We start from the raw sequence: 144,179 nt of genomic DNA, 5'->3' as shown, positions 1-144,179 counted from the left end.
CACTCTTTTATACAAGAAGCCCTGTCTTGAACACCAGTCAAAGACAACAAAGGACTAAAATGCATCTTCTCAAATATGTGAAGGCACTTGTGAAGCTAATAACCTTATGTAACAATAAATTCATTAGAATGGCTTATAATGAAGCAGCCACTTTTCCCTGTGGCCAACGCGGAGAATATTGACCCCAAGGGAATGATAGCTGACCTTAAGTGCACAGAAAGATAAACAACTTCGTGCCTCAGGCTCTACAAGGGACTTTTGGTCACAAAGTACCCTGAGGGTCATTATCTCCCCCTGCTAACATCAGTAAGAGTGATGGTTTCAATAATAACACTTGAGTGATTCAATTACATTCAACAGAACGTATGTAAAATGTGTTTGAAATCCCAGCCTTCTCAAATGCTTAAAATTCCACATCTTCATCAGTGCAATGTGATAGCTTTTTTAAACAACTTAAACCTAGTCAATAATTAGTCTCAAAGGGCATGCACATCAGGTACCATTCATAGTAATCATGTACATGTTGCCCCTGTCCTTTGAGTTCCCCTACTAAACCAATAGGGATATTTACAATGAGAGACCACAATAAAGACCCAACCTCATTCAGGTAACCTACTGTAGAAAACATAAATACAGTACAATGCAGGCAAATGAAAGGCAGGTTATAATAAATTGAAATCATTTTAACAAAGAGATCAAGTCCATTTTATTAAAAAGTGATGTCTGTTTTTTGGAAAGGACATTCTGTGTCACTGATATTTCATATGAATATAGGAAAGGAAATACTGCAAATACTGTGAGGAAAACATCAAATGCTTAGAATGGGTCCTACAAAACAAAAAACAATATTGGTGAAGGTACATAAAAAAACCTTAAAATTTTCATGCCCAAAATTACAAAACAATAACTGAGGAGGGTATTATGAAAATGTTACAATATGTCAGTGGTAAGGTGAAAGTATGCAGTCATTGATTCAGAGCATAAACAGGATGTATGGTAAAACAAATTGAGATCAAAATCTGAATATGCTTCAGCCTTTGAGGAACACTTTTCTTAATTGAAAATATGCTTAATTTTTCCCAAACTTTCGAAAAGGTGTCCTTACTGGGATTGGGGCTCCCCAGAGTTGAAGACCTCTGCTCTAGGAGCTCTAGGAAATGACTACATTCATATACAGTACAGGTAGGTAGATGGTAACACAAGCAGTAACTAATAAAATGCAAAATTCCTGGAAATGAATGTGATAATTTTGCCTACTGTATTTGTATTTCAGTGAGTGCTCCAGATATCCCCATAGTTTTGAATGACAACAATGTTGTTTTTTTTAATAAGAGAATGGCCATAAAATAAAAGCACAATCTATCAAGGAACAAAATTATTTAATGAGAACAACAGTAAATATAGAATTAGAAACTGAGGCGCTGATTTTTTCTTGATATTTCCATTTCAATGCATTTTACAACTACAAAACATAAATATTCTCTGAGAACTGATTAGAACTATATTGAGAACTATAGCCATGATACACATAGAGTTTGTCTATGTGTAATGGCTGATTGGTTGTATATTTTAATTTTTAAATGTTTGTGGTAAAATGATATCAATTTATATCCTGTATTTAATGTTCTTTTAAGACAATTAATACTTTTTCATGTGAACAAATAGCTTCAAGAGTTTAAGGCAACTTTCTGTCTAATTATATTACAATGTGGTTGCACAAGTAATACCATCATTTTTGGACATTTGTATGCTGTTCACATAATATTGTTTATATACCAAAAATCCTATAAAAAATAAAACAATTAAACTCCACTCAACGTCTAATATAACAACACTGTGTCCACATTTTTATTCTGTACTGTTTGTTCTGCTCTGCCTTTATGTGAGATTGATTCTGTTTCAAAGACATGAAAAGGGTTTGGGTTTCTGGAGCAAGCTACCCAGCCATTTTTTTAAGGTGGGCACAATGTGGCCTCTTTCATGAAATGGCCGAATGACATCTTTGAATCAATTAGTTCCCGGCAGCCAAATGAATTTGAAGGGCTTAATGACCTCCTCTTGTTTGTGACTTTTCTTAAATTCCTATAATATTAATATTTAGTCTGGTTAGTCTGGTTAAATAATATAGACGTTTTTGCATTATTTTTTACACTACATTGGTTTCTGTAGATTGGAGAAGTCATAATTAATGCAGCAAAGAGGTGATACACTGAAAATTGTAGAAGTATTCGAATTTATTTGGCATAACTCACTAGATTAAGGGACCCACGGTCTGGTTTACAGAACCCCTCATGGATTATGTTTGGGATATACTCCAGAGAACAACATTTGAGTGAAGGCAAAAAAGGGAATGAATTCCATAGCATATTAATAGCATCCTGAATTGTGGAAGATGTTGAGCATCATTAAAGGAAATTGGGTTCAGATTCAAACTGTTACTTATGTAAAATCAGCAAAAATCTGTAACTTCTGTGGAGTGAAGTAGAGTTCAACAATTAAATGTTGTTACTGGAATTTCTTGATTATCAGTTAAGAACACTGTGCTAATCGTAGAAATAGCCAGAAAGTGTTTGGTGCTGAATCCGGCTTTGTAAGTGCTTTGAGGAGGGGTGTGGAAACAACAGGTATAAATTTAAGAGTGTTAAAGAGAGAGTCAATCTGAGCAGGGAAGCTATGAAGGGGAGAGAGATCAATGCTGAAGTGTGTTTAAACAGTATATTGTTAGTGCTGGTAGCTGTACTTAGAGTGCTAATCCTAAAGGGAGTACAAGGCAGAATGGAAAATGGTGGGAGAAAGCAGGCATCTGTGACCAGTGGGTTTCTGTAGAACGGGAAGAGGTGCCAGACATTGTGGTGACATGTGGGAGGCAGACCTTCATCACTGGCTTGGAGAAAGACTGCTGGGAGAGCTGCTAGCAAACTAGTGTACAGTTCATGTACTGTATATGAAACAGGAAGACAATTCAGCATAAGGAAACCTACTGCTGAGAAACTCAACAGTGTCCTGCAGGCTTTGTAGTGTAGTGTTTGTAGTGTTGACCATGTGGGCACATAGGAGAGGAAAAAAAAAACTTCTGGCGGGAGATCATAAACTTCTTTGGGTAAGGGCCCAGTTATTACCGCCCTCCCACTCCAGGTCCTGGTGTACAGGTGTACAGGTCCAATTCAAAGACTTTCAATTTCAGAAAAGTGAAGTATGAAGGAATAAGAAGTAGAGAAGTAGAATATGACAGAATGGATATAGAGGAAGTATAGAATGGATGGGAATTGTTTAAAGAGATACTGCCAATTGATTACATCAATGTTTAGAAAGCAGTTGTTCTAATACTGATATTTAATACATGAATTAAGAAAACATACAAGAAAGAAAGTGTTATAGAAGATGATTAAAAAATAACTGGAAACACTAAAAAGAGAAGGAATAATGCATTGCAAGCACAGGAAAACAGATTATTTGAAAGACCAAGAGCAAGATAGTAATGCTTATTACAGTGGAGGCTAAAAATAAGTAATATACATTTTTAGTGTTACTACACAAAAGGCCTATGAATAACATGTTCATCCATTCATTTTGTAGCCTCTTCATCCAGTACAGAGTCACAGGGGAGCCGGAGCCTCTCCTGGCAAGCAATTGGGTGCAAGGCAGGATTCATCCTGGACTGGACACCAGATCATCACAGGACACTCACAGACACACACATCCGGGCCAGTTTTCCCAGAAGCGAATTAACCTACCATTATGTCTTTGGACCGTGGGAGGAAACTGGAGCAACTTCACGCAGATAGAAACCCAGGTCCAGAATTGAAACCAGGGCCCTGCGTTGCAAGGTAGCAATGCTAACCACTGTGCCCCTCGTGCCTATCCAAATGTTAAAAGTTTTTGAATGAACAACAACAGTAATAGTTACATATAGATCATATTTTATGGTGTAATTACATTTTAGGTGGCTTTTGATAAAGATCCTCATAAAAGATTAATTCTCAAATTACAGGCAATAGACATTTAGGGAAATGCTTGTGTTTAAATTAATTTGACAAACTGGTCATTAAATAGAAAACAGGGTGTACAGGGGGTAAAATGTCAAATTGGGGTGATGTAATTAGTGAAGTACTGCAGAAATGCATACTAGGAATACAACTCTCACCTCGCTAAGTAATTTTTATTAATGATCTAGGTTCTGGTCTAGTTAGTAAACCAGTACAGTATACAGATGATTACCAAATTAGGAGAACTGATAAACATCTTCAAAGCAACAGATAAAATTCAAAAAGATTTACAGTAGGTACATTTCAAAACTGGGAAACACCTGGTAGATGAAAATGTAGAGAAGCTGCAGGTAATAAAGACATAAACTATAAATACAAAATGGCAAACAATAAACTTATACAGATCATTTATAAAAAATTAGGTGTTTATATTGACACATCATCTTTTAAATATCATGGGTAATCAATTGAAAAAAGTAAGCAAAACAAAATTCAAATCAGTCTTAAATTTGTATAAAGCACTAGAACGTCCTAATTTAGAATATTAGTCATAGTTTTGGTTACCTTATTATAGAAGACATGCTGCCATTCTGGAATGAGTGCAGAGAAGAGCAAACTGATACAACCCTGAGGTTAAGGGAATGTCCTACACGGTGAAAGAACAGAACCCTTTTTAGTCCAATGAAGGGACCTTATACAGGTATTCAACAGTCTCCAAGGCACTGGTAATGTCAGCCCATTGGACTTATTCAGAATGACCATGAATCATAACCCAGGACACACAACTTGGAACTACATGGAAGTAGAAATAAAGTACAGGACACACTTAATAATAATTAACAATTCCTTACATTTTTCTGGACACTCCATTCAAAGCACCACCTCCACTACTACCAATGTGCAGCACCCACCTACAAGTAGATGATGTATGTGACAGCAGCCTTAGTGTGCCAGAACACTCACCCTTGCTGGCCCCACTAACACCTCTTCTAGCAGCAACCTTAGTTTTTCCCAGGAGGTCTCCCATCCATGTACTGTCCAGGCTCACATCTGCTTAGCTTCAATGTTGCCAGCTGTGAATTGCAAGGTGATATGGCTTCTGGCTGACTTCTTTGCCCAAAGGATTTGCAGAAGTATGAAGCAGGCTACCCAGCCAACAATATACTGTAAATGTTGAAATGCTGGCTGGGTATGAGCTCAACTGGTTTGTTACAATATGATTTTTGATTCTTTTGGAAAGGTACAGTATCACCATAAAATACTATTATTTTTTCTATTAATGCCAGAATATGATTTGTGTCATGTACTAGGGAGACAGAGAAGGTTTTTGTATGTACTGTTCGCTACAAAATAATTATATGTTACCATATACTTCTGATTTTTAGCAGGAGTTTTGTGTTGATTTGTATGATCTTTGAGTGTTATGTACTTTAAAATATACTGTATTCTAGTTAAAACTTAAACACTTAACCATTTGATATGCCCCCACAGTAATGCTGTACTCAATTTGTCTCATTAGCCTTTTGACAACAATATTCTATCATAAAAACAAATTGTAAACAAAACCTGCTAGAAAAACTTTAGTTTTTTATATTTTATTACATGAAGGAAGTTGTGTTAAATTTCTACATCAATTCCATACATTTCTACATTTCTACATCTTTTTGATACCCTTTCTATCCTCCCCTGCAGGAAACCTTTGTCAGACTGAGATGAACAATTACCACCACTTATTGCTCTTGATACCTTTAAAAACAATTAATACAGTTATTCTGTCTACAGTCTCCTTCTTGATGCAAAACAGCTCTAACAGCTCTCAGAGGCATAAACCGCCTGGTTCCATGAAAACAAGCCGCAATACAAAGAAGAAGGTGTTGGTAAGTTGGCAAACAAATGTAAATGAGCACACAGGCACTTGATGACGCCCACTACAACACACATATGCCTTGAGAATTCTGACCTTAAACGTCTTCCCAGGGCCACCCTCTCTCTCCCATCACTTTGCATCATCCTGTCTTCGTGCTTCGACATACTTGAGTCTCTCCCATTGTGGCCGCTATTCTCATTCTTCAGACAGCCCTCTTTCTTCTGCTGCTCTCTAAAGTGCCTCTGCAAGTTCGGATCATTCTCCACATCCCAATGATTTGCTTACCTGAGTGTCCTCCAAATGTTTAGAAGGAGTGGATGGCAAGTGATTAGAACCTCAGATGAGTAATGGGTGCTTCCTAGCACATTCGTGAGCAGATGCATCTGTACTTAACATGGGGTGATCTTTGCAGTCAGTACAGTATGCTAGCACCTCCACTCAAGGCTGTTTAGTGAAGAGTATTTAGTGTGGACACAATTTCCCCCTTTCATTTTCTTGCTATTCGGAGTACTCTTTAAATCATGTTTTGTCTGTACTTAACATGCAGATCTCTGCAGCTCCCCTTGTATTTTAATATTCAGGTTCAGTTTGCAAGGATGATATGCATTAATTCAGGTTGGCCAACACTTTAAGACAAAATCTCAAATGTTTTGCTTTCTGAATGAAATTGTATTTTAAAAGGTCTTTAATAAAGAATGAAATAGTGTTTCACATTTTTCAGAAAAGAATACAATGTTTTGTGTAACTTTTTTTTTAGCAAGCTTTGAGCCTTCGGTTAGACTTTCTTAAGCCTCAAGTAAAGAAGTTTTAAAAGTGAGAAATCTGATGAAAAAAATAATCATTCAAAGATGATAGCCAAAAATGTAAGGATATGAATGGAGATAGTGGGCACAAACCAATGACTCAACATAAATCTCAGCTCCATTCATTACATTCCTGAATGTTTAATCTGATTATAGAAAAAGATCAAAGTTTTTTAAACTTAAACAACTGCAAGCTGTGCTGTCTTTTATCTGAGACTACTATAGTAAAGAAACATGGTTTGTTCATATCTTTGATGACACATTGTTAGCTATGGGAAAGTAAAAGAACAAAAGAACAACTCTTTGAATTTTTTCAGCTCTATTCTTGTCATTCTAACATTTGTTGAGAACTTGACAGACTGAAGTAACCTATAATACACAATGCAAACTCTTACAAAACGATAGTGCTTTATAGTAGTACAGGATGAAATATTATTTAAAACTTCAATAGATTTGTGTTGTACAAAGTTTTCCCTGCTAAACTTTCAAGCACTGAAAGGTCTTTCTCTAGAGGAAACAGCTTCAGGGTATTTTTCATGTTTCCAGAAGAAGCAACAGCCTTGTGTTGAAGACATCTTGGTCATCATTGTGGAAAGTTATTTTATATTTAGTAAATCAATATGCTGTCATTAGTGAGGGTTTAAATGCAGAGCGGCTGCTTGTGCAGCTATTCCTCTATTCACTTCAGTAGTTGTAGAGCACTATTTTGTAATTTTAATGAAGATGGCTTGTCAGCCTCTCACCGTACATATGTATCTCAAAGATTCTAACGATCCTTCCACATTTTTTGGAACTTTCTATATTGTTTGTGCTGCAATGGGTTCAAAACCTTAACCTTCAGAGCTTCCTACTGTTGTATGGAGTGTAAAAAAAGTTTTTTAAAACCCCAGAGCAGACTGCTGATTGGCAAGTTAGTAACTGCTAAGAGGTGTTCAGAAAATAAAACAACAAGTGACCCAGAAACATATAACAATTGAGTAAGTGCTGATGGTCAGTCAGTTGATTTTGGTTTAAGTGGGTTAGCATCAGTCAAGCAAACAAAATCTATACTGTACACATATACTTTTGTTTTAAAATAAGAAAAACAATTTGCTTGTGAGGCTGAGCCTTGACTGTTGCACAGTTTTGGATGAACATTAAAGTTTAAGAAAATTTCTTGTGAGTTGCAGGATACAAGCTAAGGCTCCTACCCTGAGAACTTGTGAGAAAGTAATACTATAGTATATGCAATTGTAAATAGTTTCCTTATTGAATGACCCTTTTATATGGAATACCCATGTTAAATGTAAAAAAGATTCATTCACTTCGTAAACAACATAAAATCCTGAAACATCCAAGACTGGTATTAAAAAGTACCCCAACATTTTGTAAATTTGCCAGAACTCAAACAAATCAATGCGGACAACATTCAGTAGTTAGCCATTATAAGTTGAGCTTATAATTATAATTTCATGGAAAAATAAATCATATAAAAACCTGAAGAGATATAACAGACCTTGTCATTGTATAAGCTGAGCCTATGTTCATTGCATGAAACAGACATAGAAGTTGACAGTGGGATGCTATTTCTCTTAACTTTAGACCTTTTTCAGAAATAGGTGCTGTAATTAGTATTTAAAGGTCTCAACACAAACTAAATGGACAAATTGGCTTTCCAAACCATGTCCAACCCTCTGCTGGAGATGTGTATGTGCATAGAGGTGGGTATTACAAACTTACACTTTTTGCATTTCTAATAAAATTCCAAAATGTATAACTTCAGCCAAATTCAAGTAAAAATGCAAGAAAATGTCCTACTGCATTATTAGTGTTGCATGAGATTATAGAAATCCATGTCTTATCCTGTTGTTGTCGTGATCGCATTCCTACCGCATCCTTTGGCTAACGGTTGCCCTGGGAAACCATCACATTCTCACAAGGGCTCACGGTTTTCCAGGCCTACTGTGTAACTGCACAAGCTGGATCTCCCTTCCCTATTTAATTAAATATTTAATTTAATTAATTCCCTATTTAAATCCAAAACCCTACTTCAACAGCACTCTGTTATTGTTCTTTTCACCACCTTTGTGTTGCACGTCCGTATTTTCATTCTACACTTCATTTTTATTTACTTCACCTCAACCTATCTGCACTCGCCTGATCTCTGGTTCCCCAGGTAGATGTCTTGCATCCTCTCTGACTGTTCGTCTCACCCTGTGTTCCGAAGTCAAATTCCCGTTTTCTCTCTGGGCTCGACAAAGTGATCCTGTCCCAAGACCTAGACACCCGAGTGTCTTCCTTTTTTCCCGAGAGCTCAGCATAGGATTCTTCTCCGAAGCTGAGGCTTCCCAATTTCTGTTGTCAAGCTGATTCACCAGGGTTGAGACCTGTAGGCTGGACATTGACCTCCCTAACTTTTTTTGCAACTGAAGCAGTCTTCCTTGACTCTGTTCCAGGTCATCCAACTCCACTCCAGGATTTCACTCAGGACCACAGCGTCTGAAACTGACCGCACGGTGGCTCCAGACCTCAACCCTGAAAGTCTGGACTCTTACCCGCTGGCCTCCCTTCCCTGTGGTTCTGACTTGCTTCCAGGAGGCAGCTTCTGTCATCCAGGACCCCAGGGCTCACCTCATGCAGCCCAGCACCTAAGTCAGTTCTGACTGCTTGGTTTCTCCTGGCCTCTGCCCCGGGAATCCTGGACTCCTCCCTGCTGCCACCTTCTTTGGTAGTTCTGTCCTACATCCAGGAGGCAGCTTCTATTATTTCTGTCTCTTTTATCCCTAGTCTCCTTCCAGTGTCCCAGCAGAGCCTTCTGTTCCTTCCTGGGGAGCCAGGCATCTTGTGTCCACTCTGTCTGGAGAGCATTTCTGTTAGCCTGGCCTCCCTGAAGATTCCTGTTCCTGAGCTCTGACTGGGACCACTCCAAGAATCTGTGCTGACCTGGGGCTCTGGGAGTGAGAATTCAGAACGGGTCCTTGGTCTCCCACTGTGTAGGGGTTTCCTGCCTTGCCGGTTTGGTGAAGTAAAGTTCAGCTGTGCCCTGAGCAGACTCCTTTTTCGTTTTCTGCCCTGCACATTGGCCTGTGGGCTTGCCAGCCTGCACCCCTGGCTTCCTGGAGGGCTACCTCCCACATCTGTGTGGCCCCCTTTCCTCCTGGGTGTTCAGTGAGCTGACGGAGCCAAGATTCTGTTCGGCAGACTGGGATGAGCAGTCAATCCTGGGGCTGGTACTTTGCTGTGCCAACCTCTCTCTTTGGTCACCAGGGATGCAGAGAGCTGGCATCTCCTGGAGTGTTGCACCTCACTTACTGTAGTTTCTTTTCTCGCTGACCGGCTGGGGCCTTTCCTGCTCCACGGGCCAGTTCTATTTAAGTTTTCTGTTTTCTTTTATTACCATCTGGCCTGGGCTGATTAAGCCCTGTTAGCCAGTAATTAATTATTCTATCATCATCTTTCTGTTTCCAGCCCTCTTTCACTTACCTGCTCTCCCAGAGCATCCGAGCCCTCAATCAGTTGGGTCTCCTTGGGTGTAACCAGCTTCAGCATTGCAGTTGCATATTGCAATAACATGAATAGGATTTTGTAAAGTATGAAGTGATTCATTATTCTAAAAAATCTGAATGTCCTCAAAACATTTGACACATGGCACATGCACATTTTTATGATAAAAAGTTCACCTATCACAATTTTGAAAAATGCACTTATGTACAGTATCAATCAGTAAATTGCACATCAAGGTTTTGCAAGTTTTCCCCACCCCATCAAATACCAACCATCAAATTGGGATAATGTATATTTTTTAAAAGGTTAAAAAATAACACATTGATTTCAGTTTTATACTTAATAATAACATTCCCAAGTATGGCAGCACAGTGGCGGACTGGTTAGGATTGCTGCATCACAAGGGTGGGGAGCTGGGATCACTTCCTGGGGTGCTACTGTAGCTGTGTAGAGTTTGTATTTTCTCCCTGTGTTCAAATACTGTAGGTTTATCCGGTTCCCTCCCACAGTCCAAAGATGTACTGGCAGGTTAATTGACTTCTAGGAAAATTGGCCCTGGTGTGAGTGTGTGTATGTTTGAGTCCGTGTGTGCCCTGCAATGGACTTGACGTATCCAGCCCTGTGCCTGTTGCTTACTGGGGAGGGCTGTGGCCTCCTCACGACCCACACTTTTCCTCACAAAAGTGGTTAGAAAATGGATGGATGGTTGAACTCCACATTATGAAGAAAACAAGGTGTATAAGATGTAGGAACATAGAAAAATAAAAAACAAAATAAAAATTAAAAAAACATATCAATATTGGACACTGAGGAGACATATTGTAACAGACTGCGCAATACAAAAGTAATTACAGGCATTAAAGATGGAAGGAAGTGAAAAACTATTGTTTGACAAAGCTATAAGAAATTATGAAGCAAAGTCAATGAAAGAAAAATAGGATTTCTTCATGGAATAGTTTTGTTTTTCCAGATTAAAAGAAACATGTTTTAGAAATACAAAAGCTTCATTTAAAATTAAAAAGAGAACTCCACCTGAAAGGAATAGGTCAAATGTTTGTTCAATTTAAATGTAATTTTCATTGTAGTTTATAAATTAGATATGTAGAAATTACACGATTTCATATATAGCATAAACACATGTACATTTCTAATGAAGAAATGACATCAGTGTTAATTAAAGTAATATTAATTATTTAAAGGGAGGCTGTAAAAATTGAAAGTATCAAATTGGCAACCATCAAATTAATTTATTTTATATTAGTGTCTCCTATATTTCTTATAGATGTATATAAACTATAAATAAACTCTGCAATATACAAACGTTCATAAAAAGTCTTTAACAGGTTCAGTCTGTTTTTTCTCCTAAACAGAGCAAACAGAACTGCTTTAAAATTTGACTGAAAATATCATGTTCAACAAGGTGCCTGAGCCTTCTTGAATGTTGAAGAATCCTTTAGTGGGGAAATAAAATCTTCATGTCATGCTTCAGCACAGCTCACACAACAGAGCAACAGAGGTTTAAAGCAGCCTTTTCTGTTTATCATCCTTGCAAATACAGTTAAAATGCAGAAATATTAAGATGAAACCCAAGTGAGGAAGATTTCTTTTGTGTGTTTATGTGTGTGTGTGTGTGGGGGGGGGGGGGCTTTATGAACTTTGCATCAAAGCAGAGGAGAACAAAAGAGCAGAGCAGATTGACAAAGACAAGAATGGATGGTATGTGAAGCCATCTGTTTTGGAGGATACCCAAATCTTGTGTAGGGCCATACTTTAGCTATCCCAGAATTCCCCGCTTCAGGAGTGAACTAACACCCATTCACACAGTCAGCCATACTGCCCATCTCTTGGCTGCTGTTTTTTTTGTGCAATTAAGTAATTTATTCCTTTCTTCGCCCTCCTTTTTAATGAATCCAAGCCACAAACAAGCCCCAGTTGCTCCTATTCAAGGCGTCTGATTGCATCTGGCAGTAATTGCTGCAAATGCTGAAGTGGGAACGGGAGGGAAGCACATTGTTTGGGGGGTAATAGGTGAAGACCTGCCTCTCTTGACCTGTAATACATTAGTGTCAGTGAACATTTGGCAGCCTTCAGATGATTAGCAATGAAGATGAATTGAGCAAAAAAAGAAGTAGAAATCTGCCTCATCTGAAACACTGGAGCTGCATAAATTTGCATGTTGATCAGTTGTTCTTTTGTCTGTGTTCCTAATTATTATGACACATTATGTCTTCATCATGCAAGATTCAGATCTGTCTTGTTCAAAATTTATGTAGGGAAAATGCTTATTGATTCTACATGTAAGTGGTTTTTGTTGTTACTGAATTTTTATGTTTGCTTTAATTGAAGACAAATTTGATTGCCTTTGACTGTCATTTTAGAGCAGTTTTAAATCATATTTATTTTGTCTTGTTGACAAACACACAGGTAACCTCCCTATATCCTGAATGCCTGGATGAATGTAGGCTTATTTGTACCCCAGAAAACAAATGAAGTTGGCAGAGGCTATTGCCTCTCAGAGGTAAACTTCCAGGAGGCAACTAGCACACACACAAAAAAAAAATCAGTTGTCTTGTCTGTGTGATTGTGCATTATATGACCATCTGCAATTTTGTCTTCTTCAAGCCTTAATAACATATTTTGGATAAATGTATTTTGAAATACTCGCAGATTGGTCCATTTACAGATATGGAAGAATAAATCTCCAGATTAGAGATTAGAGCTAGTGCCAGCTTTTTGCCAGTCTGGTGTGCAGCCAGTGTGCTTAGGCATCTGTCTTCAACTGGCACTGTAAGTAGATTGTAGTGGCATAAGACAAAAGGTTGTAAGGTTTACTCTAAATAAGTCCTAGAAGGGATTTTTGACCCTTGTCAGTTGCTGGTGCAGATGCTGCTCTTGGAACCCAAAACCCTTTGCACGGCTCTCTTACAGACTGCAAAAAAAGCCAAATTTGCACAGTGTTTATACACAAACGCATTCATGAATTGAATACTATATCGTTGATTTTTCATTGTGTTGTGAAAAGGAGTATCTGTCTACATTGTTTTCTGACTACTCATAGACCATAAAAGTATTGGTCTATCCCATTTACCAGAGGACTAGACATTTATTTTAGAAAAGGTTTGCTCTGTCAAATAGGTTCTGTGATCTAAATAAGTACAAACAGCGAACACTAGAACTGAAGCAGAGACTGCAATATACTGTAGAGTCAATGTAATTCAAACAGTTCTGGAGTTATTGATGAGGTGGAGGGGAAATACACAGTACAGGAGAGTGGAGTCGCCCTATGTTTAGTAGAACTGGTAACAAAAGCACCACTTTCCTGGTAATCTAGGATGCGAACACAAACATTGATCAGGGATGTATACAAACAATGGTAACATTAATCTACGTCTGTTTTAATTGTTGCTTAATGCAATGTGTCTCATAGTGAAGGCTGGGTTGGGAGGAAATATTAGATTAATTGCTTAGGTTGGAATACTCCATTTTCCAGGATAACACAATCTACTTTGAGATTGAGTGAGTGATCAAGTGAGTCATCAATGTCTCTGAGATCAGTGATAGAACTTAAAATACATCTCTTGCTCTGAGCAAACAGCCACAGAAGCTGGTCAAAGGTGAATACTTTTAGTAATCTTATTCTGTTACTGACTGCTCAGCCATGTGACAACACCTCTGTCACGCATGTGTAGCACATTCTAATCCAATCCCTTTAGAAGAAAAATGAAAACCATATATCTGCTTACCAGGAATCAAGATGGCATGTTCTGCTGGGTTTCTCTGTGATGTCTATAGGTTATCACAATGGCTAACACAGTTAAACTTTTCAATGATACAAACACTGGTGAAATACTCAACTTTTATGAAGTTGCCATGAGAATCCTAGCTAATTTGGATTTGGTGAATAGTAGAAATGGAATAACATGGCTAAAAAAAAATGTTGCAATTTGGGAATAAAATACTAGTAGAAATTATTAAATGTGTAGCACTAAACTGAAAATCATCCAATGTTAAAATAGATAGGTGATGTACTCGATTATTAGCACTTGCTGTCTGTACTGTAAAATAGAAATCTACTAAAAAGGTAAATGTTGAGTATACATTTTCATTAAATCCAAAGAATTCTAATTTCGAGAGGCAATGAAGAACTCTTGGACTTCTTACTGAACACTGTGGTCAGCTCTTACCATGTCATTATAAAGGACAGATCCTGAGAAGGTCCTGAAGAGGACACCTAGACTTATTATTGTTCTGAAGTCATGGGTTATGAGTTATGATGACAGATTGCAATATCTTCAGTATACAAACGGTGACTGCTGACAGATTTGATCAAGGTCTCATATAAGGAATAAATTACATTGACTCCAGAAGGTATTTGAAATTTAGGCCATCTGATAGAACAGGTGGATTTAAATACAACTTATCAGGACTGATTTAGAAATTAGTCTGTTTTAATAGAGTGGTTACTTTTTTAAAATGTTTGCTAAGGCAAGAGAGACATAATTAGACATAATACACGTCATTGATACTGTTTTGGGATTATTTAATCAGGGATACCCACCCCTGGTCCTGTAGAGCCCTGATCCTGTTAATCTTATAGGTCATCAGTTTTTAAAGATTCATAACACCTACTGTACAAGCTATTGTCATATTAAGCAAGTAATTTCAGCTCTCTGGTCCATAAGGGTTGAAGAGTACATAGACTACATTTATGTTTTATCTCTAAATAACATCTTAATTAATAATCTGTTTAACTGATCACAATGATATTGTCCCATATCTTCAGAAACTAGGAATGTAATGGTGACCTATGAATTCTGCTGGATTGAGACTCTCCAGAAAAAGCGTTGGAGATCCAGTGACTTAGAGATAAGCAAACTGTACACACTGACTGTAGTTGTCTGATGGTCTGGTTCTGATGTTGCATCAGTTTTAGCATCTGAATCCTACACACTGCCAGGCTATGCAATGTCATTTACACAGTGATTTCAACTTTACATTATTTAACAGTTATTTCCTCAATTAACAAAACCTGTATAGTGTAGATACCACAGTAAACTAGAGCATATCAATGTAGATATGAAGGGGAATTCTCTTTGTCATTGTTTTTCTTCATCCATGTTAAGATGGCTCCTCTCTACTTAACCATGTATCTTCAAAGGTTTACTCTATGTTTGACGAAACAGCAGCAACAGTAAAAGCAGGCATGGCCTGTTAATGATGACACACTTCATTTGGCTCTCCTTGCAGGCTGATATCAGGGGGATGACGTGTATTAATAAAACACATTATCAGGTGTCTGGTACGTGGCTAGCGGAAATTAATTACAGAAAGCACGGCAGGACACTAACAAGCCCACGGTGCTGAAGTATTTATGCTAATTACAAACAAGATAAGTGCAGTGGGTGCAATTTACATTCGATGCAATGGATTAATTATCTCTCTTTCTCTTCATAGCAAATATACCTGACTGAATCACACTGTTAATTTAGTGGGTAATAGATCTGCTACTACATCCCCTGAGGTAGGATGTAAGCTACACCAGTGTCCCATCCTCTGTTAAAGCTTTTCTGTATTTGATTAGTGCTTTCATTGCCCTTTTGTGTGTTTCTTATTCCAGGCTCCCTGATGTCACATGAAAATACAGTGGTTTCCTAATCTGTTTCTTCATTTAAACTGCTTTGTTTAAATACTGTTACTTGCAGCTAAATTGCAAACTTAAAATGTATGAGAATGTTAGCAGCTTTAAATAGGTTTGGAAGTAAGCCCACCACAATCACCAACATTTCCTCTGTGGCTGCTCTCCTTGCAGCTACACAACTAAACAAGACTAGCTGTCATGGTCATGAAACAGAGTTTAAATTGTTGAGCACTGCTCTGCACAGATGTGTATTTGTAAATGAAAGTAGAATTGAAAGCATATTGATCAAAGGAGCATGTGGAACAATTTAAAGAGGTAGGAATCTATTAGGAATTTAATTGTTCAAATATCTCATAAACAGTGAATTACAGGTTACAGTAGAAATTGAATTACATGTTCCAGTAAAAATAATAGTTTTCCTGAGCTGCAATAGTGAACAGTGAAAGAAAATTTGAGAGTAATTTTTAAGGGATTAGCATAGGTACTTAGCAAAAATGTGTAAGCAACAAATACATTAAGAAACAACATTGTCATTTAATTTCCCTCATTCCATTCCTGTCTAATTCCACATAATATAGTATAATATATAGTAATGATACTATTATAGTATAATATAGTAATACTGTTTGTATGTTGTGAGTCAACATACTGTAAGTAAAATGTATTTGTAATTTTTATTTTTTTTATTTGTGATCTAATGAATTTATCAGATCTAAAATCTAAAATTATAAGTATGATTATATGGTCAAGCAATGCGAATACCTTTCTTATTGCTTCTCCACATACAGTATATAGACTATGTAAATCATGAGTCAACATAAATGATTTTCCACACAAGAGTCTTCTGAAATGGAGTTCTCTGGCAAGTACAGTAGATTCTACTGTAGATACTACTGCCTTGACCATCACATTTGGACATCTCCCTTTGATTGGTCCACAACAATTATCATTGTTAATTATATGATACAGACCTGTTCTGCATGTCTGTACCATACACACTGATGTCCATCTTGGTGATCTGCACAAAACACAATTCATTTCTAAAGAGCAGCGTTTCCATTACAGGCCAATGCACCTGTAGCTCATTCTGTTGCCTTGATGAACATTGGTGTACAATGGGCCCAGTGCAGTCATCTGGTCTGCAAACAAAGAGCGTTTTGCAGCTTCCTCATAGCTGAACTGCTGATGCATGGGTTATTGTGCCCTGGCATTTCTGAGATAGAAGATAGAACATTATGATGTATTGATCTTGGGGATCAGCAGCCATATCACCCTGCAACTCACAACTGGCAACCCACTGAAGCTAAGCAGGTTTGAGCCTGGTCGGTACCTGGATGGGAGACCTCCTGGGAAAAACTAAGGTTGCTGCTGGAAGAGGTGTTAGTGGGGCCAGCAGGGGGTGCTCACCCTGCGGTCCACGTGGGTCCTAATGCCCCAGTATAGTGATGGGGACACTATACTGTAAACAGGCACCGTCCTTCGGATGAGACCTAAAACCGAGGTCCTGACTCTCTGTGGTCATTAAAAATCCCAGGGTGTTTCTCGAAAAGAGTAGGGGTGTTACCCTGGTGTCCTGACCGAATTTCCCATTGACCCTTACCAATCATGGCCTCCTAATAATCCCCATCTATGAATTGGCTTCATTACTCTGCTCTCCTCCCCACTGATAGCTGGTGTGTGGTGAGCGTTCTGGCTCACTATGGCTGCCGTCATGTCATCCAGGTGGATGCTGCACATTGGTGATGGTGGAGGGGAGTCCTCGTTACCTGTAAAGAGCTTTGAGTGGAGTTTCCAGAAAAGTGCTATATAAATATAAGCAATTATTATTATTATTATGTCATGACTGATGGTATAGATTGTGGTCTATCATGGGCAGAGAATACTGTATATGGTTGCAATATCTTGCCAGGTTAGAAATTGCTAGCAATGAACACACTAAACAAAAGGTAACAATTTAACTTGATTTCTAATCTAATCATGATACAGTAGAGAAATACAGTCACTTAGAAGATCTTTTGTTTATTTTCAACTATTTTTTCTGTCCTTTCTCCCTGTTATTTAAATTGAAATTGTTCAGTTCTGAACAATCACCCCCCCCCCCCCCCCCCAATACCATGCTTGATGGTTGGCATGAGATTCTTCTGGACAAAGGCAATGTCTGGTTTTCACAAAATATGTCATTTTTCATTATAGCCAGACATCTCCACTTTTGGCTCTTATGTCCATAGCACAGATGCATAGCTTGTTCTAGAAGTTTTGTTTTTCATTAAAGTTCTGTTTTGCCAACTTAAGCCATACAGCAATGTTCTTGGAGACTAGAGGTTTCCTACTGGCTGTCTTTTCATGAAAGACATTCATATTCCATCTTTTTCTGATAGCGGACTCACGAACTCACGTACTAACTCTAAAGAAAGGCCTGTGGATCCCTGGATGTAACCTTTGGGTTCTTTGAGACTTCTAGGAGAATTATACAGTCAGCTCTTGGATAAAATTTGGTAAAACAGCCTCTAGTGGGTAGATGGTATTACTTGTGCTGTAGATTATCATTCTTACCTTGGAGTGATGGAATTAATATTGTTTGGAAATGGCTTTGTAAACCTTCCTAGACTAATAAGCAGCAAACAATTATTTCTCTAAGACTGTCACAGATTTCTTTTGATCTGATGACTTGTTACCACAAACCTGAGTGTTTAATACCAAATTGACAAAGTTACTGATTTATTAACATAGGTGGAATCCCTTCCTGATTATCAACTAATCATTATGCACGTTTTAGTGCACCTGATTCAACATACCATCTTAATTGAGATAGAACTAAGACTTACTTTATCACACAAAGATATTGAATGCAAACATTTTTAAACATACTGTAAATAGTGGCAAATTAGAATCTGCGTGTTATTTGTCAAATAAGGTTAGTTTTTATTTATTATTAGGACTTTGTCAGGGCTAGGTGAAGGTCTAATATGGCTAAATATGTTAAACCATAAAATTTTAAGGGGGTATGCTTACTCATGCACCACACTGTAAATTAATTTTTTTTGTCTTTTTTAAATCGGAAAAGGTTTGTACCTCCTAGTCTTCAGAAAGATAGGCTTGTCAAATTCAATTATGAGATGCCCATAGTCTTATGGATTTCCCTTCAGCCAAATTCTCACTAACATCATGGTCTAAGATCTTAGGATTTTAACTTGAAAAATGTTACAGTTCTCTTCAGATTTCAAATTATTTAACTATAGGGTCTCTAGACTCCAGTTTACTCTAGTAAACTAGAATGTCCTTTGGCTCCTGGAGGAGTGGAGTTGTCGAGTATCCACAAGGTATGTTCCTTCCTCAAATAGCAGGGCTCTCTTCTCTGAATCCTATTACCAAAGACACAGCACTAGCTTTGTACGTGTGCTGAATGCCAGCTCCATGGTTTTGATACGCTCAGGTGTTCTCACAGACAATGGAGAGAAAATAGCTTGGGGTTAGCTACCCTCACCAAGTCACCGTGGCAGCTCCTAGAGCGCATTCTTTTAGGTACAGTAAGCCTTAAAGAGCTGTTCCAATCTTTAAACCCTGTGAAAACACTTGCAGTACACGGTGAATCTCACCATCTGCTACTTTCCCACCGCTCCCTAAAATTCTATTCAGTAGCTCATCACATCAATCAAGAGGGTGGTTAAAAACAGAAATCAGATTATATATACTTATGTATATAAGATGTTATTTTTTTTTACATTTTACAGTTTAGGGCAAACACCAAAATACAGTTCATGTTTCCAGGGATTGCTCCAAGGCTGAAGATCTCCTAGCTGAAATCAGGTCTACAATTAAGACTAATACCATCATCAGTATTTCTCCTCCTGTTAAATTTTGAGAAGGTATCCTTCCTTTCTCTAAACTACCATTTTATTTACTGGTACACTGCAGCTTAAGCATACTGTATTTATTGTAATTGCTAGAACATTTTTATAAAACAAGTTTAAGACTTCCTTAATTTATTGTGCCAAAAATATGAGTGCCAGGACAATGCTATTAATATTTTTTAAAACCAGTTACAAAACTGAAAAAAATGGTTGTAAAGGCAAACTCATACCAACGATGACTAACAGAAAGCAACTATTCCTTAAAAGTACTTCAACAGTACAGAGAGATGAATCACTTCTAACTCAGCCAGAGGGTGGGGGATCTATCTTGGGACAAATCTGAAAAAGAGACTAAGCCAACCCATGCATGAAATAAGTAACCCAACATTCATCATTCTTTTCCTTCTGAGAAAATGGGTTCAAGCTAGCAAAACACAAAGGCTTTAATAAAACAGGAAGTACGTGACCTCTTTGTTTCTTGAAGTTTAACAAAATATTGAAACAAAGGGACCATTTAATCATCGTATTTAACATAAAGTCACAGATGTGAAGTCAGCTTCAACAGACTGTACACTTTGAAGCACATGGGTCTACCGGAGGAACGGGGGACTAGAACATACCTCTTTAATAGCATGTTTGTTGGACACCTTTGGTAATGCAACCTGCAACACCTGTGGAAACAGCATTTCAAGGAATCTTGCAGTCCAGTACTCAATGGACTTAGTCAGAAAGCAGAAAGCACTCTAATATCACAAAGGATTAGTGGATAACATTTTTTGTAATGTTTGAGAAAAAAAATCAGTAGAACAGGTCTAATTCATATTTTGCAAGGAATTCTGAAAATTGATCAAACATTTCATATCATAACTGTTATTATTTTCATTATCCCTGTCTGCAAGAATGCTATATTAACACTAATGCAAACTATCTCAGGTAAGGTAATTGCCACTAATGGATGTGAAGTGCATTGAAATTGGACCTTATTAAATCCCTCAACACATTCTATGGATAGTTCAATTGTATGGTTATGCAGTAAAAGAAAAAAAAATCATATTTCTGAAACACAAGGTACTGTTGAGAAAAGGGAACTAACTCAGGCAAATTGGGGTCATTCAAGCAAGGAACTTTCAGCAACAAATAACCTGTAATAAGGTGCTTTATACACTGCTAATCTATGTGTGTTAAGGCAATTTGAAATTTCTTTTTTTTTAAAAAAAAAGGCCACCAGTGATAGCATACTATGAAGGTTGTTTACACCCATTAGTGGCTAACCGGGTCCTATTAGTGAGGACAATAAGTAGCAAATTGCAGACAATAATGGGTAAAGATAATGTTCACTACCAACTGCCAGGAGTACTTTCTGAAAATTAGTTTGAGTTAAAAAAACAACATATCTGTTCTCTTCAGTACCAAAACTAAATCCCCAGAAATCAAAGTGTCTGGCTCTGCCTACAGCAATGAATAACTTCAGAATGCTTGTACTCACTACAGCAAGAGTACTGAGGCTAAAGTTTACTCTGCAGTGTCACTCCTACTGTACTTCAAAATGAAATCTATCAATCTGTTACGCGGTTTGTCTTTTTAGAAAAATAAATCTTATTTTTCAAAACATTATATACTGTATATATATTATATCCATACCTGTAGCGGGTACAGGATGAGATTTTATTAATAGGAAAACCATAAGCTTTCCGAGCAGATGATGTGCAAGGTGAATGTGGAAAAAAGAAAGCCATTTTATTTTTCATCTTGTGTGTTTGGTGGATAATTAAAGATTTTTTTCTACAGTACTCTTACATGCATACTCTGTGTCCTGACACACAACATGAAAAAAACTTTGTATAAAAACACAATGACTATGTTTTACATTTTTACATGTCGTGACCTTTATAATAAAAACAAACTTACTGGATATTTTAAACTTTTTTATGAGAACAGGTGTGAAAAGTTAAAATTACACAGATGTACATTTTGCATTTTAAACTGAAAATATGCAGTAAAAACACGTGGTGTATTTTAAAGAAATGAGTGACCACAACTGTAATGTAAAGACAATAACAAATCAACACTGTTTTTATTTTTTACAAATTAATTTTGAACCAAAGCAAGTGGAAAAAAATAGTACAACACAGCATAAACCTACTGAGGTGCATGAAGTGTAAAGAACACAATTTACAAGAAAAAAACACTCTGCAATTCATAGTCATACAGTATGTTAAAAAATATGAACACTATCAAAGAGAAACTGTAAACTTTGTGGTTCTTTGACCGTTATTGAAGAAAATAGCCAAAAAGCATCTGTGCAATTATTATAACTTCAATTTTTAGAAATGACTAGCAAAAAGGCTGAGCATGATATAATTCTACCTAGTGTATAAACACTGTATCTGATTCTATTGAGTCAATGAGTTGCAGTTCTGCCAAAATGGGTGGGGCGGACATCGGTGGAGTTTGTGGATTACAGGCGCAGTTTTTGTTTAATTTTGAATAGGTACAGTAGGTGACTTGACATCTGAACTACACTGATCTCCATTGCTGTTGTGCTGAGGTTTTAATGATTTTTTATACAAATGAAAATTCATGGTCTCCGACTCTAGTTTCCTAAGCACAGTTATGCTTGTCTTGAAGTAAAAGTAAAGAAGGGAACAAGACCCACAACATAATCTTGATCCTGAAAAAGAAGTCTGTAATCTGTAAATATGATTAAATAAAGGTAAAGTATACTGTACAGTAACCTACCACAGTCATTTCTGTCATATGAATTTGAATATATATATAATATACAGTATAATAATATATAAAATGTTGTAAATGAGTTTGATGAACAAAACAAGAAACTGACTGCTCTTAAAAACACCTTAATCCTGTTTCTTATAAGACCCACTGTATGAACTGTACAACTCTGCTTCCTTGGTCAAAGGATCTCTTTTCCATGTTGATAAATCCTAATAAGGACATGCTCCGACTTCTCAGTTACTAAGATTATGGAGCACAAATGGTGGAAGCTGTGCATCTGCCAGGTGATAAACAAAATTCTCAATGACTTCCCAATCACAGCAGCTATCATTGAAAAACATTATTTATAATGATACTTTTTTTTGTTATTTTTAAACGTATTACCCCCTAGATGACATCTCCATAGCAGGAAATCACAAAGTGTGAGAACAAGGGCAGAGTAATGTTCATGTAAAAATGTAATAAAGCTTATTATTTGTATAAGGTTTAACTAAGTACAGTACCTGTGATTAGGATTCCCGAAGCAGCAACACAGAATACCTAACGCTGCCAGTCTTGGGTGTGTTGAGTCAGTAAACAAGAGGAGCCCATTAAGCCCATCTACAACATTTAGTAATTATTAGCTAATTCCTAGGACTTCATTGAGCTTTTTCAAAATGTTCCTTACGCTCTTATGGTTAAAGTGTCAACTGTGATGTGCCAGGTGTCTATGTGCTTGCACTGATACCAGTGACAGCTGGATGCTTTCTTCAGTTAATGCCTATTATACTGGGAGCGCTGTGGGGAAAACAGTGTGAATAAGTAACGATTGGTTTCATGTTGATGGTTATGCAAGAAAACATGCACGGTCTTTGACCCTTCAGTGTTGATATGAGTCATAGTAATATTGAAACTGATAATGTCATTTATTAATACTGACAATGGTTCCGTTTACTGTAACAGAAAAACTAATATTGATGTAATTCCTTTATCTTGCTATACAGTAATGCTTGCCCTCACTTAGGAATGATCACCCAAGTCTTGGTGTTTTAACCTGAGTTCAAAGTCATCCAGTGACAGGCTGCACCACTGGATCATAAGTTATTGACACACCCATGAGATAGATTGTGTAAAAGTCACTGATGTGGCTGTTCCTTTACAGAACAAAAGATGAAATGTCTATGCCGTCCTTGTAGTATTGGTATGCTTGTGATTCTTCTTCTTCATCCTAGCGTTAATCCCGCATCGGCAGGGTCCGCTTGTCGGCAATTGCCATTAGATGCGACCGAGAATACTCCAACCGGCGCGTCGCTCCGCCTGCCATCGGAGACCTTCACCGTTAGTTCCAACAAGTCGTTGTATCCAGCCGGCACCGCGAGGAGGTGGTGATAGGATTTTGATTGGCATGCTTGTGATTAATGTCATTAATTTTGTAGCCATCATGCAATGATGATTTGCTGAGGGTTACCTGACTTCCATGCACCTTATGACCCACCACAGACAACTCAAATGTTTCTGTTCTATATAAAGAGTAATGTATCAGAGATTGATGTATATTTATGAACTGGGTTAACTCCTGTGTTAACTTCACAGTCCAAAACTGGACGAGACCTGCCCATACAAAAGGATAACTTTGGCAAACATATTTTATATACAGGTATTAATATACAAATTGCACATGGTAACTCATTAAAAATCCCCAAAGTGAAAATGCAACTACAGTATCATTTCTGTATGGTCTGATCTTACACTGAGCTACCTCCATAACAATTCTCTTACATTAACTGAAACTGTCAATAGAATAAAAACTACAAAGAACAAATTCTAATACACTTTTGTACAGAGACTTGTAATTTAAGATTAATTAATTTATTAATTAATTTTTTTGTCCCTGAGCCACATTCTTGCTTTTTTTCCAACTGGATTTGACAAACTTACCTATTTTGTCCAGTAGAATTAAAAATGAAAATAATAGTATTTAACCTTATAAATAATTTTAATACACATTTCTGTCACACACAGTACATACTCTTTGTTTTTATTTATTTTTCCTAGACACTGTTAAATTCGTGTACAATTTAACAACTTGTTGTTACAATTTAACAACTTGTTTTCCTTTTCTGTTACAGTCTTCTGTTCTGAGTTTCTAGGAAACTTTCAAAAATGATGTACTCATCTTTCAAAAAACGCACTTTCAAAAATTATGTACTCATCTTTAGAAAATAAACTTGCTGTCACGATCGTAATCCCTCCTCTTAAGGGTGCTGCGGCTCTGTCACATTTTAGTCGATTATGTGCACCTGCCTCCAATCCAGCCCCTCCTTATTTCAGCCTGCCGCTCTCGCTATTCCTGGCTCAGCAGTGGGAGATGGATGCCCGGAAGCCCGCCTACCAGCAGGTCCAGGAGTGACCCGACGGCACAGGCTTCATCACGGCGTCCTGACCATCTGAGTCCGGGGCTCGGGACGCCTGGCCTCGTTAACCCGTTTTTATTCCCCGTCCATGCACCGGATCCCGTTCTGGTTTTTAACCTTGTTTGGATTTTGTCTTGGATGGATCACCCGGTTCTGGACTCCCCTGGACTTGTCGCCATGGCCACGCCCCCCCGAGCACAAGCTCACTGTCGTCACGCCCCCCTGTTTGTCAACCTGCCCAGTTCCTTGTTGTCTTCTCCCCATGTCCATTTCCACTTACTTCTGGATTATACCGTCTGCATAGGGTGCTGTACTACATACCGCTACACTTGCTTATCCATATGTGTTTAAATACAGTATATAAGCCTGTAACATATACTGTATGTGTTTGACATAATTCATTATTTTAAGGACATAAAATGGGAATATTGCATTGGTCATTGAAGAAAAGTGCATAACCAAACTGCTTCTAAGCTCATGTTGACATTTGTACTGACTAAACAGTGAACAGTTAAAAAATGTGTGCTCACTGAACTAGATTAACTAGAATGTTTTTGAGTACAGTTCTTAAGATCAGTTTGTAGTGTATACAGGGTCTCAATGAGACATACACTACTGTAAACTGGAACTTGCAAAAGAGCCATCACAGTATCCAGTATATGTAGTGTGCATCTGCAGACATTAGTTTGCTGAGTCAAGCATGGTACTGTTCAGGAAGATGGCAAAGATTTAGCATCTCTATGTCTTACAAGTTATCTAGGCCTTTTTCAGCCATGTTGTTAAGGCTACTAAGGCTGATACCCTGCCTTCTTTCAAGAATGGGTCCTTGGATCAATTAGCTACTGATTAGTACTAACAAATGAGTTAGATGAGCCAAATGACTTTGTCTCATTTGCAGCCATTCTTATATTCTCGGTATAATAGCTATTCCAGCTTTTTTCCTCGTGCTGCATACATATAAAACCATACTGACCTTAATTATGTGCTGACTTTTTAGGTCTCTTAAACTGTCAGAGTAGTACATTGCTTTGAGCCCAGGAGAGTACTTGTTCAGTCTTTTTTGAACTGATTCAAGAGCATTTAGTATTTCGAGTATTTGTTTGCATCACGGTAAACAAGATAATAAACATTATTCTAAATGAGGTCTTACTGGTGCATTTTGCCTTTATTTAAGCTTAACCAACATGATTTATGTGGTTTTAGTTATTATAACCTTTATTATAACTAAGACTAAAATGATGTGTCAACAGTAACCTACAATAAGTCTTTTTCAAAAGTAAGTTCCTCAAGATCAGTGTTTCCCATTTAGTACTGTATGTTTAGTTTATATGTATTTATGGTCTAAGCACATTGCCTTCCAGTATAGAAGCTTTCATTGGTTAGTACACCAAAGTCTTACATTGAAGACATTGTGCATTACCTTGAAGGCTACAGCCATATAATGCAGTGCATTATTGCAGCAGCTAACAATGTCATGTAACACTTTAATGTGTTGTAGTTTTATAGTATAGCTAAGTTTAAGCACAAATAACAAATTTCATGAGTTCTGAAGATTGAAGTAAACCTTAAATCAATTTATTTGTACAGTTTTATCTAGTCTACTTAAGCATTTTTTATTTTACTTGATAGTAAAAGCATCAATGAATCCTGAAAGTATTTACCAACTTGCTTTATCAATCAATACTTTGGTGGTGCAAATGACTGTTTCCATTAGTATATTTAGTTCATTTTGTTTGTTTTCGCTTTATTGCTCAACCATTATCATCTCTACTAACATATTTCTTAAAACCAAAATGAAAAATTGAATTGTCTTTACCCTTAATTTTTAGAAATTTGTAAGTAGAGCTCTGACTTAAACAGAAAAGCACTAAAACAGGACATTTGTGATTTTTTTTATCACAAGAATTGTTTTACAGAGTCTTACATAAAATCCATCACAATGAATTAGCAGGCCTCTTTGAAAAGAACAGCCACTTCCATGCACAAACTCCAGCTTTTATCAAAAGTAGCACAGCATACGACCGTGGATTGATTAATCCTGTGATCCAAAAGCTTTAACTCAGCTTCAAGTGGGAATTTACAATTAAATAAAGATATGGAGCACTGACATAGCAAAGGTATATAACGCCCTGTGAATTTCTGTTCTCTGTATAAATTTAATAGATGTATATGTGCTAAATGTACTCCTATTTGGGCTGAGTTGTCTGTGCTACTTTCAGCAAGACCTTGGTGCCTCAATTAAATTAATACAGTACATGTTTCAACTGCACACATTGTGCTCCAGTAGTGCTATCCTCCCACTTTTCTCATTTTCATAATTTCATTATGTGCAATTCTTGTCTTCAGGGTCAAAGTTTTCTTCTGAGACAGATGTGGTGATTTATTTTGTGCATCAAAATCACTTCTTGATTTAAAACTGAAAAGGTTGTGTAAATAAAAATGTGAATTAACTGCACCAGGTTTGGTCTTGAATCACACCTGATGTCATTTTTTAAATCTTTTTAAAGAGGAGTTTGGTTGTTTTGATTGGCGATTCCCAAAACTGCTTTTTTTCAGTTCTACTCATTTCAAGGCAAAAAACTAGAAAAAATATGGTTTAAGATTACCACAGTTTTTAGAGCATGGTTTGTTTGTTTTCCCTGTATTCTCATTTTTTGCTGGGTGCTCTGCACAGTGTAGTTCTACACAGTGTAGTCCCCCTTTATACTGTATGCTTTCTGAGGTAGCTCTTGACTGCTGAAAGCCTTACTAGGTTTCTGCTATTGGATAGAGGATTATTTTCTGAATCTTAAAGATCTCTGGGTTCAGATACTTCAGCTTTTTTGCAATACAGTATGTTATATTTCTTAATGTAAATTTAAAGATGGCCTATTTATGTGCTTTTAATTTTAAAATTGACAACCTTCTTTTTGAGAAATCATTTTTTTCATTGAAAAAGTGAACAAATTTAGAAAAAATACTCCTTAGTATTCCACTCAACATGTCAATACCCTCATTTGGGCTTGGGGAATTAATTTATGAGTGCTGTCTGTATTCACACACTAAATGGAAAGGACTTCCAGTCTCCAACACAGGTGTTGCTATTCAAGAGTATGACATAAATGTTCTGAAGCTCTCATGTCTTATGAATTAATTTTGGACAAATAATTAAATGGACAAAAATGTGAAGGCAATTGGATTTGATGAGGAGGTGGAGAATGACCTGTTAGCATTACTGACTGCTCGTGCTCCATAAATATTCAAAGTGAGCTCCGAAATCTGTAAAAGTTGGATGATTAAGCAAAAAGAGCTCTTAATGTAACTAGACCTCTGGGACATGCATATTCGGCAACAAACTCAAACATTCTGATTGTACATTCAGTTTTACAGCAGTTAAATGTAGCAATAAAATGTTAATGCAACTGTACAGTAAATGGTAAAAGTAAATGTTTACATGGAAGTTACAATTGCAAAATTCAATGCAGAGATTGTCTCTAGAGAATTAGTAATACTTGAAAAAGAGTGCTGAATTCTCTGTCTTACTGTGTCTTTAGTTTCCAAATGATTCACACTTCTATAGGTTTAACCAAAAAAGGGTTGATAAAAGAGCTGATAAAATAATCTAGATATTTACAGTCCAAGACATTGCTTTTTGGATGCAATGCTAAGCCATTGGGCAAAACTATTATTATTACTACTACAGCTACTCCAATCATACACTTTTGATGATCTGTAGCGAAATGCTGATTTACTGTATAAATTTAGGTGCGGTAACAGCTATGTATGAAACAGAATATATCAATAGTAAAACAAATAATTACATCTATGCTCAAATACAAAATGTTTGTTTAAGCCCTGTAGATATTTTGAAATTTCATGTTGGAAATGTAATGTTTTTCTTGTACTGTAGCTTCATAAAGTCTCAAAAAGTTTTTATATCAACTTCTGTAATCACCTTGGCTGCCATTGGGTATTAAAGGAGTCTGAACACAGAAGCAAAGCATTCAGTGTCATTTTGTCTGGAAATGGTAGGTGAAGGATGATCAGCCTCAACTGAAATGAGAACGATGAAAAAATCCTTGTGACATTACAGTTTTGACTGACTGTCTCCAAGAGGCTCAAAGCTAATGGGAGATGCCTGCTCCTCCACCAGGCAAACCTCCACAAGAAAGATTTGGCCCTATGTCTCCATGTTGGCCTTTAAAGACAAACGACTCTGATGGCTTCTGTGGCAGAGATTAATGGCAATATCAAATTAAAAGACATGTACAGTTTATGCCATTGATTGACATCAGGACAAAAAGTGAAAATATGACATGATTGGACGAAACACGAAAATTGAACTTTTGGACAGTCTTGCCTCGCCAGAAAGATTAGCAAAGAAAAGTGAAGCTCATACTAAAAAAAACCATCATCCTTTCAGTAACCAAGAGAAATGGAACTGCTCTACTTTAGGCGGTTCTTCATTCTTTGGTTCTGTTATCCTAGGAAGTAGTGGGGGAGAGATGGATTACCAGGATCCAAAACCTGGTCCCTTCTAACATGATGCTCAAGCTTGACCGCAAATGAACCTACAGTAACAACAAAATAACAAATAATACATTTTATTCTGTGACCGTAAGGTTAAGAGAGCATACACTGCACATGCATTTAATCCTCAAATTTATCAAGTCAAATCAGGGGTTACAAAATGTTTGCTATGAAAGGCACAAATCAGAACATAACATTATGTTGAAAATCTTTACCTATTTATAAAATATTAATATAATGCAAATAACCATATTGAAATGGTCATACAAATTATTATACAAGTCTTTTTCTAGTTATTTGTACATTATACAAATCTTCAGCTTTTTTATTGGTTTCTATCGAAATATTGAATGGTCAGCTGGATTTAGATGCCAGATTACCTTTTATAGTTCATCAAGTGTTTGGATAAAATTGGAGACTATTGTATCTAGTTACTGTACTACCAACCAAAAATAGAATAGCCTCCTCTCCTTTGTGACTTTTCTAATGTCCTTGTGTTCTTATTTGACAGGTTGATCGAATGAAGGTAGACAATCATCAATGACATAATCAGAAAAAAAATCTACAAATAAAATTATCATTGTGAATTACTGCATAGAACCTCTTTAGTTGTGTATTATCAATGTAATCACTTACCATCCAACTACCCCCAATGAGGAAAAAAATGAGTTTACAGTTAGGTTTCTGAAAGTTAGGTTATATATCTTTGATTAAAATACAGCGATCTGCCTCTTTTGTAAAATTCAGTGTTCTTCCTCAAAGTAGAAAAAAGCTGCTCATATCAAGAGAGAATCAAACAAAACAATTTTCTGTCCTCTGAGCATCTAAAGCGGAAAAGAGATGGGTAATTGACTAGATTGAAAGAATGAGTCTTTCACACTTAAATAGCTGGATTCAAACAATCAGATTGTGTTAAGGTGTTTACAGCCAGTTAGTTGCTAATCATAAAAGGAACTGAGTCGAATGTTTTACCTTGTCAGTAAAAGGCCAAAGCGAAATGTGCCCAGATATGTTCCTATTCATTTTCAGAGAGTAATTACTTTAAACCATATATTTTCATGGTAATGAGAATCTCCTGTCAACTCTGTCAAGCAAAAAAAAGAGAGGTGAACTGGAAAAGACTTGAAATGTTAAATAACTTTTTCTTTTTATGTTGTGCATGCCTGAACAGTGATTTTCTTGTCTGTAATTAATGAACAGAATGAGAATATGAGAATTCCATTAATTATGCAGATATACTTAAAGATGTTAAGGAATACATCTAAAAAACTTGTGACTCCTGTACTTCCAGTGTGTTGTTCTAGTTATTATTCTAAATTACAAAGGGAAAGGTCTAAATTAAAATAAAAAATATATTGAGGGCTTAGGGTCAAAGCCATTACTATTCTTTTGATTAGTTTACTTACATAGAAAGGATATGATTGTGATCCTTAATTTGTGAAGATGTCTACTTTGTGAAAGATCCTTTTTTGTTTTCGTTATATATTACATTTATTGTCTTAAGAAACATTTTACATTTTATTTTTTATGTTTATATTTCATGACTAATAGGAATGTTGGTGATATACTGTATAAATATAACACATCTGGAGAAGAGAATGGTTTTAAGAAAATATTGAGACGAAATAGCAATTAATTCCTAAGACTAATGTTTAATTCCTAATCCTGTTTTTTTTTTCTTGAGCTCAAGCCTGATGACTAACTGGAATGCAACAAGGAATATGTATTTGGAGCCAAGGTGTCATAGGGCTGCACATTTACGGACATTATCAACATAGCTGATATCACCTTCCCACTATTGTGCTATACACTGCTGTGTATCAAATTAAAAGGATGTGAACACGAAACTGTCCAACCAACTGCCATTTCTCACATATATATTATGAGACAAAATAACGTATGACACCAATGCTTTATTTTTCCCATGCTTTCTCTTCTTTACGTAATTATCCAATGAAAATCACATTTTTTCCAGCTGAAGTATGAATACAGAAAAGTGATGTGTGACTCTTTAAATGGAAACCATAAATGCAGATGTGAAGCAATAAACTATTGTAGATGCTGCACAGGATTTGTTTTCTTAGCAGTGTTAGAAAATGTGCGGTTTGATGGCAATGAGGCCTTTCAAAAGCACTGCCCTTTTCCAAACTTTGTCTTTAATTCAGAGAAAGTGATATCATGCTTGGCATGGAATGCATAGTTTCTGCCTCCTTTCTTTAAGGGCAAAGTTTTGTTTAAAGTCAGGGCAGGAGTGGCCCAAGAGCCCTTCAAAAGAAGAAAAGAAGAGACCTGAAGTTTAATAATAGGTAAGGCTCAGAAGGGACATCCACCCACAGATCAAATAAATCTTACACTGTAAAAGCAAAAGAAAGCCCATGCTAACATTGTTACCAGTTGACTTCATGTGTGCCAAAAGGCACAAAGACAGAAGAAAGTAAAGAATACAAGACAAAGAACCGACTTAAAGATCAGGTAGACTTGAGGGTTTCATTTTTTTATTGGAAATACTACAGAACCACATGAATGAGAAACATGCTTAGACAATGTGTGGAAGACAATAATTACTAGTATTTGCAACTGAAAAAAAAAGTAAAAGTGGTCTCTGCCTTCTTTTCAACAGAAGCTTCAACCGTCTTGTCAGACTTTGAAACAGGACACCAACGTCTAGCCCAATTAGCAATCAATTGGAGTAAGTTCTCAACAAAGTTTCCCACCTATCCATTTGTATCATGCATATAAGATAAATGTACTTTCTTTAGTATTTGTTTAATTTTTAGTTGTTTTACAGTTTAATATTTGTACATCTTTTACATTAATTTTTAGTTGTTTAACTATTTAATATTTGTACATCTTTTACATAAAGTTATGATGAATCAAGTATTACCAGTATGTTTTATCTTACTGTATATTTGTAAATACCTTATAACATACATTATGATATATATACAGTATATATATACAGTATATACTGTATATGCAGCTTACTGATTCTCATACTTCTCCCTGTACCAAAGCCCTGTAACAAGAAAAAGGTAACCCACATTGAGATTTATTTTCAATTTTTAGTTTGCAATGCAATTATGTAAAAATAAGGCTTTACTGAAAAAAAAGTTTATGGAATGTTTTACAGGAAGTTTAAAAATGCATTATTACCCATATAGCTGTTTTATGATTTTGTTTTCAATTTTGTATGATTGAAAACTACAGTACCTACATGGTACGGCATATATTATTTAAGGATATAAATCCTGGAAAATGATTGTAGAATTGCAAAAATAAATTAATTATTCTTAGTTCTGTTGTAGCTTTTGCAAAAATAAAAACAGAAGAACACATTAAACAGACCTAAATACATTTGATTTGACAGTCTTTTCCATAAACAACAAGTGAGTGTAAATAATACATTTGTTGCTTCTTACTAATGATAACCCTCCAGCTATTATTTGCATAATTCAACAAGTTTGAGTATTACTTAGGCTAAATATGGAATTATCAACGGTCCTGCAATTGATATTTTTTAGAGGGTATTCTCATTGCACAAAAGAACTTGTTTCAGGGTGATGCTGAGTTTCTGGAGAAAATCAGAAATGCTGTACTAGGCTTTTACACAGCTAAGCTACAGTACAGTAGGCCATCTTGTTAGCCATGTGGCCATTTCACACATTAAGCACACCACATGCAGCCTGTTACAGGAAACATCAACAAAAAATGGCGTTCTTTTGGTAATTATTTAATGTTTTGGGTAGTGAGTCATGATTTGATAAATAATTATGCATTTTTTCACAACAGTGAGATATTTTAACTGCCAAAATGTAACATATCTTGGTAACTGGCCCTTTTTCCTTTTGGCATATAACAGAAAATTCCATAGTTTAAACAGGAAGATTAATTCAATACAGCACAGAAACCATGTAACACAAGGCAAGACAAGGCACTTAATAAGAAAGCCAGCAGCATTGTAAGATGCCGCAGAGCTGTGTAAACGTGTCTTGTGCTGCAGATATCAAAGACATCTAAAAACAGGAAAAGGTTAAATAAAGTTTTAGAATAAAGAAATAAAGAAGTTGTCTTCAAATTAATTTTCCAAGGAACTAATGCAACACAATAGTTCAGGTGGGTAGCTGCGTCAGCATGCGTAGGCTGCAAAGGAACAAGTTATAGGTTTATTCCATGCTGAAAAAAAGAAGAAAGAGAACACAACGTTTCGGCCGTGGAGCCTTCTTCAGGTGTGAGAGAGACAGGGCAGTAGGCAAAGGTAAAGTAGCGGGAGAACAAAGGTTGAGAGGGAGGAGGAGTGAGAGGCGGGAGCAGGGGACAGAAAGAGAGGCCAATCAAGAGGTGTGAAGTCAGAATGGGTGCAGAGAGGTGTGAAATGAAACTTCCAATGAATGGAGAAAATTTAAAAGAACAGTAATCTGTCGTTAAGGGAAGGGAGAATGTGTGATCCTAGCTGCAGAATAATTTTAGTTTCGGTGGTCTTTCTGATGTATGAGTTCGGAAAACCGTCTTTGAGAACACAGACAGAGAGATTAGAGTGGTCGTGGCCGTCAGAGGTGAAATGAGAAACAATGGGCTTGGAGAGATCTTTAATCTTCACAGCCCTGACGTGTTCTCTGAAGCGGTCTCCGAGTCTCCTTCCTGTTTCCCCAATGTAGATGGCTGGGCATTTACTGCAAGAGATACAGTAAATAAGGTTGCTGGAGGTACAAGATGCTGTCTGGGTGACAGCAACACAATGCAACACAATGCCAAGGTGTAAACATCTTATTTCAACCATTTCAGAAAGAACACCACAATTTAAGCCTTTTCCCCCTCTTTACAATGTGGTCTGCTATGGTTTTCATGGTTAATTCTATTTATATTTGAATGATCTGTGGTATTTTTTTTTCTGATGAAAAAATTAACATAGCATACCATGTAATAAATATTAAGCTTCAGTTTTCTTTATAAATTCCTGATTATTTTTAATATCAGATTCTAGGTACAATATTTCCCTAGATTAAATCAAATTTCCAAAAATGAAAATGTAGTTCTCTGAAATGTAAAAATAATGACTTGTACAAATAAAGACTTAAATAACAGTAAAAAAGAAATTGCTGCTATGTATTCAACAATTACTGTTATAATATCATACTAATATACTGTATGATTTACTACAGGAATGAATAGTGGTTACAACACTGAACATGTAAAGTAATCAGAAACTTATGAACTTACATAACCTACTGGCCTAGTTATGCTATACTATTTCAGTAAAAAGCCCCCCTGTATAAATAGGGAAAAGGTTATAAATTTGATGTTGGATCTCTCTGCATATTATTGTTATTTAGTAAAGATGTTCCAGTCATAATACAATGGTATTCAATAGAATCACAATCCTGATTATGTCACCTTGTTTAATGTCATACTCAGGTTTATGCCAGTCACATTGTAAGCCATATAATTACACAAAAAGAGCTGAAAAGGTTTTTTGCTCATTTGGCAATTTAATAGCTGAGTGAAATGAATTCCATCCAGCTGTTTTCTCAATCGCATGACTGGGAAGCCTGGGAAGTTCCAGTCACTCACAACTCTCTTTGTAAAGACGCACTTCTTTTCTCCATACTACAATAATTCCCTTTTAATTTCTAATTGTGACCCCATGTCCTTGTTTTGCTGCTGAATCTTAACCGTACATACTTCATGTACAGTACATGGATGAAATCTCTTCTCAGTCTCCCTTGTTCTACACTGAAGAGGCTTATTTCCTTAAATTTGCCTATACAGTATATGACCATTTCTTCTGGCCAGGAATTATTCTTGTTACTATTCTTTGACATTTTTTAAAGATATACAGTACCTTTTGTGGTATGGTGACCAAAACACAATATTGAACTCCCCTGGATTTAAAATCATCATGTTTTTCCTGTATAACAAAGCATTATATTTGACATTAGTTTGACGAAAATGTAGTAGAATCTAGTAGTAGAATACATCTGTATCAGAATAAAACCTCATATGCCTTTCATACCTTTCGGTATGTGTAGTGTGTGTTCATATTTCATGTCTAGATCATTTTGCACTTGTTAAAATTAAAGAGTTCAAGTGTCGAGTGTCTACCTAGCACATGATTCTGTAGCAGTTCTTTTCAAGGACAAAACACTTCGCTATTCCCCAGAGGTCATAAGAAAGAAAGTTAAATGCTGCTATAATTCTGGATAAATTTTTATTTTGGGTCATCAATAAGCTAAACCTAAATAAATATAATATTTATTAAGAGCAAGAAGAAAATTTTATTTGTACAGTGTAAATGCACTTATTTAATCGATATTGGTATTTGCAAATTACAATATGGAAATTGCAAATTTTCTTGAGACTACAAAAGAATAACATCCCTGTAAGGTACAAAACAGAAGATTTCAAGTACTATAATTCTTTTACAGCTTTCTGCAATCAGAAAATATGATATGGCTCAAAATTAGATCCCCAGACTTTCACACAAATGTCTTTCGAAACAATATTTCTGCCGAGTTTTCTTTTCAATTCTAAGCAAGGAGCCTTGTCTGAGCTGGAGTTTCCACCGTGAAAAAAATCAAGGGATTTGTTGTGTTGGTTTGGATAACTACACCATCACAGCTGTGTGTTTCTGTTTGTTTTGCTTTACAAAAGCCGCACTCAAAGCGGCCTGAGATAAGTGATCAGCATAACACACAAGGCACAGCTTATAATTCTTGTGCAGAATTAGGGTTGAAAGAACACCATTTCCTAGGACTGGACAGTCCCCAGATAGGAATCCAATTTAACAGCTCTAGTTTATCCTCAGCAGATCCTTTTCAAAATGCAGTTGTACAGAGCATGGCTATGAAGCTCTGAAGCAGGTTTTCTTGCAGCAGGAGTGGGAAGCGATCCCACAGACTCAGGGCTGTGATCAGACACTCTCCATGTGCAGGCACAGGTCAAAGCACTGCATGGTACAGCGGCCAGATCCTCGGAGCTCACAATTTTCTTTGCAGTATCAAGAAAATACATGGACATAAAGATATGCGTCTTAAGACTTGAAATCTTAAGATTTGTAACTGTGTATCTGTGTGGCTGGAGACAGGAATCTGATTTTTACCCACACTTTGAAGAAACATGAATACTGCAAAAGAAAGTTTCCCCTACAGTATTGGCTGGAACAATACTAAAGTTTCCCCATTAAGTTTGGCCAGTTAGCTAAGCATATTATCCTACCATAAAGACCTCATATAGTATTTAGATTCAGGTGGAAGAGAACAGAGCCACAGATGTCAAGGTGAATACTGTACATACACTTCACCTCCCTAACTTGTGCCTTCTGCAAACAGTGGAGCAGTGCACATTAAAGAATAACTCCTTCCCAATGTAGCCTTTGGCTATTCAGAAAGAAATAATGAGGTATACAAGGCTCGGCTTGTTTAAAATGGGACTTGGGAAAAAGAAAAACCTCTTGAAGGATTTAAAATTGACAGGGGTCCATTGACCTTGAAAATGTAATACAAAACTTACAACATCATAATGGTGTAAATTATATTCAATTGTATTTTTTAGGAAATCAAATCATATAGACAGACCACCAGTTTTAAATAGCAATGGATTCTGAATGTTGGGGGGCAGAAATCAAGAAGCAGAATACTTGCAGAACTGGAGGGACCATTGGACAGGTGTCATTTCTAGAAGAAAACTAAACTGAACTGTATTTGTAGGCTCTTTATAAATTGTGATACCACTATTGAACCACATTAGTCTGGCAGTACAGTACATTGGTAAAACTGTTATTGCTAAATGCATTTGCAAATATTGGGATTCCCCACGAAGTGCTTTAAAACAGTTGAAAGTGTAATTTCGAGCTGTTTACACAGGTTTAATGCCACTGAAGATATTACCACCAGAAATAATTCTGTCCAGAAATTCAGGAGAGTTTTTTCGATGAGTAATTTCATGGCTCAGTAAATTATTATGTCATTAGCATAATAAGATATGTCATAATAAGGTATGCCAAAATATTTTGCTAAGATTAAATGTAGTAAAATCAATTTTTAACATTATGCAAAATATTTTGAATATTACCAGTGGACTTCTTTAAAATCAACATTAAAAAAAACAGAAGGCACAAGTGGAAACAGGGAAGTGCATTTAAACCGAGAAACAGAGGCACTTCTTTACTCAAAGAGATGTGGGAGAATGGAACAAGTTACCTATCTATGTCGTTGAAGCCAATACTTCCTCCAAGTAACAGCTGGATGAGTTTACTCTACATACATGTAGAATTCAACAAGTGAAATAATGAACAATATTTCATTTTAACTAGCAGCTAATTTAAAACTGGAGTGATCACTGGATCTAGCACAGTATAAAAATATCTTGACTTGACATGAAACCTTCAAACATGACCTTCTAAAGGTGAAAAGCCCTATTCCCATTTTTCCCTCATGTAATTATTAATTTGGATAAACATAAAAAAGAAAGAGTGCAGTATGTCTGCATTTACATAATACATTTTGGACACTAATATTGTCATGACAAACTAAATAATTTGTTATTATTTCCATGCTGCAATATTCCAATTATAGTGTTTCACAGCACAGTTGTTTCTAGCTTTGCATACCTTAAATATGGAAATGTCCATACACTGGGGTGTGCAAAATGTAATTAGATGATAATATATATTGCCTTTTATGGTTTGTTTTTATTTGACGTATCCATGGTTGACTTTTTATGTTTTATTGCCTTTAGTGTACAGCACTTTTCAAAGCATGGTATCCTTGAAAGCTTTTATATAAAAGAAAAATTGATTGGTCAAATGTTTGATAATTGATTGATTTATTCAATCATTCATTTAGAGCACACAGGATTATATGTTATGTGGTACTTTATCTCCAGCTATAAAATCCCATTTTACCCGTGATGCTATAAGAAAGTAGCAAGCAGATTAGGATGGGAAATAATAATTCAGCGGTAGTAATGCTAATGAAAAGTTTGGTGTGACTAAATTCTAGTATACATTTTTAATGAAAAAGAGCAATAAAATTAAAAGAAAGGCACAGTGTATTTGGAGATAGTACTTAAACAGAACCAACAATTTAACTAATAAACCAGGACAATGTACAGAGCATCTAATTGTACTTTGATTACAACTGAGTAGTTTCGATATTAACTTCTAAGAACCTGAAGCTAGATTGAAAACAACTATTTTGGATAAAGTGAAGTGGATTTCTGCTGATCTCAGGAAGACTGTAAGTGGGTAAACTAAGAAAAAGATGTAGAATGAAACTCAGAAATTAATATGATTATTCTTGAAATTCATTAATATAATCTTCACAAATTGTAATGAAGCCTCCTTTCTTTCTTTCCAGTCTTTCTTGATTTTTTTCCTCACTGTGGTCAAATAACCAGATTTACCGGGGGTTCATATACTCAATGAAAATTATTTTGAATGAACAAAAAATGGTGCCTGAGAACAGAAACTATACGCAACTACAGTGGTGTTTCAGCATAACTCACAATTGAATTCTAATTCTAATAATAAAAAATCAGTTTGTTACAATGTTCTGATGAACATTCTCAATTCCCATGCTACAACTGAAAATAAAACATGATGAAAAAGATAAATTGTTGTTCAAATGTGGTTCAAATACGTTGTTACATTTATGTAGTAAGTACTGTACTTAACGTATATAAAAAAAATCTGTTCTTTTAGCATTTAGGGGAAAAGAACATCTCATTTATTTTACCTTTCTATTGCTTGTCCACATTGTGTGGAAGATGTAAATGATGTGCAAAAAATACATCTAAGTTCACCTTATACAGTAAGTAACTTCCTCATGTAAGCAACCTCAGTCTTTTGCATTCTAATAATTAAATTGCACAGTTCTCCTTTTGCATGAAGCACACCACACTTGTCTGCATTAAATGTTATCTGCTAGATATATGCCCAGTCATACATTTTGATGAAATATTTTAGAATGTCCTTTGCTGCTTTCACACTATTTACTACCCCTCATATTGTAGGAGTAGCTCTTGGAGTTATATGTATATTTTTCAAGGCTAAAATGTAAAAAACTGCTTAAATAATTCGTGTTGTACTAATATTCTTTATTTTGGAAATGTACTGGGCTGCAGTACCAAAATAAGTAAGATTAAAAAATGACAAAGCTAACAACTGCAACGACACAGGCTTATTACATTATATTTTTACCAATAAAAAATCAAAACAAGATAAGCGCTACTACAGTATCAAGAGTAATATATTTAGCCAAAATGTTTTTAGTTGACTTAAATTCCTATCAGAAAAAAACTTTAGTGATGTAAGACAATACTGTGTGATGTGTAAACTAAAACAAACTAAAAAAAACTTTCATTAATTCAATTTACTGTAGACAAGTGCCCATTTTATAGTGCTAATAAAATAGGTCCCTAAAAGTAGTCCTAATAAATTTAATAGATCAACAAATAGATTTAACAATTAAGCACATTTTTAGAATATGTTGTGTATTAGTCTCAAAAATTGAATATTCATTTAAATGACTTAATGACCAGTGCAATATTTTCTTGTCCAACACGTCACTTGACAGAACTTGTTTTCAGTGAGTTCATTTAGGGGAAAAGAACATGAGGCAGTTCTTTGTAGACAGTTGTAAAGGTGGAAGAACCTGTTGAAAAAAAAAATCCCTGGGATTCTAAAATAAACTAGATGAAATCCTGCTATAAATCAGCTACTTGAAAAATGAACAAGATTGACTAAAAAGCCTGTTAGAGTTGCTGCATTTAGCTAATTTGCATTTACAGTGGTTATCGAAAATATTCAACCCCCTTGGATTTTCTGCCATTGATGAACACAAAACACACTACATTTTACAGATCCTTCTAAATTACTTATAAATATAAGACAGAAAATAAGTGATTGCATAAGTATTCACCCCCTTTTATTATGGCACATCTAAAAAGGCTGTGGTGCAACCAAATATTTTAGAACTCACATGTTGAATGGAGTCCAATTAGGGTGTTTTACATCAGTTTGTGATAAATATACTGTACTGTACCTGTCTCTGGTAGGTACCACAGTTGATAAAGTACATCTGGGATAGGGTTATTGAAAAGCGCCAATAAGGGCAAAGGTATAAGACAATTTCAAAGAGATTATACAGTACAGTATATCCCCAAAAGCACAGAAAAGTCCATTATAATGAAATGTAGAAAACATGGCACAACCATGAAAACTGTGAAGAACAGGGTGTCCTCAAAAACTTCGTACCAAGGCAAGAAGAGCACTAGTCAGGGAGGTCACCAAGAGGCCTGTGACAACTCTAAAGGAATTACAATCTTCTATAGCTGAGATGGGAGAAACTGTGAATATGTGCATATGACAATTACCTGTTAACTTACCTGTTGGGTGCTTCACAAATGTGGTCTCCATTGGACAGTGACAAAAAACTCACACCTGGGATTGTGGGAGATTCTGAGTCCAAGTTGAAAAAGATTCTATGGTCTGATGAAACTAAAATTGACCCAAACATAACAGTGAACATCATCCTGAGAACACCATCTTACAATGGAGCATGGTGGTGGCAGTATCATGCTATGAGGAAGCTTCACTGCATCAGGGCCTGGAAGACTTGTGAAGATAGAAAGAAAAATGGATGCAGCAAAGTACAGAGTAATCCTGGATGAACACTTGCTGCAGTCTGCAAGAGACATGGGAGAAGATCCATCTTCCAGTAGGACAATGATCCAAACATATACTGTAGTACAGCCAAAGGACACTGGAGTGGCTCAAAAAGAAAAAAAGCCAATGCACTGAAGTGGCCCAGTCAACACTCAGACCTTAATCCAATCAAGAATCTGTGGCAGAAGTTACTGTTCACCAGCTTTTCCCATCCAACCTGAGGGAGTATGAGCTATTTTGCAAAGAAGTATCCAGATGTGCAAAGCTGATAGAAAAAAATCCAAGAAGACTCATGTCTGAAATTTCTGCCAAAGGTGCCTCCACCACATATTGACTCAAAGGGTCAAAATACTTGCGCAACCAGTTATTTTCCTTTTTATATTTACAATTAATTTATAGGAATCATTAGAATATTTTTCACTTTATAGTGTTTTCTGTCAATCAATAGCAAAAACTCCCAGTAAAATACTTTATAATTCCATATCTGTTACACAATAAAATGTAACAAAGTCCAGGGGGGAAGAGTACTTTTGATAGCCACTGTAAAGTGTAAATATTCTATTAAATTTTTCTATGGTTAAGCAGGTAAAGGAAGTTTATTAAGGACGATTATTCAGGTACGGTTTATAATAAGAGAGTGGAAAGTACAGCACTATTACTTACAATTTAGATTTCATTCCTTAACTTTTACAAAGGCTGGCTTCCTCGCAGTCTGTTTCAAACTTGGCAGGAGCCTTTCTTAACCTTCCAAACAGGACATAAGCAAATGTTCAACTGTTCAAAGAACACATTTTCCTTTTCAATATTTGGGTGCACCCTGAAGAATTCTTGCGGGGGCCAGTGACTCCTCAGTAGGCCCTAGCTACAGTATACCAGTTTCTCCGCTAGTCCTGACACATTACATTCACTGAGTGTTTATTTGGAGAACATAATGACAAGCATACAGCATAAAAATGATTAATCAAGGTAACACAACATGACATCATGACTTGGAGATAAGGTTATCTGACAAGCACACCTTAGCTGGTTTCCTAGGCAACAGTATAAAGGAAGTGAGGGCGTGTCAAAAGAGGCTTTACTAAAACTGTCCTACTATTGTCATGCCTGAAAAACAGTGTATAAAGTGATTAGAATTACTAAAATCATTACTTCATGTTCGAAATATTCCTTACATTCGACACCACTTTCTAGTATAATTGTGGTTATAATTCAACAAACCATAACAAAAACAACAATGAAATTCTCTTGTCATCACTTCACCTTGAGCTGTGCCAATAAATCCAGGACCAGATTCTTCCTGTTCTGCCTTCACTTTCTTGACAAACTAATCTGTGCCACTGTGCACTGTTTAATGTCACAGCGGCACAAACAGAGCCGTCGACACATCATTCATTAACCCACTGAACGTCAGCCACCATTAAAAATAACCAGGCCTGACAGTTCTAGGGTTTCAGAAGGACGCAATTTCAAAACCTTGCTTAGTAACTCTGACAAACTGTTCATTAGGAATCTTTCAGCGGCTTCAGCAGCTCTGCCATTTATACCGTAACTAAGGCTGTTAGCATCTGTTTTACTCCAAGCAAAGTCAAAAGGTGCAGGGCTTTGAGGAACTTCTTCATTCCCGCAAGAATTTTCCCTGTTACTTTGCATACTGAGAAATGTCACCTTATTCCAGCAAGCTGTTACAGTGCTTTCTCCATGCCAAAACACAGAGCCTCAAAGGACATGAATTAATCCTGCATTTTTAGTGATGGCTCTTAAAAGGCGTTAGATGCCTGAGGCACCTGAAGCCCAAGCAACAGAAGAAGGAGAAGTGATATAATGGTGTTGGAACCAAGGACTGTGCCTCAAAGTCAAGCTCAGCTCTTAGCAGCAGAAAAAGCTTCCTGCTGTTGATTTCTTGGCTGTGGCCAAGAGCTTATTAGGATGAGAAGAGGACAAATGCATGATTTGGAAGGTGGATTTATCGTAGCACAAAAATGAATCCAGGCAGTTGCCCTTATTGCCATTGTCTAAAACGTGTTATTTATATCCGTTGATTAACAGCAATACACAGAATTTAATAAACCTGTAAAATAAGCACAACTTTGAATTAGTTTTATCAAGTGCTTGTGATGAGGCAAAGCCTTGAATGCTGGCATGATCAGCTCAGACTTGGCCTTAAATATTCAAAAACAGGAGAGTTCATAGTACTGCTGTTGTGAAAGTGTCTGGGACATTTTCATTCCGGGGTCTGACAGGGAATTTATGTATGGTGCATATAGAAAATATAGGGAAAGGTATTTCAAATCAGCCAGCAGCACCCTGTGTCATCATGATGCAAGCAAGAACGCTAGAGTACGTTTGCAAACAGCTGTCATGTCTGCTGTTACAGCCTATCTACCCCCCAAAAAACTTAAAACAGGAAAGTAAAACTTCATTTTTAATCATTGCTTTTATCAGCAGGAAACCTCAGCTAGAATGACCATCAACCCTGGATACCAATCAAATATCAAATAAAAAACTCTTCTTCTTAACAACAGCATGAAGTACTAATAACAGGGACACAGTAATTACCATTACAAACTGTGGTTGAACAATTCACAACCAGATTAGGGTTCCACTGTGGTGCTCTTCCCTGGAGAACAATGTTTTAATTAGATTGCACAAACTATGTTTCATTAGTGTTCTGCAGAGTGATGACTACTACACTGTTTAATTCTAATTTAAAGAAAAGCAGTGCTGTGTGCTCCACCTATATAACTTTACATAACTCAATTCTATTAAAATTTTTACATTTTTTGCAAGTCTACACACAATTCCGAAACATTAGAAACAAGTCACTTTTAGAACTAGAATTCAATACAGGTCCTGCTTACCACTTCATTGCTTAAATTTTATTTCTTCCATTTTCACTATCCTTTTACCCATTTATGATATCTATAAATATTTTAAGATGTCTCCAAACAGTATAAGATCTGTATCTTCAATTCCAGTCACTCTGTATATCTCTAATTCAATTTTAGATATCTTAAAATGACTTAGACACCTTACTTAGGAAAAAATAAAACATAATTGGGAATGATTGCCAGATATCTTGAAAGGGTAAAGTCAGACTGGCAAAGAGTGTTTTGGAGATATTTTAAATTGAGTTTGTGATATCAGAATTTCATTTTAAGATATACGCAACTGATTTATGAATGTTCTATATACAGACCACACTCAGTGGTGAACAAAAGAGAAGAGCAATCACAATACAGTAAGTTGATCAGACCAGTATTCTTTGTGTAAATGCAGTCTCCATTTAAAATTTTAGAATTATTAGTAAGGCACTAAAATATTTCTTTGAGACACACCGATTATAATAATTTGGATAGCATACTCGCAGTATTTATGAGATAAAATCATACAATAAGACTTTTATTTAAAAGGCTACCATACATTTTCCTGTAAGTAAAGGTATTGTCCTCAGACCTCACATGTTGTGTTGAAAACAGTTATGAATCTAAAGTTAAAGTTAAAACGTTATGATGAACATACTGTAGATACAATGATGAATATAGATACAAACACTAATTAACTCAATTTAAATCTGTATGGTTAATTTAAGAGTTAATAAGTTGTCTGTATTTTTTATATTTCTAACTGAAATATATGAAATGCAGCAACAATCAATACCATAATTATTGTTTAAAATAAAAGAGTCTACAATAATTTCTTAGTAATAACTTTATCAGACACTGAAGTGTAGCACCTTTCATATTTTGTATTAGCAGTCCCACCATGCAGATACATTGGTACATAATTGGTATAGATGCATTGGTACATAAAAATATTATTTTCCATCATTCGAAGATAAAAAGAAAAGTGTTTGCACTCCCATTTCCAAAAACAGAAATGGAAATATTTTTTCCTTTTAATGAGTTGTCAATTATTTTTCTTTGCACATCCAGCTAATTAGAAATGACTAATTCTTAATCTGTTCAGTTTACAGCCACATCCCTGGTACGAGCCCATGAGCACTATGAGGTCAATAGCTTCATCCTGAGAGCCCAACGTGACACTTTACCTAACCCCAGCAGCACACAGCCAGTTGTGCGCTGCCCCCTCTGGCTAACTAAATACACTGCAGCCCAGATTACAACAACGATCCCTTGACCTACCGTCCAATCTGCACTCTGAGCAGTGCACCTACTGTGTCACCTACTCTGGAGCTGCACACATGGAGAGTTTCAGATGGCTGCAAACTGCTGTACTCTCATATTGTCCATTCACCCAAGGAGTAAAAAAAAAAGAATCTGGAATCACTACATTATATGTATAGATCACAACTGGAGTTTTCTTTCTGAATAATTAAGAGTATACTCAAAAGGTTGTGGGAGTCTGGCCCAAGCTACCTACCCATATTTTCTAAGTCAATTCCATGCTTCTTTCAAGAAACAGCTGGATAAGAGCCTGGGATGAACTTGATGGTCTAAATGCCCTCTTCTCATTTCTAGACTTTATCTTCTTGTCTCTTCATACCTCAAACATACTCCTAGTGAAAAAAATAGCATTGACTTTGTGTTGAAAAACTGGTCAGATTCATATAGAAAGCCATTGTGTATTCCATTACACATTAATTGCAAACTACATGAAGGCAAAGAAGTGGGCTACATTTTTCCATTTGGGATTACGCACTATAAACTTTTGTCTGTGGCATAATACATTAGCTGTATATCCACAAACTTCTTTAGTAAATCAAAAGATTTTTTTTCAAAGATCTGTCAGCTCAATCACCGTTTCGTCTGGCTGCTCGGAGAAATAGATATCTCCAACACCTTTTCAATTTCATGTGCTGCATTTGCTGCGTGTGCGGCTTTTAAGACCATCTTACATTGTGCAAAACTTTCTTTCTTTAAACTATGCTCCTCGCTGAAAAGAGCTGGTGTACTTTTGATAATAATACACAATAAGCTTCCCTGCACACTGAAAGCACCTGCACTTAAGAAGCACCTGTCAATTACCTCCATCAGGCTATTGTGCTTATTAGGGAATGGAAGCCACCTGCCCAAAGAAAGCCCTTCCCCTCAGTCCTGCCTAGGAGCCCCTGCCATCAGGTTTTAACATTAATCTAATTATACAATCAAAAGAAGAAAGAAAACAACAGAAGCCTTAGTCCATCCTCATTAAGGCAATGACAGAAGCTGGAGACAATGCCTAGAGTTCTTGTGCAGAGTTTTTCCCCCTAACTTAAGGCTAAGCTATTGTAATATGTAGGACATCTGAGAAAACAACACAAAAAAAAGCATGACCGTGAGCAATCTACTGTAAAGGTCATACAACGTGAGTGCCAGGCTACATGAATCACAAGTTTCTCCAAGAGCTGGTAGCTCAGTGCAGGCTCCCTGAACAAGGTCACAGGTCCGACAAACCTGCTTAAGGATTGGTTGACTGTGCTCTTCACCAGCCATATGATAGCATGCTAAACAAGGCACTTCAGTGAGGAGCTGTTGTCTGTTGTGGCACTATTCAAACAGGTTTGACCCTCCACTAGTTGGAATCTGTCCCTGCCCTCAGATACCATTGGAAATTTATTTAAAAAACTCAGACTTTTCTTCTTTCTTAGGAGTGGTATTGTGCGGGAGGCAGTTTTTTTTTAACAATTTGATCATTACCCTCTGCAAACGTTAGATAACAGGGTTTACTAAAGCTTTTCAGATAACATCCAGGTTGTCTCAATGCCTCTCCAGAAAGCTATTAATATAGAGAGAAACCCTCACACAGAGAACTTAGGGAAATATTTCAGTCTATATAATGTCCCTCTGAATTCAAAGCTAAAGCTAAAAAAATCAAACTTTATTTTATAGAACTGTACAGATCAGATTGTTTACATCAATCTACAGTATGTACAGTAGCTTTATACTAAAAACTTTAAAACATTTTCTGAAAGTATCAATATATTGTGTTGAGTACAATGCAATATCAGACTGTATACTGTACACCTGAATTTACTACATGAATGTATTTTCACACAAGTATTTAGAACATAACACCCCGAAAGTTTTCAAGGAGCTAGAATAAAGTTCCCCTAAGCAGGAGATGAAGTAGAATAGTAGTTAACAAACAGCATAAACTGAAATATCAATGGGAGGATGAGTTACAGTATGTGACCTAAAAATCAGTTTAATCAGGCTAGAAATGTCTGATATGGCTATGAAGAGACAAAATATGCTGAAAGGTGATAATAATTACAGAGAAATTCGGTAAAATTGGTCATCTAAGAATTGCTATAAATTAATCACATGTGCACTTTCTTTTGAAGTTAGTATACAGTATTTTCATACAAATCACGTGTTCCAACTTGAGTCATGGTGATACATTATCAATCACTCTTGCTTGCTTGTTCCTGAAAAAAATGGAAGCTGATGGATGGCAAACTCTAAAAGGACAATGCTATTCTATTTTTCATACTACATAATAGCAATAAAGGATTGGTGTAGAAAAAAAACATATTCTGATATCCCAGCCATTCATCTCATCAGGAGTAGATCGCTGTATAAATGCAAAATACAGGAGCAATTGGAATGAGAATGAGATTAAAGTCAGAATCTTCTGAGATTAATTCAGGTTGTGTAAAATATAGTGATATTGCTTTCTTGCTTCTGTGAGTGTTGTTTCCTAACCCCCAGACTGCAAACGCAGTTGAATGTAAGACATGTAAGACATGCTTCAGTTAGTGAGACTTTGTTTTGCAATACAGCACTATGCTGAAGATTATATTTAAGCCACAAAACTGATCTTCAATAGGGCAGAGTGACAAATATTATTTCATATAGGTGAAAATGTTTTGAATTCAATTACAATTTCCAAACAACTTTTAAACTCCAAAGTATTTATTATGCTCTGTAGGATAGGATACACCCTGCCCATTTGGAAGAATTGTGTAAACTTGTTTTTGAAAATAAATTAAAATCAGTGTACTGAGATGTAATCACAGCTGAAGTAAAAGCTATGAAAGATTTTCTCTATTTTTCAAACGTGAGCTACAAAGAGATGCAGGTTTCTTTAATTGCCATGTTAAAATCTGCTTTTCTGCTTTATCTTCTATGTAGACCAAACACTTCAGGGCCTTGGTTGCATGTTACAAACAATTTACATGCTGCAAATCAGTGAATACTGATGCTGAAATTGCTGACAGTTCCAAATGGTCTTTCGTCCAGGGGCTATAACAGGACAAGGGGGTCCACAGCAAGAATAATATAAGGATCATTGTCCTGGACAACTTGACAAGCCCCCAGCACAGTCTAACTGGCTGGAGAGTGGCTGGAGAGTAGCTCTGCTCAACTGTGAAGCAATGATACTCCAAAGTGCTCCTGTCACCCGCTGTGAGTGTCAGTGTCACTGTGATTCAAGTCAGCATACAGGCAAGATCACAAGACTCCCCGATTAAATACTCTTCGTCACCTGACGGCCATTGCTTTCCTGCTTCCCATTCACAAGTCCAAATCAATCAATACAGCATTTTTTTCCCATTCATAAAATTTATTGAGATGTAGTCTGGACTTCGAATGATACAGCTTCATACATCAAGGCTAAAACAACTATCAAGATACAAAAAAATCACACTAACATCATTTCTAGTGTTTATTAGTTTCGTTAATAATAGTTTGTGTTAATCAGGATGTTTTCTGTCTTATTTGTATGTAGGGATTGCACATAAAGTTCAGCAGTGGAACATAGCTGCTCTTTTTTAAACATTTCCTTGGCACAAGGTGCACGTATTTCTTTTTACAAATGATCCATGGACTGTATACAGTGACAGTCTCCAAAACATGCAGCTAATGTTAGTTTTATACAAAAGGAAGAAACATCCAAGGTTACCCTTTGTTGTAATTTATGGACACAAGATAATGGATTTTTTACTCTGAGGGAACCCCTTCCCGACCAACATTTTTGAAAGGTGTACTGAAACAAGTAATATAACCCGTAAAATGAAGCAAATTTGGCTTAATTTTTTTAACATTTTTGAAAACCTTGAACATGATTCTACATTTACAGTCACACACATCAATAGCTGACCAATTTGCACAGTGCTCTGAGATCCTTTGCTGAGTTTTTAGCATCCTTACAGAGACCAACTGACCTGAAGCATCAATAGATAAAGACTCTACAACCCATTTTTGTTTAATTGGACCACACACAGACTGAGGTACCATCTCTTTTTTCATTACGGAAGAGATTTATGATCCTACATGTCTGAGAATGCATCTCTTTTGTTCAGAAACTTCCACAATGGTGCACTGCTGGTATTTGAAAACACTGTGCTTCACAAGATGCATGACCACAACCCCTGTGTGAACCCTTGCAGTCTAATAAAGGTATCCTGAATGGTCAATGAATGACTGTTAATATTTGAAATGAAAGCATACTGTAAAATTCATAAATTGTCAGAGTAATTTGATAATTGAAGGTATTCACTTGAGGAGTACTCACCACGATGTATATTACAAAACGTAATATTGTAATCATCCAGTATAACGTCTGCACTATTCCTCACACTCTTCACTAGTTTTTGCTCCCTCCTAGAAGCTGCTATGATTGCGAATGCTTTAAATTTGCTTTTACTTCCCAGGAATGCCTACTTTTTCAAAAACCCTTGACTTTAAGGATTACTGACTACTGTAAAAAGTCTAGTAGACTGGCTTAAACACGTCAGTCTTCATATGTAGAAATTTGTGGCAGTGTTACCTATTCCTTTGCACAATACATCTCTGCTTTACAGTGGCCAGATTTCAGTACAGAATTTCTTTGCAGAAAAAACATCTCACACTGGGGTTTATTTCTATATAAAATCATATTTTTCATAATTGTATGTAAAATGGAGAAAGGTACCATTATAGTATAAATACAGTGTTAATCATCACTCTTTTCCAATAATTATCTTTGTTCTATAAAACACTAAAACAGGAGTCTAGGATATGCCTTGTAGCCTAGAGATTAACAGTTAAAATACAGGCTATGGGACCATTGTTCTGTGGCTAGTAGTTCCCAAGAGGTAAGAAGCTTCCACAAAGCAAATTAGCCATAAAGTCACTGGAAAGCACAGATCAGGAGAAGGGTACAAAAATATCAAAGTATCTAAATATCCCTGTGAGCACAGTCTCCTCAAGTATCATGAAATAGAAGTTAAATTATTACAGGTTCAATGTCTATACCCTGGTCACTCCACAAAGTGCACCTGTAAGGCAAAGAGGAAAACTCATCTCATATCCAACATGATGTTTGCAACAGAGAACCTGAGTAATTCTTCAAAAATGTAGCAAAAGCTGGTCAGCTGAGACCAAATTGTAAACTTAAGGTCTAAATGCCAAGAGCTACATTAGGTACCGACCCAAAACAGCAATATCCTCATTCAACAACATCCCAACAGTCAAACATGGCTGTTTAATGCTATGGGGATGCTTCTCCTCAGCAGAGATGGGAAAAATAGATGGAAAAAAGTACAGGCAAATCAAAAAGGAAAGCATACTTCGGAGTGCTAATGATGTAAAACTGGACAAAAAAATTCACTTTCCAGGAGGTGGAAACCCACAGCACAAGGCCGAAGCTACACTGAAGTGCGTTAAAAATAAGAAATGTCTTTGAATGGCACAAAGTAAAGTCCTGACTTCAATCCTATTGAGAAGTTGAAAACTTCTTTCCATAAACAAACCTCAAACAACTTGAGAGAGTCTGAGCAAATCTTCTGATTGGTGTGCAGGGTTAGTGTAGACTTATGCAAAAACACTTGTATCTGTAACTGCGGCCAAAGGTGCTTCCATGAAATATCGAGTTTACAGGTCTGAATACTTAAGCAATCATCATATTTTATTACTTTTGCTTTTAGTTCTTTCTGTATCTTATCCTAAGACATTTTCAGTTTGAGCATTCAGGTTTTGAAAATATTAAGTTTTTAAAAAATCACATGCATCAATTTGTAATATCACAAAATGGGACTTTGTAGTAAGGTTCTGAATAGTTCTGCAAGGCCCCACATGTCCTAAGCAAAAGGTGTCCTATCTGGTCATGCAGCACAGAAAAGGGAATCTTGGCAAAATGCACCTGCAGATGTGCAGATGTTGTCTTCATCATCAAATTGTATCAAAGTTCTAGCACAGGAATGTGGAGGTTTCTGCACAATATCAGGTGAGCACTTCTAAACAGAAGGCATCTAAAAGTTAGGGAACATAACTGATATTTATAGTATTTGAAAACAGGAACATATTGCACCCAAGTTTAATGCATCTAGTTTTTAAATTCTCAAAGATGTACTCTATAAGTGAGTACCCAGGCAGCCTTTCTATATTTTCATACAGATTATATACTGAGCTTTCATACTGAGAACATTATATGAAAATGAAGGTTTTGACAGTTTGTCTGGTATAAGTGTGAGAGACAACCCAGGACAACCAGCACACTTTATGAAGAAAAAAATGCTCATTCATTAAGTTCCACCTAATAGTAATCTTGATCTGAACTGCAATAGATGATATTATAAATATTGAACTAAATTAAAGTAAGCTTTACTTGAGTTGCTGCTCAAAGCTATGGGCACTTTGTTTAGAGCTGATTATTACTGTTGAAAATGTCTTATATTTCCCCAAAACTGGCTGCTAACAGGAAAAACATCACATGAAAAATCAAAAAGCAGTGCAACACAGATGGAAAAGCAAGAATCAGGAAAAGGTAGAAATATTTTAAGTGTCTGTAATCCTTCATTATAAGGTAGTCCATTGATCATTTATATGTCAAAAATATAAATAGTTTTTAATTAGGCATTTAAAATTAATCTGACCCCTGTCTGCAATAAGAGCAGCTTAACTCATTAACTGCCCTCAGTGACTATACTGTATTTTCCCAAACTCTTAACAATCCAGAATGTTAAGGTTGGCTATTGTCAACAGAAATACTTAAGGAAAATATTTTCTACCCAATAAAATGATCGTTGGAAAGGTTTTATGAAGGAAAATAATGTTTTATACTCAATTAAATGCTTGTTTCTACGTTTTGCATTCCCTAATGGCAACAGACTATGCCTTTTACTAAAAGTTATTTGAGTTAGTTAGACGCTAACACTGCCGTGTAACGAGGTGAAGAGTGAGTTGAGAGAAAAAAAAGGCTAATAAGTGTGGAGAGTGGTGGTGGAGAACTAGTGTTTGATTGGGACATCGAGAGTGAAGAGAAATTCGTTAGTGAGGACCTAGAGGGGTTTGAAAATGTACAGAAAGAGCAGTGATACAAGGAGTTAAAAAAACACATTTGTTGACGTGACTGAAATGAGTGGGCGAACAAACAGAAAAGAGACATAATATGGGGGGTGGCATGAACTGACAGGCAGGGAGAGTGTGCTTTGCAGCAGCAGGGGAGACTATGATGACATTCCATTAGGTCCTCAAAAGGTATGGAGTAGCACAGATGCTTTTTTCCCCATTTTTTTCCCTGATGTAATCACAACTATTGTCACGGAAACAAATAAATATGTTGAGGCAATTGTCCAGACTGGATTTCTTTTCTGAATGGCTAGAAGCCCCTAGACAGCAAGGAGACTGAAAAAGTTCTGGGAGTCAGAATAGCCATGGTTCTAGTGGCTAAGCCTAAAATCCCCAAGTACTGGATCCCTAATTCCCCTAAAGTCACGTCCTGCAGCTGCTTTCATCTGTTGGTGTCATTATTACATTTTAACAACAAAACACAAAAAGAAAGGGAGAAAGCATGGAATCTGCTTCTGCATTATCCTGAAAATGTTGCAGGAGTTTCAACTTGGATACGTTCAAAACTTTAATTTCATGAAATGTACTGCAATGTGATAAAATAAAAATGGGACAACCTTCTCACTGGGAATTTAGTAATTATGTAAACAGCAATTGTGAATAATGATTATCTGTACATGTAAAGTTCTCTTGGTTGTGACTCTAAATGTATTTATGTGTGGGAGTAGCAGGGGTAACACTAATTCATTCAACATTTATTTATGAATTATACTAAACTTCCCTTATCTTATTGTTAGAATTCAATATATTATAACATTGTTACTCAAAAGGCTTTTTATTGACAAATGATCTCTAATCTTATGTAAGAAATAGATGGAAACAAAACTCAGTGTATAAAGTGTTAATCCAATTACTGGTTTTGCTCTATCATAACCATTTCATTGCGCTTAGATATACTGTCCAATACTTTAAGCTACTACGCTACAGTACATCTGGTCTTGAAACAGGTATGAGAGTTGTAGTAAAGAGGCAGAAACAAACATTGGAAGCCTGCTAAAATTGCTTAATATATGAAAAAAAATTGATTAAAGCAAAAAAAAAAAACAAGTACTCTCACCATTTAGCTAAATCAGTGAGATTGTGAAAATTTAAAACATTGGTGGCCATATTGGTTTTGCAGACTGGAAGGGGGATGGGGTGAGGGTCAGTATTCTGGAAATTTGTGGCAGCTAATGAGTTAATTGAGTCTTCAATCATACATAACTTAATCCACAATGAATGGCGAAGCATTAATAGCTTTTGTTGTTATCTTTATATTAGTGTACCTGCTAAAATATTTCATATGGCTTTTCATCTAAAAAAATTAGTAAAAAAGCTGCACCTTTTATTGTATACAGTTTTATTTGCAGTACTGTGAATTGTGCAAGACATTCAGTACACCTATGTTGCACCTGACGCTATTTCAGCAAGCAACTTAAACTGCACAAAAACTCAATACAAACTTATCAGTTTTTGGTGATGATGCAGAAGACACTCATACCCCTGAAAGCTGTGTCTATGCCGGGGTCTTATTCTTCTGTTCCACTGTCCAGAGATAAGAGGTGGACACCAGTGCCATCCATGCGCTTGAAAGTCAATGGTCTACTTGGTCCAGTCCACTTTAGAGAAGAATGGATGTGATTTAATGTCCTCCACACCACCTACTCCAGCACCCAGCCTCTCAACGGGGTTGAACTGTAGAAGCTGCAGTAACAGAAACTCATTTCAGCAGAAAGCATTTTTATGTGCTATGAAGATCTGGGTTTGGGGATCATTCCTGCTTCACCATGTTAGTCATACTGTACATCACTAAGACTTGGTTTATTCGTTTATGAACTCTGGCCCTCTGCCTGTAAATAAAACAGTCTTTCTGTATGGAATTTCATTTCAAGGAACTCAGTCAGTAAGGGGAAAGTTAAGACTGGTGTGGACAAATTCAGAAAGTAAGCTGCAAAGTTTGCCATGAAACATCTTAAAATAAATTAAGCTGTGAATTTCAAAAGGTCAAGGAAACCTTCTGCATCACAACCAGGTCATGTGTAACAGACCTTTGCTCATTAGCTTTTTTCATCACACAAGAACTCTAAAATGTATAGTGTTACATTATCACAATATTTAGATAGATTTCAATGTATTAATTCCATCCCCCAGTTTGACTTAATTTTTGATAAAGAATTACAATATTTCTTTCCTTATTCAACTCATAGTTGTGGCAAAATATACTGTACATTTTATTACATATTCTAAAACATCACATGGATGCTAGTTGTAATCTTTGTGTGACAAAAAATGAATGTACTCCACACATTTATCCATAAAAGTTCAACATTATACGTATTATTCTGTATTTGCAGATCATTAACTTATACATCATCTTTAATACGCAAATCTTCATTTATTAAAAAAAAGAAGAGGCTTTGTTTTCATTACATTCTCCCACTGACTACCATCCATATTAAATAATTTTCTTGCTTATTAATGAGATACATTTTATAAGTATACAGATTTCATTTCAGTTAAATGTCTGGTCCTTGGGGATTTTATTTGCAATTACCAAGAGGGTATTCATAATACAATTTGTTACAAGGATTGTCTTGATTTTGTTTAACAGTCTGTATGTACTGTACTTGGTGTCATTGGCTTTATGAAATCGGCTTCATACATCATACATTGAGGTGATGCAGCCTAAAACCTAAATATTTTAGTTTTTATTGACAAAACTAGCAGTATCTTTTTATTCCTCTGTTCTCACATGACATGCTCAAAATAAATGCTAAATGTTTGTCTTCTCAGTTTAAACCAATTTTTAGATAAAGTGCAAGATGAGACATTCAAAAAACATCAATGGTACATACAGTACGAGGTAAATTATCATTATTTAAAATGGTAGTCAGGACTAAACATTATGTACGACCTCTATACTAGTGTATATGTTCAAATTCACTTTTTTTTAAATAAATCAAAATAAATCAAATTCACTTCAGAATATGCAAAGTCTCACAACAGCAAAATGAGAATAATATGCATGTACTGTATGCAATCCCATTTGTTTTCACCAGGTATATCTCAATTCTTAATGAGCTTTAGTCACCTAAATGCAGATCTTTCAGGAAATGTAGTACCTACTGTACAATGAGCTACAGTAGAATCTTTCTATAAGACATTTTGTTGGAAAAATGATCAGCTATAAACTTCTTAAATAAAGATGCAAAAAGAAAAACAAAACTGCTTTTCCTTTTGTACTTTTTGTTTTGCAAAATGTTTTCTACCTGCTGTACTAAGGATTTGGCTTCCTCTGATACGTAGTCTGGCATGTTGAGGGAGGTGTGCCGATTGATTCCTGCAGGATGGCACTGATACAGTGACTGGAAAAAGAAACAAAGACACAGAATTATTTTAAAGCTCCCTGAAACACAGTTCTGAAAGTCTGTGTGCTCTTCTTTTCTTAAAATGTAGAACACCAGCACAAGGTATTCATTGTTCTATCAACTGTTGCCATTTAAACCAAAAAGCAGAAATGCTAGGCTGGCACAAAGGCTGCATGATAAGCCTAGCTTAATGCAACATATCCCTGCAAAATTATTATTGTAACTGATGATTAATATATCAGTTCACTTCTGTAACCTAAAGGACGGATTTAATTAGGTAAACCATTGGCAAGCTCACTGGAAACTAAGGTAAACGTGATTTGTGCATCTGTTGGGAATTGTTTTGAAACAATCGTGGAAGTTAATGTTTGTAGCATTAAAGGGAAACATGCCTAAGCAGCGTGATGAAAACAGTTTAATTTGATTACCACTCTAAAAAAGAGACAACCATATTTCTAAATGTTGCATTCTTCACTTGTACTTCGAGAGATTAAAGGTTGCCCAATTTATCAGTGATAACAGCAAGATTTTAATAAATGGTCAGAATAGGCAAGATCATTTTGAATGCTCATAAACTGAACTTTAGGCAGTGTTGTTAGAATGCTGAGGGATAAAGTCTAAAATCGACTGCATATCTGAAGACTGCTGTTCTTGATAATTGTCTTAAAGAGTGCCTGACAAGGGCAGGCCTCGACAGACGCTAAGGGCACTGACGAGCTGCGTTAGTGTGGTGACAGCTGACTGGGCAGCCTGAGGGCCTGCAGAAGACTGGTTTTGGCAGAAATTTAATAAACCTCCAATCTGCCAGGATAACTGTGAGCCGATGCAGCAAGTAAGACGTTCAAGAGATTAAATGTGGAAGAAGAAATGTGTTAAAACAAAATGCTTAGAGATCTTCTACACGCTTGGATATCATACACAAAACAACTTTTGAAAGCCCTTGTGTTTTCTGAAGCATCAAGAATGTTTATGTCAAAATACAATACATTTCCGTTTAAAACTCTGGCCTAATTTTCTGGTAAATCAACATTAATTAAAAATCATTAACAGACCTCAGAAGAGCTTCATCATTATCTAAGCATGGATATACAATATACACATACCAGCATTTGTAGTGCTGCTTACTATCAAATATCAAATTGATTTTTCTAACTTTCTCAAAATCAATAGCTTAAAGTAAAATTTTAAAGGACACAGAAAAACAAAATCTATACACTTTTGCTCTGGAAAAGCATTTTCAATCTTGTAAGGTTTTTAAAAAGGAGTAATACAGTAATATTACTAATTACATAAAAGAAATGCTGACAGCTCTTAATGGATGCATATTATTTACATTTTTATATATGATAGAAATGTTTACTTTCTTTGTTAAACTTTCCTTATTTAGTAAATGTATTACATTTTTGTTCAAATAAATCATCCAATGTAATGTGCCTTTTTTCAAATAAAATTATAAAAATATAATTTATTATTATTACATTCCCGAATATAAATTATAATGCAACAGCATGTTGTCATACTGTACATAAGCTGGTCACAAAATTTCTAGATACAGAGCAGCACTGATAAAACTTTAAAAATAATGAAACTCCAGGAATAGTGCCGTCCAGTATATGCAATGGTAGGTACAGGACATACTAAAAATATCTAAAATGGTTTAATATATTCAGTTAGTGTATGTCTTAAATAATAATCTAGAGCATTAAGTCATTGTTTAGAATATGTCTGTGTTTCTAAATTAGTTAAGATGGTTTGAGGCAAAAGGATGTGTCTTAAGATGTGTGGAATGTGCTTTTGTGTTTTTTCCTGCTGTTGATATGCTATAGAGTTATTGAGATTGTTACACCAAAATGAAAGAAGAATGAAAGATATTTTAAGTGTTTTAATGTCTGATAAGCAATAAAGCAAAATAATAATAAAACATAAGAATGCAAATATGTTGTTTTTATTTAAAAACATAGTATAAACGAAAATTACTATTTCTAAAAATCAAAGTTTCTGAAAAAATAAGGCTATGTTAAATAATCATGAAAATATGGGAAATTCTAAAACTGGCGAGACTGGTATAGTAAAGCTACCAAAAAATGTTTTAAAAAATCAACAACAAAGCTAACCGACAGAGAGTCTGTATTAAAGTGTATGTCTTGAAGTTATTTTCTCTGTTGCTCATTGTCATGCCAAGAAGAACATCCAGACATCAGTCTTCCGATTTAGATCAGAGTTATTGTCCTTCAAACTAGAACGGCCCAGAACGATCAGCACTCAAATCTGCTGCAGCACCCTGTCACCTTCACAGTGCTGCATTATCCAATGAAGAACTTTCCACATCCTAATGAACATTTTTTGTGTGGCAGCGCCAACTCTGACCATCAAATGCCAGCCCTGTGAAATAACCTATACATCTGGCCTTCTTCTGTACTCTTTCACCTTACTGGATGGAAGCCTTTACCAAGATGTCTGGCTCAGAAATATCTTGGCATAACTGGAAAGTGCCAGATTAGCACAGACACCAATATGTGTAACCTCAAATCATCTAAACGCCCAGAATTTCATCTAACAGTTTGAACAAACTTTGCAAAGAAAAACCCACATTTAGTACATTTATTAATTGAATTAGAGGGTTTTGATTTCTCTCATCATTAGTATGCTTAACAAATTCTTAATCTACATCAAATTGTACAGGGTGATACCATGTGCTGTGTTAGTGTTTCTCTCTTCTATCTTTTGCAATTAGTGTTTTCACTTGGGTACCAAACATTGGCAATGCAAGAATACTGTACTCTGATAGCAGCACTGACTCTGGTTACATCACAAGGTTTATTTATAATGCACATATTAATATTACTCTTCTATATTAAAACAATATGCCCTTTTACTTGTTTATATGAATTACTTGTAGCACTGATTGCAAAGAACTACCACAATAAAGTATGGAAATTACAAAGGGTTCATAGCTTCATTAAAAACAAATCCAAATCTTCAAATATACAGTATATGTTTTTTTTCAAATTAACTGTTTTGTTGAAAAACTAAAAATCTATACAGTATTTCCAAAACTTTAAATGCTTCTCTAACCTTCTCATGAACTTAAAGGTGTCTTAGGAACTCTTAGGTCATAAAATACAATCTTAACAACAACAAAAGAGGATTATGCATTTGGTTTCATCTTAAAAATGAAATTTCCAGTCTACGTCTATCACTGCATATCTTAAATAATATTCTTATTTTCAGCTGTCCCACAACAATAAAGACATTCACTACATGCTACAACGCCCACTACATTAACCTATGTGTAATGGTGATAAAAGAATAAATGTATTAATTTCAGGGAAGGGTTTAAAACAAAAGGTTTATGTTTCTCCTTCAATCACACTACACCTGCGTGGTGCTCATTAGGATAGCCTCATTTCATGCATCGACTTTTCCCCCCTTAGTATTCCACATTGAAAAGGGGTAGCACTAACTAGACAGATGACAAGCATTCAGGACGAGAAGCTAAGATTTGTTGTCAGATACGTTAGACACCAAGATGTTTCATCTTCTTCTTCTGAGTCTTCTTGGTGCATTCTGCTTATACGGTATTTAATAAAAGTTGACATTTGCAAGACTAGGATTTCTTTGGAAACAACAACTTGCCAACCCACCTGTCTATAAAGCTGCCAGCTGTACATTTCTGTAGAGGACTGTGACAAGCACCAGTTAATTCCAGAAACACATTAGCCAGAGCTGGGTGTTGGTGCCAGTGTGAAAGGAAATCAGTACACATTCATTGGCAGGGGGGGCCTTACTGGGTCTCCTATCACTTTCTTGATTCTTCAATCAGCTGTTTTTTGAGAGAAGGAACGCCAGTGGTGAGGCCAGACACCTGGCGATGCATTCAAGCTCAAGCAGATAGGGCTGGAAGGCTTTATTGTTACAAACCCATTTCCTACGCTCTGCGTACCTTCCCAGTGAGGAGCTCAAACAGGATGGCACCCAAACTCCACCAGTCACAGGCTTCAGTCTCTTCACAAATGCCTCCAACTTCTAAATAAAGACACAGAAGAAATAAAACATTAATATACTGTATACATAAGACATTTATGCATGTGTCCCATTCACAAAGCTTGTTTTAAAAAATCTTACTAAGCAAACTAAAACATAGAAAAAGGCATCAACATTACAACACAAAAAAGCCCAAATAAAGGTTTTATAGCATATCTGCATATCAACAAAAAGTGGAAAAAACTATTAAAAATATTCAATTTTATATCATGTTCAATATGTTTGAGTGGAGATCCTGTTTTAGTCTGAAAGGCATGAAATTATCACAATTTTGGTAATAATCTTAAAATTTCTTGCCACTGACACTTTGGTGCAAAGGCCTTGATACTAAATTGTACAATGTCTGAGGATCTGACTCGTCACAAAAAAACATTTAAATTTTTAACTTTGGCGTACATGAAATTTTCTGAAAATATTTAAACAATCTTGTACATTAAACATTATACTTGCAAAAATGAAATGGAAATTTCTGGCACCCCACTGATAAACAATGGGTAAATAAGTCAGGCTAAAAAGACATAAAACAGGAGGATCTGCAGCAGACATTAAGGGCATTCATTGTTGGCCTTTACATGGCTCCTGAGAGAGATATAATGTGAATAAACACATCGGAGGTGTTTATAAAGTATGAAAACTTCTTGTGACTCATGTGGCTCCTTATTCCAGACTGTTATTGTTAGAGGCTACTAGCATGGCTTTGTATGAATGTTCACAGAAGACGCCTCAAGCTGTCCATTCGCCTTCCACCTTTTTTTCCACCTGTAACGTTGTATGCTCTCACACAATTTCTTCTTTTTAACCACTGCTGAGTTCTTGTCTTATTTTTCTTTTTGTATGAAAACATTTGCTTACCAATTATTTTTTTAAAAAATCAATGTTTTGTGAAATAATGCTTAAACCTTAGAATAGTTTTGTATGAACACAAAAAAAATCCTTTACTTATGGTTTATTTTTTCTGCTTTTCAGCGGTTTACTCCATTGTGCTTGACACATAACTTGTAACCTCACTGTAGTCCTTCTACTAGGCTCTAAAATGACATGACTAACTGCCCAGTGTCCTAACATAGCATTCATGATGAAAAAGGGATCTGTAAGGTAATATCTTCTACTGAAACAGATTATCTGAAAAGATGTGATCAAGTTAACTATCTGAAATCCTTAAAATCCTTAATTTCCAAGATCTTTAGTAGAACATAAGTGTATCCAAAAAAACAAAAACAGTAAAAGGACAGACAGCCACAATGATTCATATGGGTCAAATGTGTCTTTACACGACTAAAATCTAAATAGGACAAACTGCACTTAATGGTGCAGATGAATTCCTTAAATTCATCTGCACCATTAAAATCTCTCCATGAAGTCTTTTACAGGTGCAGCACGAGAAGCTTTGGCACTAAAGGAGAGCCTTGAGAAAGTAATACTGCTTTACTCTAGTGGCTCAGTCTTCCTCTCTAAGGAAAATTAACAGCAATCAGCTTCCCTTTCTAGGGAATTGGAGATGGCGAGATAATTACACCAACATTTGCCAACAAATCTAATACAGCCTGCTGTTAATGGGTATGCAGACAGATCCAGGTAATCTTAATTATTTTTCTTCTGATCTTTGCTCTGCACTGCAGTCTTTACATAGACTGACTAGCAAAATACCACATCACTGTTTTTTGTAACATGAGTACTCCTAGGGAAAACAATTTTGTTTTCAGAATTTATTTGATAGTTTAAATATAGCGTGCCACTCCTTAAATGCACTCCACTAAACATGCCGTAAAACACCACTATAAAAACCAAATCCTTGCAAGCTAACAAAGCATTATTTAGAAAAAACAAATTCTGAGATATAGCACTGTAACACTTAACATAATGTTGTAAAAGAATTTAAATAGCACTGGCAATCCAGTGCCAAAGAGTCAAGTATCAGTCAGCCTCCGCTATTCAAAAGCACGATTAAATCTTAAGAGGTAGGAATGTGCAGACAGCATGAAGCATTTCTTCAAAAAGAAAGAAAGGAAATGAAAGAACTGTAACACTTTCCTATCTGAAACCCTCAGCCCGCCAAAATGGCACCATCACTCTGCAGAGTCAGGGAAAAAAGGGTCAGACTGAGGCAGCACTTTGTATTTTAGAGGTCAGGTGAACAGCAATTGTTTTTCTTCACACAAATCCCTTAAATCCGAGAAGCAAAGAAAAAAAAACAATTTGTATTTTGTGCATCAAAACACTATTTTGTTTTTGTTTTTAATCACCGGAAGGGCTTTTCTTAACTCTTAACTGTTAAGATTGTCACAATCAATCTGTTCATTCTTTAAAAACAAGTGGAAGTAAACAAATTGAAGTAAAAAAACAAAACTGACAAAGTGTGTCTTTACACAAAAAATGTAGTGGAGTATTTATTTCTTAAACGGAGCAACCTAAAGAAATGTTTTATTAAAATAACACTGGGACAGCATGGTGACACAGTGGTTAGCATTGCCTATTTGCATCGATTCAATTTCTTGGTGCTCTCTGTGTGGAATTTATGTTATCCCTATGTTTTTGTGTGTTTTCTCCCACAGTCCAAAGACAGATTAATTGGCTTCTGTGAAATTTGGCCCTTGTGTCTTTTAATGGACTAGCAACCCACGCAGGGTATACCCTGCTTTGCTCCCGTTGCTTGCCGGGATCAGTTTCAGCTCCCCAAAAACCCTGTATTGGATAAAGCAGTTAGAAAAATGAGACAAGTGAGACAATCTAAAAACATTTCCAAATTATTTTAAAAATTGAAGAAACAGAAAGGCATTATAGATCTTCTGAGGAAAGTTATGATGGCCAGATGTGCAGAATTCTGTAGTAGAAGTGAAATTTAACTACTACTTTCAAAAGCTGGGATGATTAAGAAGCAAAATTATACAACTCAAAAACTAAACAGAAAATGAAGGGAACCCAAATTCTATCTATTAATTACATAAAATTAAAAAATTAAAAAATTTACTAAAAAATAAGAAATAACTTGTGCACATCTCCTAGAACTATTCTGAGAAAGTTTACAATTTATTTAAAGTACCGAGGGAACCTGCCATCAACACATTTTTAATATGGCAATATGTAATATTTCAGTTATATACATGAAGCATTGAACAAAGCCACTTATACAAGCTAGAACACAATTGGCGTTGTTTGAATGTGTATTGAAACCCATGCGCATTTGAAACGTAGCCTCAAACACAGTACACACATTAAAAGATTCCAGCCCTCTGTCTGATATAGTAACTTAGTAGTAAATCACCTCACCTTCACAAAATAAAACACAGCAAGTAGCAGCAGAGAGATCTTTCCATTCTAGTTCCTGACCCTCACCAGAACTCTGTAACGTTACATTGTGATATGTGCTCTGGGAACCTCTACAGGTACCTCCACACTCATAACAATATCAGTTTTTCCCTAGGAGGAGCTGATAATATTTCAACCTGCAGATCTGAAAACACTTGACAAGAATTATAATTTTCAAAAAGTCAAAGCAAACATGCATAATAAAAAAAAATAACCACAAAAGCAGACATATAAAATTCCCAGTACTTCACCCCATTACCAGAAAAAGCCTGTCAAGTCAAGACTCATTTCTTATCTGAAACCCAGCTGTGTCTGGTACACTAAAGATAAATGCATTAGTAGACTACGTATTGTTTCCTAGCTGAATGCAATTGCAAATTACTGGGAAGAAATGTAGGACAGGTTTCTTTGGATGTTTTAGTTAATGACCATTAGGAGGCAGTCAACCATCATATGGAAAGGAGGAGACCTCCAAAATAATGTTCTGATTTTCCCACAGCGCTTCAGTCCATATTAGTCTTCTGTAGATCATCTGCAACAGGCACCGCTTGACACACAAATTCAAGGTACCAGATACAGTTGCATTTATGTCAGCTCTATGCTGAAAAGCTAAGGCTCCTCAGCTTTAATACACTTTTATTACCATTTACTGTCTGTCCTCTTACAAATATTCATTTCTTTTACCTGCGAACATGGTTTATCAACGGCTTAGTTACATGACATGTATTCATAAAGGTCTATTACATTTATTGCTCCAAATACAGACCCTTGATATACAGTACCTGTGGCCTTTTCAACATTACATTCTTGTTCATTTATTGATATTACATCCTCGTCAACATCCATAAAGCTCAGAATCAATGCTAATAGATCGCTTCCAAAGTGCCCCATACATGTTGTGTAGAAAATGTTCATGACTAGAGAGGCTGTCAATTACTTTCAGATTCATCAATGGGCTCTTTTATCTTTCTATTGTTTCTTTTTTAAAATGGGATGGGCACCTTATGCTTCTGACTAAGCTCATACAACGACTTTTAACGGTAAATACAGTTACCCAAATTAATCTTGTTGGCATCAATACCTTTGCCAATAGAACAAGATAGACCATAGCAGTAAGGAGCAAAGTGGCTGTCTTGTCAATGCATCATTTGCATGATAAAATATAGTCAAATCAAAAAAATGCAAAAGGGGGCTGGATAGAAACATTGCAGTGCCATCTGCGTGACCTGCCCAGACTTCTTGAAAATTGTACATTGTACATATTCATGCCCTTCACAATGCACAAAAGGAGAGGCAAAGAAAAGACTAATTCCTTTCCAAGAGCTGTTTGTAGGCTGTTTGTCTTTGTTGCTTAATATATTTCACAGATCTTACAGTGAGCTCTATTTGTGTAGAAGGACAATCGCCCTCCTTGCGTACATGAATGCAGGTTTTCTTTTGCAAACAGAGGTAGGAATTAACCCTCAAACTGTCAGGTCTCATTGCCTATAATTTCCCAAGGTGAAAGGACAGTCTTCCTCTGGCTCTGTGCCTGGGGTTTAGTCTTGCATAACTGTTTAGGGAGACAGGACAGACAGTGAGAGTGACAAGGAGGTCAGTGCTGAGACTCCTCGGGCCACCAGATGGCCCCTGTTTTTTTTCCTCTTTTTTTGAAGAGAAATAAAACAACGAAAAAAAGGCAATTGCTCGAAGTCATTAAGTTTCAGCATTCAAACTTTCCATGTGTGGTTAAGAGCTGTGTGGGTCAGCTGATTAGCAATGAAGTCCTTTGCCTTGGAGGTTGGTGGTTCTCTTCCAGCCAAGGTCAGAAGAAATCTGAAATGCATTACACTGTTACAGGGGAGCAGCTTGATCTAAAAAGAAATTCACCCCCACCATCTTCCCCTAATACAAACACATTTGTATTCCTATATCTATGTGGACATCCCACTGACTTTCATGCTATTTTTAATTACCATTCCAAGCTCTGCTTAAATGTGACTCCACACATTTGGTGTGAAATCAGGTGAACATATTTTTGGCACTTTAGTTTAAAAGGTAGATGCCACTTGGACTTAAAAAAAAAGCATTTTACAAAGTGCAGACATCTCAACATCATCCATTTTCAGGTGTTACTGGTACTATTTTTTATGAGGATAAATTCTGTCTCCACTTTGACAGTAATACACGTTACATGCAAATTCATACACAGATGCACAATAAATGCCTGTTTCAAATCTATAAATTTGTTTATATCAATTTAACCTGTGGTACCTGTATTTTGTTTTTTTTATATAAAGATAATAGGACATACACTGTCTTGTAGCAAGGTCAGCAGTCATCACGAAGAAATCCTTTTGAAGAGCTTAAGGGAAAACCACTATTACTAGCAAAAAAAACGGTGGCTTCGTTTTCATTCTTGTCAGAGTAAATGTGCATGAAGACCGACTGCCCCTTCAGGGCATGTAGGAGACTCACTGACAAGACCATGTAAAGGAACCTAAGAATCACCACTGGCTGTGCCTTAGCACCTCTGACGATAAACAGAGGTCTTTTGTCTTCACGTCCTGTTAATCATAAGCAGGTCACTTTCAAATAACTGAAAAATGGCAGTTCTATCTTGAAAACATGAAAGGGGAAAAGTCTCAACAGGTAATATTTAGTTAGCATAGCTTCACTTCACATTCTTTGTGATAACTGAGCCAAAAAAAAAAAACAGTCACCAGCAAAGAGTGAAAGGGGAAGGTGTTTATGTGAAGTGATACGTTTAAGTTTACAAATGACTGAATCCGCTCTTCCTCTTTTGGAAGTGAAGGAGTTCCCCTGTCCTTTAAGAAAAATAGGTTTAAGTAATGAAGGGAACTATCTTTCTTCCCTCTAAGATACTAAGGGCACATTAAGCTTCCCCAAAGTGACTAAAAGGCATTGTTTGTAAGGAAAGCTATTGATGATATCAGCTGTGAAAGAAGAAGAAACCCTCCCTTGTGGAAGATTTTCACTTTAACCATGGCAGGGAATGCTATGACAGCTTAATGTACACTTTAGGGTCATATAAAGCTCTATTTGCGATGCCATACAGTATGTAGCACATATTTGCAATAAATACAATAAACTAATCACATTACAAAATCCAAAATATTTTATAAACTCTGTATAGGAACTCCTGTTCTACATTCTGAAGATTTATTATGATATATAAACTTATTTGGCACTTTTCTTGACAAAAATAAAATTTTGAAGTCACACAGCCGGGGGGAATTTGAATAGCAGTCAGACCAGTTAGCCCCGTATGCAAATGGTTATAATAAAGCAGTACCTAGAAGAGCCCAGCCACTTTAATAATATTGATTTCCTTCAGGATTCTTGGATTGGTAAACTGCTAGAATCTAAAGGAATACAAAGGGCTGTACTGTCTTTCTTATGTATCAAACATAAAAGAGACTAATTGTTAAGGAGCAAGGGGGTCAGAAGAAGTGGGCTGCCGTCTGATCTTGTATTTTAAATTTCAGCTCAAGGGAGGCATTCCTGTTGTTGGTTCAAGCTCCCTTGATGACAGCACTATACAGTCACTAACCCTCAACAGAATATGTGGCTGAATAAAGTCATCATTCGATGGAAAGATCACTCAAGTTTAATGAGCATGGAAGTGAATTACCCTCATATCCCACAAGAGACATGTCTCTTTAGACCCTGGGCTCAGGTGCTTGCTTTATGTCACTGTAACTCAAACACTTTGACGCCAAGCCCCCACCAATACCCCCTCCCCATCTCCTTATGGACACACTTTGAAATTCACAGAACCCCCTCCCCCGCCACTTCCATCTGATTTCGCAAGTAAACAGTTGTGCATTTGTACATTCACTGAACTTACATGAAGGACATTTTTCTGCACAATTGGAGATGAACACTAAGGCCACGCATTTCATTACAAGAACAAGTCAGAGAATGTGACAAGGATCTGGTCTATCGAGACTTGTTTCTGCAGCTCCTTGAAAGTAGACAGTCGGACACTTCAACAAGAGGCTGTCTGAGTGAGGAGTGCAATATTTAAGCATTCTGTTTCTAAGGACAAATACTGAGACAATCTTATAGATACTACAAAGACAATGAACTCCTTGCAAAATATACTGGCAAATTGTCCCATTTAACTGCACTGACAATAACACAACATTTCCATAATGCCTTAAAGGACACAATGAACAAAAACATTTAAGAATTAGCAGGACAACATTCTTTAAGAAACAAACAAACCTTGGCATTATTAACAGTAAAATATTTCTAACTTTTTAATATATATACATACAAATCAAACAAGCAAAAAAGCACGTGCTGCCATGGAGCTAATATTCTGTAAGATATTGTATGAACAGGATATAGAATATAAACCTCATTGGAAAATGTTACCAAATCAATCTTAACTGGCGGAATCCAGTAATGAATTGCATATTTAAAAATATAACCAATATTGTTGTATTTAGGGGCTGCTGATATTTACTGCCCTTTTTTTTTAACAAACCACTCATACAGAAGCGCTAATATTTTCAATTTTAAAGGACATTTCTAATCCATCTCAGTAAACTGGACTGTCAAAAAGTCCTTCTTGCACTGTCATTAAAAATAAGGGATATGGATTAAAATATGACAAAAATTATATATGTATTATAGCATACACATTAAAGAAGCATGTATTCAATATATAACGAAAAATGTCCTTAAGTGTAGTTTTCAAACTGATTTTCAATAAACATTTATTGCAAAATCTCGATCATTGAGCTTGTAGTCAACTTGGCTACTACAAGATGGCTTTGAAAGTGAAACGTCAAACATAGTTATAAAGTTAGAAGAGTCCAGTGTCATTGTATAAAATAAGGTAACCGACAGGCTTGTTAATATTCATATGGCTGCAAAAATCTACAATGTTCCAATGAGTATTTCAAACACACATATGTGAATAAAAAGTGAGAATAAAATTTTGCAATTTCTAGGCTTTTTACTTTGTTTTCAGATCTTGCTGAAAACATGTTGTTTCATGGCCCTTTATTTATAGACTGATGGCAACAGGCACCCTGCTAGCTTCTGGCATGAGTTCATATATCTGTCATCACAAATGAGGTTGTTACTGGAATTTCTTTCTCAAAATACAGGAGGACGTTAAAGTAGAAGGAGATAAGAAGATACGCTGTTGATAATGCAAAGTGCTGAGCAGGTGGGTAATGTTTTTAGGACATAAATATGATAAGCATTCCCCAAGGGCTACTGAGAGCAAAGGCCTGTTCAAACAGAAGTGAATCATTTTTGTCACACACTGGTGATAATTCCTCATCAAAATATTGCCCATCTGCAGACTCCAGCGAAGTGTGGATGTTACACTTGAAGATTGAAATGCTTAATGAGCAACAAAAGCAGCTCCCAATAGGACTTTTAGGGCTAGGCATCCCACAAGGGAGCAATCCCAACATATTGTATTTACATTTTTTTTGTTTTGTTTTAAATCTCCATCAAGTCACCTAGCACTAATGTAACAGAATGGAGAAAGTGTCCTTTTTTCCCCATGAACTCTACTGATGTCACTACAATCATGCAAGAGCAACTTCTTATTTAGATTTTAAATTTGCTCTTTACTAATTTTTGCATGGGATAATCCTGCAAATCAGAAATTTGTTAGTTTAGCTGTTGGGTTCAAGTGTTTACTTCCAGTCTTTAAATCTTTATGTCAGTTTACTTTTTTCATGCCAATTTTCTAACTGGTGAGAGGATGATAGTGCTTTCTATCACTGTTTGGATTTCTGATCAAAATGTGGATCAGTTTGCAGCGATACTCCAACCAATCCCTGGGAGTTACTAAGCACAGTTGTAAACAGCCAAATGCCACTGTTATATATTTATGTGCAGTTGTGAATCAAAACTTGCATACTACTTGGAATAAAGGGGAATAAAGAGATAATTGTGGAAAATAATGTGAATTCACACTACATAAAAATAACATTGACGCATATTAATTCTACAACAGATAGAATATAAAAATGTTCAAACACAAATTGGCAGGATATTGTATGCAAAGCTGTGTCTACAATTCTATTGTAAATTACTTTCAAGAACATTTTTCTGCATTGACAATCAATCCAACTTAGGTACAAAGCATTACACTATACACAATAAATTATGATTTCAAAAAATATCTACTTTAGATCTACTTTCACAGATATCTTCTTAAGCCTTATCTATTGAAGGAACATACATCCAACAGCCATGAGAAAGAAAACAAATGCACACGAACATCTAACTGTGAATGCTCTAAGAAACAATGAAACATTGATGGCACACTACATCACCTACTGGTTATTTGCTTGAAGTGCATCACCAGCTACCAAGGGACATCTTTGGTCAATGTGGTTAACTTTAATACCTGTTACACTTGCAATGCTATACACTTACTAAGATCATGGCCATATGACATAAAACAATGCTGTGGTTCAGCAATCTAACTAAACAAATCAGATAACTTTTAATCTGTATAGTACATTGTACAGTGCGTTACCACATGTTGAAGCAATCCTGTATACCTCAACATCTGTATTATACTGTACCTGTAAAATCATGTTCAACACAAGACTGACTTTCTAAGACATGGCATAAGACCCTAATTGATGCTATATTATAATAACAAATGTGTTTCTTCTGAAACATGTGATTACGCCTTCTAAGGGTGTAATTAAAATGTTTTGGACATGAATGGTAGGAAGAAATGTTGATCTTCCAACACCTTATATTCTCAAGTTTATCACTTTCTATGCAATGCATCTTTTTAATTAAATGACTAAATTAAGATCAAATCATAACACTCGGATAACATATCAAACTTCACAAATCTGTGGTACAGATATAGTGCTGAATTGCTTGTAATATCACCTCTCCCTGGCAGAGCACAGTAAAAGTACGCTAAATGAAGTTTAAAACAATACAATTATACAATTAAGGAGCAAGTAAAACTTAAACTTGCAAGGGAATAGAATAAAAGGTTAAAAAGCACCAATTTTGTGTTTCAAATGCCATTTCATTTACTGTACTTCTAGAAAGGGTTATTTATATTTCAAACATCTTAAGAATAGCAAGCTACGAGAACAACCAATTTACTGTACAGTATCTCAGTAATCAATAATTAGGAGAGGAAGACACAAAAGATGTCAGGTGGACAACATTTTTCAGGTTAAACTATTTAGGATTCTTTTTCAAACTATACCCTCAGCATTAGCTAGGAGTAAGTCAGCTAAGATATCCATCCACATTCTAGGTGCTTTATCCAATACAGGGTTGTGGGGAAGCAGGAGCCCACGCAGGCAAGCAACAGGTACGTGTAAAAGGCAGGATACACCCCCAAACAAGACGGCAGTCCACTGCAGGGCACACGCAAAGACAAACACAGACAAGCACACACTCACAACAGGGCAATTTTCCCAGACGCCAACCATTAACCTATCATGACTGTACGTCTTTGGAATGTGGGAGAAAAGAAACCCCCACAAACACTGGGAGAACATACAAACTCCACACATGCAGCGCCTCAGTTCCAGAATTGAACCAAGTGCTCCCATGCTGCAAGGCAGCAATGCTAACCGCTGCATGCTCCTCCAGATATGACATCTCTAACCTAAATAGGGTAGCTAGAGTAAATTGCTATTTTTATATTGACACAGCAGGAGTCCCACAGCACACAGGGATGTTTTATCAGTGAACTGATGCTTAGTAACTAACTGCCTTTTATTTGTGCATTCCAGGATTCTCCACTGTTGAACTTCATTACAGACCACCAAGGTTGTCATATGAAAAGTGCATATCAGACAGACAGCTTGTCAGACAAACATTATAAAACTTACAGCGATAACAAATTGCTGATAATGGGTACCTGGATTTGGCAGGAATAATAAACCACTGGTGAAGTCAAAATGCAACACGGTGGAATTCACGCTAGCTCAAAAACCCTTTGACAGGATTGTTTCGTGGTTGTATAATGTCCGCCTACTTTTCCCAATACTGCTACTTAACTGAGAAATAAACAGAAAACACCAGATGCAGGCGGTACTGACATTTTTGTTCATGGAACAGCTAAATGAGATGAGATCAATTAGCTACTAACCGCTAACCTCAGATGTGATGAATACCCTTTTCTTGTTTGTAACCTCTCATGTTTTGAAAACTTTCTGATGCAGAAATAAAGGAGTCTGGCTCTACAGGTATCTCTACAAATCTGGCTGAATTGGGTCACAGAAAATTAGAATCGACCTTCAATAACTATAAATCAGCTCACTTCACAAATAAATTCATTTTCTGTCTAGACCACACAGACAGAAGGCAGAGGAGCTGAAGAAGAGTCAGACACACATTTCTGGAGTAAAATGTTGTAGAGCATGTCAGACGGAAAGGGGGGTTAATTATGAGTCAGGGTAGGATTGATGAGAAAGGCAAAATGGAGCTGTGTGCTTTACAGAACAGATCACTGACCATCAGGCAAGATGTTTTGCAGGTGCAATAGGTGACAGGCAATAATACCCATCTCCAAGCAGATAGGTTGTTAAACAGCGTCTGGAGAAGAATACCGTCTATAGGATGCACTGCAAGGTCCCCTGATCTTAACCATTCTAAACACATCTGGGACACATTCAATTCCACATTATCTGTTCATATTGTTTAGCCATAGCAAACTGGATAATTTCCACAATGTTCTAGAAGTGGATTGGAGAGGTCTTCCTTTGCATCAGCCCATTCATATTTAGTCAAGTGTTTCAAAGGAACAACGGCAGAATTTTTAACTACAATTAGATACAATGTATTTATAATTATTTAATTAATGGAAAAAAAGAATACATACATACGAGAATACATGTAATGACCTCTAATTTATCGATAAATAATTACTTCATGACCGAGACTGGAGAATTCTGGAATTTTTCCCAAACAAAGGAAATGAATTTTTTCATGTATTAATGCTTCTCGTGCCAATTTTAAACAACAATAATATAGTTTCAATGTCCTTGGAACTACATAGAGCAGCTTTTTAAGTAGAATTAATTGGTTGATGTATTAATTCGAATTAATCAATCTCTAAGTTACAATTGCTAGAACTCCTTTGCAATTAAGGCTTAAAGGAATCATCAGAGGCACTGTGACTATTCTGAAACAACTGATATAATACAAAAAAATTCTAGGTGAAATCTCAGAATGAGATAATAAGAGCTCCAACTTGATGACTTGTGGGTGATAAGGTTTTCTATAATATGGGTTGGAACAAGCAGGTTTAATATGTATATATACAAATGAGTTGCAGTATACTTAAATGACCGAAGGATTTAGAGATAAAAATGCATTAATCACACTAACACTTGCATTAATCTAGAAGTCATTGAGATATTTTTAATTTTAAACTAGCATTATTGTTTCCATAGACATGTTTTTTATCACTGAGTTTTTCATCCATTCACTATAAGAAAGCCATTTCTATTAAAAGTCATGACAACCGATAATCTCTCCTGGAAATGTATGGCACAAGGCAGGACTACACTCTGGATGGGATGCTAGTACATAGCATGACTCACATGCACAAAGACAAATTAGAGGCACCAATTAACCTAGCCAGCACACCTTTAGAAGGAGAGAGAGGAAACCAGGGCATCTAGTTTAAGTCCTTACACAGGGAGAATAGGCATACTCTATACAGATGGCTCCACTGTTCGGCATCAAACCTAGGATTTAAGAGCTGCGATTTGCCGTAGCACTACTGTCGCACTTTCATGCTGATCTAACACACTTCAAATGCTATGATTACAGGTAAATAAAATAAAGGAAACTGAACATTTAAAACACTTATTCCTCTGAAAGACTGCATCAATTCAAGCTGTATTGTCCCCTAGGGGAAATGTGTCTTACGGCACAGTCAAACACAACACAATGACAATACACATTATCAAAAGGGAAGAGAATATAGAAGTGTTACGGGAGTACAGAAGTGTTACAGAATGGGGGGGGGGGGGGAGACCCTTTTGAGATAAGAGGTTAAGGATTTCATGCTTTGAATTTATGTTGGATATTAATACCTACATATTTAAGGCCTGTTTTGATCACTGAAAAGTGTATGTGCTATAAATATTTGGAAATGTGAAGTACTTTTGATTTGGAGCAGATTTCTCTATAGCAAAAATATTATTTTCATCAATAATTCTCACTAAAAGAGATGGAGCTTCTTGAGAATGGACACAGGAAATAGTGGGGAAAAAATATTATAAAGTTACACTAAAAGTAGTTCAGGTGGGTAGCTGCGTCAGCATGAGTAGGCTGCAAAGAAACAAGTAATAGTTTAATTCCATACTGAAAAGAGAAGTAGGAAAGCACAGGGTTTCATCTGTGGAGCTTTTTTCGTGTGTAAGAAGGCTCCACATCCAAGTTGTTGTGTTTCCTTTCTTCTTTTTTCAGCATGGAATAAACCTAATACTTGCTATTAAAAGTAATTGTATAGGAGTTTGTTTTTCTCAATTGTTAGCACGAGAGAGAGATGGAAGTCTTAACAAAAATTAGATATATTGTTTCACGGAAAAATCCAATATACACTACGTCAAATTACTGGTCATCACTATCTTCTGCTCCCATTTCTTGAAAATACCCTGCATGCTAAGATTGAGGAAGTTTGCGTACATAGCTGCTGACTAGTTAAAAATAAATATGCTATAACTAGGTTTGCTTACTTTTGAAATTCATATTATTCTTACACATAGAATATCCTAATAAAATGCCAAAAAAATGAATATCAAAGGTTTGTTAAAGCACAGGTGCTTAGCAATTATTAATAAGATATTCCAAAAATTCACCCAAAGACATTCCACCACCATTTCAGAAGATTTAGATTAATCTTCAAAGCCTGGTACAGAATCTACATCCAAACTGCATGCATGTTTTGGTCAAATATATTGCCTTGCAAACTTTGTGAGCTAGTTAGGGTTAGTAGTAGGGTTTCTTTGTTAACTGGTTATACTATGCACTTAAGTTTTCAGCAACTTCAATGAGGGTTTTAATACAAAACATGTTTATTAAGTTGTCTGACCATGCATGCGTTGTGCCACTTTTATTGTAAGTTTTTTGCATATTCAATTTTGACATCATTGTATTAGCTGAGCCAGACTCATGAGTTGTCACAATTACAGAGACCTAAGTTTCCAAATCTTAATCATCCTTCACAAATGTTTTTACACCTTTAACACCACTGTATTCAGTGAATATCAATTTCTTTTTCCACAAGATTTGTGCTTGGAATGGTCTTCTGCAGCAGAAGTGAAGTGTTACATTGTGCTTTACCTACAGTAGATAAAGAGACCGCTTTATGGCATAGAGTTCAGCCTTTTTTTCCCCATCAAATCTCTCATATTTTGCTTAAAATGCAGTTCCCTACTGGGACAATGCTTATAAACTTGTTTCATGACTGCAACAAGCTTTCAGAATATTATTTGTACATACAGTATACAGTATTAGATAGATAATACTTTATTAATCCCATAGGGAAATTGATTAAATCAATTTTTTTATTACTTGAAAGGACTAGTATGCAGTCATTATAAGTTGAACTGAATTAACTGAAAAATGCCATTGTATGCCTTGATCACATAACAAGCATTATCAGACAAACCGCTCACATTTTTAGAAAAAACCTCAAAAGCATTTAAACATTTCAAACGAATAAACGTTTGTTTGCTGGTACTAGATTGTCATTGGACTGGACAATTGTCCTTAGTTTCTATGCTGATTACATAAAGATTACTGAGATCAGTGTGCCTACAGCGATACAAAACCATGGCCCTGCTTAGGCATAAAAAGTAATCATATTACTGAAATATTAATTGAGAGGGAAGATTACACATCCAAGACATCTTAATTGTTGTGGCAATATCCGATATCCATCTTGGACATCTTTGGAGTATTGGGTCTACAATTACTTGAAATAATTCTTTATAATTTAACTTTCAAACATAAATAATTCTGTGCATTTATTCATGTAAGACATTTATACAGACGTCTGAAAAGTAATTTTACACTAAACGATAACCTATGTTTATGAATTTCATGTAACAAGCGAAGGGACAGCTGTTGTTAGTGGTGGCTGGCGAATGATGTGGAAAATATATGAGTCAGGTGCCCAGAGATGCATCTGCACTGGACTACTACCTTCAGTCATTTTACACTCAGAGAGCCTTTAAATTTAATTTATTTTAAAGCCTCATAAATTACATTGCAAATATATTTTCTATATTTATGGTTCAATCAAATTGCAGTATTAATGTTATGCTTTTTTATCGAATAGTCTTATTTACTAAATGTTAAGGTTAACAAATTTTTGTTTTCCTTTTAGAAAATTCACAAATTATTTCCATTGAGTTTTGTTTTTTGAAGTTTTCTGCAGCAGTTTGAGTTTAGTTTTACGCATTTAATTTTAGATTTTACAAAGCACAAATATCAGGTGAAAACTGAGATAGTAAGGCATTTTCCTGATTTATTTTGCAATGGGAGATGAATGGGCAGCTGGTAAAGGACCAAGACAAAGATTGCCCAGCTGTTTGTGCATCACTGTTCATCCGGAGCACCAATGGACATACACGGTACATATTGTATTGTTTCTAACACTCCGTTTTGTTGCTTGTTGCTGGCTATGCCAAAGAGCGTTGAAGTGAGAAATGATTTGTCCTAAATTAAGAGGTATTATACAGTAAGTCCCCTGTGTTCACAAGCTCAATATTTATTATTTGCACAAAACATGTAGTGATCACTTTTTGCAGATTTGCAGACCAAACTCCCCTGTTTGCATGTAGTGGGAGAGTAAAGGCGGGAAACCACATGCAGATCTACTTCACCTGACCTGCATCAGCTTCTGTGATAAAAGCATAGCTATGGGTATGCTATAGTTATTCAGATATACAGTACGTTATGTGTAGACTAGTTACAGTGTAATGCCTGTATGTATGTACAGTAAGAGATCACTTTATTAGCTATATACAAATTCTTGCATTAGGAATTTGTTTTTTTCGCATACCCCAGCTTGCTCTCCATGAGACACACAGACAGGGAGAGCAGCTTGGGGTCAGAGCGCAGGGTCAGCCATTGTACAGCACCCCTGGAGCAGTTGGGGTTAAGGGCCTTGCTCAGGGGCCCAACAGAGTAGGATTCCTCTGCTGGCCGTGAGATTTAAACCAGCAACCTTCCAGTCACAGGTGCAGATCTTAGCCACAGAGCCACCCCTCCGCCCCTTTTTTTTTAAAGAAGTTAATGGGGTTTTACGGAAAAAAAGAAACATTAAATTATAAAAAATCTCAGAGATTATTTAAGTTAGCACAGTCTTGGCTCTTTCTAAGTCGCGTGGAAAAGGATAATCAAAGAAAATAGAAGAAAGAGATTAAATCAGCTGCAGGAGCAGGAGAATGAGATGGTTGAGTGGGAAGGGAGTGATTTACAGTACTTTGTTATTACTGTGAAGAAATGAATTTTATTACAGTACAAATAGTGTTGCATTTAAAATAATATAAAAATATAAATAATAATGTAAAAAGTAAAGAAAATGCACTCTACTAAGAATGGAAAAAAATCTAATATAGGGTAGGCAAGAATATAACAACAGTGACCTTATTTATTTGTTTGCACAAGCAATGACTTGAATTATAGGGAATAACAATGTTTTTTTTTTAATTTCCAGCATTCATTTTCATTAAAAACACTTACTACCAGCAAACACCAACGAACACATTCCACAACAGTTTACGGTTATAAAAATATTACTACAGAAATGGAACAAGTAATAGGTTTATTCCATGCTGAAAATAAGAAGAAAGAGAACACAACGTTTCGGCCGTGGAGCCTTCTTCAGGTGCGAGAGAGACAGGGCAGTCACCTTTGCCTACTGCCCTGTCTCTCTCACACCTGAAGAAGGCTCCATGGCCGAAACGATGTGTTCTCTTTCTTCTTTTTTTCAGCATGGAATAAACCTATTACTTGTTCCTTTGCAGCCTACGCATGCTGACGCAGCGACCCACCTGAACTATTACTACAGAAATGCTTGTTTCACGAACCGTGGAACAATACTATATAGGTATTAAACCCTGCACTTGTGGATTCACCATCCACAGAGACTTCAAGGTACATAAGCCTCACAAATATGTAGGTTTACTGCATGTTGTTGACAAATTGAACCAGAAACATGCAAATTAAAAGCATGCATCTGAGAACTAACTTTACACAAGTAGCTGGTGAGACATATTGCAAAGTTTTCAAGTTGCATAAAAGATCATTTAAAAAAACTGCGCTAAAATTGCTGTTTTCTAAAACAAATCTGTTTTCCTTATATCGTTTACAGTACTTTAATGTTAATTTAAATTTTAATTAAGAACTCTTGACAAAAAAGTATGACTAGTGTATTGCCTTATTTAATCTTATTAAGGCAATGTAGGATATCACTATTAAATTAAGGATGTCTCTAAATTTAAACTGTTATTTTCACCATTATTCATATGGTATGGATAAATTCAGAATATTGTATATTCTGTGTATTGTGTATTTTTAAATATAGATTGACAATTGTTATTGAAAGATCTAGTACTGCTTTGCAAGACGTTTTTTCATATTTTAATTCAAAAACGTTGGAAAAATTGTAATGTCCACCAGCAACTGACTTGCTTAATCCACAAGCCCTCAAAGCTTAAGCACACGCTGGACATACACACAGTGCTTGATCCACCTACCCACACTCTTGTACGTCTTACGGAATACTTCCTCACACTGAATGTTTTCTCATTCGATAACCTTTTTTATCAGCGGGTTAGTGGAGTTGCCATGGGCAACAAGATGGGACCCAGCAATGCTAATATTTTTGTCAGCTGGGTATAAGAACATCTCTTCCTACACTGGCTTTGTCCCTGACCTCTACAGGCAATACATCGATGACTGCGTCGGTACTGCCACATGCTCTAACAACTAGCTAGAGCACTTTCTGCATCACTTCACAAACTTCCACCCATTTCTCGATTATACAGTTAACATATCTTCCACTACTCTTCCATTTCTGGACATAAACCTATCCATTAACCATTGACGATTCTCTACTATTGTCTGTTACAAACCCACGGATTCACACAGCTACCTCCTGTACAGCTCATTTCACCTCACACATTCTACAAATTCTAACCCTTTTCCACAATTCCTCAGGCTCCGATGACTTTGAAGGGTCAACATGGACTTCCAAAACCCTCAAAATCTTTTTTCATTAATAGAGGATACCCCACCCATGTTACTCACAGGGCCCATTTCCCAAGCCACAAATAGCCCCCAGATCATCAACTCAATTAGGAACTCCAAGCCTCACAACAGCATTCTATTGGTGCTTCCCTACCATCCCAACACCCTTTTTATCCCCAGGACCATTCATGACAATTTCCCTATCTTACAGGATGATCCCTCCACTGGACCACCATCATCTCATATCGCAGACCACTGAATCTACATAACTTCCTTTTTCACAGCTCCCTTGACTGCCCTCAGCAATCATCCACACCAGGGACTTCCCCTGCAACAGATCTCGCTGCATCACCTTTAAATATATATTCAACACCACGTACATTCAAGGCCCTTCTGGACAATTCTGGATCACCCAGGCGATATCTTGTATTTCCAGCAACATTATTTACTGCATCTCTCACAGAAAATGCCCAGCTATTGGTGAAACCGGAAGGAGACTGGGAGACCGTTTCAGGTGACATGTCAAGGCTGTGAGGATCAAAGATTTCTCCAAGCCCATAGTTTCCCATTTCACCTCTAACAGCCATGATCATACTGATCAGTCTGCATTCTCAAAGAGGGGTTTCAGAACTCCTATCGCAGAAAGACATCCAAAAACAAAATTATCCTGACACTAGAACTGCACCTTCCCCTTCTCTCAACGACAGAGTTGGTTCCTTCTAATTCTCTCTATTCATTTGCAGGTTTTGACTTCACACCTCTCTTGACTTCACACCACCTGAGTGCTGATTCCGATTCTCTCATCCTTCCCGCCACCCCTCCACTCCCGGCTTTTGTTTTCCCATGCTTTATCAACAGCAGATTTTCCTCTCTCTTTCACACCTGACAAGGGCACCGGAGCCGAAACATTGTGTTTCTTTTCTTCTCTTTTCAGCATGGAATAAACCTTTACTTGTTCTTTTGCTAAATCAGCAGTTCACTATTAAATTTACGGTGTTAACTTTGAACTGCCGAAAAGAACCTATGGTGTTTATAGATGTCAGAAGAATATAAAATAATGCACAAATGAGACATACCTAGACAATGAATAATAAGAAATCATGCAAAATGGGACAATATACACAATGCTTTCTGTTACTCGTAACAGTAATTTGTTCATGTATATAAATGCAACACATTTTACATCTACAGTGTCCTAACCTACAGCAAATGTAGACATTAATTGAATGTCCCCAGCAAAGAACAAAGAGGATCAATGACAACACATTAGTAATATACTTTAACATTAGTCTTTGGATTTTGTACTAAAAAGTGACATGTTATACTGTAGCTACAGTACTTCCCGATCCCCTTTAACCTGCAAGTCTCATATTAAACCTTATTTGCCAGGAGCTTTTTCTCAGAATACAGTCATTTTCATTATGACAACTAATTTGAAAAGTGCTTCTTTAGATGTTTAATCATATCTTCCCTTTCTTTTCCCACTACAGCCTGTTTTAATGAATAAGGAAAACATACTTTTACTTTAAAGATTCTATCTATAATTACACAAAACAAAACAGTAATAAAATAAAAAACAAAGTTAAACGAGGATAAAACCCATCCACCTTGCAGTTCATGTAATAACATGTATTTACCATTAAAGAAACAATTTAACTTTCTGTTGTGACATCTACATGACAGTAAAATGTACTATACTGCATATTGACTTAAAATAAAAAAGAAGATCTATATTATTCTGATTTTAATGTAATGGTGATTCAATAACAGAATTCCCTTGAGATACAAATTTAAAATGCTATCAATCAAGCACACACACTCTACTTAAGCATTTTACAGGATGATAAAAGGATTCCTTATACAATACATTGGAATATTTTGGACACAAGGTATGTAGGAATCAAAGATGTAATTCAGTATAACAATGATTATTACTAATAATTAATTATACTCCATATGTAAGATGTATTCCTTCCCCTATGCCCGTATGCTTCACTATCGTGCTAAAAAAAAGCTGTCTCTAATCCACACCCTAATCATACTGCATGGATATTCTATTTTTACATTCATGATATCAGTATTATTTAATCCAAACAATACCAAAGTTGGACTGCATATTAAAACATACGATATAAAAGCAGAGATAAAGAGCTAAAAATCATCATTAATAAGAAAAATATAACTTTGTGACAATTTTTGACACATTTTACAACATAAAAAGTCCATAAAAACAACAAACAAATACATCTAAAAAAGGTAATATCCAAATCACAGCTCTAGCTACATTTAAAAAAATGTATGCAAGCCACTTGTAAAAACTGGAAATAAAGTTGCAGTAATAAAGCAACAATGAGCAATAGCTTAATGAAAAACTAAAAATAAATGTGCTGAAAAGCAGAAAAACATTTCTGCACAAATCCCTTCTAACTGCCCAACAAACAACTTTGTGCAATATCAATATATTTGATTGAAGCATCTCCAGAATTGACATTGTCCTGCATAGCAAACTGCTGTACAGATGCCATGCCCACATCAGCACGTGTACAGGCATCAGAGCCTACCACACACTTCAGCTTGGAGCTGAATGACTAACATTGGGTCACACATCATGCCAGGACACAAACACACTCTTCTAAGAACTGACCGATTTAAATTTGGAGCACTGCTGTGTTTAACCTGCTACTACACAAAGCTAGACAGCAAGTGCTCTGCAGACGTGAGCAGTGATACCATCCATGTTGCACTGCACACCTGGAGTGCTGTTAGTGTTAATTAATGGCTCCTTGACTATGCAAGGCTACAGAAAAGATGTTCTTGCTCCAAAACCTGCACTGTACTGTGTGCAAAATAATGCTCTCACATTTATGGGATTTTTCTGCTACTGCTTTAGGTGTATAAGAAATGGCCTCACTACGCATCCCTTGGGATGCATTGGAATGACATCTCGTTGGGACCTACTGCCATGTACCTTCGCTTTTCTACATGCAGTCTTTCTCACTGAATGCAAGATCGGCCGTCTCCCGATATCCACACATCTCTGTTTGTTTCTGCAAAGACTTAAGGTGGCCCTCTTCTAATTTGTGGTTCACAGGGGTGATCACAAGTGCTCCAAATGTCCTTTATGCACCCCTCTCGGAAGTCCGCTTCAGAGCAGACTTGGCTGAAGGGAATCACCCTCAACTCCTTGTGGAATAGTGATGTTTCATGTTCTAGCCTATCAAAGCAGTGTGATGATGCCATGAAGAAGAAAATAGTCACGTGTTAGTTAAATTGAACTTTTCAGAGTTTTAAAACTCGGAAAATATTAGATTAATCCTGTATGTATTCTAGGCATGAAGAGTTTACATAGTTTACATCAAGTCTGTTGGTTAAAGAATATTGAGAAGCACATCCAGATACATTAATAATTTGATTACTAGTGCAGCATACTTATGGGCTGAAGTGTTGGGGGAAGGGGGTTTGTTCTGTCAAATACAATGAGATTATACATACTGTAGGAGTTTTTGATCAGATGTGTCAATTGCCCAAGTTTGAAAACTGATCAACAGGCTTTACCTATTTCAAATTGCCACTCCAGTATCCAAGAGAGAAGGAAAATAAGCAACTGTGTATTTCATAATTAACTGTGTATTGCTTACACTTATTTAGAGCTTTTCTGGACACTCCACTCAAAGCACTTTACAGGTTTACCTGGCTGATGCGACAGCAGCCATAGTGCGCCAGAACGCTCACCACACATCAGCTATCAGTGGGGAGGAGAGCAAAGTAATGAAGCCAAATCATAGATGGGGATTATTAAGAGGCCATGATTGGTAAAGGCCAGTGGGAATCTTGGCCAGGACTCCGGAGTCACACCTCTACTCTATTCGAGTAACGCCCTGGGATTTTTATTGACCACAGAGAGTCAGGACCTCTGTTTTACGTCTCATCCAAAGGCGGGCCCCTGTTTACAGTATAGTGTCCCCGTCACTATACTGGGGCATTAGGACCCACATGGACCGCAGGGTGAGTGCCCCCTGCTGGCCTCACTAACACCTCTTCCAGCAGCAACCTTAGTTTTTCCCAGGAGGTCTCCCATCCAGGTACTGGCCAGGCTCACACCTGCTTAGCTTCAGTGGGTTGCCAGTTGTGAGTTGCAGAGTGATATGGCTGCTGGCTGTTATAGAATTGGATTCAAATAAAACAAAGATAATTGTGATCTCTAAATGTGTGGGTCCTTTTAAACAAAAAGTCAAAATAAAGTAAAGCAGAAATGTTTCAGTAGCTACTGTATATGACTGTTTCCAAGGTTAATTTATTGTACGCAAATGAACCTATGAAAGCCCTATGAAAACATTTCTTCACCTCTAATATAGAAACACAAAAACACCAGACTAAAGTGAAATACAATAGATTTCAATGAAAAAAACATTACAAGTCAACACCATCATATCCTAAGAATGAATTGTAAAAAATGATAGGAAAGGTGTTATTTTGTAATATTCTTATCAATCAGGCATAGGCTTCCAAAATAGCCTGGTTTCATTAATGCTGAAGACCTGGTCATATAGCTTCTTTCATTAATCACTTTCTTCATTTCATTTCAGCAAGAAACCTGAATACTTTTTAAAGCATTACAGTCAAGAAGCTTTTCAGTCTCCCTCTCCTAACGTTCCACACAATGCTTGTAAAGTCTTTTTTACATATTATATGCATACTCATAGGTGTTTTTCAATGTTCATATCACCAAAAGTTAAGTGAAAACAGCATGCGACTGGCAACATTTGCTCTGATAGCAGCCTTATTTTTCTTTATAGTGAGAAATATACTATCTTTACAATCTCTCTTTACATAATATTTGTTCATCCTCATCAAGCAGGTGTAGGAATGGAGTACTTGAAAATGTAAATCCACAGGAACACTACTACATTCTGTCTTACTGCAGGCCAGAGCTACTCCGATTTTATGCTCTATCAGGTTTTCCCGATAAATGACCCCTATTTTGTTAAGAATAATTGTAGTGACCTGCATAGTAACTAAAGTCTGTCATGATGTGAACCCACCTTCCTCTTGACCCTACTGTTTATACTGTATTCTGCAAATCCTTGAAAGAAGATATGTCAGGTAAAGGCACGATGGCAGCTTTCAAAAATAGCTTCTTTAGCTTTCTTGTCCCAAATGTGCAAGAAGAAAAACCTTTCTAAAATACTGAAACTGCCTTTTATTGCTATTCACTGTCCAGAAGTAAAAAAAAAAAGATACTGATTTTGTTAATACTCACACTTTACAAATATATTTTTTCTGTATATTAATATACGGTAACATTTCTCCTGGTGCAGTTAAACATACAGTAAACTGCGTTACATAAACCTTGTGAGCTATGTAAGCAATTTTAGATGCTAACAAACTCATTTCACCAGACACAGCGAGAGAGGTCATATTTATGAGTTAGTCTAAAACAAGTATAAAAGTCAATTCTTAAAGTGTCTTTAAGAGAGAAACTAGGTTAGAAGACATGGAGCTTGTTTATACTGTGTGCCTTCTTCATCTGTGTTTTCCAGCTCTCCCTAAAACGTTGTTTCTGCATTTAAAAAACTATTTTAGGTAAACAGTATGATTGCTGTATCATTCTGACAAAATTTAAGATAAAAGAAGCCACTGTTAGGCATAATGACATATTATATATACGGCAAAATGTTTCTTGAATTCAATTAACAGTTAGGCAATGTGATTCACAGCCTTCTACAGCATGTCCTACAGTATACACCTTTCATTACTAGCCTCACTTCTAGTGTTTTACAACTTTGACAGTTTGGGCAATTACAACTTTAAAAACAGATGGTCTCTCATCATGTACAAGAAAAAACAATTGATTGATATGACTAGAAAATCTAAATTATGAATAAAAAGTCTTTACTTTGTATTTAGATATCATATATCCAAGCAATCTACACAGAAATGAAAGAAAAACATGACAAAAGCAACCAACCTTTTTAAAAAGGCACTTTCATCAATACTGCATTTAAACAGCAGTTAATAAAAACAGGAGGTAGACAGCTATGATCCACATATATATTATACTGTACCGTATACTTCAGAAAACAAATAAAACTGTCATAGTTATGAAGTCAGTAAATGAAATGTAACATGTGGGACACATAAATAGAATGAGTATAATCCTTTCAGTGAATATACTGAACAAAACATCTGAGCTGATTGTTCAAACCTGGGGCACAGTACATTCTGGCAACTGCTTCGCTGTCGTAGGAGTCTTCAACCTCAGTCCACCTGCAGAAATATGTTAGCTGAATGTGTCCTAAAAACAAAACGACAGGAGAAATCAAAACATTTTTTCCCTTGCATTTCTAGCAGAAGTGAACTGTAATTATTCCTTTGTAGCTAAAAACAGTATCATTAAGAATAATGGCATCATTAAGTACTAGAAGCTATTACTGCGGGTGAATTTGCCGCATTGATAATGAGGCTTTAGACAGGAAATGAAGATACTAATTACGGGATAAAACGCCTACTCAGTTAATTGGAAGCAACAGCGAATAAAAAGAAATGCATTTGCAAAAGTTCCTGACCTCTATCATTCAATAAGATGTTGTTTGGGTTCAAATCACGACACACAATTCCTTCTTGGTGAAGTGCCTCAAGGGCAAGAACCAGCTCCACCGCCCAGCGCTGAATATACACTTCAGGGATGTGAGCTTGGGACGCCAGGACTAAAAGTTCATCTAAGTCCTTGAAAAGCTGAGAAATATCTTTGTCTTCTGTCCCTTCTTCCTCACCGAGACATTGAGCTTTGCTCTCTTTGTCTTCCTTGTCATCTTGGCTGTCCTGTTCAAAAAGCAGAACCTGCTCATTGGTATTTGATTCAGCCTCTCCCAAGACACCTACTCTGTGTAAACTCTGCTCTGCCTCTGCTGAAGACTCACTTTTGGTCATATTTGGAGTCACTGTTTTCTGTGATGCATGTAAACTTAAAGACTCTGGAGCAAAGAGTTCCTGAGAGAAATCTGCAGACTCATCAGGCACTGTGTCACTTTCAGCTGCTTCCAAACTTAAAGCTAGACAACTGTCTTTGTGTAGTGCACTGCTAAATTGATCAAGGAGGTGCTTTTCATGACTGGCAGCTGAGGTATTTGAAATGGCACCTCTAGACACCAAGAGGTCATCCCCAAGAAACTGAGTGAAGAGGGTGTCTTGCCCTGTGCTGTTGTTGAGCTGTAGAACATCTGGCTTTCCAAACCTTGGGGATCCTTTAGTCTCTTCCACATGAACCGAAACAGATGAATCTGAGGATGAATCTGAAATTCCAGGCAAGTTTACCAGAAGGTCAGGTGGTCGTCCTTCATCACCTGCGTCTTCAACAACTGCATCTTTGAAAGAAATAACAGGGACTGACTCATTGGATCCTCTGTCACTATCAAAGGCTGCAAAGTCCATTTTGCTTCCTTTGACTGCCACATTGTCTAAAGGATATGTCTCTACAACTGTGGCAGATTGAAAAGGCTTGGGGGGCTCGATCTTTAGCCCTGAGACCTTGTCACCTACCTCAACACCCAAGACATCACTTGCACTGTCTTTGCTGTCTATCCTGAAGAACTCCATAGGGCTCTTTTTTGACTGGTCTAGAGAATCCACAGTCTTGGAGGGACTGAAGACCTCAGAACTGACATCTTCTGTGAAGAACTTCAGCTCCTGAGTAGTGATGGGGGAACAGAGGCTGTCATTGCTGAGCAGGGAATGTGGTCTTGATGATGGTATTACCTCACAAGCCCCAGTGTGTTCAACTTCCACTTTCAACAGAGGATCCTCAGTCAGGGAGCCAGGCTCAATCTTCTCCTGCTCATACTCATTGCATAAGGTCAAGTAGCTGTTGGTGCACTCTTCTTCGGAAGTAGCACCAGAATCAAACAGTGCACGAGAGCTATCCTGTCCATCATCATCCTGAGTGCTGCTATCATCTTGGGAACTTGGGGTGAGGCTGGTCTTCAAAGGCAGGACTTGTAGTGTTTTGATGTTCCCCTGTTCCCCAGATTCAATGCTGCTGCCTGCATCCTCTGTTCCAGACACGAAGTGTCCATCTGTGTGAACTGATGTAATGTGCGACTTCTGAATGAAAGGGATGTCAAAGCATTCTTCCGGGCTTTTGTTCAGGAACTTGCTCACATAGGACCATAGTTTTCCACCTAAATACATAAAAATACAAGAAAAACATTCACAACAGTGATACTGAATATACCACTAATGATTAAACTTCAAAACACATAACAGAAAAAAAACCAAGATAACTAAATCTTCAGGGATAGCTCACAGAATATTTCGTCCTCACTTGGTCCATTTTTAATATTTGCTATTACTTTTTTAAATTAAGATACATTTGTTTCAAGAGTTAATTTTCTCCCAGATTACACTGTTATACTGTAGCTCTAACAATTTTTTTAAAATAAGAACATGTAGATTACAACACCAACAACTCCAGCTAAAGTGGTTTCTGCAAATAAGACAAGTCAGGAAAGACAGACAACTGTGTCAGTGCTTACAAGCATTTTATGTTTGTTTTCATATCATGCAAATTTTATCAAAGGTCTACATCCAGGATTACAATTTTAAATCATTTTGAAATATATCAATGTCCGTCTTGTGCACTAGAGATTTGTAAAGTATGATTAGTGAAGATGGCATCTCACTGCAGTAATGCAGCTCAAAATGCAATGCATACTTGCTTATCTCAAGCATACTTATAAGCCACTAAACATTGCTGAGTAGGAGGCAAAACTTTGCTGAAGTGAAAATAAATATAACAAAGACAAAAGGATATACAGTAAGAAAATAGAAGCTGATAATGTACAGTATTTACAGGTGGTTGTAAGAACATAATGTCAAATTTTAAGGGTGGTTAGCCTTAATGGATGACATGGTTGCACAGTGGGTAGTGTTCTTGCTTTGCAACCCTGGGGTCCCAAGTTCAATTCCTGGAGTGCTTTCTGTGTGAATCTTGTATGTTCACACTGTGTTTACATGGGTTTCAGCCAGGTAAGCCGGTATGCTCCCCCAGTCCAAAAACGTATTGGTAGGTTAACCGGCTCCTGGGAAAAATTGGCCCTGGTTTGATTTGATTTTTTAGATCACTTTATTGGCCATATACAATTTCTTGCATTAGGAATTTGTCTTTTCGCAAACCCCAGCTTGCTCTCCATCAGACACACAGGCACACAGACAGGGAGAGAGAAGCTTGGGGTCAGAGTGCGGGGTCAGCCATTTATATGGCGCCCCTGAGCAGTTCAGTTAAGGGCCTTGCTCAGGGGACGAACGGAGTAAGATTCCTCTGCCGGCTGCGGAATTTGAACCGGCAACCTTCCAGCCACAGGCGCAGATCCTTAGCCACAGAGCCACCGCTCCGCCCTGTTTGTCTGTGTGTGCCCTGTAATGGACTGGCATTCTGTCCAGGGTGTATCCTGTCTTGCAGCCATTTCTTGCCGGGTAGGCTCCAGCTCCCCTGTGACCCTTGCTGGATCAAGTGGAAGGATTTGCCTCAAACTCAGTTCTTTAGGACTGGCTTCAAGATTGTTTTACTGGAATAGCAGTGTAGAAATGAAAACATTCAACAGCCAGATAACAAAGGACAAGCACTACAAAAGGAGAAAATTTTATTGCTTTCAAAGTTTGAGAAAAAAAGTGTTAATTCACACTTAATATTATGTATGACATAGAGAATAATCAAAATGCATGTAATTAAGAAATGCAGCTTTATGTAAATGTGATGGTACTGTAGCTGTGAAGCCTAATACAGCAGTCAGACTCTGTTCTGATGTGTCTTTAGCTTATCACAATGAGACAAATCTATTAAAATACCAACCTGATACATACAGGCATAACTTTAAATTTCAATTTAATCTTCTTACTGTATTGCATTCTATCAGTCAAAAGCTATTAGCACTTTACTTTCATTAAGACACCCTAAACCTTTAATACTTATGCAGTCATATGCAAATAATCATTAATGCAATTTAACAAAATAGGGCTTGTGCACTATACATTATTTTTATGCATCAATTGTGTTCCAAAATCACTCTATAATAATAGTTGAATTAATACTGTGTACATAACTATGTAAATCTATTAAGACTAATTTCTTTGATTATTTTGGTATTCAGCTCAGGATTCTTAAAGATGTTTTTTTTTTGCCTTAGTTGTATTGACTTGCATTAAAATGACTCTATTATTAAATATTATTACAAGTGTAGTCTCCAGACCAGTATCTTAATTATAATTTATAATGGATCTTATTCCCAAACAGTAAATCAAGGAAGAAAGAAATATTAAACTGTATATTGAAGACAGTATAAAGACAAAATAATTTTGCTGACCCTCTCACTAGTTTTAGTCTTTAAACATCAAGTTATACCTATACCAGCTACAGGCAATCCTTGTGTTAGCAAAGAATATTTTGTCCCTTGTTGGAATCCCTCTTAATATTCTAAAATAATATGAATAAAATCTAAATAACCTCACACCCAAATCTAATCTTAAGCCTACTTCTTAAAATGCCTTGCAGCTGCCTTTGAAAAAATACATGCACAGTACATATTGTTTGCATACCTACTGTATACAATTGCATTTTAAGACTGACTGGAGTAAGGCCCTGCCCAGAGTAGGCATTCAAGTCATATTAGCTGCTTTGAAATCATACTAAAATTACAGTGCCTATAGAATGTCTCCACACCCTTCCCAAAGTAACACATTTCGTGGCCTAACTGCCTCAAATCCTTTAAACATTGTAACACACAACTTCCAAGTGAAAAACGAATGCTCAAACATTCTGAAAAGTAATTAAAAATGAAAATCTAGAAAATGATCTGCTTAAGAAAACTCCAAACCTTAAGTATACTGTACATACAGGTGATTATGAGCTGCAGGAAGCTATGCATATAAGGGAGTATTAATGAAAACTGTTCTATGTACTTACCAAGTTCCTTACATTTATACTCCACGTTTTACCACAAACAGAAATTGCTTTAATCTAACCCACTTCATCCAGGACTGTACAGCATCATCTACATCGGTAACATGCAGCACGTCAGCAGGCCCACTTCTCACAGATAATACAGAATAAAATGCTTCACCAACTGAATTAAGGGAGAAAATTAAGTAGGCCAGATTGGTGCAAGCTGGGGCTCAATTAAGTAAGGACACTGGAGCTAACACCCTTATTTTTATGCATAGTGGCATAGGACTTTTAATGACAAAGTAGTCATTAAAGAGTACAAAGAATAATTCCTGTTTTTATGAGATTGTTGTACAGTATGTAGTAGATTTAAGGCTTTTATTTAGTTCTTGGTCAAGGTACATAAAATTCTCAAGTGTAGTATAAGTAGGACCAACCCAGGGAACAAATTCATAACACATAATTCCTGTGTAATTGCTTACACTTATATAGCACTTTTCTGTATGCTAAACTCAAAGCGCTTTACAGGTAATGGGAACTCCCCTCCACCACCACCAATGAGCAGCTGGATGATGCGACAGCAGCCAAAGTGCGCACAGTAAACTCACCATACATCAGCTATTAGTAAAGAGGAGAACATAGAGATGAAACCAATTCAGAAATGGGGATTATTAGGAGGCCATGATCGGTAAGGGCCAATTGTAAATTTGACAAGGATGCCTGGGTAACACACCTACTCTTTTTGAGAAACACCCTGGGATTTTTAACGACCACAGAGAGTCAGGACCTTGGTTTTATGTCACATCCGACGATGCCTTTTTACAGTACAGTGTCCCCGTCACTATACTGGGGCATTAGGACCCACACAGACCTCAGGGCGAGCGTCCCCTGCTGGCCCCACAAACACCTCTACCAGCAGCAACCTTAGGTTTACCCAGGAGGTCTCCCATCTAGCTAATGGCCAGGCTCACACTGCTGAGCTTCAGTGGGTTAAGCATAAAAGTTATACCTGAATACAATTGGAAACTAAAAGGGAATTATTTTAGACTAGGGACACGAAAAAGTTCTTAAAAGCTGTGGGTATCTGGAATAAGTATCCCAATGTGGTGGTTGATGCCCAAACTCCAGGTTCCTTGAAGAACATAATGAACAGACTTTAGATTCACTTAGCTGCTGATCTATTTGATATGCAATATAAACTACAAATAGATACAAATAAACTACTGTGACTGTGATAGAACTGACTGAAGGAGTGACATTTTCTCTTGGTGATGATACTGCAAGTCTGAAAGTGCCCAATCAAATCACAGTGGTCTCTGTTTCACCTAAATCCCAGAAAACCCTGGTTGACTAATCCTAAATCAGCAGTACTACAGCATGCCAGTTGTGCACTGGTGCGGTTTCAAAAAGCCTAAATGCAATGGGAGTTTGGATTTTATATTGAAGTGTAATTTTTGAGTGCCTACAGAAACAAATCAAGAGCTATTTTTAATATTTTGTATCTGCTCAAGCAACAAGTAAAATAAATTATTTTGTGTTGTAATAAACTTTTACAGTTACTTTTTCCAGTTGCGTCCAAAATGTATCCCGGTAAAGAATGGAAAATGGCAAACATTGTACAAGAGTTAGATAAAAAAAATTACCAAAAGTTTTCGCACCTGATTTCCTAAATCAACCACCTGGGAGTGACAAAAATAATAAAATCATTCTAATGGTGCTTGAGAGCTAAAACATGACATATGTAATCTGAGCGAGGTTAGTAAATGCTCAGCCTGGAATAAGTCATTCCTCATTCCAATGATTTACCAGTGCCCAGTATTTTGTGTTGTAATAAACTTTTACAGTTACTTTTTCCAGTTGCGTCCAAAATGTATCCCGGTAAAGAATGGAAAATGGCAAACATTGTACAAGAGTTAGATAAAAAAAATTACCAAAAGTTTTCGCACCTGATTTCCTAAATCAACCACCTGGGAGTGACAAAAATAATAAAATCATTCTAATGGTGCTTGAGAGCTAAAACATGACATATGTAATCTGAGCGAGGTTAGTAAATGCTCAGCCTGGAATAAGTCATTCCTCATTCCAATGATTTACCAGTGCCCAGTATTCTAGGTTCCTTAGATCCGTGTCTACTTTACATTCCTCCATTTGGAGGTGCTTTGGTGATCACAAATCCAGCCTTAAAGCCCCTACACTCTTCGAAATCCAACCCCACAGACATCAGGGAGGCTAATTTACACAGCATTCTTAATCTCATTTTTAAAACCTTATGGTTCCCGTTTGCAATATGTACATGCACATTTACTTTATCTAACATCTGCACTTCTGTTTTTATTTTTAACTAGTTTTGAAAAAAATAGTAAGCTGATCTGCACGAGGAAAACAATGCAAGATACTGACGTTCCACTCGCGTGTTAATGTGCAGGGATTCTAACGGAGAAGAAAGGATCAGATCACCATTTTGCTTGTGCCAGGGCTTTTATGCCCTTGATTCCATCTTCCAGATGAATCACTGCACAGCACAGTGTAGGTATTCTTGCAAGAAATCTTATCAACACATACCTGACTTCTAATTAGGGTGTTGAAATACACACTCGTTCTCACAGCATATAATAAGAACCCCATGTGTTGTTGCTAATAATGACCTGCAGCATCACCTGCTGTAGAAAATAATGACCTGTGACACAATGCATTCTTCTGCAACATCTGGCTGTGTGAAGGGCAGCAATAAAGAGCCATTAGCCTGGAATAAGGAAAACTGAAAATAACACTGCAGCACTTCTGCAGAAAGAAACCACTTCTGTCAGATAGTCTGGCATTGTTTTTCCCCCCTATTGCCTCTGTGCTGTTGATGCAGTAAATTAAAACAATTAAGCACAGTTTCACCGCAAAGCGTATTGTTCTGCTTGCACTCACCGAAACCTTAATCCAGCGCCTCACATGCAAGAAAAGACTGTAAGGTTTTGTAATGAGGCCAGCTGTTATTTTCCAGTGTGGCACAAACACATTCATTTATCAGCTGGGTATTAAAGGTTCCATACTTATTGGTTTATTCTAAGTAAATGAACATCAGGCGCATAATTAACAATGGGGGCAATTTAAAAACGGCACTTTCAAACTTAAAATACAAAATATCTTTTAAAGAGATAGAGAAGAAAAAAATAAGACAATGCTAGGTCACTGTTTGAGCTGGGAAAATGCCCTCCATTCACTGATGAAGTTTTGTGATGAAGGTTCTCAATTGCCAGGCAGTGGTTAATGAAAACCTTTCTGTTGCTGCCCTAGCCCCATTAAACACTATGGTTACCTAGGGTTACCCTCAGAGGAAGGGTAAAATGCCAGGAGTGCATCTGTGTTTCCATCTATGAAACGAGTATTTAAAGTCACAACCTAGGACCACTTCCACTTTCCACTGTCATACGGCTCTAGTCTTCTATTACGTGTTTCTGTTTAGCGTGAGGCACTTCTGCATTACTCTACATGATTATATGGGGGAAAAAAAACAATAGACCATTTTTAGAATCTTAATGCCCTAGATTTCCATCATGCTGCCAGCTAATATCACTTTGAAACTGTTTATGTTAAAAACTAGAACTGAGCAAAATTACAGTTTTTAGAAGGTATAAATAGTTCAGGATTTTAACATTTTTCCACTTACAAGGCCTAATTTATCATAAGTCATTTACCAGATTTAAAATAAATCATCGGTACCTTTAACTGCAGCATTTTGACATACTCCTACAGCCTTTACCCTTCATTTGCCCTGTATGTATTGAAGTGCGTTTTAGTAAGTTTACCAGGTGTAATGGAACAAAAAACAATAATAAATTAAAAAAGCAGTATGAAACACTTAAATTAGGAGCACATTTCAAGGTAGGCTGCCAGCCCCTTTGGCTAAAAGCTGCCAAGATTCTGGAAGTATCAGGAGAGAAGCCAATAAATAAAAGTCAGTCCCTATTCCTTCAATAACAGAGGTGTAACTAAACCCCACCGGATCAAACAACCCCTAACGACCATGGAATAATAGGATAAAAAAAATAAAACAGTGCTTAAAACAACTGACAGACCTTCTGCGTGCTGCAGTACAAGGAAAATGGAATCCTCAGAGATGATGTACTTGTGCAGACGCACCATGTTGGGCACACAGCGGGGGATGATGGTCTTTTTGTTCCTGCCGCACTCGCTACTTTTCCTCAGACCCTGACAGAGAACAAAAAGGTCAGTTGTACCCTCAGTTGCCTTTGGTGCATGCTGCGCTCTGTGTTTATCAACCAAACTAATCTATTCTTGTTACTCTCGACTTCAGAGAAACCACTCATCTGCTGCACCATGCCCCCAGTCCCCCGAGGCCCCGCTGATGGCATCTGGCGGGTATCCAGCGTACAGAAGATGGCACAAAGCTGCCATTAAAATCAATTACATGGGTCAATGTTTTTATTAGAGTATTTCTCAAACTAAGTCATCAGGATGGCACTTGCTGTTATTTTCCTGCGACCTTTCTGCACAAAGACCTTGTTAAATTGCAAAGTTTAAGGAGAGGAAGATCCAAGGCCATTAAAGGTCACAGTTTTATTGTTTTAACTACTGCTCTAGCGAGAGGGGGAAAAGGGCATCCGTATGACTTTATCATGAGATGTGTTGGTTATTGCTATTCTGTACATAACCTACACTACATCTGCAGCGAACACAAACACCAATCCATGCATGCAGTTGTGCAAATGTATTATTTCAGTCTCTAAATGATGTACATCAAGAAGTGATGTACTCATTTAACAGGCTAATTCGAATCCTTTTTATAACTGATTTCTGCCATTTTACCACAATATTTTAAGCGGGGCTAAGTCTTTTATTTTTTTGCAGTCCTGATATAATTTTCATGGACACTGCAGTGATTATGTTTGAATAGGCTGTTCAATAAAAAGAAAAAAAACTCGGATGACACATGCTATTTCTCTTTGTTTAAACCCAATTTTGTTAAGGAGAAGAAAAATGTCTCAAAGAAAAGTCTATCACTATACTTTGGATGTTAAGTAACAAATGAAGGAAGATGGAACCAAGCCTTTTTACAAATGTATTCTAATCAGAGGGACCGATCACAAATTAAAGGCAGTGTGCACTCTGAGTAACAGTACTGGCAATGCAGATTATTTTGAAGTAAGGCTGTCACAGACAAAATCATGATTTGATATTATGCCAAATAGAACTAAGCTTTGAAAAACAATTCCCTGTTTATTATTTTAAAATACATTATTAAATGCCACACATACAAAATGTGTATATATTGTGCATAGACACATCTTCATTTACATCTAATACATATAGCTTTATATCAGAAAAATAAACCAATGTGCCACTAAACATACAGCATATTTTACTTAGGTCTTGCACATCACATGACATTTTGAATTTTGCAGACAATTTCAATGTCATTATTGTTTCCAACTAAATAAATTACCCGTTTCAACAAGCTAACTTTAAACGCATCAGAAATTTTAATTCACATGGTTTATTAGTAACATTAACAGCAATGTGGGTAACTTAAATCCATAAAATGTGTGTTGCATGTATACTGCATATCTTACGTGTGAAAAAGATATGAAAAATCTGGCATCTTAATTCAGGGTTAAGGAAGCACAGATAATACAGAGGTTTCAAACGTAAACGGACAGGATGGGAGCAGGGATAAGCAGAGGTAGCCCGCTACAGTATGTGCAAGGCAAGCCAAGCATGTTTTAGAGTTTTAGCCATGTTGAGAAGCCTGTCTCAGCTGAGCAGTCCTGAGATTTGAACCTCTGGAACCAGGCTTCCCATGACATGCTTTGGTATGTTGTAGTGAATGGAGAGATAAGACTAAATGCTTTATCATACTGAGGGACTTTAAATTTGTGAAGAAAAGTAAATAAAAAAAATACTGGGTGTAATTTTTAAAGGAAATAAAAATGAGAACCTTACATAATTTTCATTTTTACTAGATTCATTCCACAAATTTACAACCATTTAAAAATATTTTAAAAATTACATTGACCACAATTCTGTTCCCAGCATCACATATCTCTCTATTAAAATTAATAAAAAATAGAAAAAATGTCAATATGTTTAGCTGCTGTTACATATAATTACAAACATTTTATCCATTTTCTCACCCATTATCCTTGGATCACATTTAGTGTCATGCAAAAGTATTCGCTCCCTTCCAATAACCTCTCATTTAGTTCAATTACAAATGGGTATGCAATTTTTATTCAAAGTAAACAACTGTAATCAAAATCTGAATGCTAAAACTGAACGCTTTTCATGGGTGAAAAAGTTAAAAGTCAGGATAAACTGCAAATAAAAATAATAAACCTAAAATGTTAATGGCATAACTATTCACCCCCTGAGACAGTACTTTGTAGAAAAATGTTTGTCGGCAATTACAGCTTGAGAGTTTTTTTTGCTATAAGTCTCTATTTACTTTGGACTGCATGGAAATTGGATGGTGAAGTTTTCATCTATTCTTCCGTGCAAACTTGCTCAATCTCTATCAAATTGGTGGACAGCAATCGTCAAGTCTTACCAAAGATTGTGTATCAGATTGAGATCGCTCAGATTTGGGTCACTGTTTTGTACAAAATGATTTTTCTTTCCATTTTTGGTCTTTAGTAGACTGAATGAGGTGTTTCTCTAAGATTTGCCTATATTTTGTACCATCTATTTCCCTTGATCTTGACAAGCTTCCCAGTGTCTGCTGATGAGAACGAACCCCATAACATAATTCTATCACTACCCTTGACAGTAGGGGTGGTGCTAACTGGGTGATGCAGTGTTGGATCTGCATCAAACAAAGTTTGCATTTACACCAAAATATTACAATTTTGTCTCATTTGACCATCAAAATAGGTTGCCACATTTGCATAATCACATAAATGTTTTATTGCAAATATCATGCAGGATTTGCAAAGGTCTGCCTCTCTTATAGGCCAGCTTTATGGAGCAACTGGGACATCACATCTTCCTCTCATTTCAGCCATGAACTCCATAGCTCTTTCAAAGTCACCATTAGTCTTTGAGTTCCATATCTAACTAACAATGGTATGTTACACAGTTGCATATAGTTTCATCCTTGCCTAACTCGAAGCACCTGGAGAGGAATTCAGATCTAGGCAATGCCAGGATGGCATGATAAGCCATCCACCTCCATCTTCCACTTCTTGATGCACAACAGGAAGTTCAGTGGCTTTTAGATTTTTATACTCCTCTCCTGACCTACACCTTTCTACAATTTTATTGATGATTTGATTTTAAAGTGCCTTAGTCTTCATGGTAGAAATTCACTACTTGATTAAGGGACTGGTGTATTTATTCTGTCCTCACACTGACAGAGGCCACTCAACTTATTATGTGATTTGTCAAAGTAATTTGGAGCATCTGAATTTATTTATGCTTGCCTTAGTAAAAGGTGTGAATACTTAAGCACATAAACATAGTGCATGTGCATTTTAGGCTTTGATTTTTCTTTGAGATCTGTGCTAACATTTAACTTCTTTCATCTATAAAATAAGTTAAACATTCACTCATGTAAACACGTAACACATCATTTGTAAAGCACAAAAAGGGATGTCATTGGAAGGGAACAAATTTTGCACTGTATGAAAATTTTATTTGCACCAGTGATTTATATATACAACAGTCACCGTTTCTGTCACTTACTTTCAAAATGAATGTCTCCTGTGTCCTTTTATCTATAACCAGCAGCACCTGAAGATAAAAAAGAGTCATGAGAAAGCAAACAGCGCAGTCCCTAAGTGCTTGACTATGTAGCTCAGTACATTTACACAAAGGGGTAAGGAGAACACAAAATGAAAGGTTTATCATTTTGAAATCACAAATAAACAATGCAAGTCAATAAAATGTAAGGCATAAACTTAAGAGTGATGCATTTGAAACGTTATTTATGTGGTTTGGAGTAGACATACAGTTGTGCTGCAGAACGAACAGTTTCTTCTGCACATGTGAAGTCAAACCCCACTGTCAGTGAAAACTCTCAAAACGTCAAGAGGAACAAAAACGTTAAATACCTTTAATACAACAGACGTAATTCACTGAAGATATAGAAAATAAACACTTTGGCATGTATAACAAAGTCAGAGGGACACTTAGTGATAGCAATCTTCAAAAACTACATAGACTGCAGAATGCCAAACAGTATATACCAACATTTAATTCCATCATGCCAACCTAACTAGAAAGAAGTTGAACATCCTTAATATTCACAAAATGAACCTAAAGAACCTAAAGCAGATCTAAGAAATATTAAATATTTAAGTTTAATTAAACATGCTCTGACAAAATAAGCATTCAATTAATTTATGTGTAAAATTCCATAAACAAACAGCAAGATAATTTAATACATGTGCACTACACTATGAATTAGATGACAGAACTCCAAAATGCAGTAAGCTGTTCTTAAAGTGCTGCTCTGTAGATTTGTCAGACATCAAGAGAACAGACCAAAACCTTACAAAACATCATCAATTTCACTGCTACTCAGTAAATGTTGAAGTAACAACTTTGAAACCAAAATACAATTTTTAAATGTTTATCTCTCCTAAGTCTTACTATACATGTTAAATTAAAGATTGTTAAATATTTTTGATGTATTTGTGTTGTTATTTTATTTCTAGATTTTGAAAATCTCATCCAAATGTGTAATTTATCTCATGGAAACATCACAAGGCTTTAACACACCTTATCAACCTAAGGAAGCATACTAGAATTTTCATTTGGCTAAAAATGAAGACTGTCTAGCAAGCCACTATTTAAAATATGCTGAAAACAACTGACCTAATCACCACATCCCTTACCAATTATCGAACACTTCATTTGATTTTGAGCCCATCTTTAATTAGCTCTCTGCTCAAATCACAGCTCAAACCAGACATTGAGGTAGCGCAATTGAAGAGCATAATACTACAAGCCATCAGACCTATCACTTGCAAATACAAAAACTCCCTTAATAAGGTTGTCGCCTAAACTGATAAAGTGGTATATGTAAATTAATAAAAATACAGGTTTAGCATTTTGTTGTTATGTTCAAATGTAAAACTACTAACATGCTCATGTAGAATATTTGTGCCATTTTACAAAAGTAATCATGAGCTCTAAAAGGTGAAAAGTGGACATTGTGAAGATCTGAAATATAAAAGTTTTCTTTTTTTTCATTTTACAGTTCATGGCCTTGTTACCTTTAACCATGTTGCTCAGGAGGTCATTCAGTAATTTTCTCCACTGAAGAAGCCCAGATCAGATCAACAAAAGCAAATAACTTCTTTCATCATCAATGTCAGCTTCTGTATCTTAAGAAAAATCCCCTTCCTGCGTTCTTGATGCTACAGGCACAGCAGCAGGGCTGCTTCAAACGGATGTATTTAGATTTTGACCTTTCAGTTGCTGGAAGCCACCACAGTACTCAAGTAAAAACCTAGAGGTCTACAATAAAAAGAAAAAAGAACTGCCCACAGGAGGCGCTGTTGGAGGCTGTCCACTCTTATCGCAGTAAAATATAAAGACAGATGCACCCTTTTCTTGAAAGGTGATGTCAATGATGTCTGAAAGACGAATGTTTGGATGTGAAACGTACTTTTAGCAAACAGTATTTCAAATTGAATTTGGTCATCCCCAAAACAATTTTTACCTTCCCAAAGTTTGCCTTGCACTCAATTCAATTTTGTGAAAAACATTTAACCAGGTGTAAAACTAACCAGTTACATATGATTTAAAAAGTATACAATTAAATTGGTGTTTAAAAGTATTTGGTTTCCTTTTAAGCAAAATATTTATAACCACTTGACTCATCAGTCCAGAGAACATTTTTCCCGTAGTCTTGGGGATTGTCCAGGTGCTCCTGGAGTACTTTGAGATTTTCTGGATAAATCCCCAGGCTGCTCTTGAGGAGATCTTGGCAGGATCTGAGTAGAATCATCCAGATCCTGAATATGCTTCATCAGTAGACTATCTGATAGTGTATGGACGCAGCCCCCCAAAATTTAAAAACACATTTTGTAATCCTCTACAGACTGATGAGAATTAACTTGTCTTTTTCTAAGGTCCTCTCTTTTGATCATAGCATGATGTGTTTCAACACACAACATTTCTGACCATTATATAGCACAAGGCTGCCCAAACTCAGTCCTTGCTTGTTACCCACGATGCAATCATCGGTTTCTCATTACCCCCTTAACTGTGCTAGATAATATAGGGTTTTACTTATTATTACGTATACGCTGATTCTTAATTCATTTTTTCTACTTCACACACCACAGCATCTCAAAACATACTGAAACAGTAAATATGTGGTTTGGTTTTAATTAAACAAGGGTATCAGGGTTATCAATTCCAATAATGATAGTGGGGATTCACAAACTATTTCAGACCTCTGCACAGTCTTTTATGAAGATACAATATTTGCAGTAGATGAATACCACTATATCTATATTCTAATAGAATATAAGAAAACTTACAAATGAGAGGAAGTCATGAGGCCCACCCAGCCTGCTTGGCAGTTGGCAGCTAACTGATTCAAGGATCTCAGCCACGGTTCTATAAAGAAGCCGGGGTATTGACTGGGTAAGTTGTTCCATACTTCCAAAACCCTTTACTATATGAAAAAATCACATTCTGCCTCCATGAAGCTGACACTATTTTAATTCTAATACACAAAGGTAGATAAAAACACCACAAAATAAAAAACACCTCAGTTTATAGAAATGAGGACAAAAAATAAGGCAATTTAAGAAAATAAAAATCAATACCTACTTTTAAAGCATGAAACACTACTGAGTCTTCAATAAAACAGCAATTTGTAGCATAAACATAACCAGTTACATATGATTTTAAAGTATAGATTTAAACTGGGTTCTGAAATATTTTAACATTTCCTTTTGGTCTCAAGCAGAGTACAAAACTAATAGAGGGGTGATACTGTACCTCTATTAGTAAAAGATTGAACCAGCAACGGCAAAGTTCGTGTCATCTTCACACTACACTGAAACATTAGAAATTCTTTAATTTTCCCCTCATGGAGCGGTTCCTCACAAAGAGACACTATAGTACAGAACATATGTGACTGTCTTTTTTTCTAGCATGGCCCCTGACCCCTGTTTTTTCCCAAACAGGTGTTGGCTAAATGATTATAAATCGGCCCCTGGATAAACATTCATTGACGAGCCAAGCAGGGCCGGCACTAATATAATTAGAACACAAACATCAGGCCAGTGAAAGCTTTCCATCTGTTTGACAATCCCATTTAGTTATCTCTTGCAGGCCGGCAAGGAGGAACTTTAAGAAAAACGTGTCTGCCTCCCCTGCCAAGTCATCTGATACCACAGTTAATGCAGTCAGTACAGCTGGCTAGTACCTGCAAGCATGTTTGAGAATGTCTGTAATTACCTAGGAGAGAGAGAAAAACTTCCTTGCCTTTTTAAGTCATGAAGGAGACACAATCCCTGAAGGAATCACCAAAGTCTTTTATTCTCCCTTTCATTTCAAGGACAAACTGGCAGAACACATTACACTTGTCCTGATTAAATCTCATCACTTCTACCTTGTCCTGAAACCTTCCTCTAAATGATTTTGCTTCATTCCATGCTACTGAAGTACTTAAAATAAATTAAAGTAACGAACGACAGACCAACTCACAACTGCGTTTAGTGATTCTGCTTCAGCTAAAGAAGAGAATGCACAAGTAAAAGGTAGTTTAGAGGTAAAAAAATAATTCAGTCTACGATTATATTACTATATTGTTACAAAAGAGCAGGAGGGGAGGAAAGAATCTGGTATTACATAAAACTGTTTTATTTTATTCTCCAGTTCAGCTGTAAATATTCAGTAAATATTAAGGCTGTAACTTAGACAAAACAAGCAAACATTAATACTAACAATAACACAACTATGCAATGGTTACAATGTAGCACAATGTACAATCAATGGGATCTAGAATCTTAGTAGAAACTAGAAAATTGGGGATTCTATGCCTTTAATCCAAGAACACAACAAAATACTTAAAACATGTGAAAGGGGGAACAAACCGAGTCCTATGCAAGACTAAATCTTCCTTTTCCCTATTCTCTCAATGCATCATTAATACACTGTAGTAGAGAATGTTTTAATACTAAGGATTTCGCAATAAAGGACATCAGAATTTCCTAAATTTAAATAAACAGAATAGCATGCTCTCTTCCACATAATGCCCAAATGACCTAGCCGGTTCCAAGACTGATAAGAACATGCATCTGTGACATGGCTCAAGCCTTGGAGAAAGAGAATGATGCCCCCCCTTCCTTTTTATCTTTTCTTCTTTGTCTGTCTTCCATGTATTTATTTCAATTACCTCCCTAGGAATGGCAAGTTAATGTTGCCATTCTTTGATATCGCAGTCTAAATGATTTACTGTGAAGTTATTTATCTACAATAAATCAATAAGAATAACCTGTGATCATCTATGACATACTTTAAGTGTATTTGTTCCCCAACCCACAAAAAGCAAAACGAAAACAAAAAATACACTTTGTTCCAAACTGAGAATGGCAACCAAGCAGGGAAGTATAAATGTGCCTTAATTTGTTTTTTGACCTCTTCTGTCATAAAAATATTGTCAGTTCTGTAATAATCAATACAAATGTATATTTAAAAATAAGGAACATTCAGGCTAAGCTTTCTCAAACATTCTTTGACAAATACAAATAACTTGGATACAGATACACTGTATAAATGGCCATCTGAGATCATTTGACAAAGGAAGAAAAATTTCTACTTCCTGCATAGGGCATGTCAAAATCAGTAATTTTAAGTGATATGCCCTGTGCTGCCAACAACGATGACAACTCATAACAACAAAGCTACTGTTTGATGAAGCAATTAACTTTTAATTTGAAACTGCTCCTAGTTTCTATCAGATAAAGTATATGAATAGGCAGTCTTTAAATGCCCCATCAAAATACCTTCTCAATTGCTATATCACAAGTATTGTGAAAATCTTCAAAATATTGAAAGAAGTTGGAAACGGATTTTTATTTGATAAAAATTAATTTAATAAAATAAATGAATACAATATTTCCATTCTTGCCACTGCTATTATAAACTTAACATGACTCATTATGCACAATAAATAACTTGTCTGTTATTCAATATGAAAATAAACAGAACATTGCTACAGTACCTCTGCTACTACAAGTAATATGATGAACAGCAAGGAAATCTTCATGGGCTTCTTCTTATTCTCTTAACTTTAGAGTCATAAATCACTAATCTGTCACTCACTAATTTGTTAATCTAATCTATTGCTCCCAAATTGCTTCAACAATAACAACGCAAAAGGCCAGTCTTGGTGGGCCAGCCTGAAGGCCTGAGCATCTGCTGGTGCCTTAAGTGGCTGGGGAATAACTCAGCGGCCCGAGTTAAATCCAGCACCGCACCGGTTAATTTCATCTGTCTGTTCCTTCCTAGCAGAAGACGCTCTTCTGCACTGCTGAGTCTTCATCAAACATGAAGTTAGGAAATGAACACCAGTTTGGCCAGTGGAAGCCTGAAGGTCTGCCATCTGCTGCAGTCCAAAGTCACAGTGGCCACCTTCAGAACATATGCATCAAAGCCCTGAGTGAACAGAATGAAGGAGTCCCGCAGAAGTCAGCAGAAGGCAAACTGCAGGCCCAGAGGCGGGTACCTGCCAGCCACCAGAAGAAAACCTGGTGACCCTTTAGAGTTCCCTCACACAGAATCACCAAGGTCGCCAGAGACACCAGCAGCTGAAATTGGAGCAACGGGGTGTGCTGTAAAGGCGGGGAAGACGAGGAGTGTGGACAGTGCACTGTACTCAGTGCAATCGCTCTGGGCATCTTTCACAGGCAACTTAAAAAGCAGAACAGCAGATTGCTTTTACAGATGCTGTAAAATCGCTAGTACAGTCTTTACTGGACTGGATACTTGAGTTACAAAGCAATCGTATTGATCCAATGGGAATTGTTTTCATAGTTATAGGGTTATCTCACCTTCAACATTTTTCTGGGGGGTTCTGTTACTTCTAGGGACTGTACAAGAAAGCACTTCCCGACACTGCGTTTTGAAAAGGGTGAAAATATTTAGTTCAAATTATTTTAACATGAAGCTGCGGACTGACATGTAACATCAAGAATATCCCTTGAGAAAGGAAAGGAGACAGATGGCAGAACAAATATCCCAGCCTGAAGGTGAAAAAAGTGGCATTAACAAACTTACAATAAAGGAATTTATTATTTCGACTATCAATACCACATTTGTATAAAAAAATCCCTAAATTTAATACACGCAGAATGGCAATAGGTTAAAAAGAAAATAGCACTGTTCATAACTACAGAGGGATAATGTTGCCTCTAAAAGTCAAAGTTTGTGCTGCTATTTGATTAACATTTATAATTGTTGCAACATCTGAAACTATTTAAAAAGCAGCACTTACTAACAGCTATCAACAAAGCAAAAATGTGACCATCTTATTTAAAACAGAGAAAGGCACACCAATGATTAAACAAAAAAGTTAAATGACACTAAAAGAAGCTGACAAAAATGTGATTTCTTTTATACTGCTTTAGCCCATTCATATTCTATAGAACAGAGCTTATTATGCTTTCAGAATGTTAAACCAATACCAAAAAATAATTATTTAAAAAGATTCATAAAGAAATTCACTCTTGCATTTAATGAATACTACCATAATCACTTACTATACAATAAGATAGGTGAAAATGACTGGTACTGAGACTACAGCACTGCATTCCTACCCATTCCTTCATCTTTGTATTGTTGGAGATGCTGCAACTTGGAGCATATCCTCAGAGACAGATGGATATTTCTGGGTGGCAGATTTCTGCTTGAAACCATGACAGAAACCACAAACGCTTTAAATTTTAGGGTTGACCCTGAATTTCAGTCAGGATCTGCCTTTACATACCGGGCTTTGTAAAGACAACAAGAGTTGGTATCAGTTTCATAAACAGCAGACGTCAATCTGAAACCTTTACATGACTATGAAACAGTTAAAGAGAATTTGTGCTGTTTCATACTTTTCAACAAGAGTTAAAATGAAGTACAAGCCTATACACCAGAAGGTAAAAAAGAAAGATTACTGTGATTACTGTTTAGGTAAAGGAATCACATTATCTCAAGTAATCGTTTCCTTAAAATAGGAAGACAATATTTTTCACATTTTACTTAGTACTGTTATATTTGTTTTTTAATGACATTGCTTGAGTGCCAAACCACTGTTAAGATTATTATAAGACTATTAGTCATTCTTATTGTAATTTTATACAATTATTTTAATAGCATTATTCATCTAATAGCTAATAGTTTTCATTTTGGATGAAACATTCAAATATTCACTACTTGTATGGCAATCCAAAGAACAGAAATGTGCTCAAATACAGTATTCGTTGTTAAACACCCAAACATAAAATGACTGCAATTAAAAAGATGTTGTTTTTCCCCTCCCAAAACAAAAAAGCAAAAAATTAATCATGGGGGGAAAAAAAAACAGATTTTCTAGTTAATACGATATTTTATAACATCTGAGTCTGGGTCTCGTTTTTGTCTAGTCTACAATGCATATTCTATACTCCAAAACATTTTCACTTTTCTTTCACATCTGTGCCATTCAAGACAGTCACGCTCTTAGAAAAAAAAGGCATATGCATTGTAGTTATTTTATATAAAACAATTTTGAAAAATATTTTAAAAATTCCTTATTTAAATGATTTATCTTTTTAATCATGAAACCAACCTTGTGCATTTGTTACAGTTTTGAATGAGCTGCAATAAAACATAGGACACTTAAAAAAAAATTTAAATCGATATAACCTTTGGCCTGACCTTTTAAGCTCACAAACTTTGCATGACCTTACAAGACGTGCTTAGATTAAAGGCTTCTTTTGTCTATTTTGGTGGGTGCTCATCTTGCCCCCTCCCCTTTTCTCCCTAAAAGCAGATGCATTTCAATCCTTTTGCTTTTGTTTCATATCCTAAAGATCCGCCACTTCAAAGACAGACAGCCAGCATGAGGCTGATTTGTGACTGAACTCTCCAAGAGCTGCTCAAGAATTACCTTGTCAATCACCCCAAGGACCCTGAAGACCTTCAGCTCCTCCGCAGGACTCCTCAGGTTCCAAGAGGGCCTTGAACTTAGCAGCCCTGGAGGCTAATGGAAGATATCAAAGATTAAACATCAATCACAAAGCCACTTGAAGGAAGATAGCCTGCCGCAGCAAATGCCAGACTGAAGAAGAACTATATTTATCATAAATCAAGGCAGAGATAAAAGGTTAAGGCTGGGCAGCTTTTTTTACAGTTTTGTTTTTGCTTTTGTTTATTTAAATTTAAACCATATTATAATTTTACCAAGGGATTCTAAATCCATTTTATTACCACCAACTCCTTCTTTTAAGAAATAAAATGGCCTGGATTACTACACATATTTTATAAATAACACTACTGCATGTATTTTAACAACGCTGTAAAATAACTAAGCATTGTTCTAAAATGAAGACATTTTATCATTGTGCTTTTTGAAAAAAAAAACATTTAATTGCATAGAATATGAATCTTGTTACCCCCCCCCCACCCCAAACCAATCCTCAATTACAAACCAAACATCATGATTTTGTATTTCATATTCATGCAAGCTCATCTAGCCTGTGTGGTAGTAAGTAGCTAACTGAACTAGAATCCCATCCAGCCATTTATTGAAAGAAGCCAAGGTATCAGCCTCAACAAAATGACTGGGAAGCTTTTTTCTTACAGCCATAAAACTTTGCGTTAAGAAGTGCCTCCTGTTCTCTTCACAACCTGTTTGTAGGACATTCAGTTAAGCCTTGGATTATCCGGTTGTTCTTCTCTGGACTGATTCCAGAGCAGCAATATCTTATGAAAGACATAAGATAAATGGTATTAGATAAAACCTAATACAGAATGTCCACACTGCGGTATTGCACCATACTGAAGAAAAAAATACAGAAGCACTCAGTTAAACTTCATGTGCCAGATCCTAATGAGGACAGCCTTTAACGCTGATGTACATAGGTCCATGTCTCAGAATATCATGACCAAGTGGCAGATCAGGTATAGTAATATCAAAAGAACAGTTGGCTTTTCCATGAAACAATAGCTGCTTTCACTCCCAACTCAATACTTTAACCAGATTATGGCAATACTGCAATTATTATATATAGATTTTATATCAGTAAATAAAAAGAGAACATTACAACTGAAACAATAAAAGGACTCAGAGAAATGTTTAGATTCATACCGAAGAATCTGGTCAATGTGAAAGCAGTTCATTTTTACTCAATTTACAATAATCCTGTCAGTTCGTAAGAAATTGACAAATCATATAAAATCAATAAAACTGTTTTACAAACTGTGATCTTTCATCAATGCTTCTCCATTTTATCATCTCTCTTATTGTAATCCTGGCTGCTCAGTAGATACTGTATACAGCTGTTTAAGGGTGTTTGAACAGATAACTAAAAACTAGTGGAGACCAGATAGCTGGACAATTTATAAGGCTAGAATTTCCCCTGAACCCAACCCAAAAAAGAAAGCAGATAACACTTAGCAGGACAGGTAAACTGTAAAGCTTCAATGCATCCTCAACTGTCTTTCTCTTCATCTTCACCACTGATTTCTTCTTAACTAGTCAGGCCTATCCTAAAAGTAGAAGCTGTTTTTTTTCCATTTTGTGGAGCTTCCTTTTTTTAAATTCTACAGGCAGAGAATTGCTTTTTGGATGCATTTTCATTAGGGACTGAAGGTTTTCTCATTCTTGGCATGAATTTAGAGGACAGGCATACCTGTGGAGAATCAGTAATTTGATGGAAGCAGTCTTACTTACCTTTATAAAATAAGTTTACTGGGGTGGATAATGTTAGGCTTTAGAACTCACTCCAATTAGCAAATTTTAATTGTTGTAATTAGCATAATATTTGAGTGTTAAACATTTTGTGTTTGCAGTGCTGTGCAATAATTATTTCTTTTAAGCAATTCCCTAACATCGAACTATTCACATGAAGTCATGTGACCCCACTTAGTATTTCCTGTCCTGTGGGAGGGTCTAGTTATTTACCTTTTTGAAATATCTCTTCCTCATACTAGTTTAACAACTGAATAACACCAGACAACTACTTGAACCTGTATTATTGCTAACTTTGTCCATCCATTTTGTACAGTAACTTCCAAAATTACACTTACTGCACATAAAAATATTTTTGTAAGGTAATGGTGGACCTGGACAGACTGATGGACTGAAGACATAAAACGGACATTCAAATACTGTACACTGAACTAGATTTGAATTAAATCTAATCTTTTGCTTTATTAGCATCAACAAGGCTGACGCACACTAAAAGATATTGCTTTCAATTAAAGAGCAAGCTTTTTTAAAGGGCTCTAAAGTTCTTCAAAAGGGATTTTAAAGTAAGAAATGCAAGAAAAGTGCAAGAAATATTTCTCCCAAGATTCATACAAACCAAAGAGAGGAACCGGGGCTAATAAAATGAGAGAAACTCAAACCTCAGACTGTACGGAGTCGTTGTCCCCCGTCGCTTTCAGATACAGACTGGATATTTGTTCCGCACGCATCAGGTATTCTGCCGTTCTCTTCTTCACAGCTTCCCGCCGGGTGGGGCTGGGCTCACCTGGAGCGGTATAAGGACTTCGGTCAGAGCACATGGCAACGCTGAGCTTTTGCTCTGTAAATGGATTCCCACACAAGCCACGCGGACTGAGAAATCTGGCCGGCTGTGCAGCAAACCAACAAGCAGCCAGTAACTATGAAAGCACCAAAGCCGGAATGATTCCTTCAATAAGGGGAAAGAAAAAGGGAACACTGGAAGGCAATGGATGGCAGTCAGCACCTGATTGCACTAATGGAAGAAAAGGCCCACTGTGCTGGGAAGCTACTTATAATGCCTGTTTCAGGAATGCTTTGCAGCTGCAGAATTCCTCCTTCGCTGCCTGTTCAGGACAGAATCGGAAACCCAGAGCTGCAGCACAGAAAAATAATGCTGTGGATGATGATAAACTTACATAACTGCAGCTATAAATTTCATCATTTCTCTTACAAAAATTAAAACAAAACATGCTTTGTTCAGAATTTAAGTCTATCTAAATCTATTGGTAAAGATACCAATTTTCAATTACAGGAAAATAAATCAATTTTGTAGCAGCTGAACCATTTCAGGCTTTGTAAATTCAAGTACTGGATAGATCAAGCCCCTCGCCTTATTCCCAACAAACCTTTAAGAGCAGCAGACTCAGCTGCCACGTAATAGAAGCCTTTTGTGAAACGCTCAGCTACAAAATAACTCTAACACCAAATGTCATTGGGACAGTATATGTTGCTTTTAAATGAAAAGCCAAGGCTATGGTTATGGCACGCTAAGATTTTATTTGAGAAACTTTCAGAAATAATAAGCAATTCTGTTAGTCTTAATCAGCAGCAGAGAAGGCACAATTAGAAAATCATATAAGAACAACTAGCTACTATACGTACTCTCTTAAAATTTACAGATTACTTAAATTCAGATCCTAATTCTCTATTTTCATTAACTGCAATTAATTTCATTTGCTCCATCTACAGTGGATAACTTGCACAACAACAACTGACTGAACCAGCTGAGTTTTGTAGCATCCTTTTTATCCCTCCTATTTACAGTCAACAGTAGCTGAGCTGGCTCCAGACTGTGTTAAAGTCAACAGTGAAAACCACAGAAGAGACACAATATGCTGTGAAGATTTGAGATGATGCAAAACAGAATGACATGCCTTACTGTGAAATCTTAATTTGATCATATTTGTTTGTATGCAAATACTGGCCATAGATGAAGGTTTGAAAACAAGAAAATTGAAAAACCGTAACATAGGAAGGTTATAATCCAGAAGTGGCCATTCAAGCTATCGCGTTCATTCGGCTACAATAACGTGTTAAGCCAAGAATCACATTCAGCTCTTGGAGGTTTCAAGGGAACTGATGTCAACAATGTGGTTTGGCAGCTTGCTCTCGATACTTACCACCCTTTGTTTGTATGTATAATTTGCTCTTAGTCCTAAATACATTTCCTTGTAGCTACCAGTGTTGCCCCTTATGTTTTGTGTCTTGTATATATGCATACAAGAAATACTTAAATGCTGAACCATGTATTATGGTAATGCTGTTACACAGACAAGCTTGCTTGACTACTTTAGTGTATCATGCTAATTTATGAACAATTGGCACAAATCTAAAATATTATTCATTTTCCCAGGTGGTTAAAAGAATCTTATACACATTCAGATACAAGATATTACATCTCAGATACTGTACTTCTATATATGCTCCAATCCAGACATTTTCTAAATAAAAATGACACTTGTCTAGCTTGATTATGATGAGGATCTGTTTCATCATAAATGTTAACCACTACGCTTTGGTGTATGTACAGTACTGCAAACGCATCGCCTTTTCAGATTTGTAAATCAATCTGAAAAAACACTTCTGTCAAGAGAGTGTCTGATTTTAATTCAAAGTTGAGAACATGCTCTTCCATTGTCTATGGCTAAGCACACCTGTACCAGCTACTGGGTGCCAGTTAAATAATGATTTCCTTTTTTTTCAGCATGTGTAATAAAAATTTGGGGGTCTTATCTAAAAAATAGACAAAGGTGAAAAGGCATATTCTACACTTTTTGGTTTACATCCTTTGTGAAGAGTAATACAAAAACACTCAAGGATTAGCAGCTCAAGCGAACCTCCACAAACAAAGAGCAGGCAGCCTGTTCTACAATTAAGATCTCTTGAAAATAAATAATAATATAGATACATCTCTGAAACATTGTGATCACTGAATGGATGCTGCTATTTTGCTACAAGACCACATTCTCCTTTGAAATTTATAATGTGTTATTTCTTTATCTACCCGATTACGGCCTTTGTGATGCTTGAATGCAAAGCTTTATTCGCTTCATTTTCCAAAACAAAAATGCGATTTGAAACCCTAATAAACATATTGCTCGGACCAAAATAAAGAAAAAAACAGTCTTAATGACAACCTTGATGGGCTTGTCCCTCGTTCCCATCCATTTGCAGGGCTGCAGCTGCATCTCATACCGATCTGCATGAATGAAAGTACAGCGGCAAGAAACCTCCCACTTATTTTATTTTCGTCTCACTTTCCTGTAATTATTCGGTAAACTGTTTGCACAACAATACAGGAAAACATCTGCAAAAACAGGTAATTAATGTGTCAAGCCAAACTAATGCATTTTATATGGAGACTATGCTTCGTCAACTGTAATTATAACACATTTTTTCTAAGCAAATGATTATTTGTTGGATGATGCTTCATGTAACATGTAAGTGGTTATTTGGTTATTTCAAAAGTATGTATTTAGATGCATTATTTTTCATTGCAAATGCTTGTTAAACCGATCGAAAGTGGCCTTCCTTCAGTATTCGCTGATCAGTCATTTGCATCCTTCTGTCTAAAGGGCTGATTTAAAAATAAATAAAACTGAATTCTAACATCCATTAGCAGCACCAAGATGTGTTTCTTTAAACATGGTTTATTTAAATATGATCAAAATTAGCAGTCATTCAAATATGAGTTTTCAAGTATGAAATATAAATTAGAGAATTCCTCCATTTGTTAATTATGGGGAAAAAACAGTAAACGTTTTTTACAGTAAAGGACAGGACTGCTAACATCTAGCTGAAGCGCAGCTTTGTTAAAGCTTGGTTACCTGATACATTAGAACTAAAACAGCCCAGTTTAAGATTTAGTTCAAAATTGATCCAAAACTGAAAAGTTACTGCAGGTCTGGCATAGCAAAGTCATCAAATTGATTCTTTGAACAAGCGACAGCTGTAATGGACACACAAAGTATAAGGTAAGGAATATGTAGATTTTCAGAGGGTTTTCGAAAGTTACTTTTAAGAGGGTTTCATAAATTACATTTGGTAAGGAATTTACCAACTAGAAGTCGTGTCTAGTCCTGTAGTGTTACATTGGCTTAATACAGCTAGCAAACTAGTCAGGTTTGCAGATGATACCAACATAGGAGGAGTAAAAACTAGGCTTTTTCATAATGTACAGTAAAGCACAAAATTGAGGACACACGTACAGCAGTGTGAAGCTGTGGGTCTTTGGACTTGTAATTAGAAGGTTGCGGGTTCAAATCTCAGGTAAACTCTGCTATTATACATTTAAGCCAGATTCTTTAACCAAATTGCTCCAGAAAAATACCCAGCTGTATAAAGTGGTACAAATGTAAGTTGTAAAAGTGGATAAAAGGATCAGCCAAGTAAAATAAATGAATATAAGTTAAAATTAAATGGCAGTGCCATCTTAAATCTGAGAACAGAAGGAATGAGGGTTGTGGGAGTTTGGAGAAAGCTATCCTGCCAGGTTATTAGAAACTGCAATAAATGGCTGGATGAGATCCTTGAATAGCTATTATCAAACAAGTTACCATGGACTACAATGGCCTCCTCTCATTAGTTATTTACTAATGATCTAAATTAATATAAATATGTATACATATACAACATTAAAGAAAAATGGAAACCAGTTTTAAAAATCTTCTCCTGGGAAAATGACTCCAAAGACTTTTAAACATATCATAGTTTGACTCTGCTCAGAGATTCCCACTGTGCTGCGAAAGTAATGTAAGCCATTTGAATTAACGATAAATTGATGTGTCATATGATAATAGTACACTAATATCAACAATATGAGATGAATTGCCTCGTTTGGCAATTTATTGCTAAATAAAATTTAAATTTAAAAGAGCCCATAGTGTAGGGCACAACGACCAGGTTGGAAAGTCTGTTCGAGAAAGCCATGTCCTTTTGTGTCCTATTATACCTCATAAATGAATTTCCATTTAGTCTCCAATTGTATCCCAGCATTCCTTGCTACCAGGTATGAAATACTGACCTAGGGGTAGCCTTATCTATGCCCATTAGATCCACATTATATACTAAAATCAAATGCTCTTTCAGTCTCCCTTATTCAAAGTAAAAGATGTATCTCCCTTAACTTCTCACTTTATGACAATCCCCAAGACAAGGAATAATTCAGGTTGTTCATCTTTGAACTCTTTTTAAAGCTAGAATAGCCTTTTAGAAATGCACTGTTATACTTAAGAATAATTCATAATAGCATTGAGGATTACATTGCACTTGTTAGTCTTAGATGACATTTGTATTGTGCTTGACCAATCCATGACTTTCTAAGTCTCTTATAATTCCCCTGCTGCTATATCTGTTTGCCATTCCCCAATTTATGAATCAGCTGTATGCAAGCTAGTTTGCCAATACTGTAAATCAGGAAAATCAGTGTTACTAAAATGGACCCCTGAGATACACCATTTCTTATAATGACACAACATTTCCTGTTCCTTGAGCATATTTCAATCCATGTTAATACACTGCTGTGGATTCCTGTGTTTTTTCATTTAAGAATCGCTTTTATGAGGGATTCTTTTTTTATTATTATGTCCATTAAATCATCTAGTCCCTTATTTGCAAAAGAGAGACTTCACTGTTCAGGGATGAATTTATTTTGAACCATTAAAACTTTTTTTTGTTATTACGAAGGAGGGCTGAAACAATTATTCAATATTGTCGACAATATCGACAAAAAATTGTCGACAAATATTTCCGTTGACGATTTTTTGTTTACATTTTCAAATGGGCCTCCAACCTCCAGTGAGGTAATGACTTGAAGAGGGCAGCAATGCTGCTGTAGCATCGTAACTATAAAACAGGTTGAAGGAAAAAAAAAACAATAATGGCAGAAAGTTCAAAAAGAAGCAGTGTGGGAACATTTTCTTAAAATAAAAGATAAATTGATTTAGCATTCCATGGCAGTACAACGTGCATGCTTGAGCAAATGCATGGCGTTCGGTAGCATGGGCGATATTCGGACAAACTGAGCTACTCACTCAGGATGAGCTACCCATAGTTCGAACGGTCAAGAGTAGTTTATCAGAATGAGTTACCCTTACCAAAATCACTGAAGCTCACCATATCCTATCAAATTATACAAGTAATTAGAATAGGTTTCTGAATAATAAGAAGTATTTAGCAATGGCAAAATACCACAAGCTCCCACTCATTTGTCTATTAGCCTAAAGTTAGCAAAGTTGCAGGTCAACTTAATATGCTAGTGCAGCATATTTTCGGTTTGCTTAACCCTCTCCGTATGGATGGTCTTTTCAAAGAACTATACAAGAAAAGAGATAAAGTTTGTCCTCCTATTAGAAATAAATATGGGTTACTTTGAAAAATTGTTTATTTAACAACCAGCAGCTCGCCCTGCCTTAGTGTTTCATCGATTGGGTTACGTAAAAATGTTTAGCCTAAAAACAAATAGCTCACCCTGTAAACCTATTCATACATAGCTTGTCTTGTGAGCTGCCGTCATATATAGCTCATCTCGTAAAATAAAAATACGATCAGAATAGACTACGGTGATAACCCGGTTAAATGATACTGCAGCCGAGAGAGATATAATCTACATGTTTATTATTTATCACCACAGATCACGTTAGCAAACCCTACAGTCAATCGAAACATTTACAGTACTTGCTGCTGTTCTTAGTTCACAGTTGGATTTCAAGTGACTTATGTGAAGTTTATTTTTAACTTTGAACTTATTTGAATCCTGTTTTATTTAACTTTTTATATTTAACTCTGAACAATATTTTGAGTTTTATTTTTGTGTTAAAGAAGATTTTGTTCTTGAAATTTAAGAGTGAAAGACAATTCAGTAAGAAGTAAGATGTTAATGAAGTTAAGTTGAAACTTTTTCAAAGTTTTGTGTTTCTCATTGTTTTGTTGAATAAATGTATATGACTACTGAACAATGCCAAACATAATTTGTCACCGCCTTTCTCATTTACAAGCCATAATTCTCAGTTTAACCGATTAAATCGATTAATCATTGTGATAGTTGCCTGAATAATCGATGATCAAAATATCCGTTTGTTGCAGCCCTATTACTAAGTATGACAATCCTTCTTCTCAGAATACTTCTACTCAGTATCCATCTGATTCTGTTTCACCACATATAAGAACTGCCTCATTTCTTCATAAAATGTTTTTTAAGATGATAAACCCTAGTTTGTCATTGAGGTTCATTTCAACAATATACATTTCAGCTTTGATTATCCCCATCACAAAAAATTATCTATGGAAAGTTGAAATCTCTCAGTATATATATTTTGTGCTCTAATTTCTTGATCTCATCATACAGTAAGATACTTGTCTCCATGTCGGCATTAGGTAGTCTGTCAGTATACCTATTATTAAAATCCTAGAATTTCTACTTTCCAGTCTATTTTCTATTTCCACCACCTCCTATATCCTCTATCATGTATTGGCGAAAACATGTATGCATTATTTTTATAATGAAAAGGCCCCACTCTCAATACCAAGGCAATGGCTTGAAACTTCTCGTCTAGAAGGAAGAGTGCACCTAGTGGTCCACCAATTCCATTTGATTATTCCTTAAACATGACAACTAATTTAAAAAAAATGCACAATAGCTGCTATGGAATACTTTATTTCACAGAGAGGAACCCAATGCTGAGAACAGATGAAAACTTACAAATGAGAGGAGGCCACCCAGCACATGTTGCGCATTTGATAGTATCTAATTGATAAAAGGATCTAATTCACTCATTTCTTGAAAGCATTGGTATCTGCTTTAACAACATGGTTGGGGAGTTTACTCAATTTTCTGACAGTCCTTTGGTTATTTGTAATGCCGTTCAAGATTCTGAATACTTGGAGCAGGTCCCTTAACAAGCTTCAGTTCCTTCAGTGTAACATACCTTTGACCCAACATTTTAACTGGTTGGTATTCTTTGGACTAATTAGATAGAAACAATATCTTCACTAAAACATGGCTGTGTATGTGTAATGCTACATTTAAATCTTAAATAATACATGTATGTTCCTGCTGTGAAATGTTTAAGTTTTGGAAGCCTAAAAAAAATAAAAAGCACTTTAAAACCACTTGCCTTCAGAAGAAAGTGAGAAATAGAGGTTTTTTTTAATATATGGTACTATTATCTACAGAAGAAGCCTAAGTCTAGAAAGAATGAATATCTTAAGCTACATCTTATGGCTCTGGGGGTGTCTGATTATGTAAATATACCAGTTTCACATTACTCACTGTAACAATTTCTCTGAAGCAGTATTTCTTAAACTTCACAAATTTACAATCTGAGGAATGTCTTTTTACCATATTTTCTTACAGCAGAAGATAAGGGCATTTCACAATAACGCATCTTACTCTTGCAGGCTTTCTTAGCTTTACTTGCCCCCTCGACAACTATGGCATACATACAGAGCTAATGTCATATAAATTTACAAAAGAGTGCATAAATACGGAGATGAAGAGAGGACCATTCAATTTACAGCAATGTAAGCAGATAATAGGGTAAGCAAATAGCTGTGGAAAACACCAGTGTATGGAAAAACATATGTAGAATAAATTTACAAGAAAAAGAACAATAACCAAAGACAATCCTCAGGGATGACCGTGAAAAATCTAAGGAAGTATGTTTCATTTCAATACAAATGCAGTATGAAAATAACCCTCCAGTATTTAACCAAAAGCAATATGGCCCAAATCTATGGACAAGCAATTTCCTTTTTTTTTTTATTTAACAGTGGCAAGCAGAAAAAAATAATTAAATCAGTTTATGTTAAGCTCTTTACATTTAATGAACTATAAGAAAACAAAACCACAAAAGCATTTTATTTCTAATAGGCTTGATCCGGCTATACTTTACACAGAAAAAGCCTGAAGAAATATAGTACCTTGCACTCCTTGGAGAAGCAGGTCGACACCAGTTCTGTAGAAAGAGAAGGCGGCCTCATAATCCTGTTCCGTTTCCTTCTGCACAGCCATCTTGATCTGTTCTCCTGCCCTCTCCAGGTAGTCCTTCTTTCCCTGTTTGGGTCTTAGGTCCCTGGGGCTGGGGAAAAATGTTCCTCGGCTTCCCCCCTCCGCACCACCGTTCCTGGCTGCCTCGGGATCCTGGCCAGCAGAGTCCTTCCTCCACGTGGGCTCCGGGGACGGGCCGAGACCTCCCAGCAGCTTGTTCGGCGAGTTCCCGGCTGAAGCCATTCCATCGTCGAGTTCAGTGAGGGAGTCTTCGTCCACCACCAACGATATCAGATCACTTTCACTTGAGAGCCCTGAGGGACAAAACGCAAGCCACAAACTTGCAACGCTCTGTGTTTTTTTTTTTAAGACGGCCAATAGAGCACCACCTTGATTTTTTTTTATAGTCTGTTTGTTTACCAAATACCGGACCATCATACAGAAAGAGTTCAATGTACTTTATCAATACATCCCTCTATGATTGATTTTTTTAATATTCATTTTTATATGATTTATAAATGAAATTAGTCTGAAACCTGTCCATAGAAGAGCAACTAGATATGTTCCTGGGCTTAAAGGAATGTCCTACACCAAACATGATAAACGCATGGCCTGTGGGCAAAGTCCAGCCCTCCAAGTCCATTTGTTTGATCAGGATGGCAACTGTGGTCAGAGCCACTGGCCTTGGTTCTATTGGTATCTTGTCAGAACATGTATAACTCACACAAAAATCAAGTGCACTTATGACGCTTTGATGTTAGTGCAGTCATATCATACATACACAGTGCTGCTCTTTGGTTCTCTGCCTTTACCCAGTTGTGGTGCCTATGCCCAGTGCTGTCACACTGTCACAGAACAATATCATCAGTTTTCACTCTGTACTTCTGCAGTCACATCCCCCTTTTGTTAGTATGCTCCAAACCTAAGAACAGCTAAGAACTTACAGGCTTCAATATTGCATAGTGATATTTGTAACCATTTTTAACAGCTTTCTCAATAATTAACCATTAACAAATCAAATAGGATAAAGTAACATTCTATTTATACTACAGTAGTTCAAGTACAGTAGGTAGCTGCATCAGCATGTGTAGGCTGTAAAGGAACAAGTAAAGGTTTATTCCATGCTGGAAAGAGAAGAAAAGAAACAACGTTTCAGCTGTGGAGCCTTCTTTGGGACCTGAACGTTGTGTTTCTTTTCTTCTCTTTCCAGCATGGAATAAACCTTTACTTGTTCCATCATATTTATACTGTACATGTAACTGAGCAGCTGGAACTGACCTGTCAGATATAGTTTGTGCCACTAGAGGCCAGTGTAAGGGCACTGAACACTCCACAGATAGGAGAGGAGCAAACTAAGGTTCTGCATTTTTGCACAAGGACTTGTCTCCAGTTGAGGGCAATCCGACTCTTCCATAAAAAGATTCAGCATGCAGTATGGAATGACAATTCTGGTTTTGAAGTAGACAGCAAAGTCTTGTCAGTGTTGAGGGTAAAAGGTAAAGTCTTGTAAATATCAATAAAAAGGACAAATTGAAGGCTACTGGGGCAGGAGTGCTAACTTTGATTGTTCGACTGGGATCAACTGGTTAACACTTTGTTGTCACATCTCCTCTAACCTATTTTCTTTCTTGAAATGGACTGCATTTATCTTGAAACTGGTTCCACTGTGATTAACTGCAGAACATTTAAAATCACTAACATTAGCTGTAATATATGAATTGCTGATCTTTAAGATTAGAAAACATGGAACCAATTTTTAAAAAATCTTATACATCATAAGATGCAGTCTGAAACTTTCAAGTTTCCTTAAAGTTTAAAAACTTTTTTTTCCATCATGTTTCAGATTCCTAGATACAACAAGGTTTCTACTGAAACGTTAAATTAACACAAATAAATGCAAAACAATCACGTGACTCCTTTTTATTACTCATCTAAAAATATAATTTTCAAACAGGGTTAATCAGTTAATGGAGATGTATATTGGCAATTCAAAAGTGCAGACCTAGATACAGTTGCTGAGAAACAGCAGAGTAAAACTGAAAGATCATAAACTAATCTGGATGGTTCTATGCAATCTTTTTTATCATACAATTTTAAGAGAAAAGAAAATAATCTAATTGATCTGATTCTTAGCTTTCTTTTACTACCAGTGCATCCTTATTCTGAAGAAGAAATTAACAGATTACAGAAAGGGTTCACAAGACCTCTAGGACAGGTCTATTAGGAATTAACCTAACCTTTACAAATAACACCAAGATAAACCTCATTCTGTCCATAATTTGTTATAATCCCTAATTTGCTGCCAAACCATTTTCTTCTAGCCTGCTCATGGATAGGATTGCCCCAACCCCCTCACCCACATTTCATGTCCTTGTTGAAGCAGTTTACAAAGAGACCATTATATACAAAAAGGTTTCTGATAAATAGTTTCAATGACTTAAATATTACAAAGCAAAAGAGACAGACAAAGGCTTTTGGAACCAGGTGGTGCTTATCTTGCTGCAAATATACAGTATTTGTAAGAAACAATTCTGCAAGAAAATCCAAATAACTACAAGATTTTTGTTTTCCTTGAAGATCACACTGCATGACATTACCGACGTAACGATGTTATATCCGTTAAGCCAGTGTGCACTTGTAAATTTCACAATCCATTAAAAGCACAAGGATTCAGGGCGAGGCCCATTTAATGCAGGCTCATGCCAAACACAATTATTTATGTTTTAACATTCAAGTGGAGGTCAACAGCAATGAACAGGGCTTAATATATTAAGCAGGTACACAAAACGTGCTCTGATGATACAATGAAGTAGAAGGAGCAGTACAACAATAACAACATTTTGGGAGAAACATAATATTTAAGGAAGCTGAAAAGCCTATGTTGAAATAAAGAGGTGTGAAGTACTTTATGTAGTTTTTAAATTAACCCTTACAATGAGATGGCTGTTTAAAAAATACCATTGACTTTGGTTCTTACATACTATACACTGATCACAAACAGTGCTCTAATGTACAGTATGAGTTGCAATATTCAAAGTTGTAATGTACCAGATAGCATCATGCTCATAAGAGATTCTCTTTAGTTAATATAAAGAGATAGAAAACACATCACATGATACCTTGCCTACAATTGTGGATAAGGTCGTTTAAATGCAAATCTTGGATGATGAGAAACCAAAAACACTTTACATATTTAGATAGATAGATAATACTTTATTAATCCCGTAGGGAAATTGATGTGTTACAGCAGTCCAGCCCAAGACTGCTGTAACACATCAATTTCCCTAGAATAGGTGGGGGAAAGCTTGCTTTCACTTAAACATAGGTTTGTGATGTACTGTAAAATTGGTTCTGTTCTGAAAAAAAAATTTACACACAGGACAGGAGAAAAAAACAGAATAACAAATGAAAGAACTTACCTCCATATTCAGATTGGCTAGTGAATGTCAAATCATCAATGCCAATTAGGTCTTTCTGAACTGAAAATGTGAAAATAAGTAAAATTCAGTGACACATATACAGTACAAACAAAACTTAACAGAGAGGTGAGCGTTTTTTAAACTTTTTACTCCAAAACAGAATTTGCTCATTATATTCTTACTTTAAAAAAATAACATAAGTGTGAAAGCAAAAGATAGAATAGGTGGGGGAAAGCTTGCTTTCACTGAAACATAGGTTTGTGATGTACTGTAAAATGGGTTCTGTTCTGACAAATTTTACTGGGGCAGAATACTTTGAAGTGGTTCGACAAATATCCGTATCGGAACATGCTAGGTGAAAATTATAATCACCCTTACAACAACACAGTGAGCCTAGGTGTTGGCCTCGGGATGCAGTTTTCCACATTCTGTCTTTTATGCCAGTCATTAGCACCCACTATGAGGAGTTGTACACATTCTCCACAAAGATTAATGGGTTTTCCCTGGGTGTTCCAGTTTCCTTTCACAGTCCAAAAAACATGAAGTCTAGGTTAAAAGGAGCCTCCACTTTCCTATGTGTGAGCACTGAAAAGTACTGGCATCCTCTCTATGGAGTATCCTACCTTGTGCTTAATATCAGCCAGGTTAGGCTCTGACTCAATGCGACCCTCTATTGAATTAAGCAATGATAGAAAATGGATGCATTCATGTTTCCAAAGACTGAACCACAGGTATTAAAATACTTTTCACTTGACAAAGTTTCAAATTACCTTCGGGTTCTTAGAATTTAACTTAAAATTCTGCGGGTAACGTACAGTAACTCCTCAGTTAAATCTTAAGTCACTTCGGTATAAGCATCTTCAGCTCCTCCCATTTCAAGAGACAGTCATCACGACTTGTATAATAATGCTGTACTACTGTCAATCCATTTCACTGTGAGTCTGCAAATGAACATTTTTCAACTTCCTCCATACCTGAAATGATTAGTGTTATGGTTACTTTAAAATTAAGTTATGAAGCCAGTTGCCTTACATGTTTTTTTTTTAAAAAACAATCTGCTTTACCAGCAGACCTACTTACACGTCATATAAAGGACTTAAGCACAGGCTGTTGTGTTTTTTTTCAGTCTAGAAGCCATCAATCCAGAGCTTATCCTTGTTTCCACAGCATTACAAGGTGTGAGAATACTCAATACTCCTCTGGATGTGATACTAGTCCATTAGCAGGTCTAACCCCAGCAATGCTGGAACTCATTTAAAAAATGTAGGTGGATTGAAGCAACTGAAATAAAGTACAGTACTTTACTTCAGGGTACAACAGCTGTGTCCACAGCAGGAACTTGATCAAGTCCTAATCACTAATCTATACAACCATCCATTAAGGAGTATGCCCGATTTCAGTGAAAAAAAAACAGACGGGGTGTTTGAAGGAAAATTACCATACAGAGGCCCAAAGTACAGTATCGAAGCATTTGTGTGGTGTGCTCTTATGTAGGCTTCTACCTTTAAACAAATTCCTACTGGCATCAATGTTATTGAAATGTTAATGTGCGTTTACATGTTTTTTTGTGTGAACTACATTTACATTCTTAGCCACAAACACTGCTACTTTAAAGTCCGCGCTGCCCGACATTTGCTCTTTCCCCATGCAAAAATGAGTTTGCAGGTTTCACCCGCTGTATCTGTGGAAGATTTCTACCGGTGATTTAGTATGTTCCCACATTCCAAAGGCACGCTCTGTAGGTTAGAGGGTGCCTCTAAACTGCCCCTGTGTGCTTGAACAGATCCTTCTAGGGTTCAGTCCTACCAAGCCCCCTATGCTTCCAGGATAGGCTCCAGCTTCACTCTTAACAGGTATAAGAGGCCTTCTGATAAAGGAAGGATGGTCTTTAACTTTAAAACCTAAAGTTACATGTGACAAAAAAGACAGAAAAGGTGCAGGGCAGAATCACAGGAGGGGGCAAGACAGAGATGGAGGTCTCCTTCTATCATTAAGTCACAGGTGATACAACGGACATTATGGTTACTTGTATCCTTCTAAATATTTTTTCAATAATGTGTTTGTGCTCTTCTAAACATTTGTCAGCTATTAGTGTAATCCAGCTACCTAATATCAAAAAGAAAAAAAGTAACAATGTCTACTGTTAATGTTAGCTGTTCAACCCCCCTCCATGCTTAAACTCTCATACAGCAAGAACCCAGTCTTTTGGTGAAGCCATCTTTGTATTTGGCATGAATATACAGGTGATTCTGTGGTCTCACTACATTTGAGATTCAAATATGAAGCTATTTCTGAAATCAGGTTGCTGCTTTTCTCAGCAATCATCTAATCAATGTCACTCGCCTCACAGACATGTCGGGTTTAGATGATTCAATTAGGAATCCAAAAGCTAAGGAAGTGATTTTTACACTGTTACAGTGAAAACAACATTAAAATAGCAAGGTAATATAATTAACTTGTAGTATAATGTAGTATAATATTTACTGCCTTAAAAAGGTACTGTTAATAGCTTATTTTACACATTCGATTAAGTCTGACTGCCCTCTATAAGGTGCTGGAATAACAGCATATCAAAAATTCAGATACAGAACAAATTATTTAAACTACTGAAATATAAATCCATGTTTTTGTTTCAAATGAATGTTTTAACAGTTAAACAGATTTTTCTATAAAGGAAAAATCTTATTGAAAATAAATGCTTTGTGTAAGCTTTTTGTAATCATAGATTTCAACCCATTTCTTCCTTTTGGTTGATTGCTTTCAATATTTAGTTTCCTGTTGTGAATGCAGAATATTGTTTTTTCTAGCATGAATTTAACAGGGGCTGGTATACACAGAGAAACCTGCAATCAGTTAACATCTCAGAGCTGTCTAAGTATTTAATTAAACTGTATTTCAGGAGAACAGCGGGATAACTGAAAATGAACAGATTCTTGTAAAATATTCTACAATAAAATACTTTAATATGATTACATGTTACAGAGCCAATTGTGTTGGGGAGTGAAAATAGTATAATTAAGCCTATTTAGCAAATTAAGTACCTTATCACTTCAAATTGATTTTGATGCCCTGTGCTTGAATTGCAAATGCAAAACATTAAAGTTGTGAGATTTCAGGCACCACATTCATTTTCTAATCAAAAAAAAAATTCCTACACCTAAGCTACGATGTATTTTTGAAAAATGTACAAAAACAGGCAAAACATTCAGAATCTCTTTTTAATGGCAATGCATACTTTACATGCCAATAGTTTGTGCTGTCTTCCTCCCAAGAAAGAAAAATTCAGTATTCAAAACCATTATCTTAATGCGTGATTTTAACAGGATTTTATTCGAGGTGCAATCAACATTGCCCCCAAGTGGAGACAGTTGAGAATCTCTATTAAAAAGATATGAAACAGTGAATGTGAACGATTAATATATGAGCCTGGGAGTCACTGAAGTATGACATTGTCCTTATTTGTTGGTCACAGCTGCAGAAGAGAAATCTACTTCAGCTGGACGCCTAAATCATGTGCTCAGCATGTTAAAGGCATCCTGGGATTATCAAACACAAACAGGTTGAAAAGACATGAAAAATAATTCAAAAACATATAACAAAAGTATTGTACTGTATTAAAACTATTTCTGTACGTGTAGGCCAAAGACAAGGTACATAGGAGATATAGTTTTGTGCAAAGCAAGTCCTCTCCAATTCTGGCTCTGCCATCAAAATGTAAGTGTAGAATTCAGACAATGGAAAGGCCATAAAAATGCAAAACGTAGTATACACGCACTAGTAGACATAATTCAACGGCTGGGCTCCTAGCAAACACCAGTGAAAACAATACTTGCACACATTTTCTAGGCGTTATTAAATTCAAAACCTTGAAATAAATACAACGAGTAAAACTAAATGAGTGGTTCTCTCAGTTGCCATATAAATGTGAACTGAAAATGTTAACCTGGAAACACAAGAGGGCTGATAATGAGATGTGGTGAAGAACAAGTAAATGTTCTTGGTCACTGGAATCCTTCTCAAGGGCAAAGGTTATTGATACAGACACGATGGATCACATCAAAATGAGATGGGTACCAGCCGGCACGGGGCAAGCAACTATGGAAAAATTACAAAATCTGGATATACAAACAAGGGGAATAAACCCAAAAAATACTCTAGTTAAAAACAAAACATTATCGGGTAATTAAATGCTTATATCTAAATGCCAGGAGTATTATGAGCAGAATACAAAAAAATAAAAGCTACTGCATTAGCGTTCAATTACGATGTAATTGGAGTCACTGAAACATGGCTAACAAAGAGTGGTGAGTACAACACAAGCACAAATGCAGCATTCAGTAAAGGCAGGAAAAAAGGAAGAGATGGGGGTGTAGCACTATACATAAAAAAGGCACAAGTTAACATATATCCTCTCAACTATGATTACTGCCAGTCCCGTCAAGAAAGCAAAATGAGAAGTGATCATTGTGGGAGATTCCATTCTCTAAAACACTGCAACAGGGATTTGCACCAGGGACCATGAGATGACAGTTTGCTATCTCCCTGAAGTTAAGGTGGATACACAGTGTTGACAGGCTCCCACATAGGACACAAGATGACCCAGCTGTTGTCCATGTGGGCACAACTTAAATTGCTATAATATACCAATTTAATTTGGTACAGTATATGGGCACACTGGCCATCAAAAACAAATTCAAACAATTTGGTAACAAACTGAAGAACAAGAATTCTACCAGCAGCGAACAAGGGTGAGCAATTACATATGTTAATCTGTTAACATAACACACAGATAAGGATGTGGTATGCAGAAGACGATTTCAGCTTTCTTTGCCACTGGAGACCTTTCAACAGCATAGCACATCTGTATAGATGTGATGGATTACATCTAAATCAGACGGCATCAATAGTCTAGGCACAAGGATCCAGAAAGAAATCCAGAAACATTTCAATTAGAATGCAATGAGGTAGAAGCCAATGAAAATTCAAAAGGATATTACACTGGGAGCAAAGACAAAAGGAGAGCTAAAGGGAAAAAAGAAACCGGTAATGTATTGCTTCTATCTAATTGGAGTTAGGAGTACTGGAAACAATATATATGACATAGAAACTAACCTGTTAGCAGGAAACCATGGTGTGATAGCAATCACAGAAACACAGTTAAGACAGAACAAGGGGTGACGAAAAACTATATATTGAAAATGGTATTCAGGTCCAGAAACTAAATCTAGAGAAATCAAGAGTTGCTGAATATATACTTTACAAGTCAGATTAGTCAAAAACCCAACTTAAAACAATAGTGTTAAATGTATATACAGACTAGCAAAGGTATATATTGATTATAATTAATAATAATTCACAATATTTTATGATAATTACAACATAATATTTTTAAAGAATAATTTATGTTTATGGGAGACTTCCACCTTCCCCCCAAAAAACTAGAAAACACCTCTAGGAATGTCAGAAGCTGAATCGGTAGACATGATTAATGGCTGCTTTCTTACTCAGTTTGTCAGTGAATCTACAAAAGGATGTGCTTGTACTGATCTTGTGTTTTCAAACAATCAAGACAGAATGAGTGAAAGAAAAGTAAGAGAACCATTAGGGAAGTGCGATCATAACACAGTATGCTTTGAAGTATACTTTGGAACTGTCCAGTCTGAGTGCAAATCAAAAGTTTACAATTTCAGAAATGGAGACTTTGAAGGAACAAGACAAGGCGTAAAAGAAGCAGAATGGGACACAACTGATACGAAATCAGTGGAGGATGGATGGCAACAGTTTAAACAGATTCTGCTTAAAGGAAAGAACACATTTATCCCAAAGGTGAGGAAATCAAAAGCTAAAAACAGCATCCCAAATGGTTCAACAAATCAATTATGTAAAATTTAAGGGAAAAGAAATCGCTTTATAAAATGATTAATAAGTATAATTAATTGTAAGCAATTTGACAGCTTGATGTAATACAAGATTAGCCTTACAGTGTACACTGCAGTGCATTCATTTGGCATCAGGAGAGACTTTACTTTTGCAAAAATACCTCGAGATTTATCATTTCATGATCCAATCCCATTCAGTACACAACCTAATGAAATTTGCTATTTGTTTAAAATATTTCTTTAGCATAGGAGGTCAAAGCTTCACAAATCAAATATTTCATCTGTCACACGTGACGTAAAGAGCAAATATGAAAGCAGTTGAGCACAGTTCCACTGCCTACTATGAATTAGTGAACTGTAGTTCCGTAGTGTGCTTGCATCCATATGCTCATCTAATTGCATAGAGATGTATTTATTACTCAATATGCTTTCAATTAGCTTTCTTTAACCTGAAAAACTCTTCAATTTGTCTTGATATGGTATTGCTAGAGGAAAAATGTCCAAATACAAGAGACAAGTGTCTCCACTATTCTAAGTTCTACTTCCAGTCTGAACAGCACTTAAGGTTACTATGTAAGATGCTGCTAAAGCTCCTGCATTAGAACCATTAAAATTGGCTATTACGTTTTGTAACCGATTTGACATTTTCTGGAAGAGATCACCAGATTCATCTTTAAATGAGGATGATCTTCTTGTTGCCTTATGTTTACAGAGGGCTTATATCAAAATAGCAAGTGGCATCCTCGTGGGTTTTGCCAGGACCAGGCCCGCATCATCAGAATTATAATCCGACTCCCCATTTGTGCTTTCCATACTAGTTTGCTTCTACTTTCCATAATATAACCGCTCTTCCATTTTTATTTTAATTTTAGTGAACGACCTTTCAAGATTTGTTGAACACCAAGTGGTGTCGGTGGGCCAGTAGGAGGCATTTGTCCCTCTAAACCAGAATTTATAAACTGTTATCCCAATATAGTGACAACGGTCACAGCTTGCTATTGGAGGTGTCACGCTTCAGATGAGATGTTAAACCAAGGTCCTCACTACTGGGTCATTAAGGACCCCCATAGCACCATTTTAAGAGCGGTGGTGGGATTTTGCAATCCCAGTGTCCTGTAAATTCCACTCTGCCACTCTTAAAGGGGAACTGCAATGTTATTTTTACATTTCAGGTGATAAAGAATTGTCATTGGTGAAGGTACAAAGTACACGGAAACATGTAAAAGCTTTGATTTATGTCACAAAATAGACAACATTTCCAGGTATGCAAAACCCCACATTGCCATAAATTTTCTGTGATTCTGAAAGAGGCAACACAACTTCCGGTGAAGCGAAGCGGCCCTATTACATTGTCAACAAGCAGATTTGTGAATACTTCTTTTAATCTGAAGAATGATAATAAAAAGGATCACTTCAATCTATTTTCTATCAAGCACTAATGTGTGGTGGATGAAATAGTTCCCCTTCTTGTGTCAAGTGTTTTAGGATACTTCGTTATGAAAGGTGCATACTGAAAGCAAGGAATTATCGATTATTATTATTCTGATTATTGTTATTGTGTGCATGCAAGGAAGTAGTAACTGAGGTGTGGTGAATGAAATCTGAGAGGTGAGCTGGCAGAATGCAGCTACTGTCGAGATAGACAGGCTACTGTATCACACTGTAGCTTTTAAAATTTAGTCTAGATGTTATTACATTTTACCTTGTTACTGCATACATATTCATTTGGTTTAAATAATGTCAAACTATAATTCAGATGTATGTTTGTTAATAATTTGCAAGTAATATTACACCTTTACACAGTTAGTCCTACAACACATATGCCTTTGGCTTTAATGATGTGTGAAATCCCGTATTTCGGAAAATGACAGCCAGACTCAGCCTTCCAGTACAACTAACCCATTACAAATGCACTTTATATTCCTAATTGTGCCTCCTCAGATTCGAAAGTAACACACATCTGTTAAATTGCAATAGCACTTACTGTAGATAAACCGAGGAAATATTTAAAGCATTTATTAGTATTAGTATTTATTTGCTTTTAGTAGTTCAGGTGGGTAGCTGCGTCAGCATGCATAGGCTGCAAAGGAACAAGTAATAGGTTTATTCCATGCTGAAAAAAAGAAGAAAGAGAACACAACGTTTCGGCTGTGGAGCCTTCTTCAGGTGTGTGATTTATTTGCTTTTGTCTGGTTCTATTTGCAAAATAGAATGTTTTAGAGAACAATGACATCTAACTACAATTGCATGAACAAACTAACCCCAAGTTTGCCTTATAATGTGAAATTTTAAAAAGCATGGCCATAAGCCTATCTACAAAAGTAATACTGAAATGCCAAAGAATGTCTGATTATGCAGGCATGGAAATCCCTCATTGATCTATTTGTAAAATGATAAATGATTCTGGAGAGACACCTGCAGGCCTACTCTGGGAAATGCACATTATGTTCTCAGCACCATCTGAACTCTGAATTAAAGAAGCTGCTCGTATGTTTTCCACTAAAATGATCAATGCTCTCAAGCTACAGATAAATGTAGTTATGGAAGGAAATGTTTTAATTGAAATCTAGTCCAGTGTGGTACTATTAATGTTTGTGTATTTATCTCATTACCCATTCTATGCTAAGATATTTTCACACCAATTTGATATTTTTCCAGTTTTACTTCCTGAATATTTTTATACAGTTGCTTTGTACATGCAAAGGATAAGATTTTTCCGTTTAATACATTTATAGACACTACACAATAAACCACTGACCGGTTGAGCTGGCAAGTAAAACATCAAAGAGTCAAGGGGAAATAATGTTACTTATCACATACACAAAATAGATCATTTTCATTAGGTCCATTCAATGAGGTCCAAATCCATGTGAAAACCCGCTGAAAACTGATTTACCCAATACGGGAGGCAGCTCAGTCCAAGAACTGCACAACGCCATCCTAAATAAATGTTTGCAAAAAACTCCTTCATTCTTGTGTCTGCAAAGTATAATAATATACAGTGCTATACTGTTTGCATTATGGTGAATATTGCCATCCTTTGCAATGATAAATGAATATCCTCTATATACAAATATCCTCAGATTCGCTAGTAAGGGTGACACATTAGGGACATTAGTTAGCAATGTTGGTTTGCAATGCTAGGGTCCTGGGTTCAATTTCCAGGGTGCTATCTGCATGGAGTTTGTATGGTCTCCCTGTGTTGGTCTGAGTTTCCTCCCCCAGTCCAAAGACGTACTGGTAGGTTAAATGGGTTCTGGAAATGTGGTAATGGTGCGAGTGTGGGTGTCTGTATGTGTGTGTGTCCAATGCTGGACTGGTGTCCCATCCAGGGTGTACCCTGCCTTGCACCCATTGCTTGCCGGGTTAGGCTCTGGTGTCCACTGTGACCCTCTACTGGATAAAGTGGTTGAAAAATGTTTAGAAATGTCACACACTACACAAAACAGATTTGAAAATCTTTTGTAAAATCAACACTTACATTCATCTGGAAAAGGCAGAGCAACAGGGGCTCTGTAAATATTATGTCATGTTTTTACTGGACACAATCTTAATTAAACTCACTTTTTAGCTGTCTTCAACCTGTTTTATTTAAAACAACTGACTGATAATGTCTTCATAATCTACTAGGTTTTCCATTTTGAAATAACTTTATTAGCACTTCATTACATTATTCAGTCACAGTGGGAGAGGTGCCTCTTCAGAAAAACAGAGGTTCTTCTATAAACAGATGCATCACAGCTGTTCTATAAATTTTAAAAGCTGAAGAACATTTTAAAGTGTTAAGCAATCACACTCAAAAATTGTGGTTCCCCACAGCACTTTGTGCAAAGCAAAAACATTGATGCCTCTTAACAGAATAAGCTGCAGCGGTCATACCAGTAGGTATATTCCAGTTTTAATCTACAGCAAATGCAACTAAACATATTCATTTATGAATATATTACTACTTTTAATAGAAAAACTCAACAGATCATTCTGCAGCTTTATGATCTAAACATTTTCCTTACAAATATATACCAGATTACCACCAGGATTTCTTTCAAAGTGACAAAGCAACCCTATGTCTGAATTAAACTTATGTTTATTTCTTAAATCTTGTAAAATTTCAATACCGGCATTTGCAATATTATAACCAGACTTGTGATTCCCTCCTGATGTTCCTGTAGAAACCAAACAAATAAAATAGACAAGCTGGCTGTCTTAAGCACAGCACTATTTTTACCCACCACTTTGCACTTCAGAAAGAAAATGTCTTTTTGTCTGTCATTTTGACTTCTAAGCAATAGATTCTGCAATATGCATATTTCTGAAAATTGCTAGTCGAGATCATTTCATCTAATTTCAGCAGAGAAATTTTCAGCTTAGTTTTGTACTGTCAATCTGAAATACAGTATTTGAGCCAAGTTACATTATATGGGAAATGGGAACCACATCCTCACTTCATTACAACTAGATCTTTGCTGTAATGGGTAACAGCAGGCACAAAATAAAAGGAATGCGAGATCAACATCTCAATTACAGAGTGAAATATCATGTCCAGTGAAAATAGATACTATGGAGGACAAAGTAAAACGGACAAAATAGTGCATTTTCCGTGGTGAGTAAACACAAATGTTAGCATACCTTCAGAACTGCAGTCAGATAAACTGTCTGCAAGAAAATCAGAGAAGGGCTCAGCAGGGCCAATCAGCTCTGATCCATCATGTACTTCTCCGCCCTAAAAGAAAAAGACATTTCGTTGGGAAATAAATCATGACTTGACACAAGTATGTGTAGGCTGGGGAATTAAGGGTCCCTCATCTTGTAGAGCTACTCACTGGCTAGTGACAGGCAGGATATCTGTTGAGGTGTTTGGACAGCTGAGGAACTGAGGAACACGATCAGATAATCTGCCTACAAATCCCCTGGATATCAACTTAGATAAGCAAACTCTAATTCAATAGAGACATGATGGCTCCTCTGCTTAATAGGTTGGAATTTCTAAAACATGACCAACAGCTCATGTGACCATAACGCAAGTAAAAAGGGGAGATCTAAAGCTGAACAGGAGTATGTGGGTGACAGCTTTATAATCCATATTCACCACAGGATTTATCCTCAATAAACTGAAATAAGGTACTGCCTAAACTAAGGAACTAAGGAAACACTCACCTCTTTTTCTAAATGTATATGTTTGTAGAATGATTTCAAGTTTTCTTCTTAAATCCATCAGGAAGACTTATTTCCTGTAACTCGGCTTTTTTGTTTGGAACCAAAAGATGTTTCATTTCTAACCAGTTTTGAGAGCAGTTTCAACTGCAGGTGCATAATTATTTGTTTTAAACTAATTTAAATACATAGTGCCTAGCTCCCCAATATAGTGGAGAAGGCTAGATGTAAGGTACTGGGCTAACTCTAAGATTAATCTCCAGTTGTAGATATTAGTTTGTCTCTTGTGTCCACTTTGTGCAATAGTTGTCTTTATCCTTCTTTAATGACAAGTAGTCAAGACATTGGTTTAACAGCTCATCTGAACTATCTGAGCTCATCTGAACTCCCCGTAACTATGTTAGACCAATGTTTTGAAATTTGTAAACCAGAGAGAAAAGCACCACCTACAGAAACTTTTCTTTCGAGTTCTCCTATCCTAGTATTGATCAAGTCCAGGCCTACTGCACTTCTGACAAGATCAGACTAGCAGGGGTTAAGTAATGCTGATTAATACCCAAGATGAATGAGATCCTAATTACCTACCAGTAACCAAACAGGTTAGGCTGCAAACATGTCAAGACACATCTTTCTTTCTCCACACAGAACATAAAAGGCACTCCTTCCACATCACACCATACACAACTGTGTACACATTGATGTCGATGCATTTGTTTCTGTTCTTGTCCAACTTGCCTGTTGCCGTGCCTGAGAAATGTGATTTTGTGTATTTTTAGAATGACAGTGCTGTGGATTCAAAATTTGCCTTATGATAAAAACTCTAATAATGACACATGACGATGATGGAATACCATTTAATGTACAGTAAAATGGTTATTAATAAAGAGAGTGTATTAAAAGGGCCTGTAATGTAGAAGATAGGGAGAGCATTTTTAAGAACATTCCCCATAAAACAAAATGTAGGAAAGCATGGACAAGCTTAATAATTTATTAACAATAATTTGTTACACTTATATAATGCTTTTCTGGACACTCCACTCAAACTACTTTATAGGCAATGGAAACTCCCCTCCACCACCAATGTGTAGTTTCCACCTGGATAATGAGATGGCAGCCAAAGTGCAGCAGTACACTCACCAGTCATCAGTTATCAGTGTAGAGGAGAACAGGTGGCCATGATTGTTAAATGCTAAGTGGAAATGTGGCCAGGACACCAGGGTAACACCTTTTCTCTTTTCAAGAAACACCCCTGGATTTTTAATGACCATAGGGAAAGTATTACATCACATCTGAAGGTCATCACCTTTTTTACAGTATAGTGCAGCTATTACAATGGGGGCATGAGGACACACAGACTGCAGTGTGAGCGCTCTCTACTGGAACACCTCGTCAAGCAGCAACCTTAGCTTTCCCAGGATGTCCCCATCCAGGTACTGACCAGGCTGACACCTGCTGAGGTTCAGTGGGCTGCCAATTGTGAGTTGCGAGGTAATAAAGCTACTGGCAAAACAAGAATCATTTTGTAACTTATTCAATTAGGAAGACCATAAACATATTAAATAAATGTGCCAGATAAGTTTACGTTTCAAACAGCATGGGACATGCCATTTCAGTAACACCAAGACAAATGGACAGGTAACCACTTTTAAAACCTTTAGAAAAGTCTGCGCAATTCAAAACTTAAAAATGTATTTATTGCACGCATATGCAATAACGGAGTCTGAAAGTACCTTGAAAAAATCTTCAAACTGTTGGCTGTTATAGAGAGCGGGGATGTTGGCAGAGAACTGGAGCAGATCTTCAGAACACTGTCGCCTTTCTTCGATTACGGAATCATCAAACCGGCCTGGCAAGTGACAAAAAAGCAAAGATCTGGTCTTTCTGCTGGGCAAGACTAGAAGTTAAACTTGAGTCAACCAATATTTAATGTGGCATGCTGAACAAAAGAAAAAGATGCTCAGCTTTTCTATCACTGAGTATCATGTTTGGAGCACAACAAACAAGCTTGGACAGCTAAAAGGTGGTCCACAACAGCTCTTTATTAGTAACATGTCTCTTTGTCTGCTTGTTCACCTCCTTCTTCAGTTTTTAACTTTAATTCAAATATTACAAGCTCTGTAGCAAACTACATTGTTTTTGAAAAATACTGTATTGGTCAATGAGTTCCACAGTTGCGGAGTTGCACACACAACTCATACAATATGTCCTTTTGGTGATCGGGAGCTAGACCATTCAATAAGTCAAGATAGATCATGAACAAACAAAAGAGCAGTCATGGAAAAGTATTTGTTCCAGTGTGTTGTAAGACAAAAAAGTAACTTTGATTATTTCATTGACAGTATATAATAATAGATATTAATGTTGCCGTATACTGTATTACTACATCAGCATAAGGAATGAGTAAAAATTATCAAAAATGTTTTTCTTTTCCCCATGTCAGCAAGAAATTAACCTCTACTCACTCCGTTGCATCTCACATGCTGAAGCAGTTTCCCTCCCCTTGATTAATTATGCCTATATATCACTTTAATGTTGACTACCTCCTGCTTTTGCAGTTTCAAAGCCATGAAAAGAAGAAAATCCAAGCCCGAGTCTTACCGAACACCTTGGCCTTAGCAAAGGGAGGAAACAGTTCCGACTGCCTGTAGAGATTTTTGTGAATCTGCCAGAGCTCCTTGTGCAGTTTCCTGAAATCGCTGTATCTTTTCCATACAGTTATCTGAAAGAGAAAGAGAGACGTCCTTGTTGTCAGGCCAAGATGGGTCCCCACACTGTAGCTTTGTCTAGATCTCCAACTGCACTCAACTGCCCTGTCCACGAATGCTATGTGGCATTAACTTAGACATCCTCCTTTCAAGTTTAAGTTACAAAGAGATATTAAGGTACTTACTGTACTTTTTCTCAAGATTGAGGGCAGTATCAGCCTGAGATATTTAACTGCAAAGACGGAGCCTAACAAAACAGTGATGTGTTTTCAAGACCAACTGCCCATGTGAACTGCTGTAATTGATATCATGCTTTCAGCATTTTCAGCTTTTTTTTTCTCCCAGCATCAGCATCTTTGCTTAAGAATGAAAAGAAAAAGATTAAGACTGCAATTCCTTCAAATAAACTGTACATGAAATTTACAGCTCTTTCTGATTTACTTTCAGCATGTGTGCAGATTTACAGTTTGCCAAGTGATATGATTATGTTTGGTGGGTTTGGTTTAATTCTAACACTAATTTTCATTTTGTGGTTAACTACTACTACAGTTAACACTATTATTGTACTGTTAAACTAAAGCTAAGCAAGTTAATAAAGCATTAAAATAGGTCAAAGCAGAATGTTAAATCTATTAGCTGGAATCAGAATAAATATTTAATAGGTTTAGGGTTAAGATGGAAGTACCATATATTTTGATAGAATTGCAAGTTTTATTTTGAAACATAATTCATTTATGTTGTTGTAAACCTAAAAAAAAAACATCTTCAAACAATTGTCTTAAGTTCCTAAAGTATGGGAAACCCAAGAATAAAATATGTAGCCTGGAGCTATCTTTACATGTAGGATCAGCCATTACCTTTGTTTTACCCTGATTGGGGATAGCCAGTTGTGTGTTTATCAGGTCTCGGCTCACAACGACCAACAAGAATGAGGAAGTGAGGAAGTGTGAGGACACTCCTCTAATAAGCCGCCCCACTTTGAGATACGTCTTCGTGTAACACGTCACAGGCTGTGCAGCCCCTGCCAGCGCTTTAATGCCAACTGAAGGAGAGATGCATCCCTCACTGACAGCACCACATGCCTACAACCCCCAGGAGACGGCAGGGGTCAAGAGCTGGGAGAATTCCGGGCGACTGATCCTCAATCAATTACCGACTTGATCTTAATCCTAACCCAGACTCCAACCTGAGATCACAGAATCCCCGTTATCAGTCGAGTCTTTCAGGAGACTCCCGAATTGTATTTTTACCAAGATTTCTACCACCTGACCCATCCAACCATCCATTTTCAAGCAGTTTTATCCAATTCAGGGTCACAGGGGGGCCAGAGCCTATCCCTGCAAGCAACAGTCACAATGCACCACCCACCAATCAGAAAATAATACATTTACACAGACAGAAGAATTTGTGTTGGCAGAGCAACTCATCACCATCCCCATATCACATTTAAATGATTAAAGGATATAGAATAGACACATCTGTAGAAAACAAACTGGAGGTTCTACAGCACATATTCATGAAAACCACAAAAGCCTGAAACATCATTGTGAAAACATTACCCATATGCAAAATAAAAAAAAACCTTTCTGAATTAATTTCTACCCTCAATTTGGAACATTCTGTTCACTGTTTTTCTGTGTATTTCTACACAATGTAAGTTCTGTAAAAGTGCAGATATGAATTAAAAATAAAATACTCATACAGGCTATGTATAAAAAAAAACTGCTGCTAGGATACAAATCATATGACGTATTACTTTCTCATGCATGCTAATTGACTGCATAGCCTGCAACACCCAATAAGAAAACATCACAGATGCAGTCACAGATTATACTTGTTACAGACATACCTATTTCTATTCGCAAACATTATCCACTGCAATGGTTTGAGGTATGGCTTCTTTTTTTTTTCTTTTTTTTTTTAGGTATGGCAAGACTAGAAAACTTTTGATAGATGCCCCCATAGATAATCACATGCAGAATTATATGTAGCTCCCCTGAAACACACACTGGCTTGAAAGCTCCGAGATTTTAATCCTGGGTCTGTGTACAAACACCAACATATTCTGATCACCTTTGAGCATTCCCTGTACTGCTAAACAGGCTTACAACTGAGAAGGCTTTGATATGGATATCAACAGTGCCATACTCGCCATACTCATACGTGCACCCAAACCACGCCAGTAAAACATGTCCCCACCTATTTCATCTACAGCTGAAGAGCAGCACCCACCTGGGAGATCAGTAGCAGTCATAATACCATATTGACAGTTCCACTGCAGAGAAGATCAGTTTTAGAACTGAGAAATTGCTTTTCCCATTTTAATTTAACTGTGAACTTCTAGGTAACCAGATTTTACCATTTCAGAAAGGAACTTAGTCAGGGTACCGGGTTTACCCATCGTACTCTTACAAACAAACGGTGCTACAGTATATAACCTTCAATAACACATAACTAGGATTTTGACCTAACATCTCACATGAAGGACAGAACAATGTCCCCAGTCACCATACTGAGGCGCAGGTATGGCAGTTCTGGTCTGGAAGAGGAAGTATGCAACTTACTGGTTGACAAACACAGCTACAGGTACATGGTAGCTGTGAGTGTTCTCTGGAGGTTTTTCATCTCCAGTTCCTGGAGATCTTCCAGTATTGATTCAACCTTGCTTAATTTCTGAGATACAGTATGAAAAGATTTGGCTAAAAAAAAAGTGATAAAATTGCTCTTAAACACAGTGATTTTCTTTGGACTGGCTCTAGAGTAGCAATACCTTAATGAGATTTTACTAGTACACCGAGAACTGTTAATCTTGATTCAAATTATACACTTAACTACATGTCCTAGTTTATTACTTATTAGTTTTTTAAATAAATTTTAAATACTAATTAGTATTTAGTTTTATTTTTTCTTTCCTGCACATTGTAGAACACAGTTTCTCAGTCCAGTTCCCAAAGTATCCCTGTGTGTCTTGGAAATAACACACAAAAGAGATTATGGCTACTAAGTGTGGCCAATTACACAATGCTTTGAGTTTTTTTAAAAGCACTCAAAAATTGTTTCATTGTTTTTATTATGTTCTTCAGACTGTTTCTCAGAGGAGGATAGATGGTGGCTAACCTCAGTGATTAAAGTTTAAAACTGAAGAACAGACCTTTTCAGGATTTATTTATTGGCTTTTAACACACTAAATAACACCACACAACAAAACCCAAACCTAAAGTAATGAATGACTTGAAAATGCCAAATAGAATGTGCTGTCTAAAGCATGAATAACTAATAATTATAAAGCATCATCTTAGGAATGCATCACATCAAGTTTGTGATTATGCCTGTCATTGGTTTCCATGGTCTTATCAAAGTGATTATTTAACTTCACTTACAGCTAAAGAAAGAAATAAAAAAATTTAACAAAGCAAATTTTAACAAAGCAAAACCTGAAAATCTCCATTGTACATCTCTATATAAATCTTTATAAAGCAGGAATTACTACCATAAGTTTCTTCAGCAGCATTTGGGACACTGTTCTCTCACAATGTTTAACACAACCTGGACTAGGAAGGCTCTGCAAAACTATAGTCTACCAATACAGAGATAATTCTCAGCAGAGTTTCCACAGATCCCGGAAGACTGCTAAATTTAGCATCAATGTCCAAGATCATCGATACTCTAGGCAAAAGCTTTGGTTAAATATGTTCACTTTTATCATCATTTTTGGTAACATCTTTGTGGAAGTGCTGATACTGGGATATTGAATATACTTCGTATCAAATGTTTGTTAAAAGCAGCAGATATCAATACAGTAACACTGCAATATTCAATATTCCAGATTACTACCTGGAGACACAGTCAGAGGGAAGATAAACGGCCTAAACTCTACAAATTGTTAAATATCTTAGGATGATGTTTTAAATTGTCATTAAGTTACTATCATTTTCTTTTACATCCTTTTGATGACACTTTAACTGCCCCATACCTGGCTATATACCCTTATTACTGTGACCTAGTCACATGTTAACCATCAATAATAGTAAAATGTATGATAGAAGCGCTGAAACAGAATAGCAGCTATTTCCAAAATTAAACAAGACGACATTGGACAAAAACATTAACCTTTCCCAGTTCCCAGCATTTATACTATAAAGACAACAAAATCAATTCCAGGGGTTTTTAACCTTAGCTTCTTTATGAAGCCTTTAATTATTGAAGAATTCTGTAGATTTGGGTTAACTAAGGTCTTACAATATGTTTCTGAACTTACAGGATGTTACTGAAACATTTTTTATTATGTAGAAATTACAGCAATGAAGAATAAAAAATAGTTCCCTCCTAGCCTCTCTGTACCAAGTGTTTCCACGCTTTTGAAAGATATCATAAATCTTCAAGACAAGAAGTCATATAAATTTACTTAAATGAGACAAATCCATTAAACCCATCTAGTTCAGGAAACTGGTCTTTGTTCCACCACAGATCTCAGATCTTACATAACTAATCTATTTACATAATCACCCCCACAATTGTAATTCTTCTAAACAGCATCTGAGGCATTTTACAGGTAAATGTATCTTTAATGATGTGAATGATTTGAAAAAACAACTGTAAAATAACCTAAGAAAAATCCTTCATATCTAACTAAGAAATTACTAGGCCCTCTGGAATTTTAGTTTGAGAACCCTGGTGTAAATCTTCTCAATCTCAGAGATCATTTTCCCCCAAACTATTGTAAGTAATCCAGCGTGTAAGGATCCATTACCTCTTGGACATCTTCAGGGTTCCTCCTGGAGATGATCTAGAAAGAACAAAGGAGAAGGCAATCAGTGAGGAACAGCTGCTGCCCTGAAATCCCATGTAAATTCACAGAAAGTCATTCATTTCCAAGGAGAATACTGCATACCCAGAATAGAGGGAAGAAACATATTCCACTCATGTAATCAGACACGTTCTCCTTCCTGCCAATTCAAAAGTTATTTCCATTTCCCTTAGTTTCTAGATAATCACAAGCAGGCAAAATTAAATATCTATTTAAACATAGTAGATATTCACTAGTCTTTGGAGGAGTGTTGGCACCAACACAAACTTCATATTTAACAGTAAAAGTAGCATCAAAATAGAGGGCTCAATTAAAGGCCAAGGTGGTCAGACAGACAATACTCAGCTCATATTAACCATTCCAAAACAAAAACACAGAATAAAAAGGGTGGGTCTTTCTGTTTAAGAAATGTAATGTTATTAGGTTTAATTAAACCAATAAACGTAAAATATAGACTAAAATGAGAGTGTCTTTGCTATGGACAAGAGATAGCTCCACCAAAGATGTTGCAAACAAGAAGAGAGGGTGAAAAAAGTCAAAAAGAACCAAATTACAATACTATAATTTATTTATTTTAAAATAAGGTTATTAAGAACAAATGTACTTTATTTTAGAATAAGGTAAAATACTAGAATTGCTCCATTATGCAGCCAAACAAATCCCATGAGGCATAATTACAATATCCATCTGCCTCTACTGTATTTTACCTGAAATACCTAAAATTAATTTTCTGAATTAGACATTTCATTTTTAATGCACTCTATAAAGAGTGTACAAAATGACAATTTTACATCCAGTATGTTTGTTGTTTGTTCAGGTATGTGTCAGTAATATATTACGTAATGAAGCCCCAGATGTGTGCTATGCAAATAATAATAAACTGGCTGTTATGCAATGTTCCAAAAAGGACTGGAACTTAAGAGAACTAAGCTCTCCAAAAATGTCTTGCAAGGCAGCCAGCCAGTCCCTGGTATCAAAAAGGTTAAGACAACACCGTTATATAAACCTAGCTGTACACACAGTTAGGTCAGTTATGTACAGTAGGTGAAGTTTAGGATGGGTGATAAACCAGTAGTATCATTTTAAGGCACTGTAATGCCTTTCCATCCTTTATTTTTTTTTATTTAATGTACTACTGCAGAAGAGATGGAATGACAGGGTAGTTGGTAAGATTACCAAAAGATGGCAAATGGCACCTATCATCTCTCCAGTCCATTGTACAATTCTTTCCAGAAAAGGCTGGCATTAAGCGGAACTAGATAAACCCTTAGAAAAGTAATGAACTCCAAAACCCTCTAGTTAAAAACAAGGTTCTATACCACTTCGCAGGAGCTGTGCAAATCGACTTGTTCTAAACACCTGCTTTTCCTAATTATTTCCACTTGTGCCTATTTTGTGTTTTATGACAATCACTATGAGGATTTTGAGTACTACAATCAGCCCTTCTTGCAGTCTTCTCTGCTCAAGATTAAAAAGATTCAGTTCTTTTCACCTCTCCATGACGCTCTGCTACTACTTCGTTCAGGTCTATCCACAGCAAGGTCTATCGCAACTGGCTAAAAGTCCCACAAATGTTGAATTGTTTAGAGCAATACGTGGAGATTGTTTGGCTTGTGTATTGGCCTCTCATAAAATTGGTGTTTCAGATCTTTTTGGTCTACGACTTCAACCAGAAGTATATTCCATTCCATCCATTTCTAGCCATTTTATCCAACAAACAACAGACACAAGGCAGGACACGCACCGGACAGGACCCCAAACAAACACAACACTCACTCCAGGGCAAATGTTCCTGGAAGCCAATTATCAGTATGTCTTTGGACTGTGGGAAGAAACTGGACACCCAGTGGACACCCACACAAACAGAGAGATAACATACAAACTCGACACAGATAGCACCACTACAAACCACTGCACCACCCTGCCACCCAGTATTACTTATTAATACTTTTAAATTACTGAGCCAATAGCATCCCTTCACATGCCAGTGTTTCAACAGTGTTCTATACCTATTTCTTTTAATATTTCAGAGTGATTGTCTTGTTCCCAGATTTGTTCCACCATATTATTACTTTAAAGACAACAGTTTCTGTATTTGTTATAAAAGTTATAACATTCAGGACATTATTGCAATTATACATTAGTTTTCTCCAGTCGTTCGTAATCTGGGGTGCATGCACCCCCTGAGGATGCCAAATGTCAGATGTTATTAGAAGGTATAAATCGTCAAAAACACAAATGAACCACATGCGCGTAAGTGCAACTACTTTCTTTCATCAAGTCTAGGTATCTTAATTAAAACATTAAAAATATGTAATTTTTTCCATGTACTCTAAATTTAAATAAACAAAAAAAATATTACTGTATAGCTACGATATATCGTAGGTAAAAAGCACTTACCTACTTCAATGATTTTTGAAAAAGGGAGAACATATTCGGTGAAAGGTTAAGAGCCACTGCCCTAATCAAAAGCAAGGGGAGTGCACAAGTACAGACTCGATATGGAACAGTGGCATCATTTGCCTCCGTGTCGCAGGTGGCTCACACCTATCATGTTAAAGGACTGACCCACAGGCACAGCAGTTTCACACTCATCTGAGCTGAGTGGCCAAGACCCTGTGACATGAAAGCCTCAAACCTAGGGGGCTAGGGGACGCTGAGTTTGAATAGGCTGTATGCTACGTGTGCATTGATAAAATCTTCTCCTGTTAGCCTTTTAGTCAGAGTAACTTTTCAGTAAAATGAGAGATTGCAGGGTAAGAATACAGCTTGCAAATTTAACCCTGTGTCTGCTGAATCTGAGAGGAAATTCACCATGCTGTACAAAACCTCTGACAAAAGAGAGGTGACAGGCCGAAAAAATTACTGTATATCTTGTATATCTACTGCTTTTAGGGATGTGCTGGTATTTTGTTTAGTGATTTATTACAGTCACCAAAATGAAAGACGAATTCTAACAAAAAAAAACACAGAAAAATAGGTCACTCTGTTAAGCAGTGTAAATTCGTTCCTTGCAAACCAGAAAAGCAAAGGTTTGACTACATCTGGTAATCTTTTAAACTCAAAATACAAAAGTCTTACGTCACTAATAACTGCACAGTAGTAAAAGACACTAGCCCTTTTAACCCTTTCTACACAGGAAAAACAAGAATATGCTGTGAGAACTCTACTTTATTTTAATGAATACTTATATGGAATGTGTCCAACTAAAGCTTTGAAAATGAACAGATTTAAAAACATTATTTAGCTTCAGTGCAAGAATCAGATTGGTTGAAAGCACACTGCAGAAGCTGATTTACTGACGCATTTTCCCCCATAAAGTCAGACACAATGTTTTGTGCAAAAAGCTACATGAAAAAAAAACACAAGATTACAATGAAGATTCTCTCATCAGTCAAAACCAGCCCATATGTTGCAATTAAACTCTGTTTATCTCTATCTCCTCACACCCATTCTGATGCAGAAGCCAATTTAAAATGTAATTACTGTACTTTTAAAAGATGGAAAGAAAGAATACATGTTGTAGCTGTTCTTAAAACTGTAAGTCACACATCAAAGCAAATCACTTAAAAAACCTACAGAAGTACAGCACATCACACGTCCCTCTAAAATGGACACCTTATATGAACAGTAGTTTTTTTTTTCCGTCAATAGACCAGGGGAATTTTAACCAGTGATGCCTAGGGATTATCAGACAATATCCAATGTATCCACAAAACAGAAAGGTTAACATTTCATCTAAGCCTAGTAGTGCTGTAAGTGCTGGTTTTACACACATGGGACAGAGCTGTTCGTAGATCTGTTGGCCGGCAGGTTTGATTTTAATATTAGCAATGTTTACAAAAGTTCGGCTAGTATTTTATTATATGTTTTACGTAGTAAGTCTGGGCAGCACAGTGACACATTAGTTAGTATTGCTGCCTTACAATGCAGGGGCCTGGGTTCAATTCTGGACCTGGGCTGCTATCTGTGTGGAGTCTGTATGTTCTCCCCTTGCTCACATGGGTTTTCACCATGGTATACTTCCACAGTCCAAAGACATACTGGTAAGTTAATTAGCTTCTGGGAAAACTGGCCCTGGTGTGAGTGTGATGTGCTGGCCTGGCGATTTGTCCAGAGTGTGTCTTGCCTTGCGCCCACTGTTGGGCAGGATAGGCTATGGTTCCCCCTCAAACATGAATTGGATGAAGATGTTAGAAAATGGATGGATCGATGGAATTAGTAGGTTTCCATACAGAGTGGACATTTTCGATAAGAAACCCCTCAGACTAAAATTCTGAAGAAATTTTAACTTCCTATTGGTGCAAAAAAATGTCGTTAAAAGTCAACAGGAAATGTATCCTGTTGATACTGATATCAATATTATGATTGTGTTCTTTTGGCTCAACAGTAAATTACACCACAGTAGATTATCTTTTCCTGTATGTTTTACTGTACATTAATTCCTGTGATATTATTGTAAAATTCACTTCGAAACAACCAGTGCAGGGTTACACCTAGACGACTTGTGACACTATGGTTCAAGATTCCTCTTTCCATATTTAACCAGATGTTGTTGTGTTCCTGGTTCGTCGGGTTTCACAAACATCCTTTGGTCATACCGAGAACGGCAACATTCAATTTGAATTTACTGAGTATTACATTAATTCTTGTCACATTATTTTCTTTCTCACTTACAATGTACATTCTGTATTACTGAAAACGTCGTTATTACTTGCTTTATTTTATTTAAAACGCAGTGTCTCGTACAAAAACATGTTCAATACTTCTCTGAGAAAAATAAAGAAGTCTATAGCTTCAGTTGGGTACAAATGAGCATCCTTCATACATTGTCCTGGACATGTCAAGGTACTTGACACTAAAAACAGCATCACAGTAAATGACAACGCGAAAAAAAAGACTTTGATAGCTCGAATTCGAAATTTGCATCATTCACCAAATCACAATATCAAAAGTGTCGTTTTGCTTAAAAACATTTTATTTTATTCCTATTTTTTACGTGGAAAACATCAACAGTACATTGAAATGACATTGCAAAGGAGCTCCCCACGCCTCAGCGTTCGTATCAAAATTCAGCCGCAGAACTACACTTACCCGTGCTGTGACTTTGTAAACGGTGTATCCTTTCTGGTGTTTTTTGGGGTCGGTTACAGTGTAAAATCGAGCGAGGTCTCCCTTATCCCTCTGAGATATCATTCTGGTTAAAGCAAAGCCATCACATTTCTTATTACTTGGGATAATCAGGTACTGTAGATACTACCGGAAGGTCCGCCCTTTGTTTTCCGGAATAGTCCAGGACCTGCCCTCGGAGAGTTTTTATTGGTCTATCAAAAATTACCCTGCTTGGAAACGCCTAGTGTATAAGTACAGTTGTACAGGACGACGCACAACGGAAAGGCCTGTAGTGCCCACGAAAGCGGATGAGACTGAAACAGAAATAAGATTTTGCTTCGTGAAACGATAATGTTATACTGTCTTTTCACAGATTACCAGTGAATGTGCTTTATATTACACTCTTAACAATGTAACATTTCTGTCAAACTTAATAAACATAACCGAACTGTGCATACTGTACTTACAGTGCACAGTGGCAGAATGTAATGCCAATTGTAATGCCAATTGGTGATTGGTTATGGTTTAAACATTTATGTAATTTATATGAATATTTGATCCTAAATACCAAAGCTATCGCCCATTAAACCTCATACCATTGTAATACACTAAAATGTATTAACCCATGTAATATTTGTGTTTAATACTGGTGTTCCAAATACTGATATTTCAATCATGAAAACCTACAGTATATTGTACACTATGTTAACAGCATTGTAATGTGTCATTTAGAATAAAATGATATCCATATCATTTGCAATACACCGATTAATATAGTGCCATGCCACACTGGTAGCGGTCTTTCTGGGAGCCTCTAAACCCTGACCTTTCTCCCGTCTTTTTTCAAACACACTTCCCCTCTTCCAAGCGGTCCCCTCACCCCTGTCTCCCTGAGGAGCCGTTACTCCTCTCTGTGCCTCCTTCCTAAACCCCCTCTCAATAAGTAGCATGCCTAAGGAAAGTGAACTACAGTTCCATCTCCTGCCTCTCTTCCTAGACTCTGCTTTTGAAAACTAGGGGGAAATGCTGCACTAGTGTTTGAAATTGCTTAGTTTCATTTTTCAGGGCCTTATTTTTAAAGAAGTATTTAGCAATGACAATC

General features: G+C 36.5%; 1 protein-coding gene and 1 long non-coding RNA gene across 2 annotated transcripts; both read right to left on the bottom strand.

Annotated features, from left to right (window-relative positions):
- Positions 1–31,739: 31,739 nt before the first annotated feature.
- On the bottom strand, positions 31,740–37,494 carry LOC148675167 (uncharacterized). Its single transcript, XR_015935460.1, has 2 exons — positions 33,999–37,494; positions 31,740–33,357 (listed from the first exon to the last, which is right to left on the bottom strand). It is a non-coding gene; the product is annotated as an uncharacterized LOC148675167 (long non-coding RNA).
- A 10,916-nt stretch (positions 37,495–48,410) lies between these two features.
- Positions 48,411–143,253, bottom strand: rps6kc1 (ribosomal protein S6 kinase B1). Its single transcript, XM_088626225.1, has 16 exons — positions 143,060–143,253; positions 137,909–137,944; positions 133,052–133,172; positions 132,184–132,299; positions 129,929–130,022; positions 119,424–119,483; positions 115,938–116,318; positions 107,639–107,763; positions 105,177–105,269; positions 96,758–96,805; positions 93,136–93,268; positions 84,699–86,309; positions 84,338–84,427; positions 59,489–59,571; positions 55,447–55,542; positions 48,411–53,881 (listed from the first exon to the last, which is right to left on the bottom strand). Exons 1-16 carry the CDS (start codon positions 143,159–143,161, stop codon positions 53,780–53,782), a joined length of 3,291 nt encoding a protein of 1,096 aa, XP_088482351.1. The 5' UTR covers positions 143,162–143,253; the 3' UTR covers positions 48,411–53,779.
- Between the last annotated feature and the right edge of the window lie 926 nt (positions 143,254–144,179).

This window comes from Lepisosteus platostomus, chromosome 3, assembly GCF_059453375.1.
Source record: "Lepisosteus platostomus isolate fLepPlt1 chromosome 3, fLepPlt1.hap1, whole genome shotgun sequence".
Lineage (NCBI taxonomy): Eukaryota > Metazoa > Chordata > Actinopteri > Semionotiformes > Lepisosteidae > Lepisosteus > Lepisosteus platostomus.
Note: the sequence above shows the minus strand (reverse complement) of the source record. Positions and strands in the feature narration are given on the sequence as shown.

Bases quoted from the DNA above. Each gene is read 5' to 3' on its own strand.
- rps6kc1 (XM_088626225.1), bottom strand. From the start codon at position 143,161: ATGATATCTCAGAGGGATAAGGGAGACCTCGCTCGATTTTACACTGTA. The intron at 119,484-129,928 runs GTATGCTAACAT...TCACATTTTCAG, and splicing joins ATCTGACTGCAGTTCTGAAG to TTCAGAAAGACCTAATTGGC. The intron at 86,310-93,135 runs GTCTGTCAGTTG...TTATGTATTTAG, and splicing joins TGTACTGCAGCACGCAGAAG to GTGGAAAACTATGGTCCTAT.